Source organism: Ciconia boyciana, chromosome 14 (assembly GCF_034638445.1).
Source record: "Ciconia boyciana chromosome 14, ASM3463844v1, whole genome shotgun sequence".
Taxonomy (NCBI): Eukaryota; Metazoa; Chordata; class Aves; order Ciconiiformes; family Ciconiidae; genus Ciconia; species Ciconia boyciana.
In genome coordinates, this window is record NC_132947.1 from 7,129,614 (window position 1) to 7,272,661 (window position 143,048).

The following is a 143,048-nucleotide window of genomic DNA, read 5'->3' on the forward strand; positions in this document are numbered from 1 at the left end:
CATGGCCGTGAGGCCAAAGCCCCCCAGAGCCCCCAGTGCCCTGGGAGTACCCAGGCTCCTGTCCATGCCCAGGGCACCAGTTGCCACTTACGCCTGTGGCTTGTTCCAGCAAAGAAAGCCAAACCTCATCAAGCCCGCAGTGCCTTCTGGAGCCCAAACCTGGCCCTGCTTAATAATGGTGGCATGTAAATAGTCATAGGGAGGCTTTGCAATGAATGGGAGGGAGGGATGAGTTCACGCTTCTGCTGCCACAGCTGTTGGCCAGTGGTCGCTTCCTGGGAGACTGGGTGAAAGAGCCCCAGCCTATTGACTTGTCTATATAAAACTTTTTGCACTAACAGGGAAGGGAGAGTACTTGCTATTTTAAATTCTGAGCCCTCCCTTCCTAAAAGCAATGCCCCAGCTTCTCTGGAGAGCATGTTGTGCCCATGAGCCTGGTCAGTAGTGAGGACCGTGTCTGCACGCAAGCAGGGGAGAATTTACATCTTCAGCAGTCTCAGACTGGCTGAACATCTGCCACGCTCCGCTGGTCTTCACCAGCTCTGCACTTCCTGCACACGTAGGCAGCATGCTGTCTTCCCGACCCAAAAGTCTGGGGACGCAGTATTTCTTTGTTTATAGTGGGGAAGCAGGAAACAGGGAAATGTAAAGCATATCTACAAGCTACAAACAGCTCCAGCTTGCCCTGCCCCTGCCCCAAGCTGGCCAGATGTGATCTGGGAGCTCCAGGAGCCCTTGCAGCACCTGAGACACCAATTCCCTACCGGAGCAGGCACACTGGCTCCGGCAGAGCAATGGCTGGCAGCCTCCCAAACCCGCTGACACATCGAGCCAGTTCAGAGCAGGCACAGAGAAAACTCCGGTCTCTGCAGACATGCCCAAAGGGTCTTGCTCAACACAGAAAGGCTGTGATGGCAAAGAGGTGATGCTGGCTCTGCTGAGACCTGGGCTGCGACCACAGCCTCATCTCGTCCCTCAGACATAGAAAGTCCCTGGGTGGAGGCTGCGGGCTGTATCACCCTGTTTAAGCTCTGCAAGTGGGTTGTGGCACACGGCTCCCCACGCACACACCTTGCTGGCGGGACTGGACCATGCCAGAGACCTTTAGGCTCCAGTCTCAGGACAGTCTACCTGAAGCATGCAATTGATGCTCCTTGTAATTTTACCAGAGCTGGTGCCATTGCAAATGCCATTCTTATCTACCTAAGTACAGATCCTCTCCTGAATTGTTAACAATGTCATGTAGCAATTTGTTATATAAGCTCATTAAGTTTTTAAATGTATCTATGTTAATAGGAACATAAATATGGAAATCTTAATTTCAAACCTGTTTCTGAAAGCATTAGCTGGGAAACTAGTCTGAGAAAAAGCAAACATGACCCAGGAATACCCAGGGATTTATTCAGGGTTTAGGTATCACTGTGATGAATAGAGCAGGAACGGGGCTGTCAGGATGCCCGAGTTATGCTCCTCACTGATCAGCTCTGTGACCCTTTAAAAGCACACTCTTAACAGAGGAACTTCAGTTACTTTGCACTGTTCTTCCTATCCTTAGCTATGCTACAGTGACGGGCTACTTTTATTTCTATCATTTTTTTCTTTTATTGCAGGTGGATGATCAACACAAATAAAAGAACTCTGGTTCTCCAAAGGAAACAGTGACATTGACTGCAGCCCAAGTATCCCCAAAGAACAAATGTAAATAGCAAAATGCATTTTAAAAAGGTTCAGCTGTATTTCACCCATATTAATTTGCATCATCATTTATAGTAATAAATACTTTTTCAGGTGTATTCGTGTTTGGCTTGACCTCTTTAATTTGGTGGTGTAACATGGGAGAACATTTACACACCTCATGATCTTGCCCCAAAAGGAACGGGCTAGTTACGGAGCTCTCAGACCAGGCTCATCTGCTCTGGTCCCTCCACCATAGCTTCACCAGGAGCAGCTGCATAAGCTGTATTCATTGTATAGGCACGTGAGATATGTTTATACTGCTATCGGTACATCACCACAACTCTCTCAGTGCCCGCAGATGGAAGTTAATGTTACATTACAATGGTATGAAGTTAGCTGCTCCATATTAATTCTCTGTGTAAGGTTGTGCTGCCAGAAGATACCAAAGCCAGTCTGAAGGCATCTGGGTGCCAGATGAGCAGTTCTATGCCCACATTGAAGCAAATTCCCTCTGTTGGTTCAATTTTATTACATTTTTTAAGGGGTGAATTGGCTGGGGTACTGGTAAAGCCCATACTAGAGCAGGACAAAGCATCGTGCTGGAGTACGTGCTACACCACGTGCTCTGTCTCAGCAGAGATAAACGTGTCCTTGCATTCCTGATGCTCATCGGATGCGTGATGCTGGACACTGTGGCCGTGCCCAGATTCACTTCCAGTGAATGTGGCCTCAGGCTGCTCTTCTGCGGGCAGCTGCACCAAGGCGGCTCACCAGTGCCAAAGGGGGGGGGGATTTGTCTGTCATCTCTTCCTTCTCCCATTTTTGGGCTTCCAGCAGCAGGATACAGCTTTTGGCACTTGTTGGGCCCCTCCATGCATTGCTATTGTGTGTGATTTTTCTGCCAGATTTCTGCCAGAATTTTCTGACTTAAAGTGGCCCATGGAGGACTCCTATAGAGACCAGGCACCCAGTAGCTCGCTCCAGTCCTCAAACCCTCTTGGCTCTACAGCAGCTTCTGCATTGCTTTTCCATGCCAGCCCCCCAGGATATTAAAATGCACTTCCCTCTCCCATTATATTCCTCACCAGGTAGAGAGGGAGGCTGTTGCTAGAACTCAGCTTTTTTACCAAACCTTTCAACATGCCACAAACACTGTAAAACTCCTTGGACAGGGAGCGTCCCTCAGGAAAGATATGTACATATTTTTATAGATACAGGCCACATCAGTGGCGGCAGACTGTCCTGACCCGCAGATGAGGTTGCGTGAAGGACTGGGAATTGCTCCTGCTGTCTCCCAGCCCCTGCCAGGCCAAGAAGACACCTTGGCTCAGCCCAGCCTGGTGTTGATTCAAGCCAAGGATGCATTGTCTGAGACCAGAGACGGTAACAGGGAGGGAATGGGCTGTTCAAGCCCTTTTCGTCATTCCCGGCTTTTATAAGCTCTTCCTGACACCGTGGCATTGGTTGGAAATACTTGTCCTTAAAACCAGCCATTTCTAGCCATTGTATTTGTGACAAACTTTCTTCTCCGTGTAAGTGAGGCTGGAGGCACCACTACTGAGCCTGGAGCCCAGAGGGGGACAGCAGGCATGCCCTCGGCTTCTGCATCTCACTGCGGGGCTTTCACATGCAAACGCTGCCAAGTGCTTTGCAGCCCCCACCCCTCCAAATGGCCATCTTGTGTCATTGGCGCTGATTGTGAAATATTTCAAGTTGTTAATTAGGCAATAATGACCAATGGGAAGGGCATTTCCTGGCTGTTAACTGGAGACTCCTGACCTCGAGGTCAGTATCAGTCACCCAGGAATTATTAAAACCTGGAGGAGGAGGGGAAAAGCAGGCCAAGACGAGCAAAACCCCTCGCCTTTTACGGTGGCGAGTGCTTCTCCATTGCACAACCCGGCAGGTACCCGTGCCTTACCTGCACCCGGGCTCAGGCTGCAGCTCCCTGTGGTGTTCTGGTCTCTGCCCCTCTCTTCCAGTTACTTTCATTTCCCAATTAATCTCTGGTCATGAAGAAATGAGACATTAAATATTCAAGGATTATCTTTTTTTTTAATACGGCTAAAATGTGAAGATGCAATTAGCAATAAACTGGGCTCCTGCTGGGCCTGTACGTACTAATCCCTCCCCACTTCTAAGGGGAAGATTTACACCTACTCTTCTGGTTTAAAATTGGGACCTTTCTCCCATTTAACCATGGTGCTTGCTCTGCTCTCCCTTACAGGTGGCTGCATTTCAGTACAATGGCTTCGCCGGGTTAATTAAACTACTGTGAATTACTGTATTTCCTAAGGGGTGACCATATGAAATACTGTGTTTGTGTTTCTACAGAGAGAAGCACCCGAGCGCAATCAGGCTCTGGTTAGAGGGTTGCCAGCAACGCGTTAACTTCTTCAGCCTGGCCCTGGGCCAGAACTCGCAGGCCACGTCTGAAGGACAAGTAGCAACAAAAATTAACATCCCCATGCCCTACTTACCCACACAGAATTTGGCAAAAGAACACCACTCCGAATATACTTAGAAGCAACTGAAGAGCCAGAAGGGAGCAAAGAACCAGTCAAACTGACATGGGGTGGGAAACTGCTGTTGCTGCCTGGGTGGTGGCCCAGTCACTTGTATTGATACCCGAGTCACCGGCTCATACAACAGCAAAGGGCCAGAAGCCTGACACTACGGCTGGGGGACTCTCCCTCCCTCCTCCAAATCCTGCATATATTTCTTCAAACTTTTCTAGGCAAATCCCCTTATGATTGTACCTTGGTAAATGCAGACAGTAAAAATAAAAGAAATAAGAAAATTTTATGAGAGTGTGAGCAATTGTTAAAGGCAGAGCCGCTGCATCTGCTTCCTCACGTATGGAGTTGTCCAGAAAGGTTTGCCAATTCCTGAGGACCTCCACGGGTGACTGCTCTGAGACCTCTTCAGACTAGTAGCAGTAAGTGGTCATACACAGGCTATTAAGGACTAGATAGGATGTTTTAAATTCACATCCTTAACCCAAAGTAGCTTTTATGGTGAAGATTACCTTTTGGCTAAAGAAACAGTGGTAAGATAATAATATAGAGGAAATTGTCAGATTCAGAGCTTTGAACGTTCAGACTTTTGGGGAAAAAAAGAGAAAATTACCTAAAAGCTCAGCCCAAAGTTTGCAGTCTTTTTTTGTTGACCTGTCCTTGGCAGATCTGCAAATAGGCAAGGATTACTGCACCTTGCTAGAAGCAGGTGGAGTTGGGCAGCACAGAAACTCCATCCTCAGCAGCCTTGGTGGGAAGGTGACAACCCATGGATCCTGCAGCACTGTCAGCTTGGGCCTGCAGCCCTAGCTGCAACATTCCTGAACTTTATCCATGCTCCCAAACCAAGCTACAATCTTGGATAAAGAAAGAGATATGAACACAGAGAAAGTCTCACCTCCACTACAAAACAAGCGGGTTACCACTGGGTACCGCAGCTGCTCCCTACCTGTGGACAGTTGGACAACTCTCCCTGGAGTGTTTCCCATCAACCACTAGCCAAAAATAATATTGAAAAACTAACCCATTCAAGCAAACAGATCTTAAACAGATTTATTTTTTTTACATAGTATTTCCTATTCGTTTTCGCCTGAGGGATGCTCTGAACAGCACTGTTTAATACACGCCATATCCAAATGATCTGTCAGATCATCTCACCTGGATGCGGGCACAAGTCAGGGTGTTCCTCTCCTTTCCTGTCCAGCTTCGTCTCCCATTCCCAGAAAAAGCAGGTAAGTCCTGTTATCCTGTCTGGTGAACCCTGATTATTTACTGTAATTTTTCAAGCCAATCATGATATGTTCACCCCAGAAGTACTAAAATATGAGTGGCTGTTCTGGAACACTTCTTGGGGATCAAAATTCACTCACTTTTTTTCCCCAGGTGCTATTATTCCCTTGGGTGGGTGTGTTAAACCAGCAACACCAGCAGGAGAATGAAAGGCTCTGTTATACTCTGGTGCAAGGAGGTCTTCCCATTCTTCATGAGGAGCATAAAGCCCTTGAAACTTATTTGGAATCATACAAAGCAGGATTTATATGCAGTCTAGATTGATGAGCTATGTTATGCTACCTTTTAAAAAAATCACGAAGCGATCCACACCCAGCACAAATCAGGGGAATAAAGGCTTTTAACAGACAGTTGCTGCTTGTGAATTCTTTAAAAAAATATTCCATCCTGTCTCTACAAAAGGTTGGTGAGGAATTTACAAATGTCCTAATCCCCCTCTAATCCTTTAAAATGCCGAGCTGTGATCGCACATGCTGTTTTGTGATTATGTGTCTTCAAGAGCTTGTTTAGATACTTATTAAGAGATACCGACTCACTTTTGTCATCAAAAGCCAAAATTGCTTGATGTATTTTCGTTGCACTTTACATTCCTCTGAAAAGAAACACCAGGTCTGCTTGGAAAGGCGAGCCATCCCCATCCTGTCTCACGCCACTGCCACAGCTTTTGGGGAGAACCAGGAGCTCTTCTCCATGGAGGAGGCCACGTACTTCAAGTTTGCTGAAGACGCAAGCAGAGAAATGCTCCCCTCCTTGCTCTCTGCCTCAGCTTCTTCTCCTTTGCAAGTGGGGATAGCAATGGCTCATCTAATTTTTAAAAACATTTTAGGACCTACAGAGAAAAAACTCTAGAGAGAGGCACAGCATATTATTACATTGTTTGGTCGTGCCTTTAGCAAGCCCTTAATGGAGACTATGGCTGGTTTAAGTTGTGTGTGATATTTCTATGTGCACAGATAACCAGGGCAGAGCTGACTCTTAACTGCTCATATGTGTTTAATTAGAGCTGCATTTTTAATCCTTTTAATTTGTATCTCTTTCTTAATAACCTCAGCTTGGCAAAGGTTGAAAAGGAATAAGTTTCATTTGAATATTGGGTAAAACTTGGTAACAGCAGAGCAGATTGTTTAGCAAAAAGGTTACAGCATGTTCTTTAAAGACTATGGGTAACAGTTTGGCTCTTGTAGCAAGCTAAGCCTAGGTTTTCATCCTTTGAAAATCATTTCAGAGAAGCTTAATAAAAATACACTGGAGCTCAGTATATCATCCAAGCTTGCTATGGGAAGTTTAACTATATCAACAGGGTGTTATTTGCCTGTAATCTCAAGACAAGTAAGATCACAGCAACACTGATTCGTTTTTGCAGCACAGTTCTGAAATCTTAATGCAATCGTGTTATAAATTCGTATTTAACTTTTGCCCAAAAGGACAAAAAGTCATTGCAGACTATTGCAATACCTGATGAAAGGAAACATCCTCAGAGGTTAAAAACACCTACAGGAATGCTCAAGATGAATTAGTGAAAATAGTTTCAATAATCTCCATATCTTGAACCCAGAGCTAGTAGAGAGGAATGAACCTATTTCACAAGCACTTGCTGCTTTGCTTCAGGTAAATTTGAAACTTAATTTCAGAAAAAAACCCTGTCATTAAATACAATGTAACTTTAAAAGAAGAGCAAATGAAACCAGCAATTTTTAGTTGTAAATACTATCATGAATTTTACCCAACATACTGGTGGACCTCAGCCCCCGCCAATATCCTAGGAAGACAGACCAGATCCCTCAGCCAGATGGCTTTTGGTTTAGAAGAAACAAGGCAAAGAGATCACGTAAAAACACTGTGACTTTCAAAGTGACGTTTTGGATGTATTGTGTGGCATAATCTGTTTCTTGACAGTTTTGCTGTGCCATAAAAATCCAACATTTTGGTGTTAAAAATGATCACACTAGAGAATTGTTTGTGCCCTTCAGATGACAACCGTTCGAGCTCCATTTAGAATACACCAAAACCAGGAAATATCTATTTGTGTATCTGACTAACTACTAATGGAGGCCAGTTCTCAGCATGTTTAACTTTGGTGACCTCCAGACACATTCCAGCGGATGCTAGGGATCACCATATAGCGAATAAAACTCTATTTTAATTTGTTATCATGCACAGGTCACTTGTAAATAGCCCAGGAATCCCCAGAGGCTAATGTAGCTGCCTGGAAAGCAGCAGTGTAGATTAAAAAAAGGCCAAGTGTAAAAGCAATGGCATAATTTGTGCTTTGGCAAATCGCAGCATCCTTATCCTCAGGACAACTATCATGCCGACAGCAGCAATGCAAGCTTACAAATAACCTCATTTTTCATTTCTGAAGTGGTAAGGAGATAGCCCAGTTCATAGACAGTCCTCAACCCAAGTCGCTGCACTGAAGCTGCTCACGACTCCTTCACTTCTGATATGATTCAATATGGATTCTTGTTCCAGATGCAGAAGACTCACTATTACTTTCAGACAGCATTCCTTCCCCTGCAAGTGCCGATGCCGATATTAAATTAAATATAAAGGCATGTCTCTGCATGAACCTTGTTGCAGCTGTTGCATATCTGCATTAAGTGATCTTCAACAGTCGTGCGAGTGGTGTCTCTGCACCACTTTGATTCTCTCTGACTACTCCAATTTTGCCTTGGATTGTTGTGGCCACATAGCACTGGGATGTTTTGAAATCAATAATCGGTGCCCTGGTCAAACTTCTTGCTCAACATTGCTCCATGTCTGTGCTGTCCGTGTTTGATGGGATATTTCATGCTGGGTATTATACGATACTTCCCAGAAGGCATCAGAGTTCTCAGACGAAATTATATAGTTTTCATAATTCCTTTTGTTCAGCCCATCACTCAGCTGTTTTCATATGGACCATTTTCTGACCTTGTTGAAGAACAAGGATAATCCTTGTGATCATGAAATGCCACCATCCTAGAAAAGCACACAAAGCTTACCACACCAGCGGAGGGTTGCAATGTCTTTGTGCAGAGGGATATAGGGCTACTGATACTTGCAAATACCCTGATACTTGCAAATACCCTGCTTCCACTCCTGCTAGAAAAAAGCTAACTAATGTGATACTGAGAGTTCAGCTGTCGAGGAGAACCTTTTATCAAAGAGATAAACCTCAGAGGGGGATTTTCACAATAAGACATACTGCTACAACGTGGACAGGGGCCGGACCAATGAATATACTTTCTCAGGAGGTAGCAGGTGGTATAATCCCATCTGACGTCCTTGCGTTGGGGTGCAAAATAGTGTGTGACAGACACAGCATCTTCAAAATTACACATTTGCATGTGCAGGGGGCTGAGAGTTGTGTTCTACCTTTCTAAGTACAGGTGGTGGTAGTTTGATCCTCCTGGAGTGAAACAGCAAAGGATTTCATTATTCTGGTCGTTTGGCAGTGGAGAAGTAGTCCATCGCTGGCACAGCTGCACTGACACCTGTGTCCCCGAGAGAAGAATCCAGTGCAGAGGTAAACTGACAGCAGCGTGGGCTGGCCCTCCATCACTCCTAAGGTCCTGCCTGCATCCTTGCTGCTGTTCACCTTTTCCACTGTACTTCCAAAAGCTGTACTGCAGCTATCTACCCTTGTTAGTGCTACAAATTCTTTGAATACCTACCTGCCTCAAATTCCTTTTCTAGCAATATTGTTTAGACTAGCATTCAAACCAATGTTATCCCTACACCTGAGTCAGAGCAGGATGGCAGCTGTTAGGGAAGAAACATGAGAGGATGACATCTCCTCACTCACCCAGCCAACAGTGCTAAAACACTGTCTTTTCTTAGGTTTTTTAATTTTTTTTTTAAAGTAACTCGGTGCTGAGTGCTGGAATCTCTCACAGACACAGCCCGGCTTCTTCTGGTAACAGCAAATTCTGCAAATTTCCCAAAGTTTGACCTGGAGCTGCCCTGACTGTGCAGCACCTCTACCAGAGCTGCAAGTGCTCCTCATCTCCAAGAGACACACACACTCCTACTTTCCTGCTAAATCAACGCCACCGAAGCCCATTTCCAAAGCAGGCTGATAACATGTACTCAAATACAAGAGGGTTCACATCAAGCCTTGCTTCCAGATGCAAATGTCTTTGCTTTCAGTGAACACAAAACAACCTACAGCGATGGGAATGGAAGCTAATCGCCACTGGCTGTGAGAGGTATGGGCAGTCCCAGCAAAAATGCAATCTGCTTTTGGTGGCAACGTGACTTCCACCAGGACAGCACGCTGCTAGAGCACACAGCCCTTCCAGGATTGCTTAGCAGAAGGCTGTTTGCTCAGACCTCTAAGGCCAAGGGAAGATAGAAGCAAAATTTACTGGACCAGTTGTATCACATGTAGTCAACACGAAGGGACATGATAAAAGCAGAGCAAGTGCCTCCCTAATGCCCAACTGCCTGAAATGGTCTGAAACCACACGCTGGTGCCAACAGCTTTAGGAGGATGTCAACCTTGCAAGCAAGCCAGATCATTGTGCCATCTTCTCAAAAAATCCTTCTCTGCCTTTGATATGTTAATCCTGCATAAGGTAAATTCTCCCATTAGAATATAGTCCATTCTGGTCTCCATGCAATCTGCATTATCCAGTTCAAAGTTAAATTAAAAATCCCAACCTGTGTGAATGTTGCAATCACATTATGAAATCTGTAAATCTATTTTTAATGTCTTAATGCTGCTGTAGTTGAACAAGACAAATAGACTGCTGCATTGCATTTGCTTTACACTTTTTTAGATTCTCATGCACGAGTTAAATATTCACTCTGCAGTGTTTGCATTTCCAGTACTGCAAGACCCTAAAATAGAAGACAAGTTTTTCTTTCCCTCTTTTGTTTTTAAAATTCCAGCTACGGGCAACTTGACTTGGGGATCTCTCCAAATCAAATGTTGAGTACTAAACATTGCAAGGAGAGCTGCTGAAAATGTTTCAATGTAATACAGATGCCAGAAAAGAGGATTTAATTCCCAAACACGCAGCTATTTGCAGTGGTTTTAGGGGGTGACGGAAAAAAATACTTTATTTCATTTCAAATTTAAGATACACTGAATGTTAATTCTGTGAGTAGCTTGTCTTTAAGAAAGACAATATTTGAAGACAGCTGGAACAACTCAAGCAATGGGCCCAGCTCCGCTATCCCGAACCAATATTGTACAGAACATTACTTCGGGGACTGGTTTGTGCTTTTCATTCTGATCTGGAATGGAAAGAAGCTCTGAAGCACTGGAATTTTCTGTGGAACAAACCCTCTATTTTCTGACCAACTCTTTTTCAAAAATCAGTGTATTAAACAGTTGTATAAATCCTGCTGTTTTCAGTTGAGACTCATCCTATTAAAAGACGGGCACTCTCTCCGCTGTCTTCTCCCTCTAGAGATGTTTTCCCCCTTTTTGCAGTCCATCTCTTTATTCCTATTCGTATTTCTTCACTCGGGATTACGATGCATTCCCTGACATTAAGAGCTTACAAACTACATACGTACGGAAACAGCTGAGAAAGAAGGCAAGGACAATAGAGGCGGTAGGTTTATCCCGGGATCACGGTTCTTCAGGGCAGCCACTACACAGCCAAGTTCTGTGGGGCCCAGCTCACCCCCACGGCTCTTTCTGCCCTCCGGACCCCTACGCAACGCGACGGCGCCTCCCGCGCCTCGTCACACGGGGGCACGGGACACGACTCGCGTCTCTGTCGGTGACAGGCGGGAAAGCTGTAGCGACACTGTTATTATCTACAGCCATTTGTTAAGCTTGAAAAACGGAGATGACTTACAGCACGGTTAGGGAGTTTCAGAAACTGCGGGCAGCAGAGAAAGCGAACGAGAACGTTCGGGAGGCAGAAGCTCAGCCGCGGCTTTGCGGGGCTCCGGTCGCCCTCCCCCGGCCTCCCTCCCTCCCTCCCTCCCCCCGGCCTCCCCCCCTCCCGCGGCTCCCCGCCCAGCCGGGCCTGGGCCGTGCTGCTGGTGCCCCCACACGGGTAGCAGGGCCCAGTGCAGCTCCGCTGCAGCCGCTGCAGGATTTTGGCGCAAGGCCGAAGAGGGGAGGGAGGGAGGGGGGGAAAAAAAAAAAGGAAAAGTCGTAAGGAATCGGTACAGTTTAGCGACCCAGCCTGCGGCGGTCCCAGCCCAGCAACTCGCCCGTCAGTTCGGAGGAGATGCGTTTCACAGCACCAGCTCTCCCGCCCGGGGATGCTACAGAGGCAGCTCTGCCCGCTCGCCGCGTTGGAGACCGCGTTCAGCGGGAGCACACCCTCAGATGCATTCACAGGTGCCTGTTCGCAGGCACTTGGGGGGTGCGTGACTAAAGCTTCACCCATCCAGCCAAATTCCGGCTCTTCCCTGCGGTTTTTAAGCACAGGAGTGCTGGGATGGTGCTGCCGATCGAGCGCGCCCTGCGCAGCTGGCGGCAGCCGCTGCAGCCAGTCCGACGGGTATGTTTGAGACTGTTTAATGATTCCTTAAAGAGTGGAAACATGCAAACCAAATGAGCTATGAGTAGCTTAAATCTCAATGGGGAAGTAAATGGCTACAGCTTAAGAGATCCAACCAGCCCAGCATGCCCGCTGATGACCACAATTCAAATGCAAGCAGATTCTGTTTCACTGAATTAAACAAGAGTGCTTGTTCAAATATTAGGAAAGCCAAAAAAAAAAAAAAAAAAAAAAAAAGTTCTTGGAGAAACAAATCCTGCTGTGCTGGATCAACTCCATGGACTAACTAATCCGGGATTCTGTCCTAGGAGTCACCAGCACCAAATACCTCTGAGAAAGGGGCAAGATACGGACGCTTCATCTCATCTCTGAACCGCAGGGATGTTAATAGTTAAGGGAAACATTTACCATAAATATGTAAGAACTAGGTAGTCTTAAGTGGACACCATGAAAGATCAGAGTTCAACTTCATAAGCTTGAACAGCCAATGCCGTTTTAATGACTGAGTTTTCATCTTTGTTAGTTTCTTGGTCTCAGTCAGATCCCAGCAGGGATTTGATCCCAGCAGCTTCAGAGGACAGTTATGGGCTTACTAAAAATACACGTAATCACATGAGGAATACCACGTTCTCACAAGTAGCTTCTAAGGCAAAGCCTGACCGGCCTGAGCAGACAGGCCGGGAGCTGGGACAGGGCTCTCGGCACTGGCCGGGGACGGGTCGGGGGCGAGAGCAGCGTGTGCAGGGCCTGCGGTTGGCCTCGGCCAGTGCCAATAGTCATTTCCATTCATAAGCATAAAAGAGGCAAGTATTCCCACCCCCCATCGCCATTTAAAAAGTATCTGACCTAATTATTACTATCCCTGTTGTGTAAATTCAGCACTTTGTCAGTCTGAATAAATGTACATTAGCCTTAACATGAGTTAAACAAGTTTAAACAATGAAGGAAGCTTTGTAAAGCTCCCTTGCTTTTTAACTTATTTGACACCACACTAAAGAGCCCATTTAGACTAAAGAGTTCAGCACATTTTGGGACCCATTAAATACCCAGGTTGAGACTAGATATTCCCTTTTTCTTTTTTTAATTTGTCCTACCTACTTGCTAAAGTCAGCGTAATTGAGCAATAAGCTGCTTTGCATTTCTTTAGCTTTGTAGGCAAGTTGAAGGCAGCTACACCCATCCCGTCCAACGCAGCCCTTTCAACGCCAGCACGGCAAACCCCACTTATCACTGCGAAGTGGATATTAAGTGACTCCTCAGAATTACTTTTAATTAAAAAAGAGGAAACTCATGGCATAAAAATGTGACATTCATGACTGTTAGGAAAACTTACGCTGTCAAATTGTTTCTATTTTAGGCCAACAACATATTTCTTCCCAGAGTCAAGTCAGCCTCTGACAGCCCACAGAAAAGCATTCCTTGTCTTCTGTTCACAGAGTCCACTGTACCCTGACATGGACATCTTCCGTCCTCCAAACGTAATAACTAAGTCTTAAGACATCCTCATACAGTGGGGAAATAACTTATGTGGGAGAGAAGGGAGTGAAAGATTGGACATCCATCCAACATCACAGAAGGAAGAGGGAAACACCTCCTCACCAGTGGCATGGAAAGAAAAGAGAGCGAACACATCGATGTTCTCTGCATCCAGAGCGGATGCAACTCTGCTGTTTAAAAACTGCCACACAGGGAGTAAAACAAGTGATCCGCACAGTGACAAGCTCTGAGCTTATCCTGACTCAAACCGCCATCAAATTCAGGATGTGGCCTGGAAGACGGAGAACGTTCAGCTGGGTGAGGCAGCCTGCCTGGCTGCACAAGTGCAAATCAGCCCCGAGGAGTAAACAGGGCTGCAGGACCAGAGCATCGATCACCCTGATCATTCCCCATTCCCGGCTCTCCTGGCCATCGTCAGGCAAAGCGCTGTCTGATTTCTGTAGGCAGCAGAAATGAAGGAGGCAAATGAGAAGGAACAAGGGAAAAACTGGGTGAAAAAGAGTAGTGGTGGGGTCTGACAGATGAATGCTTCTACAAGGGCAAGGGATTGTTTTTCACCAACTCGCACCCTTAACTTTTGAGCAAACCTCTTAGAGATGTCACAAATACTACACAAAGGCCGAGTTCTGCTGGACGTGTTACAAAGAGCTGGTAGGGCAACATTTTAAAAAGAGAATTTCATTTTATTCAATGTCCTAGTGAAATGGGTTCTTCCCCAAAAAAGATCTGTGGTCAATTTGCAAATTGAATTCTGTCACTGACCTGGAAGAGATATTTTAATCCACATGAAGTTAAATGCTTGACAAAGCCACAGCTATGACATTGTTAGCAGTACCTCCACAGTAACTGTGTAGTTGGATGGGCATTTAGATTAAAATCCTGGCTTATAGGCAGAATTCCCATCAATTGCAGATGGATTAGGATTCCATCCCTCTTGCTCATTTTGAAGGTTGGTAAAGTTTAAAACACAGAAAAAACCCAACTCAATTATAATTTCTAGCTGTCAGGAAGGAATTATATCAGTTCCATCTTACAGAAGGAAATCTGCGCTGTCTAGCACTAATCAGTTCCATATTTGTGAAGCCTTCCAACAAAACACTTTTTGTCTATGATTTGTATTCATCTTAGGACATACTGATTTCAGACCCTCTGTGGATTGTAATGTATAAACAGCCCTTTTATTTTTAAATGCAACTAAGAAACTATTTGGCAGGGCCACCGCAGTTCTGAATCTTGAGCAAAATATACCAACTGCAATTGGCGTCTAGGCTGCAAAGCAAGCAAGACAGGACACTTAAAGACAATTGTGTTCGTTCAGTTTAGCTAAGAATAGGACATTAATAAGAAATATTTTAATCTAACAAGCATCATGTTTTAAAGGGAACTTGAAGCTTTTTTTGGTCAATTTGACAGGCATGTGATGATCTCATGGCATGGAAGTTGGAGACTGATGGAGAAAGGTTCCGAGATTCCAATAAAATCTCCCAACCATCTTAGCAAACCACATGCATTTTCCCACTGTACACCTCTCAAACTTTATTCCCATTAGAGAGAAGATAATTCTACGATTACTTCTAAAAAAAGTCAAGGGAAATAAAACTTAACATATCCTTACAGAATGAACTCTGTCCCTTGAAGCTTGCTATTCACTAACTACAGAGTTTTATCAGCAGGATGTCACTAAATTCCATTCTTTCCAGAACAGATACTACGCGTTCCTCCTCTTCAACTCTGCCTTCCTGATGGCTGTCGGGGGTACTGCTTTTTGTCGGAAGGATTTTGGTCTAATTTTCTAGAGATTCAGGGCTGCTACACCCTCACTTGTATCAGCAACATTCTAAACCAATGTTTAATTTCAACTATGATTCACGGAGATATAAAAGCCTTGAAGACATGCTGTTCTTAGAGGTCTTGTGGAGAAAGACGGCTGGAGAGACGAGGCCTGCAACAGCAATGCCCTTGCAGAGGGACAGGCTGCAGAGCTCAGCCGGTACCTGCCAGCAGGCTGATCAGCACACCCCTCCAGCCCAATTGCTAGCAAAAACACATGGGAAAGAGCCGATGGTACCGGCAATATGGTGAGGTCAGGAGATGTGCAAAGAATGGACGTACTGGAGGTTAGGGAGTAAAGGAGGAAAGCTGCCTTTTACTGCAGCGTGCAGGAGCCAGGAAAGAGCAATCCACCCCAAACCCACCTTGTCAGCTCCAGGCGTGCAAGGCTCAAGGTGTGCGAGGTTCACTGTCCTCCACAAAGACAAAAAGCCACAGGGTGAGCGCCTCGGTTCTCTTCGCCGATCAGCACATGGCACAGGTGAGCACAAGTTGGTTTATCGGCTGCAGTAGGGCACCGTAGCTGCTGCACGGCGTCTGAGGCTGCAGGCAGCCTCACCAGGCCAGATGCTGTTACGAATCGTCGGGGACAAGGGGAAAAGGTAGGTTTTGGATATCCTGCGAAACAGCATGAAATATCACATCCGATTTGGTATGACTAGGAAGTTAAGCTGCAGTATTGAACAGATACCCGGCTGAGCTCTGCTGAGTCTGAATGTGTGAACACCCTCAGGTTTTCCATTTTAGAGGTACCAATATTGAAAGGACCAAATGCTCTGCAAGTGGGCAGACAGACAGATGGTTCACAGGACTGTAAATCAGGATATATAGCTTTACAGTCCCTTTTCACTAGTGCATATCTGGGCCAGGTTTCACGACCAACATTTGATTATTGGGCTATGTAAAGGAAGTTGTTGAATTTCAGTCCAGTTCCCAGTGGGCAGGTTCCACATCACAAAAAAAATCCCCCTATTATACAACTGACACTAATTGGATCCTTTTTAAGCTCTTCAGAAGAGAGGCCAAGGCTTGAACATCATGGAAACAGAACTAACTGTTCTGTGAACTCCCCAGAACAGACACACATGGATGCAATGCTGTGGGAGACTTATGTGGCATCTCAAAAAATATAGGTTTCAGATTCTAAGACTTCGGCAGTCTTCAACTTTCACCAACATTCAAATTCACCTACATTAAAAGAAAATTAAATTGCCCTCCCCCACAAAAAGCAAACCACAACAAAGCAAACATCCTCCAGCAAACTATTCGCTTGAATCTATTAAAACTTGCCAAGTCAACGTTCCAGTCTCAACTGCCTAACCCAGCCTGCCAACAACAGAAGTGTCAGTTTTTTGCTCCTCTATTTTACATTAACAAAAGTCAATTGTGGCGATGAATTGCATCACATGCCAACAATATATCACATTCCTTCACAGCTGTTTTTTGTAAAGGGAAGGAAAAGACCTCATCAGTCACTGACAACACTTCTAGAAACCATAAACATTTTAAGAACTCCATCCACAAAGTCAGGATGGTAAACTACCAAACAAAATCCTAACAAAGTGGCATTGCACGAACAATCAATTCCAGATAATAAACCCAAGTGTATATGAAGAATCAGTACATTAACCAAATCACGGTAGTCATGAACTTATTTTAATAGATGAGCAGGTCAGGTTGAAAAAAAGAAGTCACTATTATGCCCAATGGCAGGAAAGCTTGTTACCAAGCCAGCAGGCTGGACTTTGCCTAACATATTCTCAAGAAAAGGGAAGGAAAACTGCATATTATGTTTTCTCACATTCTTTAGCAAAGTAATAGCTAAATCAAAAGCATTAAGTTAGTTCCCCTTAGGATTTATAACTGCTTTAAATAGAAGAAAAATGCACTCCTATAAAACACTAATAGGACTTTAACATGTATTGTCAAAACAGAATTAGACAGCAAATAAAGGGCCTACTATAGTATATCTTTTAGTGCAGTAATTTCATTATCTGTAACTAACAAATAATAAAGGATAATAATGAAGAGGAAAAGAATACAGAACAGGGAGAACAAAGCTGATTACTAGACATGCATACAAAATGTGCTTGAGTGCTTCCTGGAAGCTCAAGTAAACCTCAAACTGTTTGATGTGATGTATACATGCGTTCACATCTTTGGAAAACAAAAATGCTTACCACCATATAAATTCTACAACAAGCCAATTTTTAATTATACCTATCAAAATAATAATAAAATCCTAGCAGTTTCATTCAACATGCTTGAATCATGGAGACCACCTACGCAAATATAAACACAGCATTTGAATCTCCAATTAACTATTACCAATTATAAATGGGGACACTTTTAAAAATAAATTATGACGATAATTAATCATTTTCACACGCAAAGGTAACAATGTAACATCATGCAGTGGTTTTAAAAGCCTCCTACTTTCTGCATTTCTATTCTGGTTAGTTTGTGCCAAGATTATAAAAGCATATTTTAATTTTAAAAGAGGAAGAGAGGAATGTGAAAAGCTTCCATCCCTCCCTCTGGTCATTTCATGCAGGTATTATTGGATTCAAATATTCAGCCACTAAATCATTGCTATAGAACATTAACATTTTAAAAGGATTCCTGTGCTTGGAAAAAAACTAAGAATAAAAGGGCCAAAGGAGAGTCCATAAAAAGTTATTCTGTTCTCACACTGACAAAATAAGCGCTTGTATATCTGTTCAACTGAACATGAAGTGTTATGGTCATACGACAAGAGCAAGTTTTATTTAAATCAACATCACAGGGATAAAAAGCATAAATATAAAAGCAAAACTGAGTGACATACTATGCTTAGTATCTTTCCGTAATAAGCAATTAACAGTCAAATAGTAGTTTGCTGTTACGAATTTTATGTCAGAAAATAAAACAATGTGTACTACAGATGATGTGAAAGCAGCACATTTCAGTTGCCTGCAAAGTGAAAGAGAAACGTTCTCAGAAGCTAACTCCAGCCTTGCAGGGTTCCCTCCTTCAGCCACCAATGGGTTTGACTCGCATGACACTGGGTCCAATTGTTTCTCCCTAAAAAGCCAGTTAAGATCTGCCTGCTCCTATTCTGTCACCACCCTGTGTTTTTCTCTCACCCTGTGCAAATGCTCGTATTTTCGTGTACGCTGCTGAATTCAAAATGGCAAATTGCTCCTCAGACGTGTACACAGAACCTTACTGTTTCAGCAGAAAAGTAAGGAAACTCATACTTTTGTTACACTGTATTCTGATCCTCTGACAAAAGAGAGAAAGCTCAGACCTGATACTTCTAACTTTAAAACACACACCGACAAAGAAAATCCCTAAAACCTTTTCGGGAAAAAAACAGCCTTATTACTACAGGCTCATCTTTATAGATAATAATTTACAAGTGAATACTGTGTTATTAAAAACAGGCTACAACAATATGTACAAGAAAATGTTGTACAAACATTTTCATGACTATGTTTTCATATATTCCATCAAAAGGTAAATTACTTGGAAATACCTACAGAACCCTTAAGAAACATATACTCATTCTACTGAGGACTCAGCTAGTACAAAAGAAATGCATTATTGCTCTTTTTACTGTCAGAATGTTTCAAAAAGTTTGAATTTCTGTACTAATACATTGAAAACTATAATTACCGTTGCGGCAAATATCAATAGAAGAGGACAGTAGGCAGATCCTTCTACCCTCACTCCTACTACTGAGCACACTAGCTAGTGTGGCTAAGAATGACAGCATCCAACTGGGAGAAGAAAAGAAAAATTTTTGTGCAAATAATCCATCATTTTAGAATGAGGTCTGCTGATACAACATGGATTCTGGTGATCTATTTCTTATTTAACAGAAGTTGCAACTAACACAAGTTCATTAGTTATTCACAAGTTTATAAACAACTTGCAAACTGAATAATTCCAGATAACATCAGATTACAACAAAAGTTCTGTATCGGAGTTGTACAGAAAAAGCCTTAGGGAAGGAAAGCAGTAATGAAAGTTACAGTCAGGCTCATCATTGTTTCAGAAATAGTATGCTGTGTGAGTAATCCAATTGGAACACTCTTCCTTTGAACGTTTTGCTGAGCTGTGTGATGTAAAAATAGATTTGTAAGCCTCAGATTTCTCCTCTTTGTCTGCAATGGATCTCTTCATAGTAGTAGAAGAAGCCTTATTGACTTTTCCTGGTACAGATGAATTTCCATTATCTGATAGAGAAAAAGGAATAGAATGAAGCTTGCATAACAGCTTATAATCGGTAAAAGTATTTAAATAAAGATAGAAAAAAGTATTTTAAAAATAATGTGTACAGGGGTGAAGTATATACATTTTTTCAGGGCTATTGCAAGTATATCCCATAATTGTACTCAACAGCAAACACGTTCCTAACAGCAGACACGTTCCTAGCTTTTAGAATTGATGTTCAAATGCATTTAGAAATCTTGGAGAGAGGGGAATTCTTTCCTACTTTTGTAAACCCCTTGCACTGTAATTCAGTATTGACAACATTTACTCCTCCAAGTGAAAAATGGCTCTGAAGTCTTAAGAAAGAAACTTGAAAGTATTCCACCACCCTGAAGTATTGTTTAGAAATCAGCTATCAAATGAAAAAAGCTAAACTTGTGACATACTGTCCCCAGGGAATCTATCTCCTCCCTTTATTCTTTCCAAAGTAATTTATGACCAATAACAATGGTCTGCATCGTTTTATATTTGGGACAGGAAAATGCCCATCCCTCTGTTTCTGATACCATCTCTCTCAGTGTATTATATCTACTGCTACCAAAAATTATCTCTCTTTCTTAACAACTATTTCATCCTCTCCAAAGTTGAAGGACAGTATTTTAAAAAGCATGTGCCAAGTCTCTTGTGCAAAGAAATGAATACATAGAAGTCTACAGAAACTCTACATATTTAGTTTAACTTAGGCACAATGGCTTGTAAATAGCTAGTAGGGAGCCTGTCTGAAAATGCACTTAACTGATTTCTGCATGTAGTCATAGGAGTTATATGTGCAATCCTAAATCACCATAGATCAGACCCTTTTTATATTTGGAGAATGCTGCTTTTAATGCCACCAATAGTTGTCTGGAAAGAATTACCAGTCACTGGATTTGAACGAATGAATATGTACGCTGCAAGTCCAGAAACCTTAGGGTGCCATGTTCACAAATTAATTCCTATGCTACTGGCATTCCTCAGTCCATGGATTTTCCTTTATTTTCCCTCTCTCCTCTTAATCTCTTGCTGGTCAATATAACTGCTGCCAGAAACATAAACCAATGACCTGACATTTCAAAAGGCATATTTTTTCTTTAACACTCTTGGAAAAGAACAATACATCAAACATTATTAGAATTACTAGGTTCCTAAACAACAAAGAGCAATTATAGTAATCTGGAATGAAATATTTTCAAAAGTCTATCCTCTATGAAAACAGAGAGTAGAGGGCAGGTAAGGCATTTCTGATATAAATTCTCCCAGCTTCTCACATAGTTTGTCTACAGTTCATCATTTAACTATTCTCAGATTCTTCAAACAAATTATATTGACTTTTTCTGTGGCTGTAATGTACATGTTTGAATACTTCACACAGAAACCTCAGACCAACTTCGTCAGTACCCATTCTTATAGTAAGTACTTATAGTACTTACTTACAGTACTTATAGTACTTTGTCAGTACCCATTCTTACAGTTCTGTATGAAAACATCAGTATGAATTGAAGACATTAAATAACATAATACATATTACATAAAAAGAGGGCACCATCCTTTGGACTAAAGGACTGCCAAGCTGACTCATAGCTGCATGACTACTGTAGGTACCTCAGTACATCCTGAAGTTCTATTCCACTGCTCCCCCTGATACACAGCAAATTAGCAGCTAAAATGGAGGACTAAAAGTCAAGTCATCAGCTTGGGACATTTTAATACACTTCATTGAAATAAACTGCCCTAACAGATTTTTTGACGACTTGTACTTCAGTAAAACAACTAGTTCTCCTCACACTGCCTCCTAGCCAATAAAACAGATATGCCAAACCCTCAACTATATCACTGTGTGAAGAAGAATCTCTAATCTCATTCATTCAAGTTGGTTCCCACCAACTTAAAGCACAGCAATATTGGAATGACATAAACAAGCAAATCTGGCTTGTTTCACAGTGAAAAAAAATGCAATATGGTGAAAAGTGTTTATTATTTTTATTAGTTGTCTGTATCCCTACAGCACTTGCCAGTCATGAGCATGAGCAGAGACCCTGTTGTTGTTCTAGGTATTTTGTGAAAGTATAACAAGAAGTCAGTCCCTACTCTATGGACTATTTACTCAAAGTATAGGATGATGGATAGCAGATGGGACAAAGGCAAACTGGGCAGAATAAGGAAAAATGGATAGACAGAAGCCCTTTCACCCTTTCTGCAGAGTCAGTTTTGTAGATTTTGCAGATTGTAAAACAAAGCTCTGTTTTAAGAAAAAGTTAAACTGATCACAGTTTCCACTGAACAAGAAGCTTTGTGCATGTTCATGAGGCAGCTTCCTACTCCGGCTTGGAAAGGCAGCCTTTTAGGACAGACTTTTGAAAGAGGAGGTTCTTTGAAAAAGTGAGGCACGACATTATGGCTCCCTTGAAGACAGAAGTTGACCTTTAATTACTGAGAAAGATAAAAAAAAAAAAAAAGGAAGTGAGAGGGTAGCTTCTGAAAACTATGGTACAAAATAGCCAGAGAAGGATCTCTCGTACAATATTTTTCAAAGCAGAACTATTTGTTCACATTTTTCACATTTAGATTAAAGAATAAACACCAACCCGAACTTTTGGTGAAGATAATCTGCCTCTTCTCCCCAGAACTGGAATTGCTACAATCCTTTCCATTCTTAGTCTTTGATGGACCTGGAGAATCTATGAAAGGAAAAAAATGAAATCATGAGTCTGCTTCATGACTCAGAAGGCTACACATAATTCATAGCTGTGACATTACCTTCAGGGGTATCTTGCTGAGAAGCTGCTTCTGCTGACTTACATTTCTTTGATTTCTGAAACAACACAAGCAGAAATCTGGTAATATACTGAAAGGATATACAATTCCCAACTTGTATTTGACACACACACAATTCCATTTAGTACATTTTTATGTCTTACACAGTGGAACTCTTCCTTTCACAATATTGCTCCACATTTTTGGTATTATTTCTGTATGGAAAAATAATAACCTTGGCAACCTTGAAGGCACCTTAAAGAAAATCGCGCAGGCCAAAATGAAACTGTCTGGATACTGTATTTTGTTTTGTGTACTTTGCAGAGGGTGTGTGTGTTATCATCATTAACGTAATCTGATACTCTGAACCCACATGGCAGGACAGTAAATTGCATGACATTAAACAGGACACAGTTAACTGTAATCAATAAAGACGTTTTTCAATAAAAATTTCAGAATAACCCTGCATCTCACATCCACTTAATTTTATTTAGTTAATAAAAAAATCCCTCCTAGGTAACTTTCAATAACTGGGCCCTTTGTTGCAGGATTGCTTGAGAAGAATAGTTAATCTAAATTTTTTAAAAGCATCTGTGGACCAGATTTTCCAAGTTCATTTATGTTTTTCCAGATTAAAAAACACAAAAAAACAAACAACACCAACAAGAATCCCATTACTGTCTTTGATTATATAAATGCCAAGCTGAAAAAGAAAGATGTATTAAAGCAGCCATTGGCATTATTATCACAAAAGATTACTCTGTATATATTCAGAATGGTGTACATATTTCAAGAAAGCTACACAAACTCAAAGAAAATAAATACATTTAAATGTGTTAGAAAAATTAGGAGAACCCGTGCTGTCAAGCATATGATTAATGCTTGGGGAAAAAAATGCCGTACCACATGTTGCTGCAAAGCTTAGCCAGAAGGTGGTGGCAGAGGGTTATTATTCTAAAAGCAAACTTGGCTCTCCTGGTGTCCTTCAGTGTACATGAAAAACCTCTTTTCAGGGTGCTTCCACCTTTGTTATTATGGGTGGATTTACAAAGAAAAGTTATCTCCCAGTATCTGGCATCTGAATTATGAGATGTTTGTAAATATATGTATGCATTTTATTATACATAATGAATATATATTTCATCATGGGCACATATGACATAGTTGAGCTTGAATAATTTTTTATGCTAGTGCTAGCTGCATCTTCTTTATGTTTTATCTCATGGGTATAAAGAAAAAGAGTTTGTGCTTCCTGCTCCAAATACAGTAGGGCCACTAGACTGCTCCCCTAGCTGAAAGAAGGAACTGAGGAAGAGGTTTGAACAGCAGTGCCAACCGACCCCAAACTAGAAACTGTCTTCTGATGCTGGGCCTAGAACTCACAGATCTCAGATTAGAGCGAATGGTGCCAGTGACAGTAGAGAAGACTGGGTCTAGCTGCAAAAAGATCAGCTGGTGCAGCAAGGCAAGGCAGTATTGCAAAACAACATCAGAACTTGAGGATGAAATGCAAGAGGCCTGCTAAGAGATATGCAAATACTGTACCGCCTGTAACATAAGCCTCCACTAAACAAAGAAAAAATATTTCCATATTCACCTAAGGCATATAGACCCCAAAAACCAAAGCATGATTTCCATTCATTTGCCACCACGAGCAAATGTGCTAACGCCGTAAGAGACAGAAGTGCTCAGCACACTGAGGTACTACGTCTTTATTGCACAGAAGTTGGGGACAGCACCAGCTTTCAGACTATTCCAAATTATTTGAACCAAAGCTATAGGTGCTTTGTTAGGGCCACCTTCCTAATGAAAATTGAGTGCAAATGACCACTGTTTTGGGGGTTGATTACTCTTCTACTGAGATCTGCAATGTTCTATCATCAAATTATCTTTAAAATTCTTTCAAACATTTAATTACAAAGTACTGAAAAAAAAAAAAAATCTGAAGAGACAGCATAAGATTTATGGTATTGCTCTTATGCTAGAAGCTACAGGACACCAAGTGCAGAGGCTATGAACAGAGAGGAAACAGAACAGTAGGATTTCTATGGGTAACCATTCTTTTCTTTTATTGCCCAGGCCCAATGATGCTGTATTGGTGCAGCTGAACAACGACCCTACGATGAGAAGGAATCATATGCTTGCTGGTAAGTAAACTAGTATTCATTTCAAAACAATCTAGGAAAACATTTGTACGGCATCTAATCCTACAGGCAGACAAAATCAAGCGCAGTAATAGGGGTGAGATGATGAACCTCCATCTAAAGTCTCAGTTGCTGAAAGTGTCAGACAATGATGATTCATGCTCTTGAGATTCAACTAAATCTGTCTGCACTGTGGACTGAGTCAACACTGAGGTTTTTGCTTGCTTCGTCATCCTCCAGAACAGCAATGCCAGTTCAGAAAAAAATAGCAATGCTGAAAAAAGTCCCATGTGCAGAATTGTCATTTGACAGTGCAGTACCACAGAACAACTACTACTTCACAGAGTAGTAGTATACAGCAGAGTATATAGTAGAGCTGCAACAACTTTATTTCCATGGCATTTTGCCTGGTCAGATTTAAAAAAAAAAAAAGAAAAAGAAAAAGAAAAAAAAAAGAAATGCAAAGACCTCAACAGTATGGTAGAAATTAGCATTGCCAGTAATCACTCAGGACTATAAGAACCACAGAACATGCCAAAATTTCCAAACAGTAGTCTTACAGAATCAGACCAGGAATCTACGTATTCCAGTATTGTGTTTCTGACTGTGGCCAGTAGAGGATACTTGGAGATCAAAAAACTAATAACCTACCATCGCAATAAAACCGGAACTACCATACAAAATACAGAGAAGATTTTGCTCATTACTAGAATTAACTAATACAAGGTCTTTGTTTCAAGAAAAACCTAAAGCGTAGCTGGCACACTGTCCATTTTGCTCATAGCATTAAATTCTGTGATTTTCAGAGCCTGTTAGTCAAAAGACAGTTTCAGTACATATAACTTCAGTATGCCATTAGCAAAATATGCATGCAATCTCATTACTTTTAAAAGTAGCACTGAAGTACAACACAGCTTACTGAGTAAATCCTCCAGTCTGCATGAAGATTAGCAGAAAAAGCTATGCAATCTAAGAGCAGATTGCATTCCAGACGAGACCTCTTTTAATTTTAAACAATGTATAAAAAGATTACCTTTTCTAATTTACTTTTAAGTCTTCTATCCTCCATTCTTTTCTTCAATACTTCCACATCTTCTTTATTACCATTAAGAATAATCACATCTTCTTCTTGAAAGGGAACACCACACTTCAAGGAAAAAAAAAAAAAAGACAAAACTAGTATTTTTTTTCAAGATCTTTATGCTGCTGAACCTTTGTTAGAATTAATACTCTGTTTAAGTTCTCCAATCCTTCCCCTTGCCGCTGTGTCTTTTCCAATAGTTCTTTCTCTTTTAATACAGTCTAATACGTCTTCTCACCTCAAATGTCAAAGGGAAAATCTCAGTTGTTTTTACTAAATATATAAATATTTAGTAAATATTACTAAAATAATAATGATTGACAGCATCCCTCTTCATGAAAAGGAGAATACATACTCATCTTACTAATGAATTGTGAACTTTTGATAACCACATTTAAAAGCAGCTCGCATATCAATCTGCACAGCAAATTATAAAAGAATTTCAGAAATATGAAAATATTTTGTTCTTCTTCAAAGCCCTATTCCATGTAATAGGGCTATGGAAATTGCATATTTATTTCACTATCAGTCCCTTGTAAACAACACTCTTAACTAATTCTGTTTTTTCTTTAAAGAAAAGGTCTCATGGTGTATTTTCTGTTCATGGGTTCCTTGTTTTACTAGCATAAAACGTACACTGACTAGATTAAACAAAGTAGTCCTAACTAGAATCTATTCAATTTTATGAACCCCATAGCTAAGCTACTTTCTGATTTTTTTTAGTTATGAATGCATTTGATTAAGATCTAAGCATTATGCCACTCTGCTCTGGACTTTGTCTTTCACCTTAGTAATACAACAAACAACAACTGATAGGAGCAGTTCCTTTACACTGACTAGGAACAACACCAAAGGTGTTATTCCTCTACATGTAGAACAGACAGCACCAGGAAATTTTTCTCCCCAACAACTAGACAGGAAAACCTGCTTTGTTGGGTTTGTTTTCTTTTTTTTTTTTAATTATTATTTTTATTTTTTAAATGACTATGGGGATAAAAAGGGGTCATAAAAGCAGCATTATTCATTAACCCAGCCTTGCCTTCTCATTGTCCTTCTCACTGCGCACATTTTCAATCATCTGGTGAAGCCAGTACATTGACTATGATGTTCTCTTTTCTAATATCTCAATTTCCTTTTTTGTTGTTGTTGTTATTTTGTTAAATCCAGAAGCTTTCTGTTAATCTGCAAGATTAGTTTATAATCCTGCCTTTGTCGTTACTCTTCTGTTTTCTAAACAAAGGTTTAGAAAGGTTACTCATGTATTTGCAGTAGGAATTAAACAAATGAAAGGACATATGGACAGCACTTTGACTACAGTCTGCCCAAGTGATGAACACAGTTTAAAAAATGAATCTGAACACAAGTGGTCAGAGAGATTATGAAGGAGAAGCAAGGGTTAGAGAGATGCATATTAAGTAAATCAGGCAGAACAATCAGTCACACAAGAAATGGGTGAGTAGCCCAAATTTTTCCATTGCTACTCAATGAGCTAGTGTTAGAAATACCAGCTTGGTATGATCTCAGACACTTGCGAGTGAGAAGTCTAGAAAATCAAGACAGACAATCAGTCTTCATACTGAGGCAGGAGCGACTGGCAGCTGTCTTGATTCTAAAGAAGTCCTACACATTCATTTCTAGTGGGGTGTTTTCCAAATACAGCATGAAAGACCAGCACCCTCCTACAGGCTAGTGATTTAAAAAGCAATTTCTGCAATAATTTTTTAAAACATATTTTGTTAAGCATACAAAAATAAGTGGAAATTTCCTCCAAGTAAAAGTTTGTCAAAGGACTCTAATTTCAATAAATGTTGCATTTCGAAAAAGTAAGCAAATCCAGGTTCCCATCTGGAAAACACAGGTGGAACTGTTCTAAAATTAAAAGTATTTACAGGAAATGGGGAAATAAGGACAGTGTCCTCTTTCCATTCACTGAAGCAGATAATTTTTTGCCATGACAACAGCCAGATTATATTACAGAGATCAAACCCTTCTAAACATACTTTAAGTACAGCAAGTTATAGGCATAGAATCAACTCCACTTTCCCAGGTTTCACTAACTCCAGTAGGTACGATTTGTTGTTGCATCATGCATGTGCATCAAACATTTTTTAATTGATGGTACTGTTGGATGCAAAGCTTTAATTCTGATTTTTTAAAAAGCTCACTGTCCCTTCTTGCAAAAAAGGAAAGGTTTTTATCTCAATGTTTTGAAATGCTGAGATAAAAAACAGAGAGAAATTTCAGTTTTGCAAATTCAGGAAGATCGTTCCTTCAGATTAAGGTCTTCTGGGGCAGATTTTTGTTTTATGATTACCACAGGGTCTTCCTTGCTGTACCTTGTTTATATTGGGACTTTAAATACATATCAAGATACTTGCTGTAGTTCTTTGATGTATTTGCAGCACCTTGAATAGAAGACATTCCTAAATGACATTGAACTTGAAAACTATTCTGAAACGGACAAAAGCATCAGAACAGCAGCTCGCAGATCTGAATGCAAGATTCAGTCTGTAACTGAAGAAGAGTGGGATGTTAACTGAAGGAGATGCTGGACAAGCAGCTTGATTTTTGTCTAAAAGCCCTTTCAGGGTCCAATTATAACAGTGTGTTCAAACTGTTCATGTCCAAATGGCTTAACATGCTCGCATCAAGGAATTATTTAAAGGGTGTGCAGGTATGATCAAAAAGTCTTCAAAGTCTGATACTCATAAATTTGTGTACCCTTCATATCCCATGTGTAAATACATACATACACACGCACAAAAATCAACTTTACAAAAAACCAAAACCAAAAACAACCTGAAGACTTAAAAATAATTAGAATAACAAAGGTCTTATGAGCTGTAAAAGACGTATTAGCTTCGGCATAAATATAATCTTTTAATCTTAAACTAGTACAAGAAACAGTGAAATTAGTTTTTCAAATAATGAAGACCTTTTAAATTTCAAGTAATTTTAACATAGGAGGATAGCTTCTTATATTTCTTAGAGAATAAAATACAAGAGGTTTTTTTAGTAATAATGAAATATTAGTTTAAGATTATTTCCTGAATTCTAAAGTTTACAGTTTCTTCTTAAGTTTCAGCTACATAACACAACGGTTGTACCGTATTTCCTGCTGTAAACTACTTTTGACAGAGGTTTGGTTTTTTTTTTTTTTGGTACAGTAAGATGTAGCTCTATCCATGACTACTCCAGTCAATATAACACAAATAAACAACAGGGAAATATGTTTTCATATCTAAATGTTTACATCGATGTTACAGTTTAATGTCTTATGAGAAACCTGAAACCTCTTTCCCAAATTATAAACAGTAAATTAACTCCTGCAGTCCTCCTAAATATGACCATTACTAGGAAATGCATAAAGACATGAATACTTTCCCAAAACAATTCCTACCAGGTTATGGAACATGTATGACCGCAACCTGACTGTCCTTCTTTAAATAGGGTAGTATTTAGAGAGAGGATTGAACAGACATCTATTCAACCAAGGACCATGTCACCGTTCATTTACCAACCACTCAAGTTCATGTATTAAAGATTATTGTCTCTTGTAACAGTTAACTAAAAACGTGTTTTAAGAGAGATACTCTTCCAGAGGTTTATTCATTAGAAGTTCAGTAGTGTAAGATTTGGAGAACACAATTTTTGACATTGCCACCCTACTCAGGCATATGATGGGGCAAAGAGTAAATGATAACTTGGGAAGAGCAGAAAGCCTCCTACATACTAATTCACTGAATATGAACTTTCACTCAGAAGTTGTAGCCCCAACTACAAAAATACTGTCCAAGCAGAAGCCTCTATTTACAGAGCTTCCCTTAAAGTCAGTGTAAAGTCTTGTATCTGCCATAGCTGCAGCTGTGCCTTAATTTACTTTGAGGTTTTCTCTGTTTATTGCTGACCAATATGCTATTTATCTGAACGTGTCCAAAATACACCAGCCTTCTTACTCGTTTCTAGAACCCCAAAGCTTCCTAATTCCAGTAAATTTAAGCTGTTAACTTTTCACTTATTAAAAATGCCAAGAACCTTTATAAAAGTAGTAACACAGTAAACATTCATTTTCAGAAGGAGATATTTCATTTATTATCTTTTAAGCTTCCGGCTACTAGAAATGACCAGAGGCAATTCTTTGCCATACTTATTTGCTGCAAATTGGAAAGTTTCAGCAGGCAAACGGTTAAGAACCAGGGGCGGGAGGAGGAGGAGGAGGAGGAGGAGAAGGTTCAGTTTCCTTTCCAGTTCTCATCATCCAGCATGCTCAGTTAGCAGTGCAGAGGTTAAGGCCACTGAGGTAAAGCAATACTATTTATAATCATCAGCAATGTACTCTACATATTTGAAAGTCTGATTTCAGTCCTTTAAAGGCTGTCTCTGAAAGAGTGGCAACAGAAATTTGGAGAAGCTCAAGTTTTCTCTCATTATTGTGAAGCAGAGGACATTTCTGAAGCTAAACAGCATTACTGCAGAATAAATCTGCTAAGCGTTGCGGGCAACCAGATGAAGTCTTAAATGAAAACATTCACGTTAATGTTTAACCCCTTTCACTCACGCGAGATCTCTACACAAGCGACAGAATGAAGAACGCTGTCTGAATTCTGCTGAAGGACAATGGGACCCTCTATTTATTTTTATTATGCTGCCGTCTCCTGGCTAATTTTGTACAAGGTAAGACTGAATAAATTAGATTGTAGGACTTCAGGTTTTTGCTTTTCCTTTATTAAAACACAGCATGTTTTAATTTTTGTAAAGTGACAAATATTTTCACTTCATAAAGATCATTTCACTTTAAAAAAATACTCAAATCTGCAATAAGGGTATTTTTTTTTTTTTACTTTGTCAGAGATGTACAGTATGGTGGAGGTCTACTACTAGTGGTGTTTGTATCAAAAATCACACCACTTATGAATACTTGTTATGCTCTCTTCCAAGCAACTTAATTTTTTTTACAGCCCTATAACTTAATGGTTTAAATAGCTTTCACAGTATTTGGTTTAAATTGTTACGAGGTCAAATACACTGCGCAAGAAAAAAAAAAAAACGGGAAAACAGAAAAAATAGCAAATATGAACAGGCAGACCTCCATAAATCTATTTAATATTTATCAGTAAATACCGATGCAATATTTTAAAGAATGATTTAAAATTTCTAAGGCAGTATTAATTGGGTTCGGTGAAGAAATTTTTTCTTTTACTTGATGCGTGTCATAACACAGAAGCAGACTCCGTAGACTTACCCAGGCTTAAGGAAAAAGCAAAGCAAAGTAAAAAGCAGTTAGAAGTGCCGATTTTAACATTAAGTTTTTAGAGGACTGAGTATTCACTTGCTTATAAAATGTCTACAGTAATGACTGCATAAACACTTTTCAGACAAAAGCAGACATAAAAAGATTTGGAAATAAGGAGTTAATGCCTTTTAAACATTTTATTAGAAGATGAAGTATTCCTAAGTCCTTTGCTTCACTGAATTATGAAGTCATACAAACTAAGTTTTACCTAAACATTAATATTAAGCAAATACAAAGAGTACAGACAAAATAGAATATTTAGAGGTGCCATGATGCAGTCCAGAGTCCTACGGTAGGAAGAAACAGTGAATTGTACAATGATTTGTCACTATGAAATGCACAGCAAAGTATATAGCTAATGGGGTCTTGATGAACTGAGATATTTCACAGGCTTATTTTCAGGCATAAACATAATTCCACTTTGCTCTAGAGTTCACCTTTTTAATTGAGATGGAGGAGCTTAGGCTTGCAACAACAATTTTCTTTTAAGTAATATCCATAAAAGCAGCCACAAAGGTGCTTGAAAATCCCTACAAACAGGTTGTTTTTTGAAGAATGTCAAACACTACTCTCGGCACTTTTAAAAATTAAGACAATTTCATCCTCCAGATTTAGAAAACCTATCCATAACATAGAAAAGGTTGAATTTCAGAGAGATTCTGATAATAACAAATACGTATAATGGCACTCTTGCTTAATAAAATTAAAAGGCAAGATAGGCATAGACAGGGTTATGCCTGGGACAGTGGATCTTTTCAACAGTACAATATCTTGCTCTTCAAGGGCAGGAGGAAATACGGTAGCATAGTCCTTGACAGCAGACAATAGCATAGGGGCTAGAGGATTCTTTTAAGTGGCAAATTTCATACACAATGGGACTAACAGCTGCAATTCTAGCTCTAAATCTGGTAAAACACTAGCAGAAAGCCAATGCTTTCATTCTATAATATACCCTGAGGATGAAAGATGTCAAAGTCTGTTCTTGTAGGCAAGACTTCATCATTTAGTCATTCCCCAGAAACATATTAACACTGGAGAAGGAATTGTTTCTTCTTACCTGATAATGGGGTGTTTGTGTACTTTTATGCTGCCATATAAAATATAGCTTCTAGATGCCATGCAGGTTCAATAGGAAAAATCCATAGTAAACACCTAACAACCTGAAACATGCCTGGAAGCTATTATTTGAAGTGTAATAAAAATTTAAGTGTATGAAACAAACAGGTTATAGCTTGGTTCCCTAGGGAACTATCCTTTGCAACCTGCCCAAAGATGTATTTAATAGGAAAAAAAAACCAAACCTGACGAGCGCAGTCATTCTGTACAGATGTTCTATATTGTACGCAGGTATAAAGTCCCAAATATTGCTGTAACTGCCCAGTGTCTTCAGTGCAATTCTTACGTCCAGAATTAACCTTCCCTGTGACGTACCGTAGAGACCACATCACATGGACTAATTCAGAGCAACCTCAATACTCCTCCTGTAATTATTCACTCAGAACAAAACAGTTTTTCTGACTCCAGGTCCACAAAAACCAGTGCTTCCCTAACAGAGACTCCTTCTCCCTACCTTCTGCTATTAGGTACATAATGGCCTCATGCAAATCTATTCTCGGCTCTGGTAGTCAGCTGGTAGCAGGCCACAGCACTGCTGTATTTCATTTTTACTGTGAAAATCCTGGCTTTCACCTTTCAGCGCCCTTCCTTTTCTCCTCCTTTCCGCACAATATGTGGATTTGATTTGCTGAAGCTTTTCGTTCAAATGGATGAAAGGCTCACATCATGCTTGTTTACCCATTAAACGTATCCCTTAGGAGCTGTGAAGAAAAAATATTCTTCTGGGACCTGATTTCCTAATGTTTTTCTTTGGCCTATGCATTCAGTGCAGACTGAAGAGCACTGCTGACAGAACATAGAAGCAAAATGGATGAACCCTCCACCTAACATACAACTCCACTTTCTGGAATGGTAAGTGGAACAGGCATTCTTCCAGCATGAAATCCAGTGCATACCAGTAAGGACACTAAGATAAATACATTCTTTCCCAACAGCCTAATAAGATCTTAAAATTGTGGTATTATGGAGTATCCAGTCTCTTGGTTCAAATTCTGTATTTTTAATGCTTTTTAAATTCTATGCCTCATTTCTACTTTAGCTACTTTATGCTACTTTAGCTACTTTATGCCCTCTTTATTTTCAAGCTTTTAAGACAGATGTATACTGAGTTTTCATTAAAAAAGTATTTTCCACTTCTTTCTAACGAAAACATAGAGCCTTCTAACCATAATAGCATTGCTATAAAGAAACTACCTTTATAAAAGTATGCTTATTCTCTGTTCCTATGTAATAACAAATACGTTGTGATGTTGACAGCTGCAAAGCATGAAATATTTACAGGTGAAATACAAATTTTGTTAAAAACAAATTCATTGAATAAGAGAAAATTATCTCTCTTTAAAATAAAGTAAAAAGAAAATAATTCTTAATTTAACTATTAAGTTTAATAGCAGTAGAGGGACCCTTCCCCCAACCCTGGAATATTCTCTAGGAAGTTCTATAACAAACGCTTCAAGGATAAAGACTTCATGTAATTGCTGTGGGATTCAGGACTGCTGCAATCCCATTCTTTTGACTTTTCAACAAGGTATACATAAGAAAAAAATCACAATGGAAAAACTCTTATGCCAATACTGATGTAAATTACAGTGTTATCTCTGAATGCTAATACTGGCAGTAGTCTACTTATCTCAGGATATGCACATATGCTAAAAATAAGAAGTGGTGTCGCATGTTCTGTTTTCCAAAGCACCAATACAAAGATGTCAGAGGAAAGAAAAAAAATCTCTCAGAGTTAGAAACATTTGCTGACTTTATAAGGATAAAAACCAGTCTATTTTGTGGATTACATTTTTGTCTCTTCCTTTTGTTTATTTAATAAATTTTCTGCTGATTTAATTTACTGAATTCTGGTCCTCTGGCAGAACTTAAGGTTTCCCAGGCTTTAAGGAAATCTCAGCAGCAGCTTTCCCTTAGCACACAGTGCTCACACATCTTCCCTATTCCAAAGCTAGACCTTGACCAACCTATGGCACTGGACTCACCTACTGGCACACACATTGCCTCAAAGTAGAAGAAACTTCTACCCGATGGACTAGCCCCCTCCCCACCCCTTGCTCAAGTAATAAAGTGTAAAAAGCCAAAAAGCCATTTTGGGTTCTTTGGATTATTTAATTTTTCCTAGAAAGACTGCTTCGTGGCTCTGCAAGTACCGTTTCCACTGGCTGAGTACACTGCAGCATGAGCATGCACATGGGCACACACACAGTCCCTCCTAGTAACTGAAAAGAGAGTAATCTCAACATTTATAAATGTCATGTACAGAAAAAAGTCAAAAAGGTTCTCTCCCTCTCTTTATCTCACTTTTCCTTTCAGATAATCTGAACGCTTAATTGAACTATGATGACAAGACAGTATCTGGAAAATAAAAGATGAACCCACTTGATGCAACAAAATCAGGATTTTTAGTGTGCATTGCTGTCTGTATGTTCATCTACACTTTCATCTACCTAAAGGATATACTTTCTGAAGAGCCAAATGAACAAAAATTTAATGCAAATGTAGCAGAGTGTGGTTTTTACCCGGATGAACTTTGTTCAGCTCTTTTTGTGGGGAAAACTGCTGCCTTTAAAATTGGAAACTTTTGTCAGAATACCTACCAACCTAAACCACTCAGCTGCATTCAGACTTCGTGCAATTGCTCCACGGTTTTGAAGACTCTGCATTTTATCACAAGACCACTGTCAGATGAAGAAGGAAATTTCTCATTGGCATACATTATCACAATTCACAAGGAGCTGGAAATGTTTGTAAAGCTGCTAAGAGCTATTTATATGCCTCAGAATATTTACTGCATACATGTTGATGAAAAGTCACCGAAAGATTATAAAGCTGCTGTACAAAACATCGTTAATTGCTTTGAAAATATTTTTATTTCCTCAAAAAGAGAAAGTGTTGTTTATGCAGGATTTTCAAGATTACAAGCTGATATTAATTGCATGAGAGATCTAGTTCATTCCAAAGTTCAGTGGAATTACGTTATTAATCTATGTGGTCAAGATTATCCCATTAAAACAAACAAAGACATTATACAATACATCAAAAGTAAATGGAATGGTAAAAATATGACTCCCGGGGTAGTTCAACCACTTCATATGAAACACAGGACACAGGTTAGTTACAGAGAATATGTACATTCTGGAATGTCATACGTGTATCCAACAAAGAATATAAAAGCTAAACCTCCATATAATTTCACAATATATTTTGGTAGTGCCTATTACGTACTCACTAAAGAATTTGTAGAGTTTACATTGACTGATGCACGTGCAAAAGATTTGCTTGAATGGTCAAGAGACACGTACAGTCCGGATGAACACTACTGGGTCACACTGAATCGTTTAAATGGTAAGACTATGTTATTTCTACTATGAATAAGCCCTGGATCAACAGCATTGTAAGGTCTCTGACATGGAGAGCTAGTGAGCTCCAATTCAGAGCTTAACTCCATCACTTAATTGAGTTACATTGCATAAATATGGTAATTTCTTCAGCCTTGATGATGCTGCTCTTTCAAACAGCCACATCTCCTGATGGCTGAGAAACAAAGCTTGACTGCAGAAAAGTACTACTAATGGTGCAGACCATTAGCTACAAGGCTAGAAAAACGTTGATTAAAAAAAGTAAATTTTTTTGCTGCATAAAAGCTCATGTTCTCAAGGAATTAAAAAAAGCAATAAAACTGAGAATGATGTCTGTTCTTACAATGTACATATCCATAAATAAATACTTAATGTGCCTACATTTAAAAAGTCTTCAGGAGTGAAATATTTCCCTGTAGTAAGTAGAAAGAAATCTTATGAGAACCTTATGTTTTTAAAGATGCTCCAGGGGCTACACCCAATGCAGACTGGGATGGAAACATACGAGCCATTAAATGGAAAGATCAAGAAGGAACCATACACAAAGGCTGCAAAGGTAACGTGAATTTTGATCATGAACTCAAATTTGATTCACTGACTAGCATTCATTGCCAATTATGTATTATGCTTTAAACTGGCTATTAAGTGTGCCACAGTGGTCATACATATTTTATTTTGGAAGTATCAAATAAAACAGCAAGCCATCCTACTAAATTGCTCCACTGTATCCAATCTAAATAGCTTCTGATATATTCTTGCAAAGATCATCACAGCATCCACATACGGACAACCCATCTTTCAACCTCCAATTATCAATGCATTAACTTGACTGATCAGTTTTCAGTGAAGAGTAGGGGGTTTACTTGACAAGTGTGTTTGTCAGGTACTTTCATCAACATTGGGTTAAATCTCTTCAATTTGAACAATAATAAAAAAGGAGAGCAGTGCTGACCATATGGAAGGAATGCAAAAAAAAATTAAAAATATGTAACTGTATAAACTCAGCACAGTAAAGTACTGCATGATTAAACAGGTATCCAAACAGAAGTAGGAGATCAGAACTTCAGTATGCCCAACTATAAGACACAATATTAAGCAGAGCAACATGTCAATGAAGCAGCTGGAGGTGACGTATCCATTTGTGTAAAATACAAAACCAAACCCTCGCCTTTATGTTTAAAATCTAGCATTATCCTCCAGATATATTTCAATGATGCTCTATGTGAAATCAAAAGGTAATTTTTGTCAGTAACACTGTAGAGTGAAACTTTTTTTTTTTTTAAATTATTCTGTTCAAGTTTCTGCTGCTTTCAGATACCTTCAATTTGTCCTTGCAGGTCATTACATCAGAGACATTTGTGTCTATGGACTAGGGGATTTGCAGTGGATTATTGAGTCACCTCATTTGTTTGCCAACAAATTTGAGCCTGCAACATATCCACTTGTTATGGACTGCCTAGAGAGACGCTACAGGCTTAAAGTACTGCACCAGGCAGAAGTCCCGATTGAAGATCACTGGCGTTTTCAGGAAGAGAACTACTTCAACATGAAGCTGAATGTTTGAGCTTAACTAACATCTAAACAAGTTCAAAATACTGACAGAAACCATTAACATTTTTAGCCATAGACTTCACTCTGTGCATTACAGCTTGGGGGTAAGCACAATACTGTACTACCAGTCTGCCAGTGAAATAAACAGTTTTCATTTATTACAGTAAGATAAAGAGCAACAACTGCTAATGCGTTAATTCTCAAAGAAAATGACATTTCTAAATCTATAACTTACTGAAGACAAGGGGGCAGTTCATAATCCTTTAAGTGACTTATGTAATTGGAAAAATACATATTCCTTATGTCTGCAGCCAAAAAAAAAAAAAGACTAACTAGTACGAAAATAGTAAAATGGAAGCAATGACTGAACAAAGATAAAACATGAAGAGCACAAGTTAATGAGAGTCATGTCTACTGTATGTCTTATGAAATAAGATTATTTTGAATAATGAAGTTCATGCTAAAATTTCAGAGCTTGTAGATAAGCAAGTGACAACCAGTTTCAGACACCGTCCATTTCACTGGTTTTTTTGTTTCGTGGTTTTTTTTCCATGGCCAGCTGCATCTCTAATTTCATTGTGTAGCATGGCAACATCACTCTCGAACTATTTAGGCTCTGCTCCTAATGAAAAGGGTGCGTGTGCCAGTAACAGTAGTAGGGCTCCTGCAATGCATGTTTACCTTTAAGTCCCTGTTTCTGAGTCTCTGCAGGAGTTTAGGGCATGGAGACATGGGAAATTTGAGGCCGGGGAACAAAGGAAAAACCAAGTGAAAAGCCATCCTTCAATCCCAGTGTACCTGACTGGGGGAGACAAAACCTCCCTGAACCTTGCAACAGTCTGCAGCAACTGGAGATAACACCTAGCAGCAACCAGGAGAAGCATCTCATTTCCCAAACCCTCTGCAGACCAGATGCAGCACTCACTGGTCTACAGTAAGGAAGTGGCTTTTGACACACAACACAGACAAAAACAGGGAACTGTAATAAAAAAAAAAAAAAGAACAAGGATCCAGCCCTTTTCCAGGCAAGAGCTGCTCTTTCCTTTACAGGACTCCTAAATTAATCCCCTCACTTGTGCAACCAAAAAGATTGGGGGAATATGAGGAAACAGAGAGGATATCGGTGATGGTCTTTTATACAATATGACAACTCTTCCATGGGATTAAACCTCTACACCCTGTCTCCAAAGGTCTTTAGTTAGGTGCTACTAACGGAAAGAGACTAGGAGAAACCCAAATTGTGAGAAATAATTTCAAACTGTTCATCCTCCTTCAGAGGTATTTTGGCAAGAATGCAGATGAAAGTTTAATTCCAGTAAATCCAAATAAACTTCCAATTATTTTGCATGAACTCTGATGCGAACTAATAAAATAACATCTCGTTACTTATAAGCTCACTTGATTAGAAACTACAAATTATAAATAAATGTCTAGGAGCAGTTTAGATGTAAGCTTCAGTACACACCCAAAATATCACTCAGTCTTTACAGGAAAACTGACTTACAGATTAAACATTTTTCCAAAAAAATCAAATGAATCTACAAGTGACCCAACAATAGAACATGAAAGTTTCATATTGCAAACTTATTCCCAGGTTCCTGGAACTGTACTGCTTATCTTCCCACAAGAGTTTCTTGGAAACATTTCCTTCAAATGAACTTTAACCTGAAGACCGACCATCTGGTCTCTATTTATTTACAAAAATGTAAAAACTCAACCCAAAGGCCTATACTCAGGTTCGTGTATAATCTAGGACTTATCTGGTAGCTAAATATTGCTGGAGATGCTTTTTTATGGAGAAAAGAAAGAAAGAAAGAAAAAGGCTATGCAGCATGTTCACACTGAGCTTGTAGAGTCCCTCTGAAACTATTTCTAAGCTAATGGGTCTCTGGTATGTATTAACCCTAGCAATATTCATAGTTACTTTATCTCCAGACCACACCCAATCCACTGTAGGGCACTGCCAGCATTTATCCACTCCATGTTGTTTTTTAAAACGTGAAAGGAATGTTCCTTGTTAACGTCGTTGCAGCAAATCCATTATTGAGCTTTCACCTTTCGTCACCATCACACAAAACAATTGTTGTGTCTCACTTCTGAATTGAATGAAAAGGATAAATTCAATAGCAAGGTGATATATAACGTGGGCTTGGTTTGCAGAAACTGAACCAATCAACCTGGGGGAAAAAAACTGCACAAAAACCCCTCTTAAAATATAATTTAGGTATGACTTTACCCATGTCATTCCAGGAAAGCCATTGGAGCATGATCCTCCTTCCTTAAAGGATTTTGTATTTTAAACAAAATTTTACATATATAAAACCCCCAGAAAATCATAATTAAACCACCCCCTTCTCAATCATTAAGAAACAGTATTTTACACATTATTCTGAGTGACCATAACCACATTATATTCTTGAAATATTTTTTTACTTCTAACAACAGTTGAAAATTAAGTAATAAAACTATGAAAGCTGAGAGTATTTAACATACATAAAAAGCGTTCATTAAGTTCTGCATGCATTATCGTGTTATGAGTAGATCAATCACAACTTTTAGATTTCAGTAACCAATGTTTACTAACTTTTGGTGACTGTTGATCTAACAGCATAGTGTCAATGTGACCTTGTTCAAGGAAACACTACTGCTGTATAACATACTGCACACACATTGTATCTGAAAGATGTATGCATAATTTCTGTTTGAAAAAGCCTGAGGCACATGTTCAATAGCTCTATAGCTAAGTTAAACATTTGACTAAGTGTTTTATATGGTACAGAATTTAATAGTTAGGGTACCATTTCAAGTGTGTATTAGTGTCTGTTGACTCTGAAAACAATTCCAAAATAAATTTTAAAGTGATATAAGAAGCTACATTTTAAAATGTAATCTTGTCCTTAACTTCCAGAGTGACTACCTGAACTCCCAGAAAGACTTCCACCACAGATTCAATAACCACTATCCCATCTCCAGCCTACCTCTAGCATGCTATTACACCAATAGTAACTTCTTAGACAGGAGAGTCAACATCAAAAATTGGTAATGGTGCCTTTTTCGATCCGCCAAAAGTGACCTTAATTAGACACTATACACTGCTAGGTAATTCTTTTATTCCATTATTTCTAAAAGCATAATTTTTGTCAAATAGCAGACTTCCAAACAAGTAGGCACAAAAGACTGCCCATGCAAGAATCAGGAAGCCAGTTAGAACAGAAGTTCCAAAACATTTAATCACTTTGGGCCCCACCAAAATCTACAGACCACCACAGATTAGCACTAATTTACAATCTACAAGATCCCATCAAACACAAGAAGAGTGAGTAGAAACAGTCTTGCTTGTTCTTTCAATTTTAGTAGTCTGTTGGAGAATTAAACACAACAATAGGTGAGAACATCCTATTCAAAAGTGCAAATTTTAAACTGACAATTTCCATGACGCGCACAATTCTTCCTGAAGAGCAGGAAGCAGCAGAAAACTTCTGATCTTCAGGGCTTCTGCTGCAGAACACTGATCACCAAACTCTTATCTGGAAGCAAAGTTGTTTCTCTTCCTGCTGATTTAAAGTCCTATCCTGCACATTTTAGCATGTGACTTAGTACTGATAGTTTAAATTTTCTCTTCTTACTGTACAAAACCTCAAAAATATGGCTCAAACAAGATACACTTCTGTGTAAAAAGGTATTATAAGTTTTATTTGTATTCATAAGTTGCTCTGTTTTAGACAAAGCTCTTTTTCAACTCTTCAGTCTAAATAGTTAGAAGCTTCAAAATTTGTCCCAAGCACTTCATCTAACAGCTCACTCTCCAACATAAGCCACCACTAAAAAATTCTCATTGCTCTTTCAAAAAATTCTTTGGCCAGGGAGTTTTATATTTTGGCAACACAGTTCAAAGCATTTACCATTTAGGCAATAAGAGACAATCTCTCTCTCTCTCAACAGTGCTACAGTGTCTGACTGTTTGTTTGCCTTAGAGTTTTCACATTTTAATGTTATTTTTTAATTTGAATCTTTCAGTATACTGCTACTTAACATGTGAAGCAAGAAAGAAAAGTTTACTTCCAAGGGAGCTAAGTCACTTAGAAAGAGTCCTCACACATTAATTACAGTTGCCGTACTAAAAGTCCTCTATCCATGACAGTTTCCTCTCACATTCTTGTGCCTTTCCCTAGTACCAATATAGTCTTTTTAACAATTCCAGTAAAAGTAGATAAATACATGTATTTAATATTGTCAGCTCTTCACGTAAAGTGTCTACTGAGGCAAAATATGTTTTTTTTTTTTTTTAAAGAGAACTCTGATAGAAAGACTGCTTCATCATCCCCGGACCTAGACTCCATATGGCCTTTCAAATCTAGTACTACAGCAAATACTGTCAAGATAAACCAAGGAATGCTGAATTCTTCATCTTGGGGTTTTCCATTTCCTTGAATTAGACAAAATCTGCATATGCATTCAGTTTTTTCCTAAACACTTATTTTGCAATCTGCATATCACTGGACAAATGGATTGCTCTATTTCTTGTATAAGCTGCCACAGAAAAAACTGAGAAGAAAACTAAGCAGTGAGACAACTGCCTGTGGGACTTCCCACAAAGTGGTAAGCATTCCCATGAGCTAGGCCAGAAGGCGTGGAAAGGAAGCAACCCTCTGCTCTGAGCACAGCAAAGTAATTTCCTACAGTTTCATGAAGCACAACACTTTGCAATATGCATCTTGTAGCATGTAAATATATGTTCATTACCTAGTTCAGATGATCTAGTTTGAAGCATGAGTATGAAGGTGAGGACTGCAGAACTGTTTGGGCTGCTGGGTATCTGTATTCTCCGGTGAATGTTTTTACTGCATCATTACAGCATCTGTTTGACAAAGTCCTTTGGGAAGCCGTTGCTGTTTACAGTTTGGCAGACTATCAATACTGCTCTGTAGGCTCATAGGTGAAATTAATGCACAAGAATAGCTTGTTTTGAAAGAGCTTTCTTGAATTTCACAGTAGTGGGGAAGAGAACTGCCACACAGCTCCTAGACTGATACTTCTCCAGTTTACATCCATGCTATAAACCTCATCCCCTGGGATGAAATGAAAACACAGATTCTGCTAGCTGAAAAGAAAGACTGAAAGACTGAATACAGACAGTAAACACACAAACACAGGATTATTCTTTTTGAACTACTCTCATCATGTCACTCTCCGAAGTCACATAACAATGCCTCTGCACACACAGACATGGCAGGGGCACACAGGGCTGGGCATCTGGGCACATACTGGCAGACAGAAGGTGGCAAAGCCATGAAAGAAAATGCTGTGGCCCACATAGATCCCATAGGTTGGATTTTGGTTCAAAAACCATACTGTCATTCTTAAGATTCAGCAGTTAGCACCAGTAGAAATGTATGTATGGGAATCCACAATGTTCAAACATTCTACACTTCAGAAAATTTTTGCATTTTGAAAGAACGTGTACCAGAAGAGGATTCTATTTGTTAATAAACAATTTCTAATTCTGTAGAATTAGTAGCATATGTACCATACACAACATTTCATTTTTTTTCCTTCTTCATCAGTTCTGGTTCATTTTACTCTATGCCCCATTGCTGCATAAAGACAGAACGTGCTGGGGGAATGCTGCTAATTAGCACCTTGGATATAAACAAACTGTTAGCTACCAGAAAGCATGGCAACCAGTTCCGCATGATCCTATTTAGAAAAGTTCTGGTCCCCTTCTTGATTCTGAATACAGAATGAGAACATTATCAGTATATACCCAAAATCTACTAAATCACTCTTCAACCTTAATCAAAGGAAACGTGGACTAAAACATGTTCTCCTAGCTGGTTACCATTGTCTTTGTGCACCAAAATCCAATAATGAAAAGATGACAGACTAGATTATATTATACCTACTTCATTATTTCTAGAAGCACCCTTCTGAATATTGTGAAGAATACACATGTATGTGAAAACAGCTGTATGCAAATATGAGGCTATGATAAATACTGATTATTAAAAAATCCAGAAAATATGGGATTTATTTAGTTTTTATAAGATTATCAGACTGGCCAAACCATGGACAAAACATCTAATTCCTGCATTTAATAATCAAGTTACATCCATCTATTGACAAAAATTTAGATGCAAACAAAAAACCTCATTAAAAATAAATTAGTATCTGCCAACAGGAAAGCAGAGCCATTAGGACTAACCCAGTATTCTACAGAACAAAATTAGCACTGAATGCAGCAATATGAGGCTAAACCTAACTAACAATATTCCACATCACTTGCAACAACTTACCAAGAAAGTTTTTCCTTCACAGGTCTTTTTTAATACAAATATACTGCATGTTTTGTCAAATACCAGGGTGTTTGCTGAAAAATAATTCTGCCTAAATGTGGCAACTATCACCACAAATCTCATGATAATAAAAGTAGTGATAGGAAAAGAGAGAGTATTTGCAACTTCTATCATTGCCCCTAGCTACAAAGAAACCTATGAGATCAAACCAACACTGTAAAATGAAATGCAGCCAGTATTTTCTACAATAATCCATGTAATTGATAAAAATTCTATGAAGAGTTGCCCAAAAAAAAAGGACAAAAGCAAATGTCCTTTAAAAATACAGGGATCAAAACAAAACCTGAAAATGTAATCAGTTTAAACACAGAGTGGACACTGATAAACACAAACCACATGCATTCAGGAAAAAAGCCCAAACCAAAACCAACACGCCAAACCAAAACCAATCACCCTTTTTTAAACTGAAATTCTAACCAAACATTTGAAAAAAATGAAGTTTCTGAAGTAGTTATTGCAAAACCAAACTGTCTATGAGAACAAAAATATTCATTTTTTACAACTACTTAGAAACACCTTTTTATTAAAAAAAGGCTATATAGAATTACTTCAGGCCATCATAAAACAGAACTTTTACAAGTTCCATTTCAATTTGCATACTCAGATGAAAAAAACCACTTTACAATAGTGGATGTGAATACAATTGTATATCTATACGTACACATGTTTATAACTGTATCTATATATCTATCTGTGGGGGGTCATATGTGACCCCACTGCTACTAAAGCTGAAGAAAAACTCACCTTGTGACAAACTTCTGATTTAATTTCTTTGAGGGCACGTTCAGAGAACACACAACCACAGTTTCTCAAGAAGCAAAACCTTCAGAGAAAAGAAGACAAGACATACAATCGTTTTTAAGAAACCCTGTGCCTAAAAGATATATCTGCAGTGCTGATTTAACACAGAAACAATACTGCAATGGGCTAGCAGGACACAGTTAACTTTCTCTTTACACAGTCTTGCAGCTAATCAAGGTATCAGCACCTTAACTAGGTACTTATTAATTTGCACAATATAAGAATCAAACGGAAAATACTGGGTACATAAAATCACAACATGTATTTTGTTATTTCATTCTCGGTATAATTCAGCATAGGTTTATAACAATCTCTCAAGGGGATCATAGCAAAACAGATGCTCTTGGGATGTTTTTGTACATTTGCTATAAGTCTAAACAGGTTTCTCTGGAATCATCACCACAATCTGTTTTACTACAAAGTTACACTGTTTGAATGGTTCTACCTCCCACCAAGCTTAGTGATTTCACTTACTCTGACTCAAGCTCTCCAGCAAAGCTGTGACAAGCGAGCCTAACCATGGTCTGTTCTCCCACATCTCTCCTGTCCACATGGAAGATTCTTGCAAGATTATGTGAAGCAATTACGCACACGGTTCATGTGATCTCATTTTCCTGAGAGCTACTGTTAATCCTTCCCTCTCTACCACCCTCAAATGAATCAAAAAATACTAAGGTGGCTCTGGTAAAAATGGGTTTACTTTCCAGGTTGTCTCTTTAATTCCACCTGAATGTCTCCCAGCCAATCACTCTCTGGAGGAAGAAATACTTCACAACTATCAAAGCTGTGAACCCGGCCTCTTCTCACTCATCAGCGTTAACACGCACGGAAAAAGAAATTGCCAATTTGCCCAAACCAGGATGCAAGAAAGTGTCCTTCCTCAGCCCAGTTAAAAAAATAGATACTATTGCAGGATTAGAATAGACATACAATCCATCGCTATTCTGATCCTAACTTCATAGGCTTGCCAAGGTGGTGAAGAGGGCTTTAAACTAAAGTTGCTGGGGGAGGGGAACCTCAACCCATCCCACTCCTACCAGTTTGATGCCAGTGCCAGCAATAGATACCCAGAGCCTGGAGAAGGACCACAGGTCAGCAGGAGAGACCTGAACAGCAGCCCAAAGGAATTCCATCCACTCCAACCAGTAAGTCAGCTTCATTGGGGGCCCAACTTAAACACCTCTATGCAAATGCATGTAGCACAGGGAATAAAGAAGAGGAGTTAGAGATGTGTGCACGGCTGCGGGGCCATGATCTTATTGGCATCATGGAGATGCAGTGGGACAGCTCGTATGACTGGAGCGTTGGAATGGAAGGATACAGGCTGTTTAGGAAGGATGGGCAGGGGAGATGAGGAGGGGGTGTCACCCGCTATGTCAATGGCCAGCTGGAGTGCATGGAGCTCTGCCTGGGGATGGATGAGGAGCTGACCGAGAGCTTATGGGTCAGGATTAAAGGGAGGCCAGGGACAGGTGACATTATAGTGGAGGTCTGCTACAGGCCACTCAGGAAGACTGAGCAGATGAGGCCCTCTATAGACAGGTAGGAGCAGCCTCACGTTGACAAGCCCTGGTCCTTGTGGGGGACTTTAACCACCCCAATATCTGTTGGGGGGACAACACAACAGGACACAGGCAATCTGGGAGGTTCCGGGAATGTGTTGATGATAACTTCCTTCTCCAAGAGACAGAGGAGCCAATGAGGAGAGGTGCTATGCTGGACCTTGTTCTCACCACCAAGGAGGAGCTGGTGGAGAATGTGAAGCTCAAGGGCAGCCTTGGCTGCAGTGACCATGAAATGGTGGAGTTCAAGATCCTTAGGGCACTGAGGAGGGTGTACAGCAAGCTCACTACCCTGGTCTTCAGGAAAGCAGATTTTAGCCTCTTCAGGGATCTGCTTGGTGGAGTACCATGGGATAAAGTCCTGGAGGGAAGAGGGGCCCAAGAAAGCTGGTTAATATTCAAAGATCACCTCCTCCAAGCTCAGGAGCAATGCATCCCAACAAAGAGGAAGTCAGGCAAAAATGCCAGGAGACCTGCATGGATGAACAAGGAGCTCCTGGACAAACTAAAACTCAAAAAGGAAGCCTACAGAGAGTGGAAGCAAGGACAGGTAGCCTGCGAGAAATACAGAGAAACTGTCCAAGCAGCTAGGGATCAGGTTAGGAAAGCTAAAGCCCTGATAGAATTAAATCTGGCCAGAGACGTCAAGGGCAACAAGAAAAGCTTCTATAGGTACGTCAGTGATAAAAGGAAGACTAGGGAAAACATGGGCCCTCTCTGGAAGGAAACAGGAGACCTGGTTACCTGGGATATGGAGAAGGCTGAGGTACTCAATTACTTTTTTTGCCTCAGTCTTCACCAGCAAGTGCTCAACCCACACCACCCAAGTCGCAGAAGGCAAAGGCAGGAGAAGATCAGGTTTGAGACCATCTAAGGAACCTGAAGGTGCACAAGTCCATGGGACCCGATGAGACGCATCTGCGGGTCGTAAGGGAACTGGCGGATGAAGTTGCTAAGCCACTATCCATCATATTTGAGAAGTCATGGCAGTCCAGTGAAGTTCCCACTGACTGGAAAAGGAGAAACATAACCCCTGTTGTTAAAAAGGGAAAAAAGGAAGACCTGGGGAACTACAGAGCAGTCAGTCTCACCTCTGTGCCTGGCAAGATCATGGAGCAGATCCTCCTGGAAACTATGCTAAGGCACATGGAAAATAAGGAGGTGATTGGTAACAGCCAGCATGGCTTCTCTAAGGGCAAATCATGCCTGACAAATTTGGTGGCCTCCTACGATGGGGTTACAGCGTTGGTGGATGAGGGAAGAGCAGCTGACGTCATCTACCTAGACTTGTGCAAAGCATCTGACACTGGCCCGTGCGACATCCTTGTCTCTACATTGGAGAGACATGGATTTGATGGATGGACCACTCGGTGGATAAGGAATTGGCTGGATGCTCGCACTCAAAGAGTTGTGGTTGACGGTGTGATGTCCAAATGGAAACCAGTGACGAGTGGTGTTCCTCAGGGGTCGGTATTGGGACCAGCACTGGTTAACATCTTTGTCAGTGACACAGACAGCGGGATCGAGTGCACCCTCGGCAAGTTTGCCGACGACACCAAGCCGTGTGGTGCGGTCAACAAGCTGGAGGGAAGGGATGCCATCCAGAGGGACCTTGACAGGCTTGAGAGGTGGGCCTGTGCAAACCTATGAAGTTCAACAAGGCCAAGTGCAAGGTCCTGCACATGGGTTGGGGCAATCCCAAGCACAAATACAGGCTGGGCAGAGGATGGATTCAGAGCAGCCCCGAGGAGAAGGACTTGGGGGTGTTGGTTAATGAGAAGCTCAACATGAGCCGGCAATGTGTGCTTGCAGCCCAGAAAGCCAACAGTATCCTGGGCTGCATCAAAAGCGTGACCAGCAGGTCAAGGGAGGTGATTCTGCCCATCTACTCCACTCTCGTGAGACCCCACCTGCAGTACCACCAGCTCTGGGGACCCCAACATAAGAAGGACATGGACCTGTTGGAGCGAGTCCAGAGGAGGGCCGTGAAGATGATCAGGGGGCTGGAGCACCTCTCCTATGAAGACAGGCTGAGAGAGTTGGGGATGTTCAGCCCGGAAAAGGGAAGGCTCTGGGGAGACCTTATAGCAGCCTTCCAGCACCTGAAGGGCCCTACAAGAAAGCTGGAGAGGGACTCTTCACAAGGGCATGTAGTGATAGGACAAGGGGTAACGGCTTTAAGCTGAAAGAGCGTAGATTTAGATTAGATATAAGGAAGAAACTCTTCACTATGAGGGTGGTGAGGCACTGGAACAGGCTGCCCAGAGAAGCTGTGGATGCCCCATCCCTGGAAGTGTTCAAGGCCAGGTTGGATGGGGCTTTGAGCAACCTGGTCTAGTGGAAGGTGTCCCTGCCCGTGGCAGGGGGGGTTGGAACTAGCTGATCTTCAAGGTGCCTTCCAATCCAAACCATTCTACGATTCTATGCTTCTAACAGAGGGAGAGATAGAATTGCTTGATGTGACAGAAAGGGAGGTCTCATCTGACCTCCTTCTGCTTGCCCATACCAATCTCCCGTGGTTTAGCCCCCAAACAACTTTCAGTCACTTTTTCTCTGCAAACATTGCCCTCTGCTCCTTTATTATACATACAAATTCATTTAGGAAAGGGTTAACTTTTTATCTTTCCTCTTGAACATGAAATGAAAGGACACTTAGTAGTCTCCTGAACTCCCTCCTTCTGAAAGGAGGACAAATATTCCCCACAAAGGCTTGAGCAAATACATGAGTTGCAACATTATCGATTCAAACATTTTTACCTGCTCTATATTCAGTTTAGCATACTAATCACTTCTAAAAAAAAAAAATCCAGAAACTTACTGACCTGTGTCTTCCATTCATTTCCAATCCCACCACAGGGCATATAAAGCGTGCAGACTGGATGTCATCATATTTGTCACCTTTTATACTCTCTTTATCACCACTCCAAGCTGGATTATCTGCAAGGTTTAGTTCTGTTACATTCTGAAAAATAAAAATGCAAGCCTTAAGCTGTTTACTAGTGATTTTTGAGCCATGATAACATTCTCTAAGATTTTTTTTCATTGCGGTTTGCCATTTTTAACGCTTTTAGTATATAGTGAGAACAGAAGCAAATTGAGGTTTTGTAGCATGTTTTAGCTTTCATGGCACTCTAACATTAGACACAACCTGTTTACCTTAATGCTCTTGATATGTGATGCAGCTTCCATAGGAGTTTTATCAGCTGACTTGTCCAACAAAAATTCAATGATGGCATCTTTGTTATACAACCTATAACACAAAATTTTTAGTAGTCATATTCGATTCTCATAACATTCTTTTATTTATAAGTTCGTACCTTTTAACATAGCAGTCTTTATGGAAACATTCATACCTGCCTAGCTCACAGGCTACAATTGGCCGACATAACTTCTCTTGACTCAGAGCACAGTAGTACCATCTTGCCACCAATTCAGCATTTTTGTCAACCTGAAGAAAAAACATACTCATTATTTTGAAATAGCTTTTATATTTGCAAATTATTTAAACATAAAATCAAGTAATACTTGAAGCATTAATCAAATCCCCAGATATCTTACCAAACCTACTTTCTGCACTCAAAGCTATTCCGTAAAATGACTTTAGCAAAAACTTTTAGCAAAATTCATGACCAGTTTTGAGGGCCTGCCTCTATCTATTGAACACACTTCTGCATCTTGGGAGCTATCGTCCTAACTGTAACTCAGTTTTCTTATTTTTTGCCACTTCCACCTGTCCTCTTCCCGCTTTATTCTTTTTTGCTCTTCTCATGTTCTCCACTACCCTCTTCTCTCTAGTTCCACATCTCGTCCCTGCTTGGGTTAACTACCAGTTCCACTCCCTGTAAGGAACAAGAAAAGCAAATCTGGGGATTTCAGGATGCTACCTGAAGCTCCAGTCTAAAAACGTGAACTGTGTGACCCATTAGGCCATAAAAGAAAGACTGAGGTTCACAGCTGCTCTGACAGCCAGGTGAGGGGAGGAAATGGATTTTATTTACTGATTTTACATCAGCAAGTGTAATTTGCCTAAGTTTTCTGCCACTTGCTGTGAGATTTTTCCCGATCTTCATCCACCTATCCACACATGCGATACCACTGTATATCCGTTACCCTAAAACATCCTAAAAAGAGAGGCCAAGCAACATTCAGAACACAAGCAGATGCAATGCAGAAACGGCCACATTCGACACCACCGATGGTCTGGTCACACTCTTAAACAGTCTACCAGAAGTGCTACCAGCGGATACCGCACCCCTAGATGAAGGAGGCCCCTAAATCCCACGCGATCACCAGAACGTCCAAAAAGCCCTCCAGAAGACAGAGGGATCCCCCCTGTAGCTGCCCCTAGCACCACAGGTACAGCCACCCTGAGGTGGTACCCGCAGGCCGGCCCAGCGCCGCGCAGAAGGGCGCTCTCCTCCGCGCTGCCAGCACCAGGACTGCCATGCCCGGCTCGCTGCGGGACGGGCAGGACTAAGGAGGCCTCCGCGGGGCCTCTCTCCCGCCGGGCCGCGGGCCTACGGTCAAGGCCCCGGCTCACAAAGCCAGCCCGACAGCCGCCGGCCGCGCCCACCGCCGCCCTCACGCAGCCCCTCCAACCTTCTCGACTTTGCGGGGCCCCTTGACCAGCTCGTGCCGCTTGGGGATGGTGCCGCCATCGCACCCCATCTCGCTCCGCGCAGCGGTACGCTTCCGGATCCACTTCCCCCCACAGGCTACATACTTCCGGGGAAGGAAGTACTTCCGGCGTGCCCTGAGAGTGTCACCGCTGTTCCATAGCAACCAGCCGGTTGGGGGCGCGGCTACCAGCGCACAGCCGGGAGGGGCGGGGCGGGGCGGGGCAGGCGAGTCCACCGGGCCGCTGCCGGAGGGGCGCGGAACGTGCCACCGCGCGCAGGAGGGTTCGCAGCGCCCTCGCCCGGCGCCGGGGCGGCGCAGCAGCCGCCGCCGCCTCTCTCCTGCCTGCCCCGCGCCCGGCCCCGCCACGGCGGAGCAGGTTTCTCCCTTCTTTTGTGAGGAAACCCCCCACAGGACACCCGCTCTGGGGGATTTATGGCCAAATCAGGTGTGCCCGAGGTGGGGCGGGCTGGCGGGGGCTGGGCCGCGGGCCGCCCCCCGCTGAGGAGGCGTCTCTCGCCTTTCCCGCCCTGCGCCGGGCTGCTGCGGCAGGAGGGGGCGACGGCAGGTTACAAACACTCGGTCGTTCCGGGAGTAAGTTTAATACAAAGCATACAAAGCCAACGTGAAATGCAGTTACTGCATTTAGCTGTGCAAACAGTAATATTTACAAATGTCGACGTTTAAATAACGGTATAAAACGTGGTGACTGCCAAGTAAAAAAAACAGAGGAAGATGAGGGAGCTGGTTCTTCCACAGACAACTGGAGCGCGTGTTGGACCGGAGCAGTGTGAACCAGCTGTAACTAATTGTGTGCTTTCCGGACACAGACACAGGCACAACATTGCCCAGAAAAGCCAGACTTTGAAATTTCAGATAAAAACTTTAAAATAAATTAATTAGGAAAAATACAAATAACGCAGGTGTGCAAACAGGCTACCTGGGTGGTCACAAGGCCTTCATCGTTGTATTTCAGATCCAGCAAATTTAGGGATAACGTTAACGAGCTACACAGACGCACGCAGTAAGGGCCGGTCCCAGCACCCCTGGGCAGCCTCGGCAGCGTGGGTGCTCTGGTGCCCAGCAAGAAATAACGCCGTGTTTCCAGTTTGTAGGAATAGCTTGTCCAAAGCCTCTGCATATTTAGTAACTAAAATAAATTCTTTTTATGTTGGAGCAGTGCTCTGAATGGCTTCAAGCTGCGATGGAGGACAGCTGAGGTGCACTCCCCATAGATTTATCGGGAGCCAGGACTCCTCCAAGTCAGTTTTCCTTCCATGCTCAGATACCAGCTGCAGCATTTCCCATTGACATCTAGGCTATGCGTAGTACCTGCCAGATTTTGTCCTATAATACATTCATCGCATTTGTACATGAAGAACAAAAGTTAGCTTTGCAGCTGTTAAAAAAAAATTGTAATTACAAATTTTGAGTAAAGTCCTCAAGAAACAACTGATAATGGGATATCATAACTTACAGAACATTGTGCAGCAAAATTTAGAGACTTTACATTCCCAAATTAAAAAAAAAGGAAAATATATTTATCTGATCTATATAGAAATTAAAACAATAAGAAATCAGCCAGATAATAAAATAATTTTGCTCTAATACACAGCAAACATTCCTGCCCAGCCACTAAGATGACAACATTTCCAGGAAGGATCTGAGCAATGGAGAAGAAAGTACAGATCTAATTCTACAAATCCTCTTCTGCATCTGCTGTTGTGTGGATCTTCACCTGCTAAAAGTGCACCCAGGGAACTGCCTGGCAGGAGTTCTTAGAGGTGACTGAAAGTTGGTGTCACTGAGCTGCTTTTGTCCCCCTTGGCTGCCACATGCCAAAGGAGCAACAACAATGGAGAATTTGTAAAAACAGCAAGGTGTCTTTCATTCCATCATTGCTCTAAACTGCTGTGTGTACTTAGACAGCTCCTCAGTTTGATCCTGAAGTTCCCTCATGGCATCTGCATTTGGATATTGTATTGCAGCATTTTTGGTGGCGAGAGCCAGATTCTTCAAGACGCTGCAAAACCGGCTGCTGCTGTGGAGAATGTCGTTCCGAGCATCTCTTTCTTGAGTTTCCTGGCAGAGAGAATCCACTAGCTTTTGTCCCACCATAATGATCAATTTGCTGTGGGATATGAAGACTTCAGGTGGCTGGTTGTTGCTCAGACTATTAGTAAATACACCAATTGCCTTGTGAAGTGCACTGAAACACAGCTTACAGTGTTCTGGGAGAGCGATTTTCTTTGGAGAGTCCTGCTTGCTTTGAATTACAGTCATTTTTGCAGATGGCAAGACCTGGAAAAAGGTTAAAAAAAAAATAGACTCAGCTTGGTGGCACACTGATTGTTTCTTTATTTGCTCTACCCTGTATTCTTCACAGGTTTCTTCACTTACAGGGAGTTTTGTTACTTAATAGTCTCCAAATTGCCCCAGCCCAGGAGTCTTTTACAATCATTTCTCTTTCCATAAAGTACTGGACTTCAAAGTGGTATTTTCTCCTGACAGCCCTTTTCCTAAACAAATTTCACTGAATGATTCACACGATTTTAATAATGGATAGCACACAAAGTGTTGTAGCTAAACATCAATCCTTTATACAGTCTGGATTTCAAGCTTTCAGATAGTACAAAACATTCAGACTTGATCTTTAATGGTGCTGACTTTGTGAGGGTTATAAATTATTAAAACTGTACAGTAACAAGAGAGTCAATCCTTATACCAGTGCATGACAAGATATTTTGAAATACTAACTCTCACAGCCTTAACCCAAATGATACACAAAGGCAAGCAAATAAATAGTATGACTTTAAACTAGAGGGGTTCGTTACATTTGAGGAAAATAAATGTTTTGCATGGGTTTTCAGCAGTAATTCTAAGAACTAGTTCTGGGAAAATGAACTGTGAGAAAACAAACAGATCTCTATGTATAGATATGTGTGTCCAAATGCAAATTATTTTGAATTTTAGCAAGCACAGAAATCAGGGGCTAGAAGTCCTCACAAGTAATAGTTTTCAAAATCAGAAATACCTTTAGTTTTGAATCTGTACTCTTCTTTGCTACTTCTTTACCTGAAATTATTTTCTGTGCCTGTTAGAAATCAAGATGAAAGCAAAGTTGAAACAGTTTACATAAAATATTTAAATATAAATGTTTTTCTCTTACTTCAGGGGGAAACAACTACTTGCTATGCAGCCTTCATGTTACAGACAACAATGGTACATTTGTTAGAAGCAGCTGTAGGTTTTTTCCTACTAAAAATTTAGTGTCTGATCCTGCAACATCTAAGACTGAAACCAACATCAACAAAACATAATGTTTCCTAAAGTCTAAGGGCAAGCCAGCATTTCTTTGTGAAACCAAGACAGTTATATTCTTAGTAGACATTTCAGTAATTCTAAGGAGAATGATTCTAACAAACATCCAAAATTATTCTAACAAATAAATTTTATAATTCACAGTAAGAGTTTAATTTGTTAAATCAAAACTTTTTACAAAAGCATGCTTTCCAATACACCTCAAGTTGGAAAGTTAACATCTCTTGTATAGTCACGTCAGAGTCAAACCAACTGGTGTACAAACCAAGTGTACTGGCAAGAAGAAAACTACTAGTGAAAAGAGAAACAAATTGCTAACCCCCAGCTAAAAGCTGTTTCTCAAATTAATTTAAACGGGCAAGCTAAAAATCTTTTCTCAGTGCTGGCTGGTTGCCTGGGTAAATTCTCAAATGCCAGTTCTCTTTATTACTTAAAATTACCCATCATTCTACATGTGCCATCTAGCACTCTAACAAAATCCTGAATTCACGTAACGTCTGGAAAACAGGCAGCAGTGCAAACTGAATTTGGCACTAGCGCAAAGATAAGATAGTGCTAATAGCTTAATCTCTGCAAACGATCAGGAATACAGATAGTAAAATCCAGTTATACGAACCTGTAACTGAACATAATCACAGTCCTCGGTGGCGTTTTCTTTTGGTTCCTCAGAAGAGACCTGACTTTGCTTGGGTTTATCAGTATTTCTCTGAAGTGAATCTATTTCTGTTCTTCTTGGTACTGTCATTTGTTTTGCCATTTTGTATTCTGGGTTCACTTTCGATTGCTTCATTTCTTGTTCCTTCTCATTCTTTCTGAAGAGAAGCTTTCCATTGGCAATGATGATGGATACAAACCTCTTGATATCATCTGGAATTGTGCGGGCTACCATAACAAAGCGATCAAGATCATCTGGGTTGTTCTGAGGTTTCCTGAGGACCAAAGCCTCTAGAGACCAGTTGCAGTTGTTCAGAGCTTCTCTTGTTTCTGTTAAGATTTTGAATGAGTTCACAAGAATTTCTAGCTGTTTTTTAATTCTGGTCTGAAGGTTGTTATCAGTGAGGTAAGAGGCATTTACCTTTATGACTTGAGCAAAGGCCAAGAATTCTCCCAGAGATACTTTTATGTGATCGACTGCTCTATGGATTTCTTCAATGCTTTTCTCTAGGTGCTCTTGTAATCTCCATTTACTGCTCACAAAGATCATTAAACTCGCAACTGAGCTGGATACACTGTGCTGCAATCTAGTCAGTGTCTCTATGGCTACTTCAAGGTGCAGTTTAATTTCTTTGGCAGGCTCTTCTGATGATGACATAGAAAAAGACTCAGCAGAAGAGTTTGAGGATGTAGAGAGTGTGCTGCTTCTGCTATCCACACTAGAAACAGATAATCTGTCTTGTTCCAGTTTGGCATCTCTTGAGAGCTGTGGAGGAGCACTGTACGCTTGGTCTCCAGAAGTATCGCTGTTTTTTTCCATCTCTTTCTTGGACTGCAAAGCGGTGGGCAAACCTTTAGGAATATCATAAACATTCTCTTCAGAGATCTGATTCTCAGCCTTTGGAGCCAGGAGACTTGGGGGCACATCACAGCTACTGTTTTGTGGCAAAAGGAGCACATCCCGTGAGGATGGAACATCATAGAGATGGATATCTGGAAATGTTAATTTCCGTTGTGTTGGTGGAATATCATATAATTGTGGATTTACAACTTTGGCTTCAGTATTTGCTGTTAGTGCCTTGTACCTGGCTGGTGGTATATCGTACAAGGAATGCTTCTCCAAGGAATGACCAGGAGAGCTTTGTTTTAATCCTGTTTTTTCAGGTGATACTGGAATATCATAAATCCATTCTGACTTACGAGGATTTGGCAAGGTATTGTAATGGCCCCAGAACTTTTTCTGAGATTCATTTTCTGAAACATCAGTTTCTCTTTTGGGAGGGACATCATATAACTGCAACAGAGCACACAGGATTTATAAGCAGTGTTTTATACAAGAAATAAGAAACAAAACTGAATTCTCAGAGCATGTGAATGTATGCAGCTCCAGTAACATCAGTGGAACTGCACCACAAAAAGGCTAGCCCATAATTTTTATTTTCTTTCTATAATGCACAAGTGGTACATATGAAGGTTAAAATATTTTGAGCACAGATGATTAAATCATACAGCAGTGTCCCCAGCCAGTGAAATCTGTGAGCTCTTCCCTGACTCCTTTGGGGTGGGAAACTTTCATAGTTTTCTGAAATGGCTACAAGAAAAGTGAAATGCCAGTTTATGAGTAGGTAGCATCAAACACTCAGTTTTACAGAATGAAGGAAGTAAGATTTTATTAGCCTCTGCATAAGAAAACACTTGATTTTCCAGTGTCCCCACTCACATTCATATGCATACCCTGACAAAAAAATAAATCCCCAACAGACACAACTGACCATTCTCAAATAACTGCAATGAGTTTAAATTCTTACTCGATACAGGTTTCCTAAGACAGATGCAGATCTTGCCCAATGCCTTACAAATATGTGAGTGCACAGCTGATGTCTATAAGCTGGAAAATGCAAATGCAAGACCACTTCTTGTGTAAGAAAATCCAGACTAATACTAATAGGTACTTTGGGACAGATTGTACCTGGATGCCTTACAAGCACGAAGCACAAGCATGAGGAAGTGCAAGGAGCTATAGGAGTGTGCAGCAACAAGAAACAATTGAAGGTACCATTCTGTAATAAAAATTTTAGAAAGAACTGGCCAGGTCAGGCTTCCCCATCTGCAGAAAACATGCATGAGAAGGGGATGCCAAACAAGGGTGTTTCAGACCAAAGACAGAATTTGCCAAATTGCCCATGAACAAAGAATTCTAAGAAAATTTGATTTTAGAAGCAACGATAAACCATGTCTCTGAAAGGAAATCGGCTCCCCGGCTGTTGCAGCTGGTCGGTACGATTGCTAACAGCCATGAAGATGTTGGGAATGCCAGCTTCAATGAGCAATTGCTCATATGCCAGCACCCCAGTTCTGGGTAGCACCAGTCCTACTGTCACTGCTGAACAGACTCTGTGCAAGACTGGCTTCTCCAGTCGTGGGGCAGCCATAAATCTACAGCACTTCTCTTTAAATCCACAAAACCAAGAAACCTCAGATTTCCTGTGCTGGGATGGTCTGCCCTGAGATCGCACACCTCAGCCCTGGGCATGTATGCTAAGGAGCCTGTCAAAATTCTCTTGGATCCTAAAACCGTTCATGAAACCTGAAATATTTGGCACTCAACTAATAAAGAGTTTCCATCGAGGCATTTTCTTTGTTGTGAAATTTCAGATCAGCCCTTTCTTCAAGGATGGTACTTGTCAAACAGTGAGGAAGAGATGGGAAGCCTGACTACCCCCCCCAAAGCCAGGTGTGCTCCACTCCCAAAAAAGGCAGCAGGAGAGCGCTGCATGGGATGGGGACAGTTAGTTTCTACCTGCTTAAATATTACAAACAGACATTCAAGAACGTAGGGTATTGAATTTGCTTTTCACACTGTCATAAAAAGAAGTTGAGACAAGAGATCTTGTTGCCTGCAGTCTAAAAAGCAAATGCAAATGCAGTGGTAGTCCTGGTCCTGGTAGGGACCCTGGCTATGCAGGAGCCAGGTAGTATTTGTCTCTTTAATATGAGGGGCAAAGTACTGCCCTGAAGATGTGCTGGTCCTATCCCCACGATCACCTTGAGGGAGGTTCAGCACAGGTGCCCAGCATCATAGTAACGAGAGATTATTCTCTTGTGTCCAACAAGTCTTACTTACGTTGCCCACTGGTGAGTCTTTCTGGATAACAGCTCTTGCCTTTTCTGGGCTGGACGGGATGTTGTAAAGCTGGTTCTGCTCTTCCTGGAAGCACTCGGTGGATCTGACCAGCACAGAGCCCTTTCGTGCAGTGGGTGGTGTGGCACCGCTCTGGTCAAAGGGGAAAAAAACAGGTTGACTTCAACCCTTTTTACAGCCCACTGAAGACTTTGGTGGAATCAAAGGCTTTCGGGCCATATACTGCGTAGCGCCTAGTTTGGACAGCGTGGATCCGACTCGAGCTGCTGGAGCACCTTCCCGCAGCGCTGCACGGGAGGGCGGTGGTGCAAGGCAGCCGCCACCTTCGCGCCTGGCTTTGGGTCTGAGCAGGGATCACCCCACTTATACAAAGCGGGTAACACAAAGGAGTTTGTGGGTAACTTGATAATATATGAATTAGAGTGGGCTCAACTGTGCGCTGCCAGGGAGCATAAGGTGCCAGGGAGCATAAAGTGCACGGGGAGGCTCCGTGGACGTGCTCCAGTCCCACACACACGTGCATGTGGTAGGTGACAGGATGGGGCTGGGGCCTGGTGGCTGTCCCAGCCTGGTGCCCTGCACGGGCTGCAGTGACACATAGAGGAAACGTGGTGACGTTCACTCTCCCCAGGGAAGCATGGCAGCAAGAGCAAGGTCATGTAACAGGACGCTTCAGTGGTAGATGCAATCGATGTGTTGCCCTTACCCTGAGTGCGTCATGGTTACAAGATCTAATCCCTTGCATTTTCTTGCCCAGGAGGCAGGTGGTGTGGGTGACATTTAGTTTCTTTCTGTACATGCACTAGTGACTCTTCTGTAAGCATCTTGAAATCTTCCCGATCAAATGACACAGAGACAAAGCACATTTCCTGATGGATAAACCAAGGCAGAGAGGCTGACACTCTGATGCTGAGAGTTCATCTGTGCCCTGGAACTCAGTAATGGTAAAACTGAAAGTGTTTATTAGAAACGTACCAAATCTAAGACACATTTCTCTAAATGTCTAACAAATTCAAAATAAAACTGCTTTAGGTTTTGAACTTCCCTAAAAATATATGGTTTTCTGCCAAATTTTACAAAAAGCAAACAGGAAAACCCTAGAATTTGGCTTAAAGTCTATTTTGAGGTCCTACAGGGTCCCAGCTGTGGTGGGGGACCGTGGCAGGACTCACCTGTGTGAGCAAGGACCCCCGGCGCTGTGTGGATGGAACATCGTACACCTCTCTCCTGATATTTGGGACTGAAGCCCGGCATGCTCTCGGGAGAGTAAGAAGGTGCTTAGAGGGAGAGAAAAAACAATAATGAAAGCTGCAGTGAGCAGTGAGCTCAGGACATCTTTGAGAACTCAATTGGTTGAATAGGCCACCGTTAGAGTAATCACTCTTAAGTGATTAAAAACCTTTCAGCTTTTCACCGATGGATAGACTGGAACTAACCTCACAAGCAGGCATGGTATTTTTTCCCCAGAATTCTCCTTTGACAGCATTTCTGCTTTATTTCAGATAAGAATTGGCACATACAAATCAAAGACGATCTGCATTACTAACCAAGGGAAGGAAAAGATTTAGAAAAAATCCAGCTTCAGTTATCACTTAAATCTTTAGACTACCCAAAAGCAGAACCACTAAAAAAAGAAAGCGGGGGAATTTCTACTTCTCCAGTCTCACAGAGCCATTAGGTCAAACCATATTTAGTGGGAGTAAGAGCAGCAGAAAAGTAGAGGGTGAGATGCGTTATTCTGTAGTTATGAAAAACTGACTCATTTGGAAGGAGTAAACGTAGTTACCTTGATGTCCTGTCCAGCTCCATAAACAGAGAAGTCTGATATGGGAATTACATTATTTAGGTCAATTACAGACTAATTCTCCTGTTTGCTTAAAACATCATTTTAAGACCTATCACCAGATCTGTGGGACAATTAGTTAAGATGTCAAAGTATGAATGTTGGGAAAGGACTTTTTTAAAAATCAACCCCAAAAACATGAGTTTTGTTCATTTAGCATGGGTTTAGCCTGGCTTTCCACTGCTAGTTTATAAATGGAGTGTTGTAAACTACTGACCCACAGAAACACTGTTGTGTTACAATTATTTAAAATTGGAGGTAGTGTTCTCCATCACGTGAGTGAGTGTTGTAGTGACTAAATTTAGGGGAAATATGGTGGAGGAACAAGACTCCAGCTTTACAACTGCTTGCTTCATCTTTGTGAAAGCTCTTAGCTCTCATCTGAAGACAGAGAATGATGAGTGAACACAACCCCCCTTAGTGCTCTGTGATAGGAGCCATCTTGCTTGCAAACAGAGGCAGAAAAGAGACTTTCCTGAGTAGAAAGGGTAAAAGATAAGTGGTATCAAGAAAGCCATCCTTAACCCAGGTCTGTTTTCAGCTAGACAAATCTTACTCAGTATCTAGCAAAACGGAAACTCACTGAATATCACATCCGACTACCACTTTGAGAACAAATTATTGTAAAGTACTTTCAGCCACAGTAAAGCAAGAAGGTGCCCCATGTATTAGGAACAAATAAAGAAGTGACAAGGCTTTTCTATAGGGTGAAAGCACACAGGCTTTGAGGGGGTTTGTTTTGTTTTATTGCTTTCAATCAGCTCCCTCAAAGACTTACAGTGGCTCTACCCAGCTGCTCAGAGGACAGCTGAGTATGCCAGGAACTTTGCCAGTTGTCCCATAGGATCTACGTGGGGCGGTCCAGAGCGCTGCGGTTCGTTCTGCACTCACGCGGGCTGTTCACCCCTGCATCTGTGTGTGACCGCCGCGGTACAGTTGGTAGTAACAGCTGTGACGTTGTGCAAGAGGCAGCTCAGCCAAATCTGAGCTTCTAAATAATAAAAATAAAAATTCTAAATTTTTGTTCTTTCTCTGTTAGAGTAAACAAGGCTTAGGTATATAAACTCATGAAATGACAGAGACAGGAATAGCCAGGGAGCTCTTCTGTTGGGCCACTCATTCAGATAAAGCGTAATAGATGATGTTGTCAGCCTGATTTGCTGGCACAACATGGAAAATTTGCATCAATCTCGCATTCAATTTGTAAATACCTTCTTTAGGGTTAGGAATGTGGAGAAATCAGATTACAGCAAGTGCAAAAGGGTCTTTTGTAACTATTACTCAGTTTGAGTTTGCAGTTATGGTAACTGTACACAAAGGCTGAATGTGCAGCTGCAGCGCTGAAAATTCGGTTTCAGTCACCAGAGATGTACCGAGTTTCTCGGTTTGTTTTCCAGCACCCATTTGCCACACAGAAGGAACCAGCACCTCGGTTTCCGTAACTTGCCTTTCGGCACAGTGGGATGAAAGCTGGTCAACTGAGTCCCATAAATCAAATGATCATTAAATCAGCCTAAAAGGCTACATAGTTCAGGGCTGAATTTCTTTCCTTTTCCAATTAACATTTCTAACGTGATTTTCATACACGGAATGAAGAGCCACCCAGGGCTGAAGAGCCCATGGGACTGAACAAAAACTTGTACTTGAACTCCCTCCCCACCTGCTCTATTTCCCTTTCATTATAAAAGATTCCCCATTCATTTTTATGCTGAAGAAAGCACAAGGGGGTTTTTTTATGTTAAGACACTTAATGTAGCATTTAGTCAAATTACAGTTTCCACTTACATGTTTCATTTGAACACCCACTGCAAGGAGCAGGGAGAAAGCAGCGGCCAGGCAGCTGTAATGAAACCCTGGAAAGCTAGGTTTGCAATTCCCCTCCGTAACTGGGGGGACTGGTGGCTGCTCTCATCCCATACACCCTGGTCAATGTCCCAGCAGCACCAAAAACAGGCTGGGAGAGAAACTGATTGAGGCCACACAACCAAACCCTCCCAGCACATCTAAAGTAGGTGCTGCTACTCTGTGCAAGCGTAGCGACAACCTCGAGGAGCCAAAGAGAGAGGCAGCAGCACTCCGGGCTTGCTGAGGCGCTGGAAATAGTAGAAACTAGACCAAAGGCAGCAATCACACAGCAAAGAATGACTTATTTATTTATTTTTTTAATGACGAATCATCTTCCTGTGCAGATGGATGCAGAGACCCCACATGTGCCCAGAGGACTCTGGATAGACGCGTGCAGTAGACCATCAGAGGAGAAAGTTCTGCGTCTTGGTATTTTAACTTTAGGGTAGGTTTGTAAATAATTTATAGATTCTTCCAGATAAAGGGTGTATTCTTTACTTCCTGCCCTATTTTACAGCTGCTTTAAACTGTCAAAAAAAGCAAGGGACTACAGAATATGGAGACTCTCATCTGTTGCCCAGAGCAGCATTTCTCACATAATGCTATAAACTGTAGTAGAACCAATGGGAGTTTCCTAAACACCATTTATTTGAATGGCTTTGCTGCAAATTCCACTGAAATGCTCAGGCCAATAGCTTTTGTTATTTTCCCACTCTCAATGATCGTTTTAATAATAACATTTGTTACTTTTATAGCTGCTTATATTCTTACCTGTTTTGTTGAGCTTTGGGTCCTTTCACTGAGCAGCTGTGCAGCCAAGGCTGGTACCTGATATATTCCTTGGGCAGGTAGGGTAGAGACCCTAGCTGGAGATGTAACCCACCCCTCCATCTTCTCATAGGTAGACGACAACACGGTAGGCTTGGGGACGGAGGGAACCTGGTAGATGTTTTGTTGGCCCGCTGGCGACTCTGCGGAGTCGCTCCGGGCGGCGGGAGGCAGCAGGACGGCCTGAGAGGCGGCGAGGAGCTGGAGGCGGTTGGCAGGGGCCAGGCCCTGCCTGCCGTGGAGCGAGCATTTCCACCAGCCCTCACTGCCAATGACGTTTTGGTTCAGCACCGTCAGGATGTCTCCTTTGCGGAAGGCCAGCTCATCTGAGCACTCCGCTTTGTTGTCGTATAGCGCCTTCGCCAAGGTATTCTGGAGAGAGAAGAAACATCGGCGTTGCGCTGTTACACCAGCAAAATGCTAGTTAGTTTCTGGTTTGGTCTTTATCCCCACCTTAATTTCAATTTAATGCAAGTCCATCTGTTTTCACATTAAACAACATTTCTCAGAGCATTGGTTTCAGAAAGTTAAATGTTTGCAGCCTGTGTCTGCTATGTTGAGTGCAATAAAGAAACAGGTAATAATAATACTGCAATATGTTTCTTCACCACCTTTTCCCCCCAAAGGCTCTTGAAGAGCACTGCTAACGTTCATTACTTAGACTTATTACTTATGAACATTGCTATATGAAAAATAGGTAGCTTTTCCCACTGGCATTCTGTGAATTCTTTGTCAGAAGCTGCAGAGAAGATGCATCACCCATCTAAAAATAAAACTCATGCCTTCCTGCTGCTACCCAGTTTATCTGAGGACTTCATCCGCACGTGAAAAAGGCTAATTATTTCTTACGTGGAAGGGGAAAAAAAAAAAAAAAAAGGAAAAAACCCAACCTTGCTTATTTTCCTTTAAACTTTTTCTTTCCTCAGAGCCTTATGAAGACAGACGTCTCAGTAACGTCAGCGCGAAGGGGGTTAATAAGCGCCCAGTGGTAACACCAGTGGCAGAAATACTGCTGAAGAGCAGCGATGGGCTGCGGTACTTGCGAAGACCCAGACTCCACTGTGCCCGCGTCCACTCCAGGCTAGAGAGTTGGATCCTACTGACTCAGAGCATCCCAGGCTCATGATTTATGCGACACATTAGCTCAGGGGAAAAAAATCTAACTATGCACACAGTCACACAAAACAAATAGCTCTGCTGACTGGCAAGTCTTCATGGCAGGTCAGTGCGTTTGTGAGCTTATCTACAGGTAAGCACACCTGAGCCAGTGTCTGTTTCTCTCCATCACACAAACATCGTCTGTATCTGAATACTTCTGTCCTCAGTATATCTTTCAGCATCTTCATAGAGTGCTCTTATTGTAATTTTTTTTAGATAGGAAACCAAGGAAGAATAGAGTAAGCAACTTTAAGATCACAGAAAATCTGCGAGATAGCGAATATGAATATTTCCCAGCTTCTTCACCACAGGGCAGCCCTACCTGTCTCAGCTGAAGCCTATAAATTTCTGGCAGTCATGAGTGTGTAAGTCACCACATTTTATTTTTAGCGTATTTATTTTGGGCATTTGCTTACTCATTACAAGATGACAGTTAAAAGAAAGAAAAGTAGTAGCAGCAAGTAGCTTTATTCACCTGCAGCATTTGTGCAAAGGGTAGACAGAGCTGTGGACGTAGTGTTTTTCAGTACAAGATACCATTTGCTTTCAGCTTTAAGATGAGACTGACTGCTCCCCAGTCAGTGGGACACTGTCTGTGTTTCAGCATTAGTTTCTTATCAGAAAGTGCAAGAAACATCCAAAGAGTTAGTACCCAAATAGGAAACATGATGCCTTGTATTTTTGTCCAGAGCATTTGCTGTAAAGCAACAGCTGGTTTGAAGTTGCAGCAGAAGAAAACCAATTTGTCAGCTCAGCTGATGAAAGTGGCCTGTTGTTAGCAGCACGCCTTTCTTCGTCAGGGTGGCCATGAACAATGGCCTTTTTATGATACATGGCCTTGGCCATCAGCAGCTGCCAGAGATGGACAACAGTCCCATTTACCTTATGCCACAGCCTGGTTAAAATAGTCTTCTTGCCTTGAACATGGGAGCCCACTTTCTGTTTGGACAATGCCACATGCTCTGAACCACCTGTGTTGAAGCCAGGCCTCCTGGAATCCCACCACAGAGCGCAGCCCAGGGTGCGTTTGGGCTTTGCACAACAGTGTTGCAATTATAAAAAAAGGAAAACAGCCGCCTTTCCCTGTTATTCATCAGCAACACTTCTAGATCTGGCTTAATGTTTGATCCCTTCTTGCTGGGCACTGTGCAGACACGCTGAAAGACAGACCCTCTTCTTCAGACCTGAAGAGGGTGGGCAGAGGGACACTTTCCCCCTTTTGCAAACAGGCAACTGAAATGCAGAGAGCCTTATCCAGGCGCACACAGGAAACCGGTGGCAGAGCCAGGAAGCCTGAACTCAGGAACTGAGCCCCTGCCTAGTGCATTAGACAACAAGACCGTCCTTCCTCGTTGCACCAACACAAATAAGAGGAAAATTTGGTTCACGCTATGGTTTTAAAAGGCATCTAAATGTCAGCATTTCCCCAGCTAATTCTTTCCTGTGGAAACAGCATACTAAACACATTATTGGGCCTAATTCTTTAATTACTCAATGTATGAAACTGCACAAGTCTAATTTCAAATCTCATTCGTTTTAGATTAAACATGCCGATTTTCACCAGGTCAGAATTTGACCTGTACACGTCAGTGACAATTTCTGCAAATAATTACTGTAGACTACAACCTAAGTTATGCGGAGCGAGGAGGTACTCTTCCCATCAGTGATACTTCAGCAACAATAAAACGTGACTGCAGCAGGTATTAGCAGGAGAAATAATTCCAGCTATTCTCTCATCTCTTTTCCTAGACATTGCTAGGTCTGATTTCCTGCAAAATGATCGAAGCAAGAGAACAGCCAGGTCAATGAAAGCAACAGGGAGGTCTAAGCTCTATTCAACAGCAAAGGTATTTCACAGAAAGGCTGTCAAAACTCAACTGACCAACATTTCATTTGGCAAAGTCAGATGCATATATTCAGGGGCACACACACCGAAAAGTTAAATTTTAAACTTATACCATGGAAGTCACAAACCTTTTCAACAGAGGGGTCTCTTCGCTTGAAGCACACATTCCTTTGGTTTTGCCAATAAAGGTGTGCAAACATCCAAGGGCAAGTAGCCCACAGCGAGATACCAATTTGAAGCAGAACACAGTGGTTCAAATTTTGAAAGGTGGTCTCCAATTTGTAGAGCTCAAATTAGGGCATGTGGGTTCACATCTGTAGGCAACACGAATACTCAGGAACCTTTGAAATAATCTCAATTACAAGCCAAGCAGGGGATAAAAAAATATTATAGGACACCTTGTAAAACCTCACCTAGCTAGAGCAACAAATCTGTTTATAGATCATCTCATATCCCATCTGTAGTGCTGGAACTAAAAAATTTAAGACCTTAAATAGAGAAGTGATGGAGACAGGCCCCAACCTCCAGACTATAGAACATGAACGAATTGGATGATTGTCAGACCTCTGCAGGTCAGTGGAGCTCTCAAATAGCAGAGGGGAAAGAAAACAAACAAACAAAAGAACAGCAAAGGTTCTTCCACCTAAGGCAGTGCTAAATTAAATTTCAAGTTTCAGGACACATGGTCAGTACCATGGAGTCGGAGAGCGAATCTTTTCCGTCCACTCTCAGTTTCAGTATTGCATAAGTGCACAGCAACATCATTCAGTTTTTCATGATTTTCTTTCAGGAGCGAGTACCAGCCCACCACTAGCATACCAGGCCAGCCACCAGCAGAGATACAATTCCAGGTGACAGCAAAAGGCATTAGCGATCTAACTGGCTTGCAGCCTTTGGTGACATTTTTCAGTCCATTTTAAAATGGGTAGAGAAACGTAGGGAGGTATTTTAATGAAGATTTGTTATCCTTTTGACTTGGAACTAGCCTCTGAAGGAATTTATAAAAGGTAGAAACATGTGTAACAGAATATATTAGCAAATTGTAACAAGCAAACTACAGGAAGGTCCCAGGCAAGACTCTTTCAAAAGTCAGCCTCTTGTTGCACTGCAATATGAGGATGCAAAAAAAAATAAAATATCCAAACCACTAAGACAAAACAAAAAACCCCCACCAACATTTTCCCCGAACAGACCGTTCTGTGTATTTTCAGTGCCCACAGCCAGGCAGAAAGTTGCAGCAATAGACTGAAAAACCAATACAAGCAGCACCACACCACTGAGCTAACTTCATTTCTGCTGAACTCTAATCTCCCCAAAAACACAGAAGAAGGAACATTTTCACAAGGGGTAAAAACAACAGGTCAAACAGGTCTGCCTTAGTATGTTGCTCTGGGTTCTCCTTCACTCCTCTATTTACAGGACTATTAAGTCCCCTTTATTTCTTGTTTCCTTTCCAAGCATTCTGGTTGCTCACCCAGCCTCTCAGGACCCAATCTCACCAGGGTTGGTGTGGAAGAGACCCGTGAAGCATCTCTTATGTAGTGTTATCACCAAAAGAATGTAGGCAATACTGTTCATATAAGCTCTATTAGTTTTTAAGGAGTCCCAGCTGTGGATTCAACAAATACTAGCTGAGGATGCTGAAATAGATGTTCAAGATCAGCCCAATACTGGTAAAACAAATTGTAACAAACCCACAGCAATGCCTAGCATCACAGGTGCTGATGTGTTTAGCTATTTTATAGGATATACTTAGAAGCAAGCACTGAACTAGCTGGCTTTGGTATTGCAAAGTGCTGTAGTTCTGGCAGCAAAGAGCTTGCTGTAGGTTAGCCGATTTTCTAGTGGAATTTGAGGTGGTACCGAGTCCCACAATGATATAAAAAACCCAGTGGAGCCACTGAGCAGGGTCAGTTATGAAAGCTAGATTGGTTATGCCCATGTTCCACTGACATTAAACCCCTAGCAATACTCCCATGACGAGGGTATGGCCATACTGAGTAAACCAAAGCACCACGAGGCTGGGTAAGGAACCGCCACTCTCCCGTCTGTGCCCTGTCCCTTACCAGCACCCAGCCCACAGCAGCTCTGCAGCTCAGCATCCTATGGGCTCCACCTGCTCATGTTAAGAAACAGAGTTATTGAGAAGCCACTGGATGCCACAGCTGTTCCAATTTGCTTTCCAAAGAAATATCTTTTTTTTTTTTTGAGACACTTTTAAGAGAACTCATCCCAGCCAATTGATTTTGTGATCCCAGTAGCACTAAGAGCACTTTTATAGACAAAAGTTACAGGAGGTTTATGGCAGGTGAGTGCTTGATCTGACAGCACAGATAGACTTGGTAGATCTCGGCTATCTCCAGTTATGTGGAGTGAGGTTATTTGTAGTACAGGCTCTGGCTCATCTAATGTGGGGCTATTTGTCAGAAATCAGGCCCTATCTACACTTTCAGCTGTCTAGGACATATGTAAAGAATCACTGTGACAGCCCCTTTCTATCATGTAAGCAGAAGCATCTCTGACCTGCCATTAACTATAAACAAGGACTGCATTCCCAGGATCGCAGAGACCTTACGGGATGCGTAGCTAGGAGGAAGCTGTGCTTCGGGGCCAATGGGATCTGCATTTTTTCTTTATTACCAGAGGAGCGGAAACTGGCTGTCTAACCCTATCATCCACAAAATGCCATCTAGGGCCAGCTGTGTATAGTTCTTCATTATTTTATGCAATCTCGTTAATGTGTCCTTACAATAACCAACATGTAGTAAGTAAAGCAACACAGATGAGATCAAAACCCGTTTCCTTCTTTGACGTTTGTTGCTTCTTCCCTGTCAGCAGCCCTGAAAAAATTCTCCTAAGACAAAGACCATCTTAAAAGCCTGTTCATCGCCCCATGAGAAAGCACCTCTGCAGACAGCGCTGTTACTCTTCTCTCACTGAGCAGATTTTAACAAGATGATGACAGAGCACAGACCTAGAAAACAGAGGTTGTGTCCTCGGCAACCTCTTCCTGAGACGCTGTTCTCCCCCATACAGAGTCCGTGCCCTCGTTAGAGCAATGCAAGTTGGTCACAGATATTGAGCGAACCATACGGAATGGATTTACAGGATAAGACCGCTGGTAACACAGGTTCAGTTAACTTAGGTGTGAAGAAAAGTTCTCGTGTAGCTGGAAGTGTGTCTCCTTGTACAGGAGCATAGATCAGATGTTAAGATAGTAATTCTCCCTACAAATCGGGCTTTTTACATCTTTATTGTGTGTGTGTCCTTATCCAGCAACGCTCCCACTATAAAACCTAACAGCCCTTGGGGGTCTTCAGAATGAAAGCTGTTAACTCATGTTTATTAATGAGGACAGGGAGAATTTTAATTAAGAGTCAGTAAAGCTGATAATTGTACAATTTTCTACAATTCTATAATACAAAATTCTATAACCTCAAAGTGGGAGTACTCACAGACTGACATCTGGGCTCTACCTACACGATAAATATCTGTGCTAAGGCAAAAAAACCCCCACTATTACTAAGATCTCCTGATCCCTCTCCTACCCCAATGTCTATTCTCAGCCTGTAGTACTACGTAACAGAAAAAAAATTGTCCTATAAAATATATGCAAATGTCACTAGAAAAATCCTTCACGATTATCCAGTGATAATTTGAGCATCTTACCTGCAAGTCTGCCAAAATAATTTCTCCACCCCCCCCCCTTTCCCACTTAGTTTGTATCTGGAAACTTCAATTCACTACTACATACTATTTCACGTGATACATAGGTACTGTAGTACTTCACAGCATTTCAAATAAAAAAATTTCATCTATTGTCTTAAATTTGCTTCTTAAAAAACCTATTGAAATAATCTAAAAGAAGAGATCATTTTAATCATGGGAGTTTTTGTGGATGAAGAGAAATATTTCTCAGCTGCATTTTGCACATAAAAAAATCTGTAAGCACTTTTACTGCAGGAAAATAGGACTTAAAATATTTTGAGGAGAAGAAAAAGATACAACTAAAGGCAGTGGGTTGTGTTTGCTAAACAGTTATGTTCATGCATCAATGACACCCTCTGACATGTTTACAGAACTGTTTCCAGTTAATCTCTTCACCTCCGAACAAAGCTGAAGAAATAAACATTCTCCATTGCCCCGTTAGCTGGGAACACGCTTCCCAGAGAAGTCCCTTTTAAATAGGGGACCAAGTTGAGTCAATTTAAGTTTTGCCCAATTCAGTTAATTGTAGACAGAGTTCACATGGTCAACGTACACAGAAGAAAGAAGAATTTACCTTAAATGCTCAGATCTTCATCTACATGCACGTGCCTTCCTTCTAGCCGTGGGGTTTGCACGTCCCACTTGATGTACAACATTTTCTCTGACTCACAAAAGGTCCTTCTACTGTATTTTTTGTTTGCATATTTTGGAAAATAAGTGTTCTGGTCATACAGAAGTTTCAGATTTTTTGTACAAGCTTCAACAAGGAATGGATATCAGGACTTGCTTTTATTGCCTATTCAAAGGATTAATTGATTTTTGGAGGGTGGAACCAGGTGCTAATTATCAGGTTTTAAATTCGGAATGGTCAAGTCAGTTTTTGATAAAATAAAGAACAACCAGTTTTTAAACTTCAGGCAGAACCACTTAGATGGAAATTGTGCAGCTTCACATTAGTCAGTGATGTAGGGGTGGGAATTACAAGCTGGTTCTGTTAGTTTTCTCCAAACTCTCTTTTCTCCACAAATTAGTTAATCAAATTCTAGCTGTGTTAAAACCAACAGAAACTCCCGGTGTTTTCAGTGTGATCAGGATTTCATTCCCATTCATAACATTTTCACATGGTCTCATGGTGGTCTCATGCCCAAGTCAAAGGAAAAATAAACTGCCATTTCCTGATATTTTAAAAATGAATATGTATGTATTTCTGGGTTTTGGTTCCTCCTGCCATCCGTAGGTTTTTTCCCATATGCACCAAATTAATTTACTTTTTTGGCTTTTCTAAACCTTTTAGTATCTTAATTGTATTTTACTACAACATTTGTTTCCAAACATGGATTTAAAGATACAGAAAGTTCTGATGAGTACAATTTTCTGCTTCTGCCTCCTAAGCAATAGATGCTTCACAGAGACCCGTTAGAGCAGGGTCCTTGCTCTCCTTCCCCTGCCTGTCCAGGGAACAGGCAAGAAATTCCTAGGACAGGTTGTCAGGAGCAGATTGCAAATTTTTCATTGGCAATGACTGCTGTATATTCTTCCTCCTGGGTGCACGGGCACGACAGGATGCCGTCCCTGCATCCCATCTGACCTGCGGCAGAGCTGCCGCCGATTCCCGGATGCGGCAGAAGTGGCAGCCACCGAAGAGGCAGACAGAGGCCACGGGGTGGGCGTTCTCCGATTTGTAGTGAATCAGCACCAACACCACAACTCCCAAAGGCTGCCACTTCCTCCAGCTCTCTCGTTGCAGTTATCTGCCCAGAAATGTTAATTGTTTTTTAAGACCACCCTTTTGGACAAAGTTTCATTTATCTGAAATTTTAGCATTTCTCTGGGAGAAGAAGGGGATGGTTTTTCACCTGCCCTAATCGCTAGCGTGCATCGCTGCTAGCGTGCATCGCCGCTCCCGTGCGGCAGCTGTACCTTGCCCCGTCCCCTGTCATTAACACAGGGCACACGGTGACTGCACAGACCCTGCCCGAGTCACAGCTGCCAGAGATCAGCTGTAACCTCAGGCCGAAAGATCCGGTCAGCTTCACAGCCAAAGACATCCTGCTTAGCACAAAGCAAGCTAATGCCAGGCGTCTGCATGTGTGCTGTGCTGGAAGCCTGGGCAAAAACATTAACCTGTGACTATAAAACGGATTTGATCCATCCACTTATTCCCCCCTCCTCCCAGAGCAGTATTTCCTAAAAGTGACCACTGCCACCACTCCTTCCCTCTCTTGAGCTTCAGTTCCCTCTGCAAAGAGCACTACAGGACGTGGTCACTCGTTATCCTAGAGTGCACGGGCTTTCCCAGGCTCACATAACTCAGACTGAAATTACTTGACATTTTCTTCATCAAAGAGTGACTCAAGTTGTTAAAACATTTCCATTACCCATTTTCTAGTAATCAGTGTAAAAAAACATAATCTTTTTAAAGATAGTGTATCACTCAAATGTTAGTCATTTAAGCTCACTATTTCCAAGAAAATAGGGATATCCTAACGGCCAGCCAGGGTCATTCACGGTAACATTTTAATAAGGCATATTATTGCCTAATATGCATGGTACAAAACCTTACCCTTCTTAACCATACTGTTGTTCTTGATAAAGCATTTTTTTCAGCTTAACTTGGATTGTATTTTAAACATTAAGACCATGTGCTCCGTTAGTAATGTGCAAGCAAGATCAACAGCATGCTTTGCAAAGCAACCCTGACAGATGCAGATTTTACACTACAGACACTTCCACTACAAATGAAATAAGCAAAGCCATTAAATTAACTGCAACAGAAATAAAATAATCTAGTACTTACATTGACCTTCATTTTGTTGTCTCCTATTTCCCTGTTACTCCATCACCTAAGGAGGAGGATGAGATCTCCCCAGCCCTTCCTCTCTCTCCAAGCCCAGTCCGGTGGATTAGGCAGGAGCACTGGAGGGTCTGGCTGGAAGCCTGAAGAGCAAATGCCCAGCCTCCTTCCACCTCCTGCTGCATTTGCTGGGAGGCCCAGAGGAGAGCAGCTATTGGGAACGAAGGGAGCTAATTACACAGCAAAATTATCTCCAGGGTGCAATTGGCCTGCAGCTGCTGATGTTAATGAGGGCTTGGTGCAGGACACACAGATGTCCCTCCTGCAGGGACCCCCAGGGAAATGCTTTTTCTGCTTTGCAACTGCGTCTTAACAGGAAAACACAGGGCACTGGGGATGAACCAGAAAGTGAGGACTGGATATTGAAGCATTTTTGCACCTTTTACAGCATCATTTTTTACTCCTGATTTTTTTTGTACGCTAAAAGTGGTTTGATGCACCTTGAAATTTTCATGTTCAGGTCTCTAGAAAATGGAACAGATCTCCTTGGTCGTTATGGATATCCCTGCAAAATAATCTCACTCTTCAGAGGCAGAAAACCTGAGGAGGAAAGCTAAACATTAACTGCAGCTAAAGGGTTTTCTTTCTTTGATTATTTTAAAAAAATCTTTAATATTATTAAATAATAGTGTTATTTAAAATTCTTCATAGTTGCTATTTGCTCAGCAACAGCTCTGCCCAGGTTATGCTTATGCAAGTGCCCAGGTTTTACAGCTTTGTACTTTTGAATATCTTGAGGTTTGCGAGCTTCGACTGGTTTTGCCTTAGTACATACTGCCTTTGCTCTGGCAAAAGTCTTTTCCTTCCTCTTTCCATGGTAGCTTCAAGATGAAATTAGACACTCACTCCCAAACCCCCAATCACGTAACGAGAAAAGCAATGCATCTTGAATAGAAAATGCTTTCTCAACAAAATCTCTTTTCTCAACAAAACCTCTGGGCTGGGGCTAGGAGCAGACAAGAAGCTAAGGTTGTTGACCAAAGGGAAAAGAATTAATTCCTGGCACAGAGCTGCTCATTGAAATAGCCTTCGGGGTTTTGGTTTTTGTTTTTGTTTTTTTTTAATATTGCAACCAGCGGTTTTACTAGCTTGAACACTCCACTTCACGCAGAAGATAAAGAACAGCCATTCACTTACTGCCCTGGAATTTTTCAGGTGCTACCAGCATTTGAAATTATCCAGAAAGGCAAGTAACAAAGCCACAACTTGTGGCCACAAAACTACTTTCAAATACAATTAAACATTCTCTTGAATTAATCCCAGACAGGATCCCCGCCATGCCGGGGCAGGGACACCCTCCGCAGACTGGGGTGTCCCACGGCGGGGCAGGGACAGAAGCACGGAGGAGCAGGAGAAGGGGCAGTAATCACGGAGCAGCAGCAGCAGCCAGAGACCTTTTAGCCAGCCCCAACCTCTTGCACCACCGTCCCCTCCTTGGAGGAACTGGGGTGGACTGAGTGTACCCCACACAAAAATAAGGCACGTTGAGACTAGGCAGGGGAGGAAAGGTGTTTACTGAAGCGCTTGCTTAATTGTTCATGGTTTATTCTTTCTGAATCACCCAAATCAGTGATTAGAAATTTGTGTTAACTGGCAATGAATTACATAAGGTGAAAATTCCCTGCGTCAAGACCGTTTTGCCTATGACAGAACTAAAGTTTTACCTCTAAGATTTCCCCAGGAAAACTGGGCATCGAGTCCACTTCCACCTGACTGCATCCTGAGAATAGCCCCAATTTATTGTCGGAGGCCCAGGAAAATGGAGACTTCATCATTCTCTCCAGCATTTCCTCTTGGCTATTTAAGTAACTCCTTGCTTAATACATTAGCTCTAGGAAATCCTATTTTGAAACACATATTTGCTCCCGGGTGTTTGAGATGGAGACTGGGGGGTGACAGCAGGCACCCTAGAGCCACGGGGCCACAGGCGCACACATCCCCGGGTGCAGAGGAGCTCACAGAAACAAATCTCACGCTGTTCTTTGCGCACTTGTTTGTGGACAAGATGGGAATATGTAAAATGGGCATTTTGGAAGGAGAGACAAGCTTCAGATCAACTTAATATGTGTTTAAAAAACGCTCCTATTTTCCCTTTGGCAACAGCACAAAAAATGTCAAACAGTACAAGAACTATTTCCCAAGCGCAGCCCATCATGCTAACGTTTTAAATTGCACCAAGAGGTGCAACATTTCCTGTGCAGGCTATGTGGCAGGTGTATATGCAACAAGAAAGAAGTAACATCATTTCTCTGGCTGCGCTTATATACTGAATTAATTTTCAGAACCGATTTTCCTTGTGAAGGTGGAATAGCTGGGGCACAGCAATAATTGCAACGCATTACCTGTCACAGTAAAGCTACTGATGGTTGGCACGTAGTGCTTCAAGAAGTCCAGATGAGAAAAAACACATCCTTAGTATTTTCGTATTAAGTATAACATTCAAATATTATCATAAACAGTACTGCTAGGGTAGCAGGAACCTTATAAACAGTTCATACATTATATACCAGAAATAAATTTGACTTTCAGTTGTTACTCAGCTGAATTTGACTGGGTGTGCTAGGGCTGCATCTAAAGATCTCACAGCAGAACAGCAAATCAGCTTGCTACCATTACATTTATTTAGCTGTTGGCAATCCATTTAAGAAAACTGAAAATATGATACCTAGAAATAGAAACTGTCTTCTCTGCATAGAAATTAAAAATGTCCTGCATCAATTTCTGATGACTTAACCTGAAAAATAGCCATCTTATCTTCACATGCCTCAATGGAAAATTTTGAGTACAAAAGAATGACTCATCGAGCCAGTACGAAGCTTTTTTCCCCCACTATATTTTGTATCAAATTGCCAGGAGGCAGTTTATTTACAGTAAACACTGAGATCACAATCCAGGATGAAAATAGTAATTCCATTATATTGCTTATTAGACTTGCAGACAGTAGGACAGTCAAGGCACTGACTTTGAATCAAGACTTCAGCATTCTCTAACCCTTATAGCTGCAGCAGGTTGTTTTACCTATGTATATATATAAAATTATACTAGATGCAATATGAATACACAAATAAACATAAAAAACCTTATAAACTAGTTCCAGTCTTTCAAAAGAAACAAATATAGTACTTCAAAATGTCTTCTGTTTTGCGTGTAACGTAGGGAGATTATCTATCATGCAACAGGTCACCTGGACTGTCACTGAAAGTCTCTGACAATATAGCCGTGCCTCAAATGTTACTACAGCATAGCAGTAAGACAGGTGGAACCTTGAAGTCATCTATTTATTATTTCACAAATGCGTTTATTCACAGGTATTTGCTATTTGGGACTCCTGCTTTATTCAGAGTCCTCCCAAGAAGACATTTCTTCCAGTTCATAGTTTTGTCACAACAAAAAGCACAGGGACATTAGGTACGTGAGCACTGTAAAGCGCCCTCCGTCCACCGCGAGATGAGAATACCAAACATTTCCAACATCACCAAGCATTGTGCTGAATTCAAACACCAAACCCTACTCTAGGACCCTTTTTTCTTAATTGTTTATATGCTGTACTCAAAAAAACAGACGTACCTTTGGAGTTCTGTTGATTCCTATGTTTTTATCCATTGTGGTCATTCACCAGCAGCGTCACTTTGAGCAATACGGATAATTACGGCAGGATGAAGAGACTTCAGCTTTGCACAGTCACCGTGTGTTAGGAACTACGTCTCAAGAAAGCACATCTGACAGCTCTACCCCTAAAAGCATTTAGGAATTCGTAGAAAAGATTCTCATGAATGATAATTTCTGTGACAACAGATAAGATTAAAAAGAACAGAATGCAAAATAGAAAAACCTATTAGCGTCTAAAAGTGAGAAAAAAAGTCTGTCTGCAAGTGGAATTTTCCTTGATCTCTCTGTCACCAACTTGTTGCAATTAACCGCAGTTAGAAGTCTCACCCTTGTTTTGCTACACGTTGCTGTATTTCCTCTTTTAGAAATGTAATGAATACAAGAATACTACGTACCACAGGGGGCTGCACAATGCTTGATAGAAGTAAGACTGCCACAATCATTATCAATTCAGGATTTCGAAGCCAACATTTTTCATGTCTTTCAGAGTTGTCTCAACTTTTAAGGCACTGATACAATTTTTTTGTTATAAAGGGGCGTTGCAAAAACCTTATGTATTACCATCCATACCTGGGGGTGAACACTGTGTGAAAGAAGACTCCTGGCTGCACCAAGGCTTAAATGCGTACACAAGGAAGTGCGTGGGCTTCGGCTCCTGTCCTGCAGTACCCTGCTCAGGGAGTAGAGCAGCCGTGCTGCAGCATGTTTGAAGGGTCCCTTACAGCCACACAGAGAACTTCTACCTTGAACTACAATTATTTTAACTGCTTTTCCTTTATTGCACTTCAGTTTTTCCTGGGATTCAGTCTCACAGGGCAGCTCTGGTGGAAAGACAGCCTCTCTGTCCAGGAAATGAGAAATATTGATCCCAGACCAGTACCCCCTCTTAAGTAGAAAGTTTGAAATCTTTTTCAATGGGTGGCAAACAAGCCTAATTCCAGAAGTGGCTTTCTAGACTTTCCCTAGAGCCCCATGCCAGTTACTGACTGCCAAGTCAGCATGCCAAGGAATGCTGAAGGCCGAAAGATACAAAACCATCGTTATGATTTGTCTCCAAAGTTGCTTTGCTTTCACGTCGGCACCAGCTCGTTGCCCTAACGTGTTAGCTGTGGCATCACCTTGCCACGTTTCCATGATACCTTCTTCCGAGGAGAAGCAAGAGTAGGTTACATGCCAGATGGATACAACAGACCTTTAGACAGGTGATGGAGCCTTTCTTGAGGAGGTGATAAATCCCAAGTATGACTGTGCTTCTCCAAGCGGAGCAGCTCGCTGGGATGTAGCTACCAAGAGGTACAGACTACAAAACTTGTGAAGGGCAAGCGGCTGCACTGGAATCTTAATTGATCAAATACAGCTTCTAGGTGTGGAGCCTCTCTGACTGTAGCAGTAAGCTTGATCACATGAAGAACGTTTATTTAGATACTTCCAGACGTGCACAGTGAAAAGATGTATTCCCCTTCAATCAAATGCAGATCTAACAGGACGACTACGTGTGTACACAACTTTGTTCTTCAAGACAGAGCTATGGCTCCTCTTTACTGTACTTCCACGCGTGCTTGCTCTGAATGCTGTATGGCAGCCTTGCCCCCTCTCATTCTCGTCCCCAATCAACCACCTTCAACTACCAGAGTACCACTGGGATGTTGTAGTACTAAACCATTTCACTCTGGGGTTGCGTTATCTACCTAAATAGGATGAGTTAAGTGGCTTCCAGCCCTTTTTTCTTAAGCAGAAAACCCCCAAACTTCTGGCCCGAAGCAAGATGATATAAAATATGAAGAGAGAAAGGTGCCAATGTCAGGATGTTTTTGCATTAACAGGATAAAACTCTATTTCTACACTGCAAGTTAAAAGACCAGAGAATTAAGAAAGCTTGAGGTGAAAGCTAGCATACTGCTAACTTATCAATGACAGCAGTGGTTTAACATAGAAACCACCAAAATAGTGTTTTAAAAACAGAAGAGTCCAAACACCAGTAGCAAATGTGTTACTTACGGACAGCTTCTTTAACAGAACTGAAACAAATGTGGCACTCCAAAAAAAATTTGCCACTACTAGCAATTTAGCAGGCTGGCTGTAATAGCAGAGGGCTGCTGTTGTTGATCGAGTACAGCATACACTAATAACTGTGTGTCAGGACTTCCCCTTTCCCTCCCACCAAGCCCTGGTTTTCCTTGTTTCTCCACCAAAAAAGCCACCAGAACTGCTATCTCACACCTCTCATGTTTCTAAAGTTTTAGAAACTTGAAGGGAGGCAGAGGAGGAGTGAAGAGGATTGCTAAGCCTAGGAAATGTTTTGCATAGCAGTAGCTTTTAAGAGAAAAATTAAATTTCATTCTCTACCTCTTTGAAAAAAACACCCCACATTCTATACTGTAAGTCTATAGTTATGTCTGATTCAGATGTAACACAACAAACTAATTCATCAAGCTTTAACATGTCCCCAGAGACACTGCCTTCCACTATTCTATATAACAAAGGAGAAATGAATTGGAAAGAAAACTAATACAGTTCCTTCTTTATATATTAAATAACTTTTTAAAAGGTAATCTTTATTTAAATACAGACAAAACCTGTACCCTCATCAGCCCTTAACAAGACACTTCATCAGTGGTAACGGAAAGTTAATCCAGCAGTAAGAACAATCTTACATTTAAAAATCCTCATGAAAGCAAGTGCTGAGCTTTTGACTAAAGGAAGCCTCCCAAATGGGAAGCCCAAGAGCACTGTACAAGGATGCTTGAATGAACACATTTAAAACTTTGCACAGGCAACTATCCGTAAAAGTAAGTAGTGACTTTTCAAACTTACAGAAGGTTTAAGCACAGAGTTTCTTAATGATCTGTACTTCTGTGGAATAGGATGAGGTCTGGGAAACTTGGACTGTTAGAGATAACAGGGAGGAGAAACAGTGAGTCAGGGTTTTTGAATAATAAAAAAAGAATGTAATTCAAGTGCTGTGTAACAGACTTATAGAATGAAAATTCCTTAATAAAATAAAGCAAAGTGACATTTCTGAGGCACATATAAAAAATTAGTACGCACAACAGTTTCTTTCTTTGAGAGGATACTAAAGGTCTCTATAGCAAAATTATTCTCATTTTCACATACTGCAGCACTGTCACATTTTACAGTTGCAATGCGGATACTCCTGGACAAAACAATGAATTTACTTTGAGGTCCCACTTGTTAAGATAAATTCAAAAGAAGACAAGATTTCAAGTCTGAGCTTTAATACCAGAACTAGAACACCATTTCTTGAATTCATCTAAACAGTTTAAAATCCTGTTTCAAATTCTTATGGCACAAGACTGGCTCAGAATTGAAGGTCCACTTGGCCAATTAAAAAAAAAAAATCCACCAAAAAAACCGCGGACTAAAAGGTACAAAAGAGAGCTTTACAAAGAATGAATCAGAACTGAAGGCAGCTTAAGGCTTCATTAAAATATTTATCAAGTTCTGCTGTTACTTGTGTAATCCATTCTTTAAACAGACTTCAGTGGGATTGCACAGATACAATGCAGAGCAAAACTGGCTCATACTGCCCAGTTTGAGCAAGATACAGTCACATTATCTTTCGCGGGATTTAGAAAGACAGGAGAACAAGTTTAATCCTTCCTGCAAGGATCATTTTATTCTCCCCCACACACTCTTTGAGTACAATTAGAGATGACTTACAAAAATTAATGCCACACACACTAATAAAAAAATTAGCGTAGGGCAAAACTTATTCTCAGTATTTTGATATTTTTCTGCCATGTTCGACAGAATGAAAAAACAGACACAGCACGGCTTTCATCTAGGCATCTGTTGGCACTACAATCAATACAAGATCATATAACAAATCTGGATAATCACTGTTTTATAAAGCTGTCCTTAGTCTGTCGTTGACCTTCTGTACCAAAATCTAGCCCTGTAGTCGTCACTGCAGGTCATGAAGCCAGGATTGGTAGGAGAATGGACAATACAACGGACAATGCTGTTGTGCCCAAGAGAAAGAAGATTTCTCCGTTCAGCAGTTCTTGAATCCCAGCAGCAGAGACTTATGGTCCTTTCATCTGGAAGCAGCACATAATCTTCTGTGTGGTTGAAGACAGCTTGTGTCCTGTGTACTTGTCGTCCACTCAAACCAGCTCCTAAATATATGCAGCAAAATATTAACCCAAATAGGATCAGTTTTAGGAAGTTTCCAAAGACCTAAGAATAAACCTCCCATAAGTATCAATTTCTGCAGTCTACAAAGGAGCCTTATTTTCTCAGTTAGCCTACCACTTCCACATACAACAGGTGAATCAATAATGAATATTCTTTTGTAATTATATACATGGTATATTCTAAAATTTCTTAGAGGACAGAAAGATTAACTACTCCAACTGTGCCAGTCAAATCCAACCACTCAGTATGAGTGCAGTCACTTCACTTTAAGAGCACTTTTGCCTTATATTTTTTGTATGAGGTTTACGGCTGTAACTAAAGGGGAAGACCACAGATAGTAGAATACACAGATTCTCATTACCAATGACAACTTTTGTTTTTAATGTATATATCATATGGCACATTGTATGACCTACCTTGGCCGTATCACCCCTCCATACCCTTCAAATAAAATGTGTGTTACATATATAGGCGTTTACTCTGCAATGCACACACCTGCATCCTACCTGATTATTTTGCAAAAGTTTATCAAGGAGGTGCTGCACCCTGCTGGTTGAGAGTAAAATAGAGCTAGCATACAAAAAAGGACCAGACACATCCCAAAAGCTGATAGATAAAGTTTTCAACATCCTCTCCTCTTTTATGCTATGACTCCTAATGCTTAAGCACATTACTGCTTGACCCAAAAGCTTCCCCCATCACATAGCTGCTATGATATGCAAAGCTTCTACATCCTTCACCATTTCTTAAGTCCTGCTGAGATCAAAGCATGGTATTGTCAGCATGCTCCGAGTATGACTACCTTGCACACAATTGCATCCTTGGGGGGGGGGGGGGGGGGGGGGGAAGAAAAAAGAGAAACAAACCAGCTGTAGCTATTTTTCAGAATATTGCTATGGCTTACTAGAGCCATCTTTTGCACAAGAGTCTAATGGTTAAAACAACTGCCCTAAAGTAGGTTCAATTCCCCCATCTGGGGGGGTACTCTGCAGGAAAGTGGCCTACTCTAGCCAGAAATGCATTAGGTGTTAGTTCTGACCCTTCCGGTTTAAACTGTGCCCCTAGTCTAGCAATAAGTAGAAAAGTCACGAAATCAAAATGATCACCAGCAAGAAAAGTGATGATGCTGTTTTGTTTTAATAATCACTGTTTCTAAAACACACTAAAGAAAAACTAGAGAACAAAACCCTCTGCACAAACATCCGAGTCCTTAGGGCAGTCTTCCTTTTTACTTTTCCCTAGTTTAGTGATAACTTCCCTCCACAGCAATGGAGTAATGATGTCAGAAAAGTCTCCAAAATCTACTCAGACTAAATACGTTTGCATGACTGACATAGAAGAATCACAGCTTCTCTTCTGGAATTAGTCTACATTAAGTGTTTTCAAAAGTTTGTGCCAATTTATCCTCAAAGCAGCAGTCTCCCATTGCTTTTAAGAATTACTATGCTTCTGACAATATTGCTGCTCCTGCTGTGGGTCAGTACCTGGAAAAGAAGGTACTTGGAAGGTCACCTGCCACGTACCTGTGTATTTGACCAGTGTTCGACCAGTGGATATCTCCCATAGTTTAGCTACAGAGTCTTTTCCACTTGACAAGATATACTTTGAATTTTTGGAAAAAATAGCAGAACAGACTTCAGCTCCATCATGTGCCTTCTCAAAAGTAGTGATACAGCGATTTGAAACACCATCCCACAGTTTGATGCATCCATCCTTGCTTCCTGTCACATACATGTTTGCACTTGCGTTGTAATTTACTGAACATATAGCATCAGTGTGCTGATCTTGAGGATTGCAAGACACAAAACACTGGAAAGTATTGATATCATACAGTCGTAAAGTAGGGTGCTGGGTACCAACAAGTATGAAATCTCCAGAAGGGTGAAAAGAAATTGAGCGCAACATCTCTGCTTCCTGTTTGATCAAAAATACATAATTGGTGTAAGAAAGAAAAAAAATCTGAAATGGAAGTGCCAATTCTGGTGGCATTAAAGTGCTAAAAAACTAGTTAAATTATCAGTTAGCACAATGTGTTCTGTTTTTGCAAAACAGAAAATGCTTCCTATAGGATTAAAATGACAGGCTACCTTTAAATGTATGGTAATTTTTGTCCTAGAGCAGCTTGCAGTGCCCGCTCATTTTTGGGATATCACACAAAAGTGACAGGAGGCTTTGTCAGCCAGTCACACACCCCCAAATCCCACCACTACATAATCCCAAACTCTCCTACAAAACAAAGATAATATAATTGACTTCAAAGTTACCCATATTAGATTTGGTCTAGGTTAACAAAAAGCAGACAGGCACTAGATTTAAAGAATACAGGTACCCATTATGCACAAACTCTTAACACGTAATTACCATAATGTCTGCAAATTTTGTAGCTGCATACTCCTACATACCTAACCACTTATAAAACTCAGACACAATTCAGCTCACTGATACCTCAGTACTTATATATTCAAGCTTTGTTGCTCTGAACTGGTATTGTATCTAACCTGTATATATTTGAAGGCTCTTTTGGCAGAAGGTTTTGAATAATCAAACAATTTAAGTGTGTAGTCCCTTGAACCAGATGCTAGGATCTGTTCTGTTGGATGAAAAGCTAAACACGTAACTTCATCCACATGATCGTACAGAGTCCGAATAACAGGGTGATTTTCCATGTTTTGCTGTGCTGTCTCATTCATCATGACCTACAAAGAACATTCAACAAGTTAGAGTGTTAGAAAGCAGGACATGCTTTTGACAGGAAAAGTAGGTTTTATGCTTACCAGAGTGGCCAAACAACAGCTATCTTTCTGACACGACTAGGCATATACCATCATTATTACCTTAATGAATTGAAGGCCCATTATATATTGTTATCAGATAAGATCCCTGTATCTTTACAAAGGTCAACCGACTTGCTCAAGGACAAACTAGTTTCAGTAGCAGAGAACTCGTGCAAGAAAACATACCACCTTCATAAACAGTCAAAATTGAAACACTGTGTTGCCATAAGAATTAAGGGAAGCTGTACCAACCGGGAGAACTGCAACTTTTACTCATGCAGGATACTGCTGAGAATTTGGTGTGCACTCTGTGCGGAAAAAAAAAAACCAAACCACTTTTAAATTGCTACCTGATAACTATATTAGAGAAAAATTGAAGCAAATCAATATGTATTCTGTGAAACAGTTCTGAAACACACAGCACTGGAGGCTGTAGAGGCCACAAGTGTAAGTGGGTTAAAAAATGAACTGTGTTCATACAATATAGCAATTATCAGCAACTATTAGAAGCAATTTCTGGCTCAATTCTCTAGACTGCTGCCAGAAGTTACGCAGATATACTTGCCCTATTTCTTCTTCCTTTTCTTCAAGGGTACTTTATGAGCCGCTGTTGGAGTAGGAAATACGGTGAGACAGATATTTAGTCCAACCCACTGAGCCAGCCACAAGGCACAGACATGGCATGAAACAGACAGCACCTCAAGAATTCACAAAGTGGTTACGATTCAAGTCATATTTTACCTCAATAGGCATAGCACTTTTGGCCAACATTCTCTCTGTATCAAGAATTTTTATTGAGGCATCAGCAGATCCTGTAGCTATTAACTGTCCGTCTCTGCTATACGTAGCTACACGACACGGTCCTTTATGAGATGTGACATAACAAGTCTCGTATTCAGAAGCCTCAGGAGACATGGTCTGTACATCTGCATCAAATTCCAAGTCAATTCCTGTGCCTGGAGCTACTGTATCTGACCGTCCAATTGCATATTGAACAGCACTGTCATCGTTCTCCATTCCTGAAAAGAGAGAAGTTGATGCACTTAAACCAGGTTAACCTTCTCCTTGGACAGATAGGCTGTGGCCAGATGTACACTACAGACTTCTGTAACAGCTACGAGACAGGTTTTAAGAGAGCCAGCCCCTGTTGAAAAAAGCTAAGCTAGCAGAGCAGATTTAGTTATACAGCAGTACTTCTCATGAGAAATGAGAGGCACTTTGGTTACGCTAGAGCAGAATACAGCTCTTAAAATTAACTCTGGAAATACAACCAGCAAATATTGTAAGATGATAAATACTTATAAATGGACTGACAGTCAGTTACTGAAGCCATCAACAGGCCTCTAGTCAGCTTTTCACAGAGGGAGAAACAAGCCCCAACATTATTACATGAGGTTTGAAGAAAAAAACTGAAGCATTTACCGATTCTTTTTGTTTCTGTTTTATTGCATTGAAGAAAAAAAAAAAAAACACAAACACCCCACAAACAACTATCCCAGCATTATAAATGAATATTTTTACTCCTCTTCACACCCACTGCAGGTTTTTTTTAAATTTTTTTATTTCCAGGATGCATCTACAGAACAAAGACGGTTCAGCACTGGAAGTGGTAAGAAGGCAGACACAAGAATTTTCAGCTATGTGCCCAACTGTGATCATCAACTGATCAAATGCAATAGAAAAGTTTTTGTTGCTTTCATCTACGAATGGCAAGTCTAGCATTCTTATTTCAAACAGACACAAGGCTTCACATATTTATACTCTTGGAACTCAACTAGTTCAGGCAGCAGAACCAGTTCAGTTACAATACAGAGAAGACATGATGTTATGGCTAGACCTCTTCCAGTAACCCAGCTTGTTTCAACAGCAGCTCAGGTATGACTACATACTGTGGCACAGACATACTTTCAGAGAGAAAGATACACAGAGAGAACAGGTGATACCTTTGCTGAGACCCTAGACTGTGAAGCTTGTTTTCTTGAGACTGATATATAAAGGCTAGTGAAGACTGCCTTGTGAAGGGCTTGCTCCCTTTCCAACACTGTCAGGAAGAATCATATAGAAAATATTTCTAAAGTTGGCAGAGAACTGTGTGGGTCAGTTTTCTATTAGGTCTGTGGACTCAGTGATCCCATTTACTGGAGTGTATTTTTAGAAGGTTGCCAGTCACCCAGGACCCTGGCCAGGTATTCTTACGTGTTACAAGAAGTTCAAACAAACAGATTTTGACGACACTCAGTGATCTGTTTTGCTTTTAATGCACACTAAAGAATGAAACATAGAACTAGAATGCCCTTCAAAAAAAGCCACAGAGGCAAAGGCTTTATCTAAATATACAGAAATTTTATGCTATTACTAGACATAACCTTTGTGTAAAAGATGTCTTTTCAGTAACACTAACCTCTTAATTCACAAGAGATTTAGAAACCAGACTTTTATATTAGCTTTTTATTCCAGCTTACCTAACTTAATTAGGTGCAGCAGTTGTTCAGATGGTGCACAGACTGACTGTGGTTTTATCTCATTTATCAAGCCATTGGCAATATTTATGTATCCATCATATAGCAGCTGACTAATTATCAGTTTATAAAGTTGCTGACGGTCTTTCAAACTGACTTTTGTTCTATACATTGTGAGCAAGGAATGCCTTGGAGGGGCCTGAAATAAATCAAGAAGAAAAATCACATACAAGAGTTGCATGAAACAACCACAACCTTTAAATAAACCACATCTTGCTGAATTTCAGTGCAGACACCAAATACTACCATATTTTAGGTATGATTCAGAGACACAGAAATGAAAGAAAAAAAAAAAAAGGGAAAGACCTGCTGCACTTGTTTGCTGTAGAAGCGAAAACCTCGCCAATAGACAGAACACGAACTCTATTAAGGTGCAATAGAGAAGACAGAAATAATGCGGCGTCAGTTCGTAAGATGATTCTGTCAGTATCTTTCACTCAGCCTCGCCAGCACCGGCGGACCGGGGCAGTAGGGAGGCGGTTAGCATAAAACGTGCAGGGAAGTCAAACGCCTCGCCGCCCTCACACAGCCCCAGCCCGCTCCCTCCCTTTCATCCCGGGAGACCGCATCCTCCCCGCACCTCCTCCCGTCCGGCAGACGCCGGCCACCCGCCCGCACACGCTCTCCCAGCCGCGGGCTGCAAGACCAATAACCGGGCAGGGAGGGGGCGTGGGGGAAAGGGACTGAATGAGGGCGGGGAGTGCTTAGCCGGAGCACGGCGGCCACAGAAAACGGGCTTCGAACGCCGGGGGGGGACAGGCAGCTTCGGGCGGGAGCTGCGGGCGGCGAGACCCGGCCCGGGCAGCGGAGCCGAAAGCGAGGGAGAGCCCGGAGCGGCCCCAGTACCTACCGACCCTTCCTTCTGCCTCCCTCGCTCTCCCCCTAAAATGGCGACCGGAGCCCTGAGCGCATCGATTGGCGGCGGCGGCAGGGGAGGAGGCGGCGGCGGCGGCCGGGACCGAAGAATGCTCCTCCGCGAAGGCTGCTGCATCGAGCGCCCGCAAATCGATTGGAGGCGACTCTTGGAGGAGAGAATTGCAGCATCACATGACCGTGACACCCCGCGCGCGCGCCGGGCGCTGGCAGGTCCCGCCGGGTCACGTGACGGCTGACGCGCCGCGGGAGCCCCCGAGCGGCGGGGAGGGGCGGGGGGGGGGGGCGCGGCGGCCCGGCCGGGGAGGGGCGGGGCGGGCGGAGCGGGAGGCACGGCGACCCGCCGCCGCGTCCGGGGGCCCTCTCCCCCTTCCCTTCCCTTCCCTTCCCCCTTCCGGGGAGGTCGGGGCCTTGGCCGAGGCCGGCGGAGCCGCGCTGAGGGCGGGACGCGGGCGGCAGGCCCCGCTGGCTGAGCAGCCCGGGGCGCTGCGGGGGGCCGGCTCCCAACAGGAGGGCGGCTGATGGCGGGAGGGGGGGCCCGGGGTCCTTTTGTGTCCCAGCTGCGGAGCTCCGAAACGCTGCTTCCGCTGAGACACCGGGGTCCCAAACACTGGGACGTGAACGGGCTGTGAAATACCAAGTTGCTGGCACTGCTGCTGAGCGCTGCAGGCCTCCCCGGCGATTTCGGCCACAGGCTGCACAGTCGCAAGCACCTCACACTGCCAGACTGCACGGTCTCTCAGCAGGCCGAGAGCCTGTCCCGAGAGCACACCACCACCCTCCCAAAAGTCCTACTCACGTCAGCCTCAAGAAACGGTAGTCGAAGTGGACGCGGGTCAAGGAGGGGGGATGCCATGCTACCCATGCCCCGTGGCAGCTGACGTCTATCACACGCTGCAGCGACACGACGACCTGACATCTTCTTTTTACCTATCCTGTACCACTTGTAAACACCAACACACACACCAGGGTCGCCTTCGCGCTTGTTTTCAGCACCGCAGGACAGTTAAAAGTTGCCTTCAATCACGGTTCTTCAGAGGCCCGAAGTACTGAACCTAGTTTCGGCTGCCGCTTGTCACTCAGCGGCCAAGGTCCCCCTCACAGGCGTGAGCAGGACCACTCCGGCAGCCGGCAACCGAGACAGCACCGCAGCCTCACGCTCCTTTTATGCTGCTACTCACAACCTGCACTCACTGATTGTCCGCTGCCAGCGTCGTCCCGCTGCCGCTCAGCGTCTCCTCAAGAACCCGTGCGGTTTTGGAAGCTACCCCGGGCTGTGGATCACCGCCGGTGTCACACGGGGGGTCCGCGGGCTGGCGGAGGTACCTCAGGCCAGGCGTCCCCTGCTGCGCTGCGCTGCGCCGAGGCGGGCGTCCCCTTCGCACTTGTCCTCAAGAGCTGACGGCACGTGGAGCGCTGCCCTGGGCCGCACGTCCGGGCGAGCGCGAGGCAGAGGCCTGCTTCACCCCTCTGCCCGTCCTCCCGCTCCTCGGGGCTGCGAGCTGCCACCCGGGGCACCTACCTCGCCGGCTGGACACAATGGCCCCCGGCCCCACTCGCGCTCGGCTCCACGCGAGGTGGCAGCACCGCCTCTCCCTCGGCCCGGGGCGGCGGGTGCGTGTGTGGAGGAGGAGAGGGAAGAGGCTGGTACCTCGCAGGATGCGGGACTAACCTGACGCCCTTCCCCCCGCCGCCGGCGGCACGCTCCGAGGCCTCGGTGGCAGTGAGGAAGGGATGGTAGTTGTAGCGTTGCCACAGGTGGGTGGTCTGGGCGTACGCGATTTGCGTAACAGAAGACCCGGCCAGGCAGAGACTTTGCGGAGAAAAGTGTGTAAGCGGGGCGCCGATCCACGCAGTTGGAGTACGGAAGGAGCCAGCGGCGGAGAGACGGTACGTAAAATACGCATGTAGCGCAAACACCGCCCTCGGGGCGGGCGGGTTGGCCCTACTCGGGATACGCAGCAGGCTGCCGTTGCGCATGCGCCCCAGAGGCTCGCGGCGACGAGGCTCGGCCTCGCAACGAGCGGAGCGTGCAGAGAGCCAATCGGCGGGCGGGCCGGTTGAAAAGGAGCCAATCAGCGGGCGCGAGCGGCGGGAGAGGGGCCAATGGCGAGAGGCGGTGGTTTAAAGGGTATTTAAGGGAGGGCGGTTTGAATTCAAACAGCCGCGGCGGCCGGAGGGAGCGGAGGCTGGGCCTGAGCGGCCGACCGGGTTCCGCGGTGGGGGTGAGGGCTAGGGCCGCCGCACGGGTTGCTGGCAGGGACGGGCCCGGCTGGTGGGAGACTGCGAGCGCAGGCTGGTGGTCGCGGGGCAGGAGTTGTTGCGGCGGGACGGCAGGCCCGGCCCTGCCTCGGGGCCTCCCGGCGTTCGAAAGGGGGGACGCGCTTTGGACAAGAGCTCCAAGATGTAGTGTTTTCTGTGGAGGTGACCCTATTTTCTACGTCTTACCCGTAGGCTAAGCTATATGCGGCTCTTCTCTTCAGGCACTATGGACAAGAATATGAAAGAGAACCATTCCGGATACCCCGGTCGTGGTATGAAAGTAAGTGACTCGTTAGGTTGGTGGGTGTGTTTCTCCTGATCACACAATAGCTACAGGCTTCAAACCATTTGTGGTGATTATTGTTAACTGTGCTAAGTAACAGAAAGGGGGAAAACTGTCTTGAAACAATGTTTTCTGTGCGCAGGAAACAATTGCCAACTTTATCTTTCAGTAGCTCTCTTTTGGAGAGAGCAGTGCCCAGGCCTTGCTTCTTGTAATTGCTGATATTGGTATTTCACACTTGAATTGGAAAAATCCGCCTAATATTTTAAGTACAATCTGAGATCATTTAAAGAGAGAGCAAACGTGTAGGCAACTTATTCCGGATATGGCTTCTGAAAGCAAGCATCATGTTAATGTCACTGTTCTCATGCCTGTGCAGCAGTACTCAAGATCACCCTGATTACATATTTTAGTATATAGAAACACAGGCACTTTCTCATTATTTTAACTTAAAACCAAAGAGGTCTTGGTAAGGTTTCAGAATAGCATAAGAAAACCTTCTTTTTAATTAAGCTGTTTGTACATTATTTTCAGTGAACTGAACCAGAAGACTAAATAATATCTAGGGGAAGAAAGAAGTACAAATTGTTACATAGGTATCATTAGAGGGTAAAAAAAAAAGTGAGAAGCTAATCATTAGCATTTGAACTTAATTGTAGGTGAAATATCCTAAAACAACTAAGAATTTCTTAAATATAAGCCTAAATTACCTTCTCTTACTGGAAGCAAAAGATTAAAAGCAGATAGCTGAACCTTACTAAATAAACTTGCTTTGTTCTGCTGGACTCCCATTGCAGTGCGAGGTATATCAAGATGAAGAGCATTAAAGGGAGCAATGACTCAAAGGAGTGTATGTTTTTACAGTAAGGCTCTACTGTCTTACCACCTTTGGCTGATATTCTTCAGATGTGTGTGGAAAAGTTCTTCTGCTAGCTATAAATAAGCATGTTGTTGATGAGACAAAGTTAGCAGTTTTCTACAATGTAGAAATTTAAGAATGTTTTCATTCTTAAAACATAAGATCAGAATACCATAACATCTCCTGTTAATGGACTTTGTGGTTTTTTTTTAATGCTCTACTGAATGCAGCCATAGAGGTTATAGTATGCTATTCTACAATTAATATATAATTTTTCTTTTTGAAGGTTGCTAATCCCATTGGGGATGGCCCGAAACGTGTCCCTGTGTCTCAGCATTCTGCCCAGAGCTGGTTACTGAACAGTGGAGTTCAAGCACAACGTGTTCTGTGTCCTTCAAACTTTGCCCAGCGAGTTCCTGTACAATCACAAAAACCTGTACTGTCAAACCAAAAACTGTCTAATAACCAGACAACACAGCAGCCCCGACCAAAGTTTCTGGTCCAACCGACTGCTAGGCCTCAGGTTCCAAGCAAGAGCAATGAAAAACCTCAACAGGCTCCAGTACCTGGTAATTCTGAAGATGATGTACATGTATTTATACAGTTGTGACACTTGGGATGCTTCTATTCTATGAAGCAGAGTGCAGTGCAGAAAACATAAAGCTGATGTTGATGGTGTGAGATGGTCTTGTAGAGAAGTACTTAGTTGTGCCCAGAAACAGAATAGCAGCACATACTGCAGCTTAGATGTTACTGCACTATCCTTGTTGCAAGATTACCCATTTAGAGCCAATATGTGTTGCGGAAAAATTTCCAGGTGCTCACTAGTCATCTGTGAATTCATGTAATTGGCACTCATACATCAGTTTTTCCAGTATTCATGTTGATCTCTTATACACAATAATACTGTATTGGGGGGGAGGGAGCTTAATTTTTTATTATTATTTTAAGAAAGCTTTTTAAATTGCACTTTGATAGCACTGATAACTGCTATGCTGCTTTGCCAACAGTAAACTACACTAGGCTCTAAATGTCACTGAATGTATTCTAAGAACTGTTGCAGATACTGCACAGAGGTTAGATTTGCTCCCGTGGGAATGTTTGGATTGTGTTCATGGGTCTGGTTCGTAAAGCTGATCTACTTCTCTATACTTAGCAAAAAATTCTGAAGCAGAAAGCACCTCTAAACAGAAAAATGAAGAGACTGCTAAAAAGAAAAATGAAGAGACTAAAAAGTAAGTTGCATGCTTAAATTGTTTTGGCTAACTGAGGCCTGTTGGATTAGGCTTGTTTTTAACTTCTAGGACTTCATGCTGCAACTAAGTTGCAGCTAAGCTGAAGGCTACTCAGGCCCCTTGGTTGTGGAGACCAGTGGCCCTGCACTTCACAGAGACAACATACAAAACTCTAGGGAAGTTTACTTTGACCTGATAATTCTCAGGAACAAGGACTTCCTGTAATGTAAAGAAAACTTCTGGCTAAATGAGTAATAGCTCTTTCCACAAGGGAACACTGATAGCCACTGCTCCAATCAGAAGATGTACACCTGAAAACAAAGCCTCCTTAACATGTGTGAGAGGCTGGAGTCTAACTAAGGATGAAGTTAGATTTGTAGTATGGCACCTTAAACAGTGCAGTTCTGACATGCACTAGTAAGTACATCTGTATTAAGTGTATTGAAACACCTGGCTTGGTATACACAGTTTTGACTTTGTAGTAGTGTGGTTGATGTTCTCTATCTCTGTGCATAAGTTTTAGGAAGGAATAGACTAGCTTTCAGAACTTTATTTTGAAAAGTCTCAATGTGTATTTTATCCTCTTGGTGGTGTTCTCTTAACGATGAAAATCTAGCTCAGATCAGCCTATTGAACAGAACATTATTGACTCTAAACCTAGGAGTCAGAGCCCACACAAGTATCTAGCTTTTTAAACTATCTTTCTTTTTGCAGGAGGCAATGGTCTCTTGATGATTTTGAAATTGGTCGTCCTCTGGGGAAAGGAAAATTTGGAAATGTGTACCTGGCACGTGAAAAGCAAAGTAAATTTATTCTTGCACTGAAAGTGCTCTTTAAAACACAACTTGAGGAAGCTGGTGTAGAACATCAACTACGAAGAGAAGTTGAAATACAGTCTCACCTTAGGTAAAGTTTAGTGACCAGTTACAGTCTTTGCTTCATTTGTGTTCAAATAAGCGAAGTAATCTTGTTTATGATAACGTATCCTGTTGAAGAAAAGAGAAATTTCTTTTTAAACATGGGACACCCTGAAATTGCTAGTTAGGATTCTTGCCTTTCTGCACCAAGATTTACCTTTGCCTAGCTTGCAATGAAGTGACCTCTGGTAACAAACCTTCCTATTACAACCCTCCCCTTGTCTGCTGCTTGGATTTATGTGGGTAACTGCAATTTCTCAAGAGTCTGAGCTTGTTTCTGGTATTCTGTTTCCTGGAAAATAAGCCCAACTTGCTGAAGACATTAGTTGTTTCACAGAAAGTGTTTAAGCTTGAATTCCAAACCCCATAGGAATTGGCACCTTCAGTGGCAATCTACTCTTCCAGCTGCTGTAGAAAGGTATGTTCAAGAAGATATGAATTAGCCAAACTCTTGGCTAGCTGCTTGCTAGTAAGGAGTCAGCTGTTGCTTTGATAAATACCATCTATCTGCCATGAAGCTCTCTTAATGGATATGTTGTGAGCTGAAGGAACGCTTACAAGATTAAGTTCCTATGCTTGCCTTGAAAGGGGGGAGGCAGGAATGGGAAACTGAAGTTATATGGACAAATACCTTGTTCAGAAGAACATTTAAATGTTTTTGCAGGCACCCCAACATTCTCAGATTATATGGCTACTTCCATGATGTTACAAGAGTCTACCTTATTCTAGAGTATGCACCTCGTGGAGAAGTCTACAAAGAACTTCAGAAGCTTACCAAGTTTGATGAGCAAAGAACTGCAAATGTAGGTTGTTCTAGCTTCTTATACATTACTTGGTCTTCATATCTGGAATATCTGCAGCATAAAGCAAGCTCTTCCGATAGTTATATATTGTGTTGTGTGAAACCGAGATTCCCTGCATGCTAGTTTGCTTGTGCACTTGTAACAAGGAATAAGTTGGGAAGACAAATTACTGCACAGCACTAATACCACAATGTTCAGCGTTGCTTAATATTGCAAGTGCTTGGTCACTTCAGGCAGAGCCTGTATTGCTAGACTTCAAGGGTTTTAAGGAATAATTGCTCTAACTTAAACTACTAATTATGCCTAGAAAAGGCTATACTGTAGCCAGATAAGCTAGAGCAACAACATCTTTATACTTTAAAGATTTGTTCTCTTTCTAAATACAGTACATCACAGAACTAGCAGATGCCCTATCATACTGTCATTCAAAGAGTGTGATTCACCGAGACATCAAGCCAGAAAACTTGCTGCTTGGCTCAAATGGAGAATTAAAAATTGCTGACTTTGGATGGTCTGTGCATGCTCCATCTTCTAGGTGAGAATGCTATATATATATCTTATGCAGTGAAATACTTCTGTAGTGAAAATGTTAGCTTTCTTGTTGCACAGTTGTGGAATGGAGGTAAATGTGAACTTCCTAAAATACTAGGAAAAAATCCTTGAACTAGGCCACTGCAGCAAAGGTCTCAATAGTCAACTGGTGTAGCAGAGAGGGAGTGTTGTTATGCTGTTTTTTCAACTTGTATAGTTCAAAACTTGCTGAACCTGTAACAAGTGAAGAAGGTTGGTGTACTGTTGTAGGGTTATAGTGGTCCCTGAGATGACACACCAGCACTTGTGTTCAAATGTCACACCAGCAATATATGTAATACATTTCCTTAATTAGTCTGAATTGCACCTGACAAAGGAAGACTATTTGATCTAGCAAGTGGGATGAAAAAAGGAAGGATAAGACTGAATGCAGTGACTGAGATGCTTTAAAGCAAAAGTAGAAAATGTACTGCTGGAACTTCTTTACCAGGTATTCTGGTGGTGCTGAGTCTATCCAGGGTAGACTGCAGTGAGGTACAGATAACTGCCAGCATTAGCTTCTACCTGGCTCTTGAAATGGATTTTCATAATTGCCATAATCAGCAAATAATTAACTTAGACTCTTCTTCAGGAGAACAACTCTCTGTGGGACACTTGACTACCTGCCTCCTGAAATGATTGAGGGAAGAACACATGATGAAAAGGTGGATATTTGGAGTCTGGGAGTTCTGTGTTATGAATTCCTTGTAGGGAAACCACCTTTTGAAGCAGAAACATACCAGGAAACCTACAGAGCTATTTCCAGGGTATGTGCCAACACTTATTTGGACTACCTGACTTGTGCTGCCTTTCAGTTCTGTTGTCTTATCAAAGCTTAACAAATGGTCATCTTTGAAAAAGGGCATGTATTATAACTAGAACTGTAGCAAGACATAATGATATGCATAAAACTAAATCCCTAAAGCTGTCTTCAGTCATTCAGTAGAATGACTATAAGAGACCTTAAGATACCTTGCCTTACTTCCTTGGTTCTACCTTCTTTCTGTTTGCATCTGAACTTCTACCTCTTTCATAAAGCAACTAATCTTCTCCACATCTTTCCTTTTTGTAATGTATAAATGAATATTTAATATTCAAGGTGTTACTAAAAATACATAAGCTTAACTTTTCCTGTTGCATACCCTAGAAAGGTTCCAGCAAACTAATCTTGTTTGAAGTACATTGAAAAATACACTAGCTTAACTTCTACAAGCAGCAAGAACCTTGTTTTCTTCAGGATTATGATTAAATTACTTAATCTCATCTCAATAGGCATAAGGTGCATAGCCCACAAGGCTGACACTGTTTTCCTTTCTAGATGTACCTTGGAGGATAGAGCCCTTTGTCTAGTTTGGTTACTGCCAAAGAACTTTTGTGTCATCTTTAGTGTCCTTCCTTTTCCTTAGGTGGAATTCAAGTTTCCTCCATTTGTAACAGAAGGTGCAAGGGATTTAATTTCAAAGCTTCTGAAGCATAACCCATTCCATCGACTGCCCCTGAAGGATGTACTACTTCATCCCTGGATTACAGCAAACTCTACAAAGATACCTGACAGCAGAAAGAGTGATGTTGCTGCCCCATCCAGAACATAGTCTTAGCAGGGGTAACCTCATGGGATCAAGAGGAGCCTTGTACTGTGACTACTGTAACACTTACAATAGGAAGAGCAAGTCTTGGAATCCAATGGCAATTGGAATGCAAATCTTTGGGTTGGCTGTCGTCTTAAACTCTAATTGCAATGTAAGATTATTTGACTCTTAGCTGGGGTTGTGGAATACTTAATACACTTGAAATCCAGTTACATGTGGGCCAGGTTTGTTGATGTAAGTATTAAGCTGTTCAAGGCTCTTATGTGGTCTGTCCTGGTAATGGTTCATTGTTCCAACAACAAGAGGAAGCTGTTGTTTTAGCTTATTGAACAGTGCAATATCCTGGAGATACCTGCCTTCTAACTTATTGGGCTGCTGAGGGTATCATAACTGTGGTGTAATCTGAAACTGAGTGAATGCATTTCTCCAAGTGTCCTAAAAATGATGTGTGCATTATTTTTGTCTTGAATGTGAGCACTCAACTCTTTAAATAAAGACTTGTTATATACTGCCACCAGCATGGTAAGGTTCCTTATGGCATTTATCACTTCCACTGGCTGTCTCTTAACTGCTTGTCTTTACCATCAGTACAGCTTGACTCCTTGTCTATGATCACAAAATAAGTTTACCTCTGTCAAAAAGGAAGCTGGTATAAAGTTTTTGCTGAAAGTGCTGGTACCACAAAGTAGATGTGGTCACTTGCTATTCTACAATCACAATGCAGGATTACAAGGTAAGTATCAAATGTGTTGCTACTTACACTACTGCCCTTGGGGCTTTTCTACAACCACTGAAACCTGGGCCTGCTTCTTCCTTTTTAATGCAGTTATTCAAAGACAACAGAGTCTGAAAACACTTCTAAGGAAAGGTCTGGAAAGTATTGTTATCAAACAGGATATGTAACAGGAACTAATGTTAATATCTGGTGTTGTAAGATGTTATTCCCTAAAATGTAGCAAGGGTCAGGCCACTCATCAAGAAAACATACAAACCAACTATTTTCCAGTAAAACACTTCAAGCAAACTAAGAGAAAGCAATTTATTATATTTTCATTATAACACTTTAAGGTCATCTTCACTATTTTACAAACCATTTTAAAAAATGATCCTTTTACAAGCAAGGATTCTAGAATTCAAAATATATTCTCAAATTAATTTAAAATATACTTTGCAAAAAATTTCATCTAGACAAATTGCCAGTAGTTTACACAACCATATTTATCTTAATAGGTCATTCTGGTCATAATTTAAATTAAGTTCTGTTTCTTTACTGCAAGAAAATCTCTAAGTGCTGGTGACTTAACTTTTAGGTGCATTTGCTTTAAATGATTCCTGCTTTACAGAAAGATTTTTTTAAAAAGAAAAAGCTTGAATATTCCTTTTCTATCAACTTTAGGACAAAACACTTATCAGAAATGACTGACTAAATGAAGAAAACAAGGATGCCTCATAATTATTCTGGAGTTCTCTTGTTATCCTTGGTAACAAAACAGTGCCCTAAACTGCTATGAAGAGAGAGGGCATGTAGGAAAAAAAACACAGAAAGGCTTCTGTGAACAGGAAAAAAAGTCTAGTAAAACTTTCTCTTAAGAAAGACTGACTGCCCACTTGAAATTTAAAAGACTCTAGCTGTTCTAGAATGTAGTAGGTCATAGAAAGCTACAGTAGTGTTGGCTGCATGTTGTCATACTATGGTAACCCTTCAACTACTGTGTAGATAGTGCAGTTTTTACCTATCAGACACTCAACAATAAGCTTCCATCCACATAACAGGTATAATAATCACACAGATTAGTCAAGGGTAAAGGCAGAGCTTCCTTAAGGGACAATCTGATTTGAAACTTTGCTCCAATTAGAGCTTGCTCAGATAGCAGCAAGCTGAAGCTAGTACCCTGGACAAGCTGCCAGCTTCAGTAGCCATACTGCAAAGCAGGCGTGAAACAAGAAAAATAGTTTTTTTTTTTTTAAATAAGCAACTAGTTGAAATGAACTTGACAGCCATTCCTCTTGCACACATGGGTACATGAAGGAGCAGAGCATTGGTTCCACATTTAACAAGCAAGCCAAACAGCTGTGCACAACATAAGCTGTTAGTGACACAGCTTACAGCTCCTGTGGAAGCAGGCCATACTGCAAGGCTGATTCTCAGTGTGTCCTGCTCCTAAGGCTGGTATTTTGAGCAGTGTTTAACTAAGTAATGCATCTTTACATGTATGGCTATGTTTGTATTATACATGGAGCCTCTAGCATGTGTACCTGCTCAACTGCCACAAGTGTTTCCATGTTAAGACACTGAACCCTCATTTAGGTTAACAGCACAGACCCACTGAGACCAAGCCCTTGTCAAAGGGATCTTTGTTTTCAGGTGGTAGTCTCTAGTATCAGCTTGCTTCCACAGGGCAGAGGAAGTAAACGACACTCCCAGTTTTCTGTCTTAGAGAAAACCTCTGATTAACTAAGGTGTAGCAATAATACAGAAGTACAAGAATATATGTGGCTGTGACTCATCCTCCTGGAGCACAAACTCTGCTTGCTCACTTGTGAGCCTGAGGATCCTCAGAGCATCCAACCAGCCTTGGACTTTCTGAATGGAAAAGGAGTTAGGGTGCAAATTTAATGTTAGGGCTGAGTGGAGTGAATAGGTTGCTCATAACAAAAAGAAATTACTTGCTCCTCCTTCCCTCCCTCAGCCAACTCTCATCCTAACCACATGACTTCCTTCCTCTCAATTCACTGAACTTCAGAAAAAATATATTACCCTGGTGATCAGAGTAATTTCCTGCTATTTTACTTTAATCAGATTCCTGTATGAACAGATTTGTGTCAGAGCCACCTTGGGGTAAGCATAAGCACAAAGACAAAGACAATGTAGAAAGAGCAGACCTGGAAGGAGGAACAGGTCCAAAGACTGATAGATCTGGCTTGAGCTATCTGACAGAAGCACAGTCCTAAGTCTGAAACTCAAGTTTACCACAGAATGTTACATTGACTACCTAGTTTTGGGATCCAGTCTTTAGGTTAACTGAAAGATGGTATGTGAATATATGTATGTGCAACTACATTCTAATAGGAATAGTGTCCAAATAAGGACATGAAAAGCACCTCTAATTGGTACATTCACCAGCCTGTCAGACAAAAGCACAGGAAACGCTCTTCAGAAGGTATGAATTGTAATGTCTGGATTTCAGGTGCAGATTTGAGTTTCATCCACAGGAGCAGAAAGCTGCTCGGGTTAGTCTTCAGATAAAAAGGTGTCTCCAGTACAAAGCCATATCTCAATACATTAAAAACCCATCCATGATACCTTGCCTCTGACTTGATGATCTTTGGAATATGTTCACATAGGAGGTAATTCTGGTTACACTGATTTCAGTAGACTCAGGATTCCTTCTGAGTCTATAGGCATAAAAAAAAAAATTTTTAAAAAAGGACTTTAGTAAGGCCAGTTCCTAGCCTATAAATAAAGCACATTCTCAAACAATAAAATCTTGAAACATGGAAGCACCACAAAGGAGCTGTAGTTTCAGAGCAGTGCATCACCTATTCTGGCTAAAACAATTATCACTGTGCAATAATTAAGCATACAAGTACTCCCACTCTATGTTAGTTCAGCATGTGTGTCGTATTGCAAGACTAGGGTCATAATACATGCCTTATATAACAAAAGAAACACCCACCTACCACCTTAGAATCCAATATATACACTTACCAAAAGAACTATTCATGTAGTAGGATATTGTTTATTCCACAGACTATTAGGAAGAGATTCTTACTCTGTTTCCCAATTACACAGTAATAAACTAATGCTGCCACTCTATTTTGACAAGAAAAAAATTAAGGCCCCAAAAGCTAGATTATAAGACCCGGAACTGTGTGTTCTAAAGAGACTGCTCATTGTCAAGCATTTATATTACCGCTTGCAGTGGAAACCAGATAGCATTTTAACAAGTTTTTCTAAAGAAGAGGTGGCAAAAGGGGAAGAAGATAAGGACAGCACTTTTCACAGTGTAACGTTTACCTGAAAGAACAAGTAAGAAATGCAAGAGAAGGTCAGCATTAGCATGAATCCAAATAAGTATTTTAAAGAAATTTAGCCATCTGAAAAGCTACATGGATATAGAGCATTTAAAAAACAGAGGAAAAACAAGTAAGAAATCATTATGGATTTGGGGCAGGAGGTTTGAAGAACCCAATCTTCCGGCAGTATCGGACAATAAATGGCACAGAAACTACAGTAATGCTGATTCGTACTGGAGCAAACAATTTGTGAATAGCATATGCCAACACAAATGTGCTTGTACCCGCAGCCATTTTAGATTGCAATGATGATTCACTGAAACCAAGTTTGAAGAGAACTGGAGTCATATCCACACCACTGGGGAAAAACAAAACAAGATTTTTTAGTTCATTTTAAGGTTGCATGCAAAAGAATATAAATTAAAAGTGCTATTTTTCTAGTGAATTTAACATGGCATATTTCCAACTCTGGAATTTATGTTTAAATCTAGATGTTGTTAAATAATAAAAACAATTAATTATTTCAGAAGTAACAGCTCTAGTTGCTTCTGTAGCAACAACACATGCAATATTTTCACATGCATATTTTTTAAATTGACAAGTTCCCTGTGAAGTCAAATATGTTCTTAGTTTTATAATTGTATAGCTGCAGCATGTGCATGGAGAATACTCAGCCCCATGCTCAACCTTCTGATAAAATAATCTATTCCTCTACTTTTGAATTTTAAAAAAATTAGAAATTTGCGAATTTGTGTTGGAAATTAATCTTCCCAAAATTTACAATAAAGTCTATTCTGTGTCTTGATGAAATTTATCACGAATATAGATCAACCCAAATGAAATGAGGTACCTGCTGTTAGGCTTAGAGTGTTCTAACAGACGAGCACAAAGCTGTTAAAATGACAAGTATCTTATCTAAAATTTAGCAAGTGAAGGAAGTATTATGGATCTCAAATAAGTGTTATCTACCAAATCCATTAATATTTTAATTCTCTACAGACAGCAGCTTTCATCAAGGTTCCCATGTTTGGAGTAATTTTCCAAAATAAGTTGTTACTGTAACTTTTCCCCCTTCACTTGCCAGTATAGTATCTTGTAACTGGGAGTTAAATCATACCTGAAGGAAAAAATTTTCATTGTCACCCTATGCCATGATGTAGTAAAGAAGACAAATCAGGCATTCACATAATTCCCACTGAAGTCAACAGTAAGCAGCAGGGAATGTTCTGAGAAACAATGTGTTTCCCTATTTTCTCAGCTGAAATACCTCATACTCAGACATATCTATAACTGATGCATTCCCACCAGAAGCAACATAACACAACTTCCCACCTGACTCCCGTACGGTTATCTAATATTTTCTTTTTTAATCTAATCCTGTTTTAGTGGCCATTGCCTTCTACAGTTTCAACTGCAGAAACTGGGTTCAACACCCAGAAAAATAAATTTATCTCTAAGCTTCAGCACTTTTGTGTAGCTCTATCTGTACAGACCACATTGCTGTTTGAGAACAAAAGATATCTCTGCAGAACAAAAATAAATTCTCTCATCTGGCTAGTTACTTTGGTGCAGTCTCTACTCTGCTGTTTTCACCTGCCCACCATGGACCATGAACCTATGCAAAAAGACCATGTACATCTATCTTCTCTCATGCCTGATGCGAGATTAGATCCATTTATGGATCCATCTATACTCAAAATTCAGAATATTACTGTATATAGATCAAACAGGCATAGAGTACATGTCTCCTTCCAGAAATAAGCACAATGATAAGATATTTTTCTTGGCTAAACCATTACCTAGAGGCTACAGGCAACTGTACAAACCTCACCTTGACACAGCCACGTAGAAGATTCCTAGAGATATTAATGAAATTCCAACATGGAATGAAACCCCTACAGCACCATATTCTTTAAAAACTTGTTTCAGTTGCTGGGATTTGTTGAGTTTCTTGTTTTCACCACTGGGATCCGTGCCTGCCTTTTCGGGGGATACACCTGCATCCTAAAAAGAAAACAAAAGTATTTATTAGCATTAAGCAGAATACCATATTCTAGTCAGTTGAGCCAATCTGAAATAATGAAAGAAGTGGCTTGCATACAGTGCTGTTCAGAATGCTTTGGGAAAGATAGTAACACACTTTTGCTCTTTCACATCAGGATAGCAGATGCCTGTGGCAGAGCCCATGCAAGCTCCCTTTTCCCAACTATTCATATGAAAAGGGATGCACTGAGCTTGGTGCAAGTTCTTACACAATGCAAGTTTCATAATTAAAAAGAGTTATTATAGTCCCAGTTTTCCATTTGATCTAAATGTCTGTCCAGGCACACCCACACAGTTGCTTGAGAGATGAGACTGAGGTGCCAAAGAGATCTTTGCTTACACCCACTGCTCAGCTTTATGCAGTGAATTCCTGTAACATAGCTTTTTGTTCAAGGGCTAAGCAGCTGACGGCACTGGAAGCCTACGTGATACCAGACTGATGCTGGCTTACTAACAACTTACTGATAGAAGACGTCCAACGTTTAAGTTCCTATAAATCAACCTTTGTAGATCAACTGAAAAAAGGAAGAACTGGAGAACTGCTACTGTTGACAGCAACAAACAATACTGTTGCCACAGTGTAGACAATAGCTACATGGACATGCCAGTACCGGTGTAAATAGCCTAACTTCACTGAAAGTGTTTGTCATACTAAAATTTATTGACAGCTTTTTATCTGGGTAAATTTAAAGTGCAGAACTTCATACTAAAATATACCCCAAAGCAATCTGATAGTGCAATGCAGGCAAAGAAGGGTGTATATGCTGCTAGTAATAAGACAGCCCTTGGATACCTCCTTATACTTGCCATAGAAGAAATACTAACTGGAGAAAGAAAATGTTTCCACAAAGACTTCAGGATTTTTCTCTAATTAGTGAGCGGTTGTCAGGAAAGATTAGAAGAGTCCTTTCTTTTCAGATGAATTCAGCAGCAGTCCTGACAATAGGATAGCCAACCTAAAGGCCACTGCTGCCCACAGGACAGGTACAGCTGCTGAGTGCCTGGCACCGCTTTGTCCTACAGTAGATCGGTTTCAAGGCACACAAATTAGAAGAAAAATACTTTTGATTAATCCTTGGGGAGATTGTAAATTAGGATACAAGACAGCCTCCTCTTACAACACTCACAGTAGGATGAACTCGCTTTAATCAGTGATTTTAACCATACCAACCACACCAAACCCCCAAAAAACTATGTCTGCTGCTGTTTTTCTCTTTTTAATCATAATTTGTGTTACTTTGTATTTCATTTTGACAGGAAATCATGCTGATCAATAAATACATATTTAGGGAATTGTGTAGCTCAACTTATTCTGATTCTCGTATTTTTAAAATTTTCAAACATAATGTATAATGTTAGATTTTTTTGGGGGGGGGGGCTCAGGAGCCAAAGCAATATTTGAATAGAAACTGAAACTTGACTAAGAAAGAAAAATGTCCAGTAGAAAAAGAAATCTTTTATTGCTTAAACCACGCAGTTTTAATACTAGAGGGTAGATGAGGAAAAAATGTTCAAATATATATTTTTTGAAGCAAGCTCATTAAGCAAAAGAATGGATTCATAGTTAGATAATCTAATACTTCCAGCCACTGGAAGCAATTAGACTCCACACATGGCTGCTACTTCACCATGTTTCAGAACTCATTCTCTTACTCTTCAGTTTTATTATAGGAAAGGGGGGTGGAGGGAGAGGAGGGAAGAATGCTGTTTTAACTCCCAGTCTGTAAAATTTAAATACTGAGTTATTGAGGGGAACTAGCTGAATAAATTGAACAAAATAGTCTCATAATACCTTCTGCCAAAAGCTGTCCTAACAATTCAATCAACATCACATGCTTAGTCAAGAATACTCATTATTCAACAGTGTGATTTTTCTTAAAAGCCAAGTGTGGTTTGAATGGTATTTTAAGATTTAATAGCTTATAGTGAATTTTTCATCCAAACAAAGATGATCATTGTCTATTTAAGGAGCCAAACATGAAGATTTTCTTCAGATATCTGCCATCAAAACAGGAGCTGACAATCTACAGAGATACATAAGCCTCAGAGGAACTCTGGGTCTTACAGCCATGCTTGCAAGATGGATCACAAGGACTGAAAAATAGCTTGTTCTCATCATCCAAGTATATTTCAATTCAGTCATGCTGAACTGAAATTACCTCATATGCCAGGTAATTTCTGAATGGTATCAAAACAAGATGTTAAAAAAGTACCACTTCAACAGATATTATTTGGACTACTGAGTACAGTCATGTCCTGAATAACGTACAGCTTAACAAAGAAAGCTACCTATTTTCCATACAATTTTGCTACAATATTTCTGCTAGAACGCAAATTTTATTCCTGTTTTTTAGACAAAGATTCAGCTTCTGGATGAACTAAGGCATGAAAACAAATCTGAAACATCATGTTACGCTTTGTGATGAGGCTACAGAAATTAACCTGAAAATTAAGCTGTAGAAATTAAACTGTAAATGAGGCTTTGTATGGAAAGCTCACATTCACAATCTTGCCACAAGCAGGTGTAAAGCAGGTCCCTGTCTCCTACCGAAACCCAACATAAACATGATTTAATAATCTACTGCAGTGTAAAAAACAGTTATGTGTAAGGCCTTCATTTGCTTTTCTCCCTGAATCAATTCAAATTTAAAACCAAAACAATGAATGGTACACATTCATACGAGTTTTTCCTTCCCATCTCCAAAAAATGAGCCGAATGTTGAAAGCACGGTGAAACACATAATTATCCGGGTGCACGTTCGTATTTCATCTCTCAGCTAACGAAAAGGCGCAGAGTCAGGCACGGGACCTCTCTCTGCAGGCATCCCACCAGCGTGACACCCGCTGCCATTTTCAGGGGCTGAAACCCATGGCACTTGTAGAAAACCCTTTCAGCCACCCCCACCGGGAACACCCGATTCTCTGTGCCTGCATGGGTTACTGAAAACCCCGTTTTTTATTTTTCATGACTCACCTGAAATCCTCAAACTCTGCAGCCCCCAGGGAAAACAGACCCCCCCCACACACACACACCGCTGAGGCTGTGCAGGCCAGCTGAACCCCTAATCTCGAAAACACCCCCAAAAGCTGAAAAACACTGCCAGGCCAGGACAACTTGTGCTTTAATCAAAGCTACGATCCGCTCCTCACCAAAGCATCTCCCTCCAGGGGCGGGCCCTGAGGCCGCGCTGCCCCCTCACCTCACACAGCGCAGTTACCTCACGGGGGGCTCCCAGACGCCCCGCCCTACCTTGGCGGAGGTGCCGGCGGCGGATCGCAGCGTTACGAGGGGCAGCGGCGGGCTGAGACCAGCCCGGGCGAGGCCGGGACCGCAGCCCAAGGCGCGGGGGACGGCGGCGAACGGGACGCGGCACGGGGGGCTGCGCGGGACCGCCGGCGGCCGCAGCGGGCCCAGGCGCACCAGGCGGTACATAGCAACGGCGCAGCCCCAACTCTGCGCGCCGAGCGGGGCGGGCGGCCAGACCTGACAAGCCCAACACCCGCCACACCCGGGGGCGGGCGCCCTCCTCCTTAAAGGGGCAGCGTCCCTGAAGGACGCTGCCCCTTTAAGGAGGAGGGCGCCCGCCCCCGGGCGGGCTGGCGGTTATTTGTGGGAGGGCGGTTACAGGCGCCGCTGCCCGCTGAAGGGGATCGAGCGCTGCGCGCCTTTGCTCTGAGGGGAAGAAAGTCTCCAAGGGCAGTGCGTTGCCACTTGGGACGGTGGAAGGCAGTCCCCGGCCTTGTCTTGGCCGGCTAAGCGCCCTCCAGCGCTCTTCTGGAGGGAGCTGCAGGAGCGTGACCACAGCAACTTTCCGGTGTGGCCTTCCAGGTAGCTCGCTGAGGGGATAGAATTGCCTTTTCAGTCCCCTCGGCAGTATTTAGGCCTGTGAGCGTGGAGAGGTAATGCCTGTTGTTCTTCAGAGTGCTCCCGAAGTCTGCACGTACGTTAAAGTGGAGAGGTGGTTAAAGTGTCATCGCTGCTGCAGTTCTGGTGCACGGGCTCACAGTGCAGGCCATTTACTTAATTAGTGACTTTATCTTGAAGAGCTCTAGTAATCTGCTAAGACTTCATGGTGCAGGGCAGAGTGCCAACGCAGAGCTTTTCCAGTCCCAAAGGATTCATAGCATCTCCCAGACCAGAAGAAGCCTTCCAACAAGCACCGCAAAGGTCTCGCATTTATAGCTTTGTTTCTATGTTAAAACTGCAACAGGAAAGTAGGAATTAAAAATACCATTGAAGTATAACACCACTGTGGGAGAATTGTAGATGCTGAGGCGGATCATACTCCTGGCAGGTGAATCCCAGTGCCCTGGGGAGTTCTATTTCAACTAGTAGAGCTTTGCTTGATGGGAAAGATCTGTCCACATAGGCTAATTTTCAGGATCAGTGCATAACCGTGGTGATTTCCAGACCTTTTGTGGTGTTTCAACCATTCAATGGTAATGCTACTGAACACGGTTTCATATCTGCAAGTTGACCACTACCCTGCACAATGCCAAGGCTTTTCATAACTGCAACTGCTGCATCTTTCTGAAATGGTGGCTCCTTGCCGTCACAGACAAGGCTCTCACTGTGGGGGGAGGGTAAATATTGCCTAACTATATTAATGTACCGAAACAACGCATCTGAATGCTAAGCTCTGGCAATAAAATACTTCTCTTTTCCTAGTTGCTAAGCCTTTCTTCTTCAGGCACGTTGTTGTTTTTACACTGATGTAAGCATACAGGGCTGAGAACAATAGGAGAACTGTGTCAGATAAATAGAAGGTTTTCCCTCCGGAAGAGCTTGCCATTTAGGAGCACAAGCTGGAACTGCACAGGACAACACTGAATGGTACAATGCTGAAACGGCATGGTGGGTGGCTCTCGTTAAGTGCAATGAACCACAGAACAGATGGGTTTCAAGGGGTATCTTGGAGGAAGAGAGGGAGAGAGCTTTGCATGCATTAAAATAAAGTACGTTCTGGGCATAACAAACAGCACTGCCAGTTCTAGGGTTTTACACTTCCTTTAGTTCTTACTTCATAAATCTAGTCTCTCTCTGAATGCTTTGTAGAAGAATAGTTTCATGGAACACAATTTCACTTATTTATTATGTTTATTACTGTTCCAAAGCAATTTGCTAACGTGTTTTCTGTGACTATTTATACACCAGCATCACCTGAGTAGACAGATGATATTAACATGGCAATGCTCTAATCATAGCACACTACAATTCTGTCATTTTCTTCTGAATTATAAAAAATCCCAGGAGCTAATTTTGGTCTCAGTGAAGGAGATGTCAGTCAAGTTCCACGGGCATGGACCACCGCTGGGCACATATACACTGGACACTTCCCTGTGTTTGTCTGGCAGACCCATTAGAGCCATTGCATGGTAGAGAACATGGAGCTGCTCTCCTGTGGCTGCTGCTGGATGTCTAGAAATCCTGAGCAAGTGGAGAAAAGAGCAGGTCAGTTAATGAGGCATAAAAGCATTAGGGTTGGCAGTTTTATGTGTACAGGCTGTCTGCCTGCTGTCTCCAAAATCTAGTGGGAGATTTCGCTTAGAAGCAGGAAGGAGCAATGCTACACACATCAAACACAAAGCTGGTGAAAGGGCTGGAAGTGTTGCCTTGCTGTAAAATAACTCCCAAAACACACAGAGTATGTTTAGAGAGGAGACATTGCTTTATTCTGTGCAGGGTGCAAGGTGGAATATTTCCACAAATCGAGCACACCTATTGCAATTCTTTTTCAGTATTTATACATAAAAGTTAACACACCACACCTATCTAATACACAGTCATTAGACTAACTAATCATCCTCTTCTTCCATTGGTCTGTATTTTCTCTGCTTCGAATTAAAGTCACAGTTATGATTTTAATTCACTGTGCATGCTCACAAGCAGTGGGGGGGGCAGTCCTTTCATCCCCCAATTGGGTCGGTGGTCACGATCTCCCCCTGCCACCTTTACCTTTCCTCTAGTTACTGTTATTCCTGTTTTCATGGTTGTTGTGGTGTCCCTTTATCTTTGTGGCTCTCCTGGTAAGAGGATGTTCCTGTTATTGGTCTTTGAAGGGTTACAGCTTCACATTCTTTTAGGACAAACATATGCTTGTTAGTAAAATATGTAGTGCCCGTACCCTCTTATCTAACTTTGGCATTATCTATTACCTTGAAGATTCTACCATTCTCAGTGTCTTGTATGCTAGTTTCTATTTCTGTCTATGATTCTCACACTCTAGTATGCTAACTTCTATTCTAACTGTGATCCCTTCTTAACTACTACTAACTCTTATACTATTTCTATTACTATTTCTATTTTATTCTAAAATAATCTAAAATACATACTCATATACTAAAATATTCTAAAATGCATACTCATATATACACGATTCAAGGTGACAGAAAGAAATGTCCTATGAGGAGTGGCTAAGGACTTTGGGATTGTCTAGTTTGGAGAAAAGGAGGCTGATGGGAGACCTCATTGCTCTCTGCAGCTTCCTGAGGAAGGGGAGAGGGAGGTGCTGAGCTCTTCTCCCTGGTATCCAGTGATAGGACGTGTGGGAATGGTTCAAAGCTGTGCCAGGGGAGGTTTAGACTGGACATTAGGAACCATTTCTGTACTGAGAGAGTGGTCAAACACTGGAACAGGCTTCCTAGAGAGGTGGTTGATGCCCCAAGCCTGTCAGTGTTTAAGAGGCATTTGGACAATGCCCTTAATAACATGCTTTAACTTGGTCAGCCCTGAACTGGTCAGGCAGTTGGACTAGATGATCAGTGTAGGTCCTTTCCAACAGAAATAGTCTATTCTTCTATATATGCTCATTGAAAAACAAGCAAACACCCAGGCTTAAGATACCTTAATGTGAAGATAGTTTACAAGTGCAGGGAAAAAGGCATTAGCTGTATCTTCACTGTAACTAAGACAAAGGGGAGAGGGTACAACTTTCAAAGACAGGTCAAGAAAATGCTTCCACACAGACACGCATTTGTGTTATCCTGGGTGTACAGGTCCCTCTGTGATATGTACAACAACAGTTACTCCTTGCATGTCACTACATTTACCTCTCTTTGCCTGCAGTAGTAGGACTTGGGGCCATCTTCCGTTTGCAAGTTCCACCAAGTTATTTACTGCCTGAAATCTTCAGGCACTGCCAGGACACCTAGAATCTTACCTATAAACCTGGAGGTACAAGTAATCCTGATGGTGCAGCTGAAAGGCAACTTGACAAGTAAGAAGTTAAAGGCCTGAGAATTCACTTGCAATTTGTGTGGCCATTGGGAGAACAAGACTTTAGGCCTAACAAAGAACTGCCTTGAACTTGTGTTTACTAGCTGCTAACACACTAGATCCCATGGGAGCATGTGACATTGTATCCACCAGAGTGGGCACAATAGCAGTTGAATGTGAAGGAGAGATTCACTTTTTGGTTACTGAATTTCTCTATTACATTCGTACAGTCCATTTATCTTTCATGTAAATAGAGGTGATTGCTATTGTTAGTAGGCAGGACTGACTAGTAATTTTTGTTTTTCCAAAATTAACTCAAATTGTCCTATTGCTTTTTGATAATTAGAATATCAGTCTTTATAATATGTCCATTTTTCAAGCAATACCTTAATAATTTATCTTATATAAATGTACTTCTTTCTCTGTCATTCATTTTCCCACAAGCACTCATGTATCAAAATGTTTTAGTATCTCTACTAAATATAAGATAAACTGAAAAAATGGAAGCTACAAAATGCTAAAATATTTACAGATCTCCAAAGTGTGTTCAGCAGTCCTGAAACAAGGCCGTGATGTGTCGAGATGTGAACCCTAAATCAAGATGGCTTAGGGATCTATTATTTAAAAATGCTTAGATTGATGATGCACTTGATCTGCTGCATTTGTGTCCTGTCTGAACCACTGCCTCATCTCTCAGCCTGTTGCTATGTAAATTTACTGTTCTTTTCCTTTTGTAATTTTCCAGCAGCCAGATAGTGCTGCTCTGGTTCTGTGTTATTCATGTTATTATTGCATTGTTACTGTTTATCGTCACTAAGCTGGGCATTAAGATGAGAGATTGCCAAAGAGGCAGTAAGTAAAATGTGACCAGATGATGCATTTGGATTCCTGTGAGGCAAAGACTTTTCCATAATGAACATTCTCGTATAATTTGTCAGAGATGTTTGTCATGCTTTTATCAGAACATTTTTAACATTTTTTCATAGGGGATACCCTTTATCAAGATATCTATTATAAATGCCTTACATAACTCTTTCCCTTCCATAGTTGACTTTTTGAAGTCAAAATCTGTCTTGGTTTTATAGCACTGTAGGAACAGTGACAGAACTGAAGTATGCTATAAAGTGCAATTTCTGTAACTAGAAATCCATGTTGCAGAATTGTTTGACCTGTTGTTTGCCAAGAGTGCAAGCTAAGTACTGCCATTGATGCTTGTGGGACCCTGCAATGAGCTAGTTCAGGAGTTAAGTTAATTTGTAAGGATACATGTGATTAGTAATTTAGTAACAGCTTGCTTTTAATAATGTCCGAGTCAAACTACAATGATGTTTTGATGATGAAGAAATCTTAGAAGTCTTCTAAGTTTTATAAATTGCATGACAGCAAAGTCATTACACGTTTTCCAAATAATTTCATCTACAAATAATTCGGGGATCGTGAATGTGGTAGTTCCAAAATACAATGCCTTCTAATGGGCAAGTAGGAATTGGTTCCTGTATGAGAGTGGGAGGCAATTGCTTATGTGTGATGGAAGCTGTTTCATTTAGTATTATTACAATTGTAGTAATGCCAGGTACATAAATATAATGAGAGAAGTTGGGAACTGATCATGAACCTCATTCAGAAAACAAGCTAAGGCAATTTTTTTTATATTATAGTAAATTGAGGGCATGGCATGTGAACTAGTTTTAAGTGGCCTAGTTCTTTAGTACATTGGCTTTTTCACATCATGTTCCAAGGATGCTTAAATTATGAAGATGAGATACTGTGGGTAGTTGATAAGATGAACATGAATTAAAATGATATCAGGAAATTTTATTTCCTTGAAATTGAAATTTGTGTCTGTGCGAAGTATAACACAGTGCCTGTTTATTATTTGAGGAATCCATATGCAGTTTATAAACATATTTAGTAGGAAATTTCTGTGTCATGAATGCTTGAGTACGTACAGTTAGCTTTCAGGGACATCTTCCTTCTCAAGCAAAACCAGTGGAAAATCATTAAAACTTGGTATCTTCTATTCAATGGGAGAACACTGCACTGCTAGGATAGCTAAATCCAAAGGAAGCCAGCCCAGGTATTTTTGTCTGTGAGAAGAATTTAGGGTGAGAAAAATCTCCAAACAGGACAGCAAAGAAGGAATGATTTGCTTTATTTACCTGCAAATCCTTGAAGAGTGGGGCTGTGTGACCCTGTTTCATTCCAGTGCCCTGGAGATATGTGGGAACTTCCACTGCAGAGCTCTGGTTGTCCAAGCAAGGGGAACTATGGCTTCAACCCAAATCCCTCTAAAAGCGAATCTGGTAATTTATGTGAGCCTCTGCACAAAGATGAATTTCACCTACTAAGCAGATCTTGCTCTTTGACCCCGTAGTCTTGTTGAGCAAAAAGGGGTGTAAAGTAAAAATAGAAGATCCTTGGCATGCGAGTGAGCAGACTGTCGCTGTTGAGCAGTGAAGGTCCCTCTCTTTCTGATGGAGGAAGTATAGTTCTTTCAGGATCTTTGTGCCTTAGTTGATACAAGAAGTCAGCAGCATTAATTCTTCTGTCCACAAGAGTCCTCTCCAGTAATCTTCTGATGAGATGTGTTTTCATTTGGATGATGTGATGTATAGCCATTTGGATGTGTGTGAGTGAAAATCACATCCAATGTCTCCTGCTAGGTGTGGGATTGATAGCCTCAGCAAAGCAAGAAGATTATTTTTTCACAGAACAGGTAAACTACAGGGAGTGGCAGCAGAAGCAGCTTCCTTGGCACCCACTAACGTCTTTCACTGTAACGTGGAGGGTAACTCAGTCTCCATGTCCAAACAGCTCTTGGCCTTTTTGCTCTATCTCTGTGTAATAATGCTGCACTGAGGACACACACAACTTACTTCATAGAAGTCACTGGCTGTTCTCACCTGTCAGTAACTATTAACCTTACATTCGAAGCAGCAATAATTGCTGGACCCACTGCTAGTTCCTTGAGACATGTTATCACGTACCCATTCACAGTTTGGAAGACAGGCTTTAACATTTAACTCCCTTTTTTGGTATCCAGCAAAGTTTCTATTCCTCATGTCTGTGAAGAAGTTACCATCTTCTGCCCTTAGATTGATATTTATTTTGCAGTGAAGTGCAAACAATTCATTCAGGTGCCTGGGGTTTGGCATTTGGATAAGATTTCAGCTGGCTGTTTAATTTATCATTCAGTGCAACCCACTCTGAGAAGAGGTGTCTGCTTTAGACTCGTACCTCTGGAAAAGAGCTATCAAACTTTTAAAACAGATGAAGTCAGGTAGCCCAGTGAAAGTGCAGTGTCTTGTGCTGATGAATACAACATGGAGAGGGATGCAAAATAATGCTGTTTAGTGAATTCTTTTTAATGTCTGCTGCTATTAAAATGGATAAAGTGGTATTTTGTGAAGTGAAAGATTATGGGGTCAAATTTGGAAGCTGAATGTTTAAACTGCTTTGCCTCCTCAAGCTGTTTTACACCTCTTCTGATTCCCATGGACTTTCAAATCTGCACAGGCTCCTTTAGATTTGTTTTTCAATTTGTTTCACTACTGTACTGATCATAATTTAGCTTCATGAGAACTTAGGAAAAATTAGGCAAGAGACATGTTTTGTGTTTGTTTTCTAAATGTTCAGCAATTTCAATTTGTTTTCACAAATAAAAAAGCCAGTTGTCCTCTTCCTCTTCAGGCTTAAAAGCTATGTAAATAGTTGATAACTTTCTGTTGTAGCGGCCCATGACTCAGGTTCTCAAGTGCAGATTTTCCTGCCCTTTGCTGCTTACTAATATTGCTATAACGCAAATTGTCAGCCTATTTAGACGAAACAAGTAACAGTCAAGGCCAGATTCCCTCTTTTCTACCTCTCACTGCATAATGCCATAATGAGATTCTGGCCAAACTACTCAGTGCAATGCAGTATTCAATCTGCAGTGTACTCAGAAAAGGCTGATGTGAATTACTAAACACAGTTATTAGCCCCTATTTGTATGAGGTTACTGGAAATTGTTCCCACATCTTTCAGGTGGTTAGGCTGCTGCACTGGGACACATCCTTTCAAAGTGAGTGACGCACCCGGTCTGTACTCTAATACATGCAAGTGAGTTTACCTTGCAGCTTTTGAATATACACCTTTAGTTTGCCAACAAGGTTCTGATGTGACTGGCCATAAGGAAAAAAACCTTCCGTGAACTTCCTTAAAAGCATGGTTAAAGGGGCCAAGGTGGTCCTTAACTCCTGCCCGCTTTACAGAGCCAGCACTCGGGGGCAGTGCAGCAAGAGAGCCTTTTGCAGAAGGGTAGGTCCCCATGCTTGTACCTGATCTCTGTTCTTGCATCAGAAGAATTGCATCAGGAAGTTTCCTGAGACCAGAGGAGGAGCAGGTGCAGAAGGATAGCGTGCCTTCATTTGGTGTCTTCTTCTGCTCTTTTTTCAGCCAGAATTTGAGATACACCCAAAATTGTAACTACTTTGAATGACCAAACCTTAAATAATAATATTACTTTCATTGATACAAGCATTTAATAGATGTGAGTATCTTACAATATGAGCCCATACTGTAATGCTAGAGAGCATTGTAGATTACAAACCACAGTGATAAGCAGCCTTTTGGTCTGCTGAACTTTCTAGCAATCCCTAACAATGGGGAATATTCTTTTAAAGCATCTAACCTAACACTTATAAAAGATTTATGTCATATTTTCAAGTGTGATTTGGTAAAGTAGGACCACTAGAAATAGAGTCATTCTGTAGAGGTTTGTCAGCTTTGAGATCTTACAAAATAAGGAGCCTTTTCTTGGGCTCTGGGCATGTGATCACCCTGTTACTGGCCGTATTACTAGTGTCATGTTACTGTACCTGGTTCTGATCTTGCATTATGGTGGTGCTTGTTATATGCCCTCAGCAGGAGAAAAGAAAAGAGCCTGTTCTTTGGCTCTGGGCATGTGATCACCCTGCGACTTGTCATATTCTTCTTGTGACGCTAGTTAGCTGGCACAAGCACCCATCCATCACGAGTCAACAAGTGTGAACGCAGATATTCTGTCTGTATGAGTGAAGTCTTTTAACATGTCTGGCAGCTGTTGCTTGAGAGCAGGCATTGTAGGAACTTGTTTGGGACCAGGGTCCAACATATAAAGACTTTCTTTGGCAAATTATCTGCAATAGCAAGAAGGCAGAATGGAGGCACATTGCTTGTTCACTGATAGATATTTCTCCCCTGCCAAGCACATGCCTTACAAAGTTTAGTCAATGGATGGCACTGCTGACTTTTCACAGCTGGGCTAGTTTTGGGAGCTGGCTTGTGCAATGCATTTATGACTCATTGCTCAGTTTAAACCATGTCTGAAAACTTGCTATTGCAAAGTGGTTACTTCAATAGTAGTCATGCAGCCAACTCCCCTGGAACAAAGAGGGAGTAGATGTTGTGGGCCATTGAGGAACTCTATTAGGGAAACGTAACTGAGTCCGCAGCCAGTCCTCATTCATCACTCCCTAGTTCTCATCAGGAAAAAGGCTTGCTGCGCCTCATCCTGTGTGGTACAGAACAGAGTGGGGGTTTTTTTATTGAGAAGGCCTGCAGCATGTTTTACTGATAGGAGCTCTACCTGCTTGGGCTCTGAGATAACCAGAAGTCATGTAACTGTTCTGTGCTGTGCTGAGCTAATGAGCTCTGCTGAGAAAAAGCTGTATTATTTCAGGCCCGATGCCATGCTAATGCGGTTATCTGACTTCTAATAAAACTTGGAGCCGCTGCCAAGTATGAGCATATCTGCTGGGAATATGGGCAGATATTGACTAAATTGCTGAATGTTTTTTCACTGCTGCAGAGGGTTCTTTACTTGTTCTTCAGATGTGCATCCAGTTGCCAAAATATGCTTTCAAGAACCACTGTAGAAAATCTGCTACAATAGCAAGTCTGGAGGAAGGAGGGCTCAGAAGGTATCCTCAGCACTAGGGAAAGAGGGAGGAAAGACATTCTGCTGTATTACTTCCCATTTTTCATTATTTCTTACTAATAATGAATAAGACATTCTTCATTATTTTTGATCCTATGGGATAGTACATGAGAATTCACTTACTATTCATAGATTTAGCAAGTTTATCTGTTTATTATAGACTACTTCTCACTTGAGCTTACTGAGGCAAATTCTTAATTACACTGTTGTAAATCCAGAGTTTGTAAAATGGGAGAGAAGAACAAGAAGATATAGCAATGTGAATTTAAATGGGGAATCAGAAAGGAGAGCTGAAAAATTGAAAACAATAAGGATCTTGGATGTTGTAAAAGGTTACTAAGCATTCAAAGAAAAGAAGAAACAGCAAAAAATGAAAGGGGAAGGTTAGAAGAAAAGCTGTCTATGAACAGATCCTCTTATTCCAGAAGCCTGGATGAGTTTTAAAAAATAACCTGATTCCAAAAGCTCCTAAAGAAACTCAACCTGATAACACTGTTTAGCTGAATGCAGTTAAGTGAAGTGCATAGTGTTGCAATAGTATAAAACTGACAGAAATCAAAGAGTGATCTGTGCCTTAATTACCAGCCTGCCATAACAGCAGATTCAGTCCTATGGAAACCCCAAGTGGGATTCAGTCCTATGGAAACCCCACTTTCCATGGTACATCATCCCCCACATACTAGCAGGTCACTTGGCTTCTAGAAATACTTTCGAGATAATTAAGAAAAATAATAAATTGGTAGACCATTTTGCTTCTAATTGGGGGTCAGACATATTGAACCCTTGAAAATCTGAAGGTTTTGCTAATAGTCAGAAACAATCAGCATTCTGTGGTGCTACCTGCTTTGTTCTTAGTTGTTTGTGAAGTGTCAGATTTTTAATGGATGCTCCATGCACCACAGATAACCAAGAGACTATGGTTTTGGGGAAGCTGCTCTGCTGCCAAAGTGAAACTGAATTTTGCTGGCCTGAAAATAAGGTACTTCTCATCTTTGGGGTTACAAAGCCCAATTTTGCCTATTATTAGAAAAGCCTTCAGCTGCCTCTGACAGGACTGCAGGCAAAGTCATTGTACTGGAGAAAAAGATCTAACAATATACATCGTCTGCTAAAAAGTACACTAGGTTAAGCAGTTCTGTTTTGTACTGACTCATGAAGTAAATAAACGTCAGTGTTTATCAATTGCTTGTAACAGTCCATATGAATTCAGCTTTTTGTTGCAGCCTTTGGGATTTGGAGTTGTTCCTGGGTAATGCTTGAACCCACAAACATTAGGCACGTGGTTGTAAGCAGTTTCCATGGGAATAGCATTAAAAGCTATTTAAAGAATGAAAGAAAAATGAACACACTGTTTCAGATTTTTATGCCAAAATAATTGATCCTAAAAGCTAGCGTGAAGCAGTTCACATATGGACACAATGGTGCACAGAGATGTTTAATTCTGCTTTTGTTAGGGGTGTAGTATTTATAACTATTTGTGATAGGCAAACACTGTGCAGACAGAAGTTATATGAACGTTTACAATTCTGCTCTATCTTCACTTTATGTGCAGAGGAACTGTATTGATGAACACTGCAGTCTTTCCTAAGCCAGTATTTAATATTAGTATTTAATTCTCAGTGAACAGAAAGAGCTCGGGCTTAGTTCAGATTATTTCCTTCTTTTTTGTTATCAGAATAAAGTCAGGAATTTAGGAGGAAAAGAAAAGATAAACTCTTTGGTCTTTTTTGAAGTTGAGATGGCAGTGGAGTAACAAACCAGGGCATTCAACACTCACAGATACCCTAGAATAATAAAACAGCATGTAAACCGACAGTGAACAAAAAGGGGGAAAACCAGCCTGTGCAGTCCTTCTGAGTAACTCTGCTTTTACAGTAGGTAACTGCGGCGTGCAAGGAAGGGAAAGAGGGTGGGAACAGGGGGCAAACTCGACTCGAGAAGCAGAATCTCGTTACAGGCTGCCAGGCAATAGTGGCTAACAGAAAATGTAAATGATTAAGTCAACAAGATCTGAATAATGCCTTGTCACTGTCATTTTGAATTGAGTCACTCTTGCTCCAGTGCAATATCATCATCGGTGCTGGATATGATGAAACTAATAGAAACTAGGAATGTTAATTATGAACCAGGTCAGCTGTCTTTTACTATTAGTGACAGCGTGATCCAGCTGCGATACCTGAATAGACTTTCTCACACACCATTGGCAGATGCTAATTTTTAGGAGCTGAGAGATCCCAGATCAATAACTTACCTAATGTATTTTCTGAGCCACCTACAAGCAACTTTACACATGTGAGATTGGAAAGAAATAGCCTTGAGTTTATGACACCCTATTCTCTTACAGCTGTTTCCCTTGCAATAGGAAGTTCTCCCCAAGCATCAGAGTGTGCAGGTCCAGAACTGCCTCTGCAGAGGTGTAGCTTTGGCTGTGCCCAGCTTCCATGAGCCCAGCCACGCAGGCAGCATCTCCTGCCTGCTCGTTTGAGCTGTTCTGCATTGAGCTCCACCATCAGGCTGGAAGTGGGCCAGGGAAAATTCACTCATTTCAGAAAGTTTCCCATTTATGATGGAACAGATATAAAAGTGTGACCCTTGAAGCACATGCTAACATTTGCCTTGGTACAGGTTGCCAAACAGGGCAATTGGGCCTGACCTTGTGGCAAACTCAGCGTGTGCTGCAAGAGATGCTTAAAAACCCTTGGGACTTTTCAGATCTTTATTTAGAGGAATGAGGAGATAATCAGTTCACAGAATGTACTTCAGTGGACAATACCAATCAAATTGAAATTCTAAGCTGTATATTCATGCTCAGCAATAGATTTTTTTTTTACATGATGTAAAATGCTAGCTAGAAAAATGGTTTCCGTCTAGGTTAACAAAAGGAGCTCTTGCATAAGCCACTGGAGCTTAAAAAAATGCTTAAAAATAATTTCCTGAAATCTTCTAAATGGAACTGACTGAAGATAAAATTTGGAATAATTTGCTCCGGAACCTACATTACGTTTAACTTGTTGCTATCAACATCTGAATTGCATTTCTGAGGCAGCAACCATATGTACTCAGAGATTAGGACCTGTATTGCATGCTTTTATTTTTGTAGTTAGAAATGCTCCAAATGAAGGAAAGAATCTTTGTTATTAGGAAAAATACTTAATGATAATTAGGGTTTCCTTTTCCAGCTTGTTATTTCCTGCTATGGACTAGCAGGTGCCAACTTTATATTTTTCTTCTGCAGTTGGAGCATTTGTATATTAGTAGGATACAAGAATGTCCAGCAGGCATGATGTTCAACTTTCTGGAAATTTGTTGAAGGTCATGGAGCACTGCTAAATATTTTTGTTTTCTAAATATATAGTTGTACATTCAAAAAATATTACAGAATTTGTAACATTACCATCCCCATATCTGCCTTAATATGAAAGGACCTCAAGGTTGCACATTTCCATGCTCAAAGGTTAAGATCCTTGGCAACTAGAAAACAAAACTAGATGAATAGCCTGTAATGAATACTGGGGTTTTTTTTGTGTGACTATGGGAAAAAGTCTGATTAACAGATTTGTCTTCTTCTGATTTCAAAAGGATTTAGATTTCTTCTTCACTTTCTTTCTTAAACCATATTGTAAGACTGTTGTGTGCTCTCAGACAGATGTTTCATTGTACCTCCGAAGAATTTGGTGACTTTTTGCACATTTCTTAAAGCACGTAAGTTAAAAAGAATTATATTGGTGAGCAAGTACTTTATAGTAGTATTTGGGGCTCTGTAAAAAAAGAAACAATACTTGTCCACTGTTGTAAAATATTTTGAACTTAGTTGCTTTCTCATTCATACAAAATTTTATTCTTATTTAAAAAACCAAGTTGGCTTTATAATGTGCACTCTGGGCTGTTTATAGCGCTGAGTTGCTTTCAACCTGCTGCTTTAACATGGGGATGTGGGCCAGTTTCTTGCTGGCCAGCTGCTTCAGAGAATTAATTCAATATGCAGATCGTGAACTTTAATGAAAGACTAATTATCTGGTAGTGGCTGAGCCTCAGAAGCCTGACTGTACTTTCAGGCTTTTGACTCAAGCCTCCCTGGAAGGCAGCTGCCACTTTCACGCCATGTTTTATCTGTTGAGGTCCTGGCTTAGTATACGCACGCTCTTGTTACCACCAGGCCCAGAAGGTGAAGGAGAAAAACATCAATTTCCTTTAAAATTCACCTGGAGTTCAGTACGAACTTTAGGAGAGACAGTTGCTAATGACCTATAGGTGATTTGTCCATTATCAGATAATCTGCCTTTAGCTGAAATTATTTAAATGCAGTGAGTTGAAGACAAAAACCCAATCTCCTAGAACAGAGAGAACTTCATGTAGGAATAAGTAACGTATTTTAAGTTAACTGAACACTTTCAAAATTAAAAAAATCTGGCTGCTTTGGACTGCTCAGTGGGAGCAAAGCAGAAGCAAATCTGATTTACTATGCATTTAGATGGGCTTTCCAGCTTCTTTGTTAACAGAGTGCAAAGTAGCAGGCTGAGGCTGGTATATCTGGCTGTTAGTTTTAACCTAGCTTTTCCTCTTTTTTCCCTTCAAAAATAAGAATTATGGACTAAACATTTCTTGGACTTGTTTTAATGTTTAAAATGAGCAGATGCCCACCTCATATGGCTTGACATCTATTGATTTTAAATTTTGTTTCTGTTTCATGAGTTCTATCCTGATTAAAATGGCATGGACCATCTTCTGATGTTCGATGTTAGCACTTAAGTTTTGTCAAATCTCTTGGGTTTTAACATTCAATGAACCAAGGAGAGAGAGCTAGTAGCCCGAGTGCTGAGGGCAGTTAGCAAAATCTGTGGACTGGCGCAACAGCTTTAATTGGAAATAACTAGACTTTACGTGGCTTTGGACCCTGACAATTTATTTTCAAGGATTTCTGACTAATAAGGTTTTTCTTTCTTTCCCTTTTGGCTTTAGATAGAAATGTTTTATTTAATGGATTTGTCACCTTTCCCATCCTGTCAGAAATCAGACAAACAGCCACTCATTTATAATGGAATAAGTAAGGCAAAGAAGTGGTTTACGTATTGATATTCTGTGCACCTAATATATCTTGAGGGAGGAAGCAAGTTGAATGTCTCATACTGCAACTCTCTTTACAGCAAAGCTCATATTAAGTCCTAGCTTTTCCATGAAGAAGTCATAGTCTTACAGAGTATTAATAAATAAATAATCTCTTCATTTTACAGAGCTGACATTAGTAGATGAGAAGTGTCATGTCTCACTCGATGTACCTGGATGAGAATGTAGCCTGGAAAGTGCTCTTAAAACTACTTCTACTTCCTAGCTTTACATACTGCTGAAGGTAATTCTTATCATCTTAGTTATTTTTGTATTTATACAGGAATATATTGATGAGAAACTTTATAAGCTTTTGGAAGAACCAGTGATTATTTTAATGTAATGCTTTTTTCCAGAAACTTGACATCTCTCTCTTACATATTCTGGATCTGAATCACCCTCAATCTGAAGTTAAATATTACTGATGAATTCTCCCTTTAATCACTTGTAGATAATTTGTTTCTTTGTCTATTGTGTTTGATTTTCATCTTGCATTGATGAAAATTTGCACTAGCTCTCTAAGGGTGGCTACCTTGGTACCAGGCTAACATAAACAGAGGATTCTTCTCACTTCACGTTTGCTGTTTTTTAATTTAAGCAGCCATAAAAAAACACACAAGTGGGATAGAACTGTCGAATGATGACTCCCTGCCTCCTCCACATCCAGTTTTTGTACCCTTCTTCCATTTTCTGTGCTGCCTGTACTTTTGTACCCTGCGATGACAAAACTGACCTCAGCAGGTTGCCAGTTCTGAAAAAGCGCTTAAAAATCACTTGTCTGACTAACTAGGGAGAAATTTATGCCAGCGACTCCTTGATTACCAGCCTGTCCGCACAGAACAACAGCCTCTTAATGCTGGGGCACACTGAGGTTCGGTGCCCTGGACGTGACAGGGAAGAATCAGAAGAGGTTTTGAAGAGGGATCCTTCCCATGAAGAGAGACCAGTCCATGGCCATGGAGAGAGAAGGCAGGAAGGAATTCCACCAAACTTGAAACGATGACTGTTTCTTTGAATCAAGCCGTCAAGTTACTCTAAGAGATGAGGAGGAAGGAAGAAAGAAATAATCTCTGGATTTCTTCCACCCACCCTGACCCCACCAACAGGGCTTTTTTTTTGTACTTTCCTTTTTAGAAAGTATCTGTGATTTAAAAAAAAAACAAACAACCCACAACAAAACAACATACAAAACTTCTCAACTAACCCCCTTTACTAAAACACCTACTTTCTTGCTGTTATGCCTTTCTAGGGCTGAGATTAACCACGCAGCTGAAAACCTGGGGGAGATCTATGTGGGTTTGGGAATCTGAAGGGCTGAATTGCAGAAGCTTTCAGACCGGAATCTGCTCAGGAGAGCGCACTCGAGGGACCAGGCTCTGCCCACATCCAGGCTCTGCCCAGGCTACACCCGGGCTGTTTACAACACCCAGGGGCGATCCAGAGAGGACTGAGTCAAGAGGTGACAAGAGTGGGTGAAGAGAATGAAAACATAGCTGCTAAGTGGCTCGGTGCTGCAGTCAGTATGCGCACAGAACATCGGGCATCATGTCATTTCAGTCATACAAATAACTCGGCGGTTCTCTAATGATAGGATGTATTACCATATAATTGCATAGCTAATTTGGCAGCAGGACTCAATTAATTCCTTAATGTAGAGGTCTGCAAGATACACTAGTCTTTTTATGTTGTGTTTCCCTCAATTAATTTGGAAGGTAGCCAGATAAACAACTTGTGATAATAATGGTGTAATTTTTCTCCGTCAAATCTTGAATGTTAGAAAGAAAAAAGCCAGCTTTTCTGTACTGCAGCCAGGCATAGTCGTCACTCTCTTCTATTCCACCAGGTGGAGAAGCTCACCAGTGCGACTGAGAGGAAAGGCAGGCAGGTGCTAAGAAAACTGTGCAAAACAAGACTGCTCCTGATCAAGAAACCCTTTGTTTTATTTTGAGCCCAAACCTGCCTTTTTAAAAAAAGAAAAATGAACTGATCAACAAGTTTCAAATATAACATGTTATTTTCTAAGGGAGGAAGATAGCTTTCACATCCAAAGCAAGCACCATTTCACAGCCCTCTCCCAAAATAATGTTGCTTATTACCAACACTTAATAGCGTTTCCCACCTATAATTCTGAAAGCACTTTTCAAAGATGGGTGAAATCTTTAACTCTTTCATAGATGGAGAAGCAAATAAAGGCTAAGCAGGTTTCTTGAGGTACACTATAGATCTGTAGTAAAGACAGTGAATCACCCAATTTTGAGTTACAGCTAATGAGACTAGTAACACCAGCACAGGAAAACTGACAAAATAAATCATAACCCTGTATGGATTTACAGTGAGTGAAAACATGTATCATGAGCACTCCTCAAACCGAGGTTCCTAATTGATCCCCAATTAGGTGACAGTACACTATTTGCTTTTGCCGTTTGAATTGTGGGCAGAGATTGTACCCACTGAAAGAATGTCCTTTGAAAACTTTATAATGTTGTCTGATAAACCAGGTGGGGGCTGGAGGCTTATTGAAATTAAGGGATAAAGGCTTGGCTTTGTTGTTGAGATTGGGTGTTGAGCAGGGCAGCCCTACAGAAGATCCAATCCCAAAGCTATTCTGCATGTACAAGTGTGGGATTCTGGATGCTGGACTGAAGACATATCAACATTGGCAGGAGCAGACAGACGTGAGATATCTCTGGCTATGTTAACCCTACAACTGCAAGTGCAGGATCATTTGCACCAGGCTCTTCTGAGCTGGCTGGACATGAAGCTGCCTGAATAATGAATGATCTAGCTATCCTAGCCCAAGTTCAGGGCTTATTAGCTAAAACACAGCACAAAGCTAGTGAGAGTGCTGTTCCAGCTCTGTACATAGAGCATCTCTGTAAGCTATCCACTTGCAGCATGGCAGATGTTCAGGGCAGTGCTCTCCACAGGGAGCTTACACGTTTACGAATCAAAGTTCTCTTCCAGGTTTCACTGTCTTGAGAGAAATGCTTGATCTCAGTTATCTCAGTTTACTTAGCTGTAGGATAGATTTTACTATAATCACTTAGAGTAGTCCAGCTGGATAGTTTAAGGATTAAGAGAAGGATTAAGTGATACATGAAGCAACAGATGATCCATAAGAATTTCTTCTTTTGAAATATAATCCTGTCTTTTGATATAGGTTGGCTCAAACTTTGAAAGCCCAGCTCTGGGAAACTGGACCTTAACCCTACTCCTAGACTTTCTGAATGTGTCCTCTTTATTGAAGGTCTGAATCCCTTTAGCATCTGTCAGCATTCTTCTTGCCTGAATCTTGCCTTCTGCACAAATCTCAAGAACTGAGAATATGATAGTTAGAGCATGGTAGTTTTAAGCTATATCAAGATGAAGTCTGTACTTTCAATCTATTATAATGTTTGATCTTTCTGACCTCAAATCAAAGCTATTTTCTAAAGCATTACCATGGTGATGCACAACACAGCGTATTGTCATTGCCAGTGCTTTTACAGCTTTATTGAAATGCTTTTGAGCTGAAGAAAAAGATGTATATGAAATAATAGTACATTATGTTAGAGATTGACTTACAATGGGTTGCTATATAAAATATTTAATAGAATCCCTAAAATTATATCAAGACAAGTTTCCAGAAAATTAAAAAGACCTAAGTATATAGAGCTGCAAATATAGACATTAGTGTGAGTACAACCAAGCCTCTCCTTCCAGAGCACCGAAGGAAGAAATGTTTGCTAGCAAATCGAGTAATTGTTTTTGCAAATTGGCAGCTATCTAGTTTCTGGGTAAGCCTTCAGTATTACCTATTTCTAAGAAACTTCTTTGGATTCACGGAGTGCTTACTATTGTGAAGCTAATAGATATGTTTTTGATGAATACATTTTTTCCATTTGATTTGTGAGAGCAGTAACCTTTAGTCATACACAGACAAGATCATTTCAATTCTAGGCTTAGGCCAGAAAAATTGCTTGATTCAGAATATATGTGCATTGGCTTAATTATTTTTGAGGTTTTTTTTTTCCCATTGTGATGAATCTTATGTGATGATCAGATTGTGAAGTTTATTTTATGTGTATGGTAAATTCATCTTAGGTCTGATGAATGTATTTCTCCTCTGTTCTCCCCTGCTCTTTAAAAATATGCAGGATTTCTTTTATTGCTTTTTAGAACACCCCTTGTAAACATCATATTCTGTAGATCTAATCCCATCTTCCCTGAAAACCAGCAGTGGGTGTTTGATGTGAAATCCTGACCCTATTCAGAATTCAGCAGGAACCTTAAACCATTAACAGGTAGTTCAGACTCCACTCAGTGCAAATGAGGGCCAAACCCCATTCATTTTCCTAGGTTAGGCAAGAGTCCTAAAGCTCTGTTGCCAAGATGTGCAAGAGTTGACTGATCTTGCTTGAATCTGTGTGTCTGCTCTGATTTAGGCTGATAAAAGTGCAGTCAATGCTATGTATTTTACCTTGTATATCATTAATTTTAACATATTTTGTCATTTCCTCTCAAAATTCATTAATGAGAATAGAACCATTAACTTTACATACATCAATGACTAAGCAGTTATGTTAACCGGATTGTTAGAAACATCAATATTACTTGAAAGTAGGTCTAATTATATACTGCTTCACGTATTGGGCGTTATTTCTGTCTGAATTGTAATGTGGCTAAATTATTATTTTGATTAAGCTGATGAGTTCATTCTCATTTATCTCCTTCATTCTGATTGATTTCATTCAGAAACCTTTTAAATCTACATAGCTGTCCCACTCTGAGAAGCCTCCCACTGAAGTTCAGGCAATGCAGTGCTATTCTTCACAAGGGCAGAGTTATTGGAAACTGGGAGGAGGAAGAGAATGGGACAGGATATTTTAAGTCATAGGACTGAACTTCCTGAATGAATTTGGGTATTACTCAAGAAGGTTAAGTTAATGCAAATCAATGCAAATCAGTTCAGTTTGCATCCAGAAGCCCAATAAATGGGTTGAACTAGCAGACTTGAACTTGCTTGTGCTAACAGTCACCCTGATTAGCTGCCTTTTTCCAGTAGGTCCTTACCAAACCTGGAAAAATTATTTTCCAAGGATTTTTATTTTCCATTGTGTGTGTCATTTCCTGAGACTGATGTTCCTGAGACTGATGAGCGGTTGGTAACTGCTGTCTCTCCTGAAGGAGGCACCTGACATATTTGCGAGACCATTTCCTAAATAATGGGAAAGATTGCACAAGTTCTTTCAGAATTAACTAGAGCTCTCAGTGGTGGGCTCTTGCCACAGAAGCGGCGAGGCTGAAAAGGCACTCCTGCTAGTTGTTATCCTCTCCCTGTCATATGAATAAGGGCTCCACGTGGTCGGTAGGGAGTAAAGAATGAAGCTGAGTGCCAGAAGACTCTCCAATCCAACGTGTAGTGTGTTTGTCTTATCTAAAGAGGTAACTCAGTTCTTCATTTCCAGGTCCATTTATAAAGCTCATTAACACTTTGTTTACTAAGTAATAATAAGAAAAAGGAAGTACAGCAATCAAAAGAACAAATTAGGAATTATGGGAATTGTGGCTGAGCGTTAGAGCTCACTTGGTCATTTGCTTGGACTGCACCCAATCACCTCCCCATGTCACACATCTTCTAGTTAGACTGCAAGTGCTATGATTGTACTTGTTAAGCTAAAGCTTTGCAGACATGGTTATGGGTAAAGGACAGCTCTTGTACATAACTGGTGTTTGGGCCGTATAGAGCTTCATGTGCTATTACCTGGAGGCAGGTTACCAGAGATGATGCTGGGTGGTCTGCCTGTGATAGTACTGCAGATTTAAAGGACAGTGGCTTTATGTGTTACTGTTGTTGTACTGGGTTGGTGCTACTCTGCTTTGTAACACCAATGAAATGCTTCAAACATTGCTGATTGCTTCTGAGCTTTGCCAGAGCTCTCTTCTTTCTGGCTGTGGTGTCCAGAGCACCCACTAGCTACATACTACAGAAGAGTGACACAGCTACACTGGCTTTCCCTTCCACACTCCATGTCTGACCTTTGCACATGCAGTAGGAAAAAAGGAAAAATGTGTTTAGCAATTAACTTCTCCATTCTTGGTGAACCGCTATCTTAAGGGTTAACTACCAGCCACAATAACATGTTAAATAAACTAATAAATGGATTAACTACTGCATTGCTTGTATAAGAAAAAAATGCTTCAGATAAGCAAAGTTTTTTGGTTTTGACTGGATAGCTTGAGCCTAGTCCTGCTCCCAGGTTAGTTATAGCCAAGTAGTCTGTGGTTGTAGGCTGTCTTCTCCCACAGGAGTTGGGGGTTGCACCATTCTCCAGACAAGTCAGTCTTTGCTTCTGGCTTCTTCCTTGCTTGAATGCAAGCTGTGCACTAGCTCTAGCTCCCCATCCCTTAGCAGTCTGGATACAATGCAGCGTAATTTAATTAAGGATGCTCTGTGGGGAAAAGAGAAGGCTGAGGCAACCAGGGGACAGCACGTAAAAGCAGAGCATCAGCTGCAGCTAAATGATCAATTGTATTGCAAAAAGAATAACAGATACTGTGACAAGTTGGAAAAAAGGCAGTTTATACAAACTCACATGGATCCCATGTTATGCTCAGAATCAGGACACAGCACATTCTTTTATGAGCTATTGCAGCAGGCAGTTGAGTGTTGTATCTTTGTGTGTTGCTTCGTTTTTCTAACTGGGCCATGACATTTAATGGAACTGTGATTTTTTTTTTCCTCATTAATAATGCAAAATATTTAAACAGTACCTAGCATTGCTTTTAGAGGCTTTGCTGATAACTTTTGTTGCTCTTGGCAGGATTGGTTACCCTCAGTAAGAGAAGAAGGATGGTCTGATCATTTCTATGTGAGTTTAGAAACTGCAGGGCTCCTGGAGAAGAATCTAAAGTCCTGTTTAGGGACCTAATTTTCCCACGTGTTGTACAAGGAGCTTTGCTATCTTGCCAGCATTCTGGATGCAGAGCCATCTTGAAGGAAACGTCAAGTAGGAGTGCCCAGAAGATGTGTACATATGTTCCACCTTGGCATGCATTAACCTCTTTTCTTCTTAAGACTTTTATCTCTGTGTGTGGCACAGGGTAGTGGGTCAGAGGATTAACAAGTCTCCATTTTATTACTTCAGTTTTCCTGTAAAAATTCCTAATTCCCTGAGGCTTTTAGAGGGAGAAGGGGCCTCATAATTTGACCTTGGTTTCAAATAGACAGAAAATTAAAGGTCCACGTTCTTCTTCCCACACTTACTGTGGCAGTATCAGGGCAACTATAATTACACTGATGCTAGTGGAAAGAAACCTACTTCAGAGTTTCCCCATTGCAATGGGAATTTTGAGACTATTGTAGTGCTTAAATTATTTTAAACGTGAAGTACTGCATGCTGTTTCAGGAGCTGGCTTAAAAAACTATAAATCCAAACTCATTCTAATGTTAATTGCACTGAACTACGTATTGGGCTAATTGCAAAGCTTTTAGCTATGTTGGTTGTCCATACACTCCCTACTTCCCGGCCCAGGAGTCCCAAATTACATATAATGGAAAAAAATAAAGCATTAAATGGTTACTGCAAGTGGCTTAGATTGCAGTCTGCCGTAACATCTACGTCATCTGCACAGGAAACAAAAAGTGTTATTGTCTGGAACGTTTCCATTCATCTAAAAGACATCGGGAAGGCCTAGCACTTGACTTTTACATGAAAAATTCTTTATCTTCAGATGCTACAAAACAGAAAAAGGGGTTTTTCTTAGAATGTGTTTGTGATTCTGAAAGACATCAGAAAGCTGTACTTAAGGATTGTAGATTAGATAGTAAAAAGCCTGAGCAAAATAACAGAAATTCCTCAGTTTCGGTGGCTAATGTTTTAAGTACCATGTCTTGATATAGTGAAGTGATACACTGTAGTGTCGCTTTATGGTGAGGGGCCTTGTCACTGGAAGAGAACAAGGACAAGGACTCCCCTCTGTTCCCTTTCTAAGTCCTCGAAGGAGGGGACTCGCATAAGTGACAAGGTCACAAAGCTATTTTTTTGTTGAGGCCTCTGCTGCTGCAAGAGAAGCTGGAAGGTTTTCAGAGCAATAGGAAACACGTAACCACCTCTCCTTTTCTTTGGTAAAGAATGATACACATACTGCCTAGATGCAGTCTGAAAAATAGGTCTGGACACATTCCAAAGCTCCACCAAAACCAAGCTCAGGCACAGTATGGACGAGGTCATCCAGAGTTGGTCAGGCTGGAATGTCTTCAATACATTTTATTTGCACCTGGCACTGTGAGTACCCACCTGATTTTCTTGTTGTGGAGGTCAATTACTTGTGCTGTGCAACAGAACTAAATGGCTGCAAATATTTACCCATCTTTAGTTTTTCCGTGATTATTGAAGTAGTGCTTGGTTTGAAGCTGCCATGAAGAATCATGTTTTCACCATAATGAAAAACAATCTACACAAATGATTTTTCTTTGCTTCTGTCTATTTCCTATATGCTGGTAATGAACTGTGTAGTCTGGCACCAGGTGGACACTCCAAACCAAGTTTTTCTGGACTGCAGCAAACCAGAAATGTTCTCTAGTGACTTATATTCAAAGATGATAAAAGCATCCTCAGCACCTGCTGGTGAGCAGAACAGTCCCTGTTAGAGGTCTGTGCTTGACTGACTGCGTCAGCATAACCAGAATGAATGTATTTATGGTGCTCAGCAGGTAACTGAAAACAAGTTTTCCTTGAAAACACTGAGCTATATTATGTCCTTCAGTTACCTCCTACTGTTGAAACTGCTGGGAGAAAGATCTTTGCCACTGTTAGTAGAGGTGTTAAAATCAAACAAACACTCCAGGATTTTCCTTCAGTAGCTCCTAGAAAAGAAGGGAACCAAGTCTTCATGGTTCTTTGAATTTTTGGCCTCTCCTGACTATTCTACTCTGTGGTTATGTCCTTATCCCTGTAGAAATATCTTCATAAAACATGAATTTATCTCCTGGGTGAGAAGGAAACAGAGTGAGAAGAAAGAGAGGCATTAAGAAGTCTACTACAAGAGAGTGTATGTGCTTTTCATGTTCACTCATGATCTGTGGCCTGCAACTGTCCCTATCTATATTATAACTGTATCCAGTCCTGATATGAGACTGCTGGTCTTTGACATGAGCTGCATCATGGCATGACATGAGCTTTGACATGAGCTGCGTCTTTGACATGAGCTGCACCATCAATGATAAACTGTGAACAGTCGTGCTTTCCAAACAGGACATAACCCATTGGAACCACAACCATCAGGGTGGAGTTCATGATGTCAAAGACAACCAAAAGCCTTGGGAAGGGGCAGTAAAATGGTTAATCCTTCAGTTTCTGAAGGGGATAGAGAGGCCTGTGGCTTTGTACTTCTCCACTTGCTCTGGTTACTGCAACAGGAACTCTCCCTGCAGCTCCTCTTGAAGTGAGCTATCTTGAACCCTTATGGAAAACTGATAATCAAATTGAGCTGATCTTTAACTGATCAGTCTACCAAACGATGTCATTAGGAGTGCTGCAAAATACCCAACCAACCAACCAAAACCACAAAACCCACAAAAAACCACCTCCCCCCTCCAAACTCCTGAATGCATTGTAGCTCTTGCCTTTGTTCTGCAATGGCAGTTGGAACAAGATATTGAGGAAAACATGTCTCTTAAAACAAATTCAGCATGAAATATTCACCTTCTATGACACAGGTCTTCCTAATTTGAATTACCAGTGTCCTGAAAGGTCAGATCCTGCACATCCACTTGACAGTTCTGCTGGTCTCCCCATTCTACACTGCTCTCAGATGTTACTGGTTGGTAGCAGTAATCACAAAGTCCTTCTGCGTTGTTTATTTTAAAAAGTGTCATATAATTTGGGAAACAGTGTATGAAGTCTGCTTTTGTCTACAGAAATGGCAGTATCTTTCCAGTCTTTCTTCCTTTAATTATCTGGAGAAAAAAATTCCTTTCAAGTGCATTACGGCAAACCTGTAAGTGACAGCATCTCTGAGATGAGAGTGGTATCAGATTGGCACAGTCTGAGTAAATTGGAGTGAGCTTGGATGACCTCTTCCTGTTGTTCAGAAACAACACTGCGAGCCTCACAGCATCTGTTTTTTTGCTTTTGCACAAGCACCCCAGAGAGACGATGATCATCCATTGGCAAAAAGTAACGCCTTTTCTAATAAGAACAGTAGAATTAGAAGCACGAATCTGGAATTATGGCAGCATGCTATAAATGAGAGCAGCCAGGAGGCAACCAATGCACAAATCTTTGCTTCCTGAAGAAAGTACAGGAAAGGTACAATTGGTATCAACCAAGAGAGTAAAAGCGGCACAAAAGGAAATTACTCATGAGTGTAAGAAATGCTGATGCATTCAAAATGTCTTTGCTCTCATTCATTGTCCATGGACACTTCCTGCAACATACTTGGCAATCAACTGCGGGCAGCTTAGTTTTATTCTGAGAAAGCAGTTATGGATACTTGCATTTTATCAGCCGAATTCAGAAGAGTCTATAGGGAAATGGGCCACCTGCACTGCTATTGTGTCTTCTGGCTGGTCCCACTCCCACTGGCCGGTGTTTCTGGGAAGGCTTTTCTCCCAGTGAGGCTTCCAGAAGCAGTCAGCAGACTGAGCCCTCTGGAAAGCATACTGACAGTTTTTGGGAGTGGTGATGTTTTCAGTAGCGAACTTGCTGTTTAGATGCTTAGATGGGAGCTGATCTCTTTTGAAAAATCTGGTTCAGCAAAGTCTAAATGGCAAGACTCCCGATACTGTAGTGTCACCAGGTTTGAATCATGGCACCCTAGTTTTATGTGTATCTCTCTAAACTCTTGCTCCTGTCTTTTGCTCTCTTGGAGTTTGGCAGTCGCAGGTGGTTAAATGATGCGAGTCCATGTCACCACTGGTGCCTAACTTGTTTGTAGTTTCCTTTTCACCATGGAGCTTGCTGTGCTGCTCTGTGCGGGCAGAGTGAGAAGGCAGGCAGCTGACTGCCTCGCTCTGTAGCAGTGCAGGTCGATCCCAAATTCAGGGAGCAGCCACAGACTGAGTTTTCAGAAATGCCTTGTTGAACAAGATTCTTTGGCAATGGGATTGACAGACCCCTGACAGTGAGGTACAAGAGCACTGAACATGATAATTTTTCCAGAGAGGGTTTTTGATCCTTAGGATTTTCCCCTCGATGAATAATTCACCTTATTGGGATTAGGTGATATTCTCAAGCATTTTTATTACTATTGTTGAAGGTTATTTGGAGGTCTGAAGCTGGCCAGTGTAATGAGTCAGAGCTTGAAGCATTTGCTTATACAGGATAGAAAAAACCCCTGCCAGTATCTCACAGTATGGTGTCAAGAAGCCTTAATTTTCATGTGCTTGACAGTAAGAGGTAATTGATTTGTAATTTGTCTTGGGTTTGTGGTTTTTTTTTTTTTAACAAGAAACTTCTCTAATTGTTATTTAATGTACACTGTTGCATCCAATGATTATCTTTTTCCCCTTGAGTGACTCTTCCCATGGTGGTGTCTAACTCTGTTTAAAACAGTTTTTTGTCAAAGCTGGATTCACGATGGCTCCATAACCTTCCTCCCTTGAAATAAAGTAATTATTCAACCAAAATATATACACTTTGGTTATTATGTCAACATACCCACTTCCTGCTGGGTATTAAACTGTATTATTCCTGGAGTCTGGACTGGGAATATGATTAATAACAGGTTCTGATACAGAAGATAGCAAATGAAGGCAGAGTAATAGTAATTTTTCATTTGAATCACAGACAAATTGGCTGTTTTGCAGTACTTGTGTATGGCAATTATATGTTGTTTTGCTTCCTAATGCTGATTTCCTTCCACAGTTTATTAGCATGAATGTCAGGGAAACACTAGCATATTGTTTTTGTCTATAAACACTTCTGGCCAGGTGGAGAAGGCAGCCCTGTCTGAACTGCTGATTAGATCTGTTCAAATTCAGGCACTCCTGCAAGATAGCAGTTTTGCTGAGCACCTCTGATCCTGCCTGTGGTGTGGCACAGCAAGCTGCTCGCAGCATCAACCTGCTCATGGTGGCCGTCTGTGAATGGCCTGATTTGTGACAATCTGGGGAAAAGATGTGTAAACCTTCTGCAGATGTAGTGCGTACCGAAAGCCAGATCATCCTTCTCTGGCTTGCACAAGTCACCCCGCTGAGCTTAAACTGCAGGTTTGCGCTCTGCCGTGGAGCAGTGCCAAGCTGCTTGAAAGGCTTGTCACTTTTTTGTTATTCCAAAATAGGATGGTGAGCTCTTCAGAAATGCTGACCTGCTGAGTTACATTTGCAATCAGACTTTGGCTGGATTTGCACAGGGGACACTCAGCAGTTCGTATTTTATGGTGCTTGTGGTCAAGATCCTATACTCTTCCAGAACTCAATGTTCCCAGCTTTCTGAAGAAATTTGGCCGCAACATGCCTTTAAATACACAAGGAACTAAAAGGGAGAAAAATAAAAAAAGGAATTGCTTTTGTTTTCTAATTTCTCCATTAGAACAGTTATATTTTGTAGTTCCACAAAAGAAGATGATAAAAATTGAAACAGCAGTTGGATTAAGTTGACAGAGAGTCTAGAAGAGAACCGTTGAGATTTAAGCTTCTGACAAGAAGTAGGTAGTGTTAATCTTTCTAAGAAAATTGTAGATTACTTTGTGCCAGTTTGTCTTAAAATGACCATTGTAAATCTGTGGATCTCATTTGTTTTTCACATTTTAATTCAAACTAGCTAGATGTAAGACAGGCAGTTCTTTAGTTCTTACTAAAAGAACACAAACAAATAACACTTTCATACATGCAAAGAACAAGCGTGACTGCAACAAACAGTTAATTCCAGATTTTCTATGAATTGTCAGTGACTGATTCAAAGTGTGCCTTCATAAGGAAAATGAATATATGCCTTGTACATATACATATATAAATGCACAGATATATGTGTAAATATACATACCTAACCCATGATGATGGGAAGGTTCTTAACAAACTGCTGTTTTTTACTGTGAGCTACTAATTGTAGGATGTGAAAGTATACAGTTTAGCTACTTAGACACCATGAATGTGCAGCCAATGTGGGCCTGATTACATAGGTGCTGACACAATGGGCAAGGTGCTGTTGGATTCACAGTGTAAACAAAAAGATTGTTGAAAATGAATTTATTACAACATTAACATGAGCATGCTAAGCAATATTTTTCAAACAAATACATATTTTGTAATGACAGTTTCGCATTAAGATATGGCTTGTTTCTAGACTTTTCCTCCCCTACAGAAATTACTTTTTGCTTTTAACACATGCTCACTCATTATGCAGATGGCTTAATGATCTTGTATTCATTGCTCTATCAATGTGGGAACTGTATTCTTAGTTAATTCCATCTTTTCCTTTATTCAGAAAATCTGATTGCTCAAGGTTCTTTGATGTGGTGGTTTTGATCATGGAGAGCTTTTACTCACTGTTTACAGAGCTGCCTTAATGTACTTATCTCTTCAGGAAGAGTAATGTTAAAACCTTGTGTTACATGTTCTGCTCTTACCAGCTTCCAATAAAACAAGAAAGTGGGTAGTGTATCAGTGAATTAATTTTCTAAATAGCAATATTTGTGCATATGCCTAGGAAGCTATTTGCCTTTCCTGATTAGAAATTATACAACAAATTGGGAGTAACTGTCACATTAGAAGTAAAGTATTACTTCAGTATATCAGAATAATTTTTAATTAAGGAGAACTACCAAAGGGACAGCATTTAAGAAAACAAAACACAAAACTGTCACATAGCTCCAGCTATCCCAGAAAATTCTGTTCCCTGAACTGTCGCTTGGCTGTTACAATCTGGAAAATACTGTTCCCTGAACTAAATATCCTCCCTGCCAACTTTGCTAGCTTCAGTATTTGACATTAATTAAGAAATGGTTCCGTACATCTTTTCCTATCTCTTCCCTAAGCTTTACAGAACCTTCCAAGGCGAAAACTTATAAGCAGCATGTTTTCGTGGCTAAATAAGAAATCCTGTTCATTTAGGAGGGGGCAACAGCAGGGAAGTACGCGAAAGCTGCTTCTGCCCATGGTACCAGTTAAGTAGTATTCTGGTCCGTAAGCCAGACAAACAAAGCCTCGTACTCTCGTTTTCCTTAAGCAAAGCAAACCAAAAGTGTCCAGTGCAATGTTCAATAGCTCTTCACATATTGCTTTCCAGATACTAATTGAGCTGGTTTTGAATATTTCTTGTACATTCAGACCATCAGCATTTTCACTACTCTTAGATTCTGGTAAGGAGCTGCACTTAGGTCAAAAAAGGATATTTTAAATCCAGCATGTCTGAGAAATAACTAGTTCCATTTTGATTACCCTGCCTCATTAACAGAGAGAGCATTGATTTTCACTGTACTTGTGTTATCATGTAGAATTTAGATTGTGGATATTTCACTCTAAGTAACATTGTTATTTGATCTTGGTAGCATTAAATGTCTGTATTTTGTATGCTTTAAGTTTTAAATGATATTATTGCCTTAATTGTCATTTAACCCTTACAAGTACAATATGTTTTTAGCTAACACAAATTAAGAATACCTAAATATAGAGGCCAAAGCTATAGGGCAAAATTTTCACATATCCCTTGGAGGTTTTCTCTTGCTGTCCCTTTGGAGTCAGCAGAGGTTAGGACTAATGCCCATCAAGTCAGCTGGAAGCTGTTGTTCCTGGATAAAATAATATAAAGTCTTCTTGCTAGCAGAACTGGGTGGAGGCAAGTGTTCCCTTGTCTCATTTATATGATTGCCTTTGGAAATATATGAGCCTGCTAAGTGCATCTGGCATAGTTCTTTGACAGCCAGCGAAGAAGGTATTTTAACACGAGAAAAAAATCTTTACAATGTGAAGTCATAGTGACATGTCAGCTCCTAGTGACACTACACAATAAATAATCAGAGGTGGTAGAAATCTAACCTAAAACTGTTTAAATTAATATTATCTGAGATGAGAGAAGAAAAAGATGAATTGAAACTCTGAGAACATAATGTTTTTCCACTTGGTGAATTCATTTTTAAAAAGCATATTTAGTAACTTATGTGTGCACCATCTGATTCCATGTATGCGTGATTTCATGTCAATAGATTTTGTAAGTAATTACTACCTACCTGTAAAAATTCTGAAAAAGGAAAAGAGAAATACAGTCTTTTTTGTCTTCATAGAAAGTCACTGCCCTATGAAAATTTGCTTTTGTTTCCAATGTCATTCCCATTTCTTCCAGCTTTTGATTTAAAATTTAGGTTTTCATAGTTATTAACGTTGTAAGAGAATTTATGACATATCTGGTTTATAATTTAAATAAGTTTTTTAACAACAAAAGAATATATGCATTTTAGGCAATAACAATATGATAGAATTATCAAATTGCATGCCAGATCATCCATAATAAGGCTAAATTATGTGAATCACTGGTGAAAACAATGTTTGCATTGTTATTACACCCACAAGTCAACTTGTGTATGCTCTCAGTTGTATATGCTTGTATATGATTTCAGTTTCAACTCAGCTTGCTTAGTCGAAAGAAAAAAGCCCATGCTTTCTGATCTAAATGCAGTTAGCAGAAGAGAACAATTGCTCATTAGTAAAATCTTTTTACTATTGAAATATGCAACTGTCACTTTGTATACAAATACACACATGCTTCCAAATTTAACGTTCTCAGTGCACTTTTTTCTGCTTCATCTAGTCTGATTTTAATCAATGGGAACTTCTTTGATTTCATAAATAATCCAATATGGTGTCTTATTGACTAATTGCATTTGCCTAAGTTGATTTTAAACGTTTACTTCTGTACACTCCAAAGTATATTGTCCTAGATGAAGTTTCTCAGAGTTACTCCTGTGCATGTACCTGCTTTTTTTGCACAAATAGTAATGCCACACCAGCCTATGAACTCCAGCCACACAGTCATAGGTTTATTTATAGAAATGGCAGGTTTGCGCCAGTTGTATACATGGATTATTGATCTTTTTTGGTTAGACCTCATCCTGTGAAGTTCCCATTTGCTACGCATGGCATTAAACAGGGAAGTAGTGTCAAACAGTACTTAGGAAATGGGGTGAATTATTTGTCTGTTCAGCTATCATTTGAGTAACAATAGCCATCACTACAGAGGAGAAGAGTAATAGCTGAGAGACTGCATTTGATGCGTAGGGTTGAAAACACTGTGTGGCATGCCTGGCAAGGAGGCACAGAATAGCAATCGAATGACCAGAAGAGCATCATCTAGTCAGATTTTGTTTGTGCCTGCCTGCTGTGATAGATGTCACAGGGAGCAGCATGGTGTCCCCATAAGCTTAAATAAACTTGAGAGAGTAAAGTTGATTTTAGAGAATTTTAGTTGATTCTGCTTAAATAAATCTGTTTTCAGACTGCTTTGGTGTCTGCTGATGGACACTCTGCCCCTATTTGTTATTCCCCTACCCTGGAACTGAATGTTCAGGTCACTGCATGATGCAGAAGTTGGTATTCTCCCTTGTTTTGTGCTTTTAAGTAGCATCTGCTTTCACGATTTTGGTACTGAGAAAGACACTCGTGTCTTTCAGAAGAAACAAGCTGGGCTCATGGATATCCGTTTAAAATGGGAAGACCTCCGGCCTCTGTCCCAACACTATCTATATGGTATGCTTTGACTCCTGAATGAAAAATGCCAGGACCAACCTGGTCAGGGAATACCTTTTTCTTAAAACCGCAGTCTTTTCCTAGGTTAAACAGTTTTGGCTTGTGAATCAAAATAAAACTAACCAACAACAACAACAAAATACCCCAAAAACCTTCCCCCTCCCCAATTAATTTATTAACATATACCCAACCTGTTTGGACATTCAAAAACTTGTGCCAGGCCTACCCAAATTTTCTTCTTTGCACCCCCCCAACTTTATGCAATTTACATGGCTCATCACCGTAAATTAAATCATATGTTGATTTACTTTGCCCATGATCTCTCAGAAAAACTGGATGATTAATACCCTTTAAACCTCGTTTAAGCATTAGACTTTCATAACTCTATGCAAACGCTTTTCATTAGTGGAATTGTACTGGAGTTGTGATAGCTGGTTTCTCCAGTGAGGGATATGAAGGTGGTTAATGGTGCCTGTGATAGCTTTTGTGGAGTACATGATCACAGCTACTGATTACACATTCTTGACTCAGAAGGAAATGAAAAGCTGTATAGACACAAAAGCTAGAACTAAGGACCCCACCTCACACCCGGCTGCAAAGCTGGAAATGTAGTAACAGAGTCTACGTAACAACATGTTCTTTTAAGTTTAGGAGCATCTTTATATGTTAAAGAACAACCTTTGCATTACATAACGTGCCTTTCTGATTAAATAGATGGTCTATTAGATAAACATAAAAATATAATGCAGTACACTTTATTATGACAGTAGTACTGTGTTTGGTTTAATTTTTGTACATCATTGTATATGCAAAGACCTCAATTGCTTTGTTATGTATGAAGATAAGTTTACTGCATGCCTCATGTTTGGTCCTGCCTCCTGATTTGTTTTACCAGAAGTTTTCAGTTCCCAAGTCTACCTAAATTGCTTTCATGCAGAGAAATCTGAAAACAAAAGATTATCTTTATTTACTGTCCATATACCGCTTAAGAACTTTAAATTATGAGTCCTTGATTTAGAGCACATTTCCAAGTACATGCTGTACAATTTTAAGATTACTAAAGGCAAATCTTTTCACAGGTATCACCTAACTGACTGCAATGAAGAGACAGGCAATAAAAGGCTACAAGGATTGGTCTGGTGTTTTGCCAAAATGAAGAATAAGTTCAGCCTCATTTTGAGAGACAAGTGTTTTGTGAAGACGTGCTTTGTCCTTAAAGGCTGAATACAGGAGTAGCATGTAGGCTTTGTGAAATAAAATGGTAACAATGATACAGATGAAGTCTACTAATTAGCTGCAGACTCTTGATTTCACAGTTAATGGTTCTTATCTGCTGATATGCACCAAAGATATCCATCCTCAGATCTTGTCCTCTCCCATGTCTCGAACGTCACTACATGCCTCCAGTAGCTATTTTGCGCAGCTGTTCAGACTTTATTTTCCCATCCAGCTTTCTCTTGCCTCTCTTTTTTGCCTAATATTTTCTTATGTGTTGATCCTGGTGGTGATGAAAATCTGTATTGCAATGACTCATGGAATTAGCTCATTGCATGTTGGGACTCCTGCCTGCTGGCAGTGCTATAGCTCCAGGTCTCCCAGTGTTTGGGCAATCCTGGAACCAGATTTTCTCTATTATCTCAGAGGTGATGGCATAACTGGAAGGTATAGGGATGCCTCTGCCTGATCCTTTCCATCATATATACATTTCATAAAAATGCGACTTTGTAACTTTTTCACAATTTCATTTCAAATTTGGGAAGGTCAAGTTCTACACGGTTGGATAGAAATTCACTGTCTTTCACTGAGGTAGAGATAAAAAGACTCCTTAGTTCCCCAAGCAAGTTATTTCAAAAAATCATGCTCCTTCTCTATTTTTTCCTGAATATAGAATTTTGTGTTTCTGCTTACCTTGACAAAACTAGCAATTAGGTAAAAACATTTAGCATGAGAAGTTTTAGCAGTCCCTGTCAGCTCCCTCTGTAGCTGAAGAAGAAAGTTGTTCCTGGCATAGATATGGTGAGGCAGTGGCCTAATATGACTTTTCTAGACAGTGAGTGAAAGAGTCTCATCCTCTTCAGCAGTCACTGAAGAGGAACTTCCTTGCCTGCAACATTAGCCTTTGGGAATACTCACCACTATTCAATAAGGTATCATAAAAAGAGAAAAAGAGTTAAATACACTTAGAGCTGAAGAAGTCCTGAGATGACCCTCACAGCTGTATGCTAGTGGCAGAGGAAGTACTCTGTTTCTTAATGCACTTACTCTGAATCACACTTGGATCCTTTTCTCAGCGTATACCTGAGCAGCTTTAAGTCATACACACCGACAGTCATGTAAAACTCTGTTAAGGTGTAATAGGAACCCCTAATGAAATGAGTGCTAATAGGCCCTCACTGCCTCTTCTCAGCACAGGAAATAACTATTTAGGCTGATTCTCCCAGCTGTACCTTTTCACTGCTTTGATTATCAACTCGGTAAAATGGCCCCTTTGGGGTAGGTTGTTTCAGTAGCACAGCTTTTGAAGGTGGAGAGGCACTGCAATTGCTATCCAACTGTTTGGATAAAATGGGACTGTGTTGAGTGAGTAAATTTGGATGGGAACATGTGTAATAGTAGGGGCGTATAGGCAGGAGGTCTGTAGCTGTTCTGCCTCACCTACAGTTTCTTGTACCTCTGTGAATGTGTAAGTCTAAAGAAATGTTCATTTCTCAGGGTGTCTGTAAATGTTAATTCAAGCTGAGTTAGTGACTTTGAATAGCTGGAAGTGTTTCTGATTCACTGTATGGGTGTTTATTTTAAAAAAACAAGCCTTCATCCTGTTAATTTAAACTATATTCATTGTTATATCTATTAATACCTGGTTATAATAATTATATGTTAATACAGAGTAGTCTCAAGTCCACCATGTTTGGCCTCTGGCTTTGTAGTTCAGTTGCCGCTTACCCCCAATGCGTCTCCTTATAATTGTAGTGATTATATCAGTAATGTGTTGAAAGTGTCATGCTGCTTATTATATCCATTACAGTGAATGAGGGCTGCTCTCTATATTTTTTTTTTCTAGAATGTTCATTTCTGTCCTTGAATTGGAAATAGATATAGAACAAACCAAAATTGCATCAGTTAGGCTTGAAGGTGAATACTGACTGTGTTTATTACTAATGGAGACAGTTTGAGTGGTAGAATCATGGATTTATGGATTTTCTAAGTAAATTTTACTTCAGCAGTGCCTTCTTTCTTTGTAATCACAAGAGGGGAATAGTCTCAAATGAAATCGGTGTGTTTTTTCATAAACAAAGAAATGCAAAGTGTAAAACAAGACCAAAAAAACCCCCCTTGGAAATACATAACTGCTTAATTTAAAAACTTATTTTAAATTAAAAAGAAGCACTTATTTTAAATTAAAAAGAAGCACTTAAAAACAAGGCTGTATTTTAACCTTCAAAACTGAGCAAAACAGCACCATCTGAATGTTCTTCACAGACTTATATATGGGCAGGAATTTCTACTAGTGTTTGTAATGTTCTTTGAAGGCTATTTCTTTCCTCCACCTTCCACCTGAAAGCCTATTGAACGTGGGCATTGTGTTATAGTCATGATAAAGAATTACATCCATGCCTGTACCCAGAGCTCTTCTGAAGAGGGAACAGCAGAGAGCCCTGATGTGACTTGGTAGCAATACTTACAGTGATACCTAGAGCTGACCTTCAGATTGCTAATACAAGCTATGTGAGCCCTCCTGCCCTGCCCTGTAGCCCACTGAATGCTGTCCAAGTTTCTATGCCTTATTCAGAAGGACTCATATCAATTGGTCTGAGTGCAGCTTGCCTCTACTCTTGGATGATGGAGATGGGAAGGAACAAGCTGTTCTGGAACTGTTGCATCTGCTGTACCCATGCTGGGTGTCTCAGTGCCCAGGTTACCTGGTTTTTCTCATACTGTCTCAGGTGTGGAACTGAGATTGGGCTGGGTGGCCCAGCAAAGAGATTTCCAGTGTATGTTGTGAAGCAGTATTCCTTTGTGGGTGAGCTTCAAAATCACCTTAATTGTTTAGGTATAGCTACCAAACCAAACAGTTAGCCCTGGTCCCAAACTAGGCTTCAAGAAATAAAAGCATCTTATTTCAGTGAAAAGATAATCAAGGTATTTGTACTAATAGCCCTACTGATAACCTTGGTTGACTGCAGAATTCTGTGCCTGGACTTTGTTATTTATCCATTAGGACAAATGTTTTCAATTATAAAATATTTAGACACTTATTGATGGGAAAATTGCATGCATAGTGCTGAATTTTATATGAAAGAGGCAAATCTGGCTGTAATTTGCAGAATATGCTGTATTGAGTTGACTTAGCGGGATAACTCGTGCTCCTGCAAATTCAAATATTTGTCTCAATATATGAGGGTTTTCTAACAAGTCTTTGAACAAATGGTAATCCTACAGTGCTCATGAACTGCATGATTTTCTTGCAGAAAAACTGAATCAATAAATCCATATAAATGGCACCTTTAGATGAAACGGATATTATCTCAGTCTGCCATTTCTCATACTATCTAGGGGGAAACTGCATATATCTTGTTCAGCCCAGCACTCTTAACAAGGAAGAAACATTTATTCTTGTGAACAGATTACACATTAGCTTAATAGTAACAACTCTGAAAGTGTTCACATTTCCCTGCAATTATAAACAGGGGCAGATTCTCAGCAGATAGAAATGTTGCTCTGGTTACTAGCATATGTTAAGGACTGTTGCCCTGTACTAGCATGTGTTGCTGTGATGTCTTTGTTCTGCTGTATGTACACATCTGTAGGGTGCACTGCTGGGAAATGATACTGTTTTGGGGGGCTTCTGCTGATGTTCCAGTCCTTGTGTGTCTCTTAGATGAGTCCTGACTTGAGCTTCAGCTCTGTCCCTGAGGATGGCTGAACACCAGTTCCAGGACTCCCTTCTCAGTGAAGTGTTAAGATCTGTCCCACAGCAACTGATTGCAGTGATATTTCCTTAGAGTGCAGTCCTGTTCTTCCCTTCACCTCCATTTCACACCTGGAGCTGTAGCTGTTAGTATTCATTCATACCTCCTACTGCGGGGTTCAGTCCCATGGAGACTGTTTCTTTCCCTGCCCATGGACAGGCCTGTGTCCCTGGTTCCATGTAGAAGACTGCACCATGGATTTCCAAAGTATGAGTTAGAGTTGGGAATCTGGAAGTGTGACTGGACAAACCCACCACCCACCTCCGTGGATAACCTGTGGGAAGGAGCCACACCTTTACCAGCTGGTGGGAGAAAGTGTGAGAGATCTTTGAGGGATTTTATGGATTCTCTTTCCATCATGCTTTCATGTGGGATGGAGAAGTCTAACTTTTTTGCTCATTTTTGCATAGCTCTGTGGACAGCATGTAGAATTAGGAGGTTTCTGCCTGGTGTTAGACTTATTTCTAGTTTTGTGAACCAGACCACCAGGACTGTGGTTTGATGTGGCATGGTGCTCTGATAGAAGCAAACATGATTCTAAGTGATGTCTTCAGCTTGTTTATTCAATGGATGTATGTTTTGCTTAAAGGCAAAGCACAGTATGAATCAGTCTCATCTAAAATCACTTTTAAAAAGAGAAATAAGTAAGACATCAGGTGCAATAAAAGCTAAATACACAATAACCTGAGGCAGAATATCATGGCAAACCATGCTCCAGAGTATAAGGGTACATAACACTGACAACAGGTAAAGTTTTTTACAACAAGTAGGTACAGTCTTTCCACACCACAAAAGGCCAGTTGTGTGGTTTCCCATGGTGATTTGTTTCAGTTCATATTGATGTGCCACATCAGGTGTTGCAGAAGTAAGACAGGCTGAGCTAACAGAACAGATCTTAGTACTGCTGAACTCTAATTTGTGAGACACAGATAAGGCTGAAAGCATTCAGGTTTAGCTTACTTGCCAGTTGTTGGGATTTTCTCTGGTCTCTATCTGAAATGTGGGAGAATTTTCATCTGTGCCTGTTCTGACACATGATCCACAGTGATCTTGGTGGTTTTTTTAGGTTTTTTTTTTAAATTAAGGGTTATGAGATTAGGTAAGTGTTGGAACAGTGGGAGCGTTGGGAAGGTGGAAGTCCGGAGGATGGGATTACAGGAGGAAATGAGGACTTGATTAGGGAATTTAGGGTGTGATCAGAGGGCAAGGGAAACAGGGAGTATGAGGTTAGTTTGAGCTGATGGGCAGAGTGTGGCTAGAGCACAGGGAGAGATGGTTCTTGGCCCTATGAGAATTATACACCCCATAGGATTGGGAAGCTAGGTAACTCCCTACATAGGTTGTAGGATGCTGAGAATAAAACTAAGTCAAACACGGGCCAGTATTTGCAAACTGTGGGACATGTCTTCCCCATGGACAGTCAGAGCTGGGTTCTGGAGCCAGTAGCAGTGAAACACTGTCAGCCTGGGTTGTATGAGGATTAGCGTGTGAATGCAGAACTGGAGGCAGAGTAAATTGGGAAGCTCTGGTCTGGATAACTGTTCCTAAGCTGACAGAGGGGACCCCCAGAAATAACAACAGCCTAGCAACTCCACTCAAATGAAAAAAGAAAAAAAAAAGTCTTAAGTCAAATGAGATCTCTTAGATGTTTGAAAGCAATAGACAACCCTGAGGGTTTTGGGTTACTGCCCTTCCTAAAAGTGAGATAGCAGAAAGGTGCTAAGTAGACTTCAGAATGGCTTAGAGTTTTCTTAGTCTGGCACTGTATGTGATACTGCCTGTATGTTGCATTATATACAAATTGCATCAGCCTTTGCTCGGTTACAATATGCTATTTGAAGGCCACTTACATGGTTTATTCCTATAAAAAGCAAAGGCAAAGACTAAATTATTGTAGCTGAAGTTGCATGCTTTACATACCACCAACTTGCACACAGAGTTTGAAAAAGATTGCAAACAGCATGTTGCTTTCTTGTTTCCAGTGCAGATATGTCCATCCACTGAACTCGTTGTGAAGCTCTTTAAGTAAAAAGAGACTGACCCATGACATATATTTCTCAATGCATAGAAGTCCTATCTGCCATACTCATGTTATTTCTTCCAGGTACCTAACTTGGCCAAATGGATATCTCTAAAGAGTCCATGCAGCTTTAACACAAAGCTAAATTCAAACTATTTCGCATTTTAGCTATTCCTTATGTTCAGATCTGTGTAGCCTTCAAAATTTTCTAGGAGTCTCATTGGTGACAATTTATCAAAAGGAGATTTCTGTGACTTATTTTATTAACATACCAGATACTACATTGATCAGTGCATTCCAGTTTAAAAAAAATTAAAAATTTGAGGCTATAATACTCCTATATCACAACAAGTAATGTAAATGCCTTCTTCATATGAGTCACTTCTATCAGGCAGCTGTTTAAGTCACACTATCACTGATACAGTAGCTGTTCCTTTTCACTTAACTGATTTCTACTGAAAGAGTATTTCAGTTCAAGAGAAATGTTTACTTTCACCCTTCAAAGATTTTACTTGGGTTGCTTTATAGCAAGCAGCATAAATGTCAATCTACTCTTTTAATAAAAGGTAGAGGCATGGGAGTGTAGAGCAATGCTGTTACCTGTTGGTGTTTCGATTTGTCTTGCAAGTGAATAGCTTTCCATAGAGGTTACTAATGGAATCTTTTAGAAAACACTGACTTGTTGATAGTGGCACAGACATAAAGCAGCAGGTATGAATGAATGGTAGAGACAATATTATTTTGGTCTCTCTAAGGTAGTATTCCCTTTCAGGATTAATTTTTCCAGTAAGTTTAAGCCATTTTGTAAGTCACTCTAGACTTCCTTCTGTTATATAACTATTTAAATAATTTCAAATAATTTAGTTGAATCTGGTTTTCATTTTGAAAAGTATAAATCAAGGCATCAAGTGGAAGGTTATTTTTTTCTTTCCTGTGCCCTTCCTTCAAGCACTGCTTTTAAAGTGGAGCTGCTATGTATCTAGATACACACAATAGGTGTATGAATATATATATGTATCCTCTCTATTCTCAACACAAAGCCAGATGTTTACAGCATGCACTGTCCCACACTCATGCCGTAACAGCAACACACTATTTCTTTGAAAGTCTTTCTCATCTCCAGACTCCGGAAAGCATAAATGAGTGGGTCGATTACAGAGTTACACATTATCAAGACCAGATAAGTATTAAAGTGTGAAGTGTAGCAGATGCAGTATGGATTCATTGGGCAAGAAATGATGAGAATGAGGTGAAGGAAGAAAGGTGCCCAGCAAACAA

General features: G+C 41.1%; 7 protein-coding genes across 11 annotated transcripts in view; 2 read left to right on the top strand and 5 right to left on the bottom strand.

The window, feature by feature from the left end:
• Nucleotides 1-16,896: 16,896 nt before the first annotated feature.
• On the bottom strand, nt 16,897-50,267 carry RTF2 (replication termination factor 2). Of its 2 annotated transcripts, none has more exons than XM_072879200.1 (9): nt 50,115-50,267; nt 48,869-48,963; nt 48,672-48,765; nt 48,338-48,477; nt 43,897-43,975; nt 25,430-25,543; nt 22,256-22,310; nt 22,084-22,176; nt 16,897-19,482 (listed from the first exon to the last, which is right to left on the bottom strand). In XM_072879200.1, exons 1-9 carry the CDS (start codon nt 50,181-50,183, stop codon nt 19,298-19,300), a joined length of 924 nt encoding a protein of 307 aa, XP_072735301.1. In that variant the 5' UTR covers nt 50,184-50,267; the 3' UTR covers nt 16,897-19,297. The 2 variants fall into 2 exon arrangements, with proteins under 2 accessions (XP_072735301.1, XP_072735302.1); XM_072879201.1 differs by having other exon boundaries at nt 48,672-48,721; nt 48,831-48,963.
• LOC140659458 (beta-1,3-galactosyl-O-glycosyl-glycoprotein beta-1,6-N-acetylglucosaminyltransferase 7-like) lies at nt 30,059-36,977 on the top strand. Its single transcript, XM_072879139.1, has 5 exons — nt 30,059-30,151; nt 32,659-32,738; nt 34,203-35,234; nt 35,709-35,804; nt 36,586-36,977. The coding sequence occupies exons 3-5, from the start codon at nt 34,259-34,261 to the stop codon at nt 36,810-36,812; spliced, it is 1,299 nt and encodes a 432-aa protein (XP_072735240.1). The 5' UTR covers nt 30,059-30,151; nt 32,659-32,738; nt 34,203-34,258; the 3' UTR covers nt 36,813-36,977.
• A 1,330-nt stretch (nt 50,268-51,597) lies between the features above and the next one.
• CASS4 (Cas scaffold protein family member 4) lies at nt 51,598-75,054 on the bottom strand. Of its 2 annotated transcripts, XM_072879120.1 has the most exons (7): nt 74,899-75,054; nt 61,709-62,137; nt 58,422-58,526; nt 57,232-57,381; nt 54,070-55,401; nt 53,167-53,226; nt 51,598-52,433 (listed from the first exon to the last, which is right to left on the bottom strand). In XM_072879120.1, the coding sequence occupies exons 1-7, from the start codon at nt 74,941-74,943 to the stop codon at nt 52,020-52,022; spliced, it is 2,535 nt and encodes an 844-aa protein (XP_072735221.1). In that variant the 5' UTR covers nt 74,944-75,054; the 3' UTR covers nt 51,598-52,019. The 2 variants fall into 2 exon arrangements, with proteins under 2 accessions (XP_072735221.1, XP_072735222.1); XM_072879121.1 differs by lacking the exon at nt 53,167-53,226.
• Nucleotides 75,055-77,458: 2,404 nt separating this feature from the next.
• CSTF1 (cleavage stimulation factor subunit 1) lies at nt 77,459-86,194 on the bottom strand. Of its 2 annotated transcripts, XM_072878814.1 has the most exons (7): nt 86,064-86,194; nt 85,242-85,412; nt 84,335-84,530; nt 82,614-82,891; nt 81,597-81,794; nt 80,622-81,012; nt 77,459-79,079 (listed from the first exon to the last, which is right to left on the bottom strand). In XM_072878814.1, the coding sequence occupies exons 1-7, from the start codon at nt 86,181-86,183 to the stop codon at nt 78,820-78,822; spliced, it is 1,614 nt and encodes a 537-aa protein (XP_072734915.1). In that variant the 5' UTR covers nt 86,184-86,194; the 3' UTR covers nt 77,459-78,819. The 2 variants fall into 2 exon arrangements, with proteins under 2 accessions (XP_072734915.1, XP_072734916.1); XM_072878815.1 differs by lacking the exon at nt 85,242-85,412.
• Nucleotides 86,195-87,023: 829 nt separating this feature from the next.
• On the top strand, nt 87,024-94,299 carry AURKA (aurora kinase A). 2 transcript variants are annotated; one of them, XM_072878817.1, is made up of 9 exons: nt 87,024-87,154; nt 87,719-87,806; nt 88,955-89,237; nt 89,825-89,903; nt 90,618-90,809; nt 91,485-91,623; nt 92,010-92,158; nt 92,786-92,960; nt 93,600-94,299. In XM_072878817.1, exons 2-9 carry the CDS (start codon nt 87,729-87,731, stop codon nt 93,783-93,785), a joined length of 1,281 nt encoding a protein of 426 aa, XP_072734918.1. In that variant the 5' UTR covers nt 87,024-87,154; nt 87,719-87,728; the 3' UTR covers nt 93,786-94,299. The 2 variants fall into 2 exon arrangements, with proteins under 2 accessions (XP_072734918.1, XP_072734917.1); XM_072878816.1 differs by lacking the exon at nt 87,024-87,154 and adding an exon at nt 87,409-87,489.
• A 508-nt stretch (nt 94,300-94,807) lies between these two features.
• Nucleotides 94,808-103,358, bottom strand: FAM210B (family with sequence similarity 210 member B). Its single transcript, XM_072879324.1, has 3 exons — nt 103,093-103,358; nt 99,631-99,803; nt 94,808-98,157 (listed from the first exon to the last, which is right to left on the bottom strand). The coding sequence occupies exons 1-3, from the start codon at nt 103,273-103,275 to the stop codon at nt 97,941-97,943; spliced, it is 573 nt and encodes a 190-aa protein (XP_072735425.1). The 5' UTR covers nt 103,276-103,358; the 3' UTR covers nt 94,808-97,940.
• Nucleotides 103,359-142,818: 39,460 nt separating this feature from the next.
• The window catches only part of MC3R (melanocortin 3 receptor), a 978-nt gene continuing 748 nt past the window's right edge, over nt 142,819-143,048 (bottom strand). The window contains exon 1 of the mRNA XM_072879177.1: nt 142,819-143,048. This exon is cut by the window's right edge and continues 748 nt beyond it. Coding sequence (XP_072735278.1) covers nt 142,819-143,048 — 230 coding nt within the window.

What these genes read in the sequence shown, in the direction of transcription:
- CASS4 (XM_072879120.1), bottom strand. Translation starts at nt 74,943, where the DNA reads ATGACCACAATGGATAAAAACATAGGAATCAACAGAACTCCAAAG. An exon ending in GAATCAACAGAACTCCAAAG is followed by an intron (nt 62,138 to 74,898) that starts GTACGTCTGTTT and finishes TTCTCTCTCCAG; the next exon opens with AATACCTTGGCGAAGGCGCT. An exon ending in GGGGGTCCTTGCTCACACAG is followed by an intron (nt 57,382 to 58,421) that starts GTGAGTCCTGCC and finishes CCCTTTGACCAG; the next exon opens with AGCGGTGCCACACCACCCAC.
- FAM210B (XM_072879324.1), bottom strand. Translation starts at nt 103,275, where the DNA reads ATGTACCGCCTGGTGCGCCTGGGCCCGCTGCGGCCGCCGGCGGTCCCG. An exon ending in CCGCCGGCACCTCCGCCAAG is followed by an intron (nt 99,804 to 103,092) that starts GTAGGGCGGGGC and finishes TTTTCTTTTTAG; the next exon opens with GATGCAGGTGTATCCCCCGA. An exon ending in TTCTACGTGGCTGTGTCAAG is followed by an intron (nt 98,158 to 99,630) that starts GTGAGGTTTGTA and finishes GTTTTTCCCCAG; the next exon opens with TGGTGTGGATATGACTCCAG.
- LOC140659458 (XM_072879139.1), top strand. Translation starts at nt 34,259, where the DNA reads ATGAACCCACTTGATGCAACAAAATCAGGATTTTTAGTGTGCATTGCT. An exon ending in CACACTGAATCGTTTAAATG is followed by an intron (nt 35,235 to 35,708) that starts GTAAGACTATGT and finishes ATGTTTTTAAAG; the next exon opens with ATGCTCCAGGGGCTACACCC. An exon ending in CATACACAAAGGCTGCAAAG is followed by an intron (nt 35,805 to 36,585) that starts GTAACGTGAATT and finishes TTGTCCTTGCAG; the next exon opens with GTCATTACATCAGAGACATT.
- AURKA (XM_072878817.1), top strand. Translation starts at nt 87,729, where the DNA reads ATGCGGCTCTTCTCTTCAGGCACTATGGACAAGAATATGAAAGAGAAC. An exon ending in TCAACAGGCTCCAGTACCTG is followed by an intron (nt 89,238 to 89,824) that starts GTAATTCTGAAG and finishes CTCTATACTTAG; the next exon opens with CAAAAAATTCTGAAGCAGAA. An exon ending in CCTACAGAGCTATTTCCAGG is followed by an intron (nt 92,961 to 93,599) that starts GTATGTGCCAAC and finishes CCTTTTCCTTAG; the next exon opens with GTGGAATTCAAGTTTCCTCC.
- RTF2 (XM_072879200.1), bottom strand. Translation starts at nt 50,183, where the DNA reads ATGGGGTGCGATGGCGGCACCATCCCCAAGCGGCACGAGCTGGTCAAG. An exon ending in CACATATCAAGAGCATTAAG is followed by an intron (nt 48,478 to 48,671) that starts GTAAACAGGTTG and finishes TTTATTTTTCAG; the next exon opens with AATGTAACAGAACTAAACCT. An exon ending in TCAGCAAGATACCCCTGAAG is followed by an intron (nt 22,177 to 22,255) that starts GTAATGTCACAG and finishes TTCCTTTCATAG; the next exon opens with ATTCTCCAGGTCCATCAAAG.
- CSTF1 (XM_072878814.1), bottom strand. Translation starts at nt 86,183, where the DNA reads ATGTCAGGTCGTCGTGTCGCTGCAGCGTGTGATAGACGTCAGCTGCCA. An exon ending in TACCGTTTCTTGAGGCTGAC is followed by an intron (nt 85,413 to 86,063) that starts GTGAGTAGGACT and finishes CTCTCCTCCAAG; the next exon opens with AGTCGCCTCCAATCGATTTG. An exon ending in AACACTGGTCAAATACACAG is followed by an intron (nt 79,080 to 80,621) that starts GTACGTGGCAGG and finishes GCATATATTTAG; the next exon opens with GAGCTGGTTTGAGTGGACGA.